We start from the raw sequence: 115848 nt of genomic DNA, 5'->3' as shown, positions 1-115848 counted from the left end.
CCAATCAGCCATATTAGGACTTGGATTCCACTTGTTGCACTTTTTTGCACTAAAGGATTGCTTTTACAAATACATTTTAGTAAGTTTGCATTTTTTTTACATATTTGCACAGATGTATGAATTATATTATGTTATATGCATAAATAAGAATTGTTTAAATATTTATTTATTGATTGATTTTACACTGGTTTTATTGGATTTACATGATTTGTAGTTGCCTAATTATTGAATGTCTATGGAAACCTTTAACAATGATGTCATGACAGCAAGCCATCACCAGAGCAGAGCAGTGTCTAGGATGAGTGGAAGGGATAGCCCTGGGCTGGATCACACGTCACAAAGGTGCCACCTTCCTGATCTACAGATAAAGAGCACCTGAGCTACAAGCCACACACTTGTTTGAAGGAGAAGAGCAGACTGCACTGCTTTTCCTGCCCCTGGGACTGGCAGATAATACGGCTGGCACTGTGACCAGGCAGTGCATTCAGGTAAGAAAATTATATTTTTGTAAGTGTGTAGGATAAGAGAGCTGCATGGCATTCCATCAGTTGCACTGATCATCTTAATGCCAACTTTATAACGGAGAACATGGCATTGTTATAGGATGGTGCAATGTTGTAACACTGGCTGAGTGCAATAAAGTGTGCTTCACATGAACTGGATTCACAGGCTGTCAGCCTGCAGATCTCTACCTAAGATGGCATGCTGACATTTGCAGTTCCTCTGAAACTTTTGAACTTTAGCTTTTGCAAACCTGCATTAATAGATTAAAAGTTTCCCCTTGTGCAAGTGTCACATAACCCAGCTCTCTGACACCCCAGCAGTCTGAAGATGTCAGTAATCCCACACCTTGCTAATATCACAGGTAGCAGACACCTGATCTGTGACAGCTACATTGTACACTGACAACAAATGAACTTGTCAGCTAACTCTGAAGGTTATTATAATATTAATATATGACTATAAAGTGCTATGAGTAAAAGGAAAAGCAGTTTTCTTCTCCTTTTCTTGCAGCACTGGGGTTCCCTGCTTAATTCCCACCCCTATCTGCATTGAATTGATATGTTCCTCATTTCTTCAACAATCCAAAATCTTCTACAGCTTAACAGACTTCTCACCAAATAAATTCTACAGTGACCATTCTCACCCGGAGTTTCACAGAACCTTAAGGTTCCACTAGGGCAGTATTTCCCAACCAGGATTCTCTGGAACCTTAGGGATCCTCCTGAGCTTGCTAGGGGTTCCTTGAGCAATAAGCAACTTTTGACTTTCAGACAGTAACCACTGACACCAATGATCTCTTTAGCTATCTGTACATGGGGGCAACCTTTCTAATAACCAAAAACATAAGGAGTGACCATCACACTTATAAGTTGTGAGCTGTAAATATAGTAATCATTAGAAAGGGTTCTCTGAGACCAGAAAGTTATTTCAAGGGTTCCTCCATGTTATAAAGGTTGAGAAAGGTTGCTCTAGAACAGGGATCTCCAAAAATTTCAAACAAAGGGCCAGTTTACTGTCCTTTAGACTTTAGGGGTGCCAGATTGGAGGTAGAAATATCCTGGGCCAGCATCAGTGGGAATAAACATGGTCTCAGGGTGGTCAGTAGGAAGAGAAGCAGTGCCCCATCATTGGTATCAGTGGAAGAAATAGTGCCCCATTGTTAGTGTCAGTGGAATGAATAGTGCCCATCATTGATATCAGTGTAAGGAATAGTGAACCAAGGGTTGGGTAAAGGTTAGCAAAGGGCCACATCCAGCCCTCAGGCTCCAGTTTGGAGACACCTGCTATAGAAGATGCCAGGGGTTCCCTGAGCTGTGGCAGGCTAATCTCCAGCCTGACAGTGCCTTCATAGTTCTGCCACCAATGTATTTCATCAGAGTCGGTGACATGAGACCACTGGAGCATCTTCTCTAGTCTAGTCTCTCAAGGAAGTAAATGCTGATCCAATTATCTTTTTAGCTGCCTGTAAAAGGAGCATTTTTCCACTGACCACCAAGGTAAGGGACATTCTTAGCAATGACCACTAATCTAAGGCTGTCCGTCTCTGCTGACCACCAAAGTAAGGGGAACTTTGCCACCAATGTCAAGGCACAGTACAATTTTTCACTGTCTGCATTTCTGGTTAACATTCTTTTTTGTTGATTATTACTGAATACTGTATAATCCTATGCATCATTATAACTTTCACTTCATTATATGTGTGAGCTGTAGATATAACAATTGTTAATAGATGTTCCTCAAGACCTGAAAGTTATTTCAAGGATTCTCCTAAGTCAAAAAGGTTAAGAAGAAAGTCCGCTGTATAGTATGTGAGAATGTGTGACAATGGCAGATACATTAGACTTTCAGCTCTATTGAAGGATAATGTGAATGGCCAGTGTACTTCATAAAGCTGCATACATGAATAAATATAATGTACACCTTTCTAAATCAACTTTAGACTAAAATGTATATTGTATGGAAATCACCTAAAGCAAACTTAGGTAAAAAACTGATCACTAAAATACTTACTTGTTTGCTGGAACTAGCCAATCAGTGCCTCTGCCATATGCTAGAACTTGCCCCCTGCCATGGCAAAGAAAAGGAGATGTCAGAGAAGTGCTGGCCATTTAAACCTGGAAGGAGCCCCCTACAGCAAACCAGTGAGTATTTAATTGACCCTACTTGTATATTTTGGATAGGAGCAATGATAAGGACCACTGGACCTTACGTTTTGTTTCTTACTTTAGGTCCACTTCAAACTGGTTACAGAAGGCATTTGATTGATTTGTCAGATCAATAGAATTTACCAGCAATTGTGTTCTGTGGTTGGATATACCCACCTGAATATAATTTTAATGGATTGTTTCCCTCTACATCATCCTTTCACAACCTTTTCACCACAGAGGAACCCTTAAAATAACTTTCCAGTCTCAGGCAACCCCTGCTTAAAATTACTATATCTACAACTCATGATACATCAGTGTGATGTCAGTGGGAAGAATGCTGTTTACATTTGTGGTCATTGGGAAGAATTCCCCCCTTAGCCCTCATTCACACGAGGCGGACTCCGTTTCCACGGAGCCTGCCTCGGTCCGCCGGCTCAGCGGGAGATCAGTCCGTTGATCTCCGCTGAGCCGGCGGATGACAGGTCCCTCTCTGCTCACTAAGCGGGAAGGGGCTTGTCAGGCGCCCCTGCCGCCTATGGAGGGATCGGATGAAAATGGACAGCATGTCCGTTTTCATTAGATCTCACCCGATCCGATCTGCCAGCGACGGATCTGGACGTAGGGCCATCTGTCTGCTTTTTACAGATCGGACCGGGTCGGATGTCAGCGGACATGTCTCCGCTGACATCCGTCGCTCCATAGGCTAACATGGAGCGCCCGTTCAGGTCCGCCGTTAAAACTGACAGGCGGACCTGAACGGTCCGATCGTGTGGAAGGGGCCTTACAGATAGGTTCTCACTGACACCATTGATCTTTTTAACTATCTGAGAGGCAGAAATTGCTCATTGCTCAAGGAACCACTAACAACCTCTGGAGGAACCCTAGTTTAGAAATTCTCCTATACATTAGACATTCCATGATTTGATACAGACTGAATGGATTGAATAGTTGTGTCTCCGATTATATCATTTTGGTAAGGAGATTGTACACTCAGGTTGTATAGTGTATGGCCACCTATAGATGAAGAAGATCTCACCACTGGAGTCCTCAAGAATCATCCAAGCATAGAGTCATTTAGCTCACAAGAGTCTATGGCTAAGGCTGGGTTACTATTATGAATTGGATGCGGGTTTCTCCGCATCCAATTCGCACGTCAGGAGATTGTGACTGGCTCTCAATGGAGCAGGTTCATACATCTCCGGGGAGGCTCCGGTGCAAATTGCACAGGAGTCTTGTGCGTCTTCTGGTCCATTTCAGGTCCGAATTCAGCCAAATATTTGGGCTGAAACCAGACCTGAAATGGTGAACAGGAATGCACCAGACCCCTGCTGTGAGCCGCTTTGTGCTTCAGTGTGAACCTAGCCTAAAACATCAGTTTTCAATGAGCTGATTTTTTTTGTTCATGTTTGACCTGTAACAATTGTAAAATAATAAATATAATATTTGACCTTTTGTAACACATGTACAAGTCAGGCTAGTTCCTAACTATCTTTTTTTTCTAAAAGCAAATTTAGTGGATGCCTCACAATACAATTTTTGTTTCCAGCTATTTGGAGATTGATATTAAACTGGAAGATGGAGTTCTGGTTAATTTCTGTTCCTGGAGACAAAACCAATCTGACGGCCCTGGAGAGAATGAATACCGTGACATCTAAAGCCAACCTGTCAAGCAATTCAAAATTTGTAATACCCGATCTGAAGGTGAGTACACAAGTCATAATATCCTAGAGCGGGGAAAACCTTTTCTGCTAGGTGAAGACCAATGTGTTGGTAAGCGTGGTGTCCTGTAGCATCCATTTAGTATGCATCAAATAATCTCTACTAAACAAATGACTACTTTTGGGTGGATTTTTATCATCACAAACCTGTGAAAACCTAATGACTGTCTATGTAGACTCCTGCTGATTTCATCTCAGGGTTACAAGATTACAGATTTTTCCTGCAGACGTGAGTTGTCGTTAAACGGAGGAATAAAACTCTCTTTAATTAAAATAGAAAATTTTGACTTTTTAATTTTTTGTGCTAAATAAAAATTGCACATAAAGAGAATCTTTGGGCTGTATGGACAAAAAAAAAAGTCAGCAGCATACTGTAGCTGCTGACTTTTAATAAAAGGATACTTACCTTACCAGCCTCAAACATTTAAAAACATCTCTAGGAGTTAGCCTAGGTTTCCACTATTGCGACCTGAAGGTCGCGTGGTTTTGCCGCAAGATTTTGCTGCGATTTTGATGTGACGTGAAGCAATGCCTGTGCATTCTTCAGGTCTAAGAACCTCAAGTCGCATCAAAGTTGGACCACAGTAGTGCAGGGACTACTTTCTTTGAAGTCGCACAGATATGAACGGTACTCATTGGAAATCACTGGGTACCACTTGTCATGCGACTTTGCAGTCCCAAGTCGCAGGACAAGTTGTACAAGTGGAAACAGAGCCTTAAAGTAAACATGTCATGAGAATAACATTGAGACACAGCGGACCTCTCTAATCTAAAAATGTTTCCTGGTTGTCTTGCTGATCCATTGGCTTTAAGGCTAGGTTAACATTTGTGTGGGTATTGAAGTGAGTGTAAATCCCACACGTTCCCGCACACGCATGCAGCTGCACTAAATGCACGGGGGGTGACATTAACTCTTAATAGCACCCCAAGCACTGAAAAACGCGGGATGATTCCCACGTGTGAAAACGCACAGTGCCAAAGCTCCATGCAGCTTCCATGATGCCATTTTTTAAAAAAAGGTGCAGGGACCTTTTTCCTGCGGGAAATGCAGGAACAGTAGCCCAATCAAATGAATGGGATTCTGTGCCTGTGCAAACGCAGCATGCAGAACCATACAAATGTGAACTTAGCCTTTGAGTTGCTAACCTGGTTCAAGTATTCAAATAAAGGTTTCTGACTTATCTCTGACTTTCCAGATGGTAAGGTATTGAAGGGGCTCAGATTAACTACAAGACAGCTAGCATTTTTAGAAGATCAGTCCTGGTATTTCCACCAAGGCAAGTTTATTTTAAGAGGGGATGGGCTCTGGGAGTGAAGAAGTTAAAAAGAAAGGTTTACAGAAAACAGTACGTCTTTGCAGTAAATGTGTACAATGTTCATTACACAACAGTGAGGAAGGTGTTCACAACACAACCGCATTTGTTGTTAAATAGTTTGCAGTGAAAACAAGAAGTGACCTTTATCTCCCATACTCCTCAAATCAGACTACAGACAGGATAAAACTACCAGCAGAGATCTGAAAAATGGGAAATTTGATTTGGATTCTAAAACTCTTTTATTGTTTTATTTTTAAATTGGACTTTAAAGTGTGTTGTTTTATATAGATAGATAGATAGATAGATAGATAGATAGATAGATAGATAGATAGATAGATAGATAGATAGATAGATAGATAGATAGATAGATACGGATAGCAGTACAAGCCCAGCATGGGTTCAAATTCTTGCCCACTAAAAATAGAAAAAAAAAAGTTTTGGTTGAACTTACACTTTACATTTCTTTTGTTCCTTGTGTTTTTTTATGTGAAAAGTATAAATTAGTAATCTAGTGTAGCATTAATTTGGAATAGAATAAGCGAGGGTTAGAACCTTTGTTAGGTCTTTGCTGTGGAGATATCCTCTCTCTTCCTTACTGTCTCTTTGTTTATTTTCTTTAGTAGGCTCTTGAGAGTGTTCATTTCAACATGAAATTTCAATCTAGTTTTAGTTATTTTAGTCATCTGATTTGTTTAAATTTTAGTCATATTTTAGTCAACTAAAATCTCCAGTACATAAAATCTAATAGGATTCAGTTAAAGGGGTTGTAAACCTTCGAGGTTTTTCACCTCAATGCATTCTACGTGTTGCACCCCCCCCCCCCGAGCCCCCGTTTTACTTACCTATACCCCCTCTATCTCGTCCAAAAGCCGGTGACTCTGGTCCTGATTGGATTGATTGATAGCAGCGTAGCCATTGGCTCACGCTGCTGTCAATCAAATCCAATGACGCAGGTCGAGGGGGCAGGGCCCAATTGGCATTCGTGTCTATGGATGCAAATGCTGGACTCAGGAGCGTGCCCGCAAGGTAACCCCCTCGGGAGAGCGCTTCTTCTAGGGGGTTATCTGATTGCGGGAGGCGCCGCGAGAGCTGCCGAGGGACCCCAGAGGAGGATGATCGGGGGCCACTCTGTGCAAAACGAGCTGCACAGTGGAGGTAAGTATGACATGTTTGTTATGTTAAACAAATAAAAAACGAACCTTTAGTATCACTTTAAATTTTAATGCATTATTTCTTTAGAACTGCCAAACATTATATACTCCTGGAGTAGAAATCAAATAACATGTTTATTATTTATGGTATTAAGGTTTGAACATGCACTACAGGCACAGATTTAGCCATTGTGATATAAATTCAATTTAGTTTTAGTCATAGTCTTTTGACTAAATTGTCATTTTAGTTTTAATTGTATTTTAGTCATTTGAATTATTTTATTTTCAGTCGTATTTTAGTCAACTAAAATGGTGTTAATTTAGTCGACAAAAATATTTTAGTCGACGAAATTAACACTGGTTCTTGAGAAGGGTTGGAATGCCTTTTTTTTATTTTTGCTATTTGGGAAGATGTGCTTATTTCCTGTCCTCCTGACTTGGAGAGGAAGTGAGGAGATATCTCCCCAGTGATGACACAGTCAGCAATAAAAACCTGAAAGACATTCTAACTTTTTCCTATTCTGTAATTATTCGTGGTTTACTGTATTGTTATGTAACTTTGGAAATGTGCACATTTTTGCAAGCTGTCATATTAATTTTACATACAACGTAGCTGAACACACTGGCAATATCAGAAAGTTTTCATGTTTTAGTGACAATTACATATATAACACATCACATCATTCTTATATATTTGACAATTATAATATCACATTCATATTAAATGCACACAGTGGAGTTATTTACTAAAGGCAAATAGACTGTGCAATTTGCAAGTGAAGTTGCTCCAGAGCTTATTAAATGAGGGAGAGCTATGCTGACTTCCACCATCCAATCATGTGCAAGCAAAAATGCTCTTTTTTTTATATACCTTGCATTGGGTAATTGGGTATTCTTTGCAAAGTGAAGCTTCACCTCATTTACTAAGCTCTGGAGCTATTGCACTTGCAAAGTGCATAGTCTGTTTGCCTTTAGTAAATCTACTCTATTATTTTTTTCACTTTTGAACATAAATCAATAATGAATATAGATTAAAGATGTCTCATCCTATCTATTTACTTTGTTTCCTGAACAGGTGGGGACTCTGGACGCATTGATCGGACTGTCTGATGATCTGGGGAAACTGGATGTCTTTGCTGAAGGGTAAAGCATAGCTTGTTTACTGTACACAAGGTCAGAGGGCCTGTAGTTTACACATACACACAGATCCTGATTGAACCAAACCCTCACCCGATTCTTCGATCTAGAACTAAACACAAGTGACTAGGATCTGTCACAGGCTTGTTTACATATGTGTACACTAATCACAACTAGTAAAAGGGCAGAACCTACATGGTGCTATAGAGAATGGCCGCTGTTAGCGGTGTGGCTCATAATTCACTTCAAATACTGTTCCTTTTTTGGACCTAAATTGTGTTTTGGACCTCAGTCGGCTGTTCATATTGCATAAAGCAGATCTAATGTTAAAAACTGACATTAGGTTGCATTTGCTGCTGCAATAAAAAATAAATATATCAACAGAACAGTGCTGATTATTATTAAATAAAAGAACAATCTATAAATCCATATGTGAAAAATGTTTTGTGCAAATAAATAAAACGAAAAAAAAAAAAAAAGATTTATATATATATATATATATATATATATATATATATATATACATACACAGTATCTCACAAAAGTGAGTACACCCCTCACATTTTTGTAAATATTTTATTCTATCTTTTCATGTGACAACACTGAAGAAATGACACTTTGCTACAATGTAAAGTAGTGAGTGTACAGATTGTATAACAGTGTAAATTTGCTGTCCCCTCAAAATAACTCAACACACAGCCATTAATGTCTAAAACGCTGGCAACAAAAGTGAGTACACCCCTAAGTGAAAATGTCCAAATTGGGCCCTAATTAGCCAAATTCTCTCCCCGGTGTCATGTGACTCATTAGTGCTACAAGGTCTCAGGTGTGACTGGGGAGCAGGTGTGTTAAATTTGGTGTTATAGCTCTCACTCTCTCATACTGGTCACTGGAAGTTCAATATGACACCTCATGACAAAGAACTCTCTAAGTATCTGAAAAAAATAATTGTTGCTCTACATAAAGATGGCTATAAGAAGATTGCCAAGACTCTGAAACTGAGCTGCAGCATGGTGGACAAGACCATACAGTGGTTTAAGAGAACAGGTTCCACTCAGAACAGGCCTTGCCATGGTCAACCAAAGAAGTTGAGTCCATGTGCTCAGCGTCATATTCAGAGGTTGTCTTTGGGAAATAGACGTATAAGTGCTGCCAGTGTTGCTGCAGAAGTTGAAGGGGTTGGGGGGTCAGCCTGTCAGTACTCAGATCATATGTCGCACACTGCATTAAATTGGTCTTAATGGCTATCGTCCCAGAAGGAAGCCTCTTCTAAAGATAATGCACAAGAAAACCCGCAAACAATTTGCTGAAGACAAGAAAACTAAGGACATGGATTACTGGAACCTTGTCCTGTGGTCTGATGAGACCAAAAAAAATGTATTTGGTTCAGATGGTGTCAAGCATGTGTGGCAGCAATCAGGTGAGGAGTACAAAGATAAGTGTGTCTTGCCTACAGTCAAGCATGTTGGTGGGAGTGTCATGGTCTGGGGCTGCATGAGTGCTGCCGGAACTGGGGAGCTACAGCTCACTGAGGGAACCATGAATGCCAACATGTACTGTGACATACTGAAGCAGAGCATGACCCCCTCCCTTCGGAGACTGGGCCGCAGGGCACTATTCCAACTTAACATTCCCAAACACACCTCCAAGACAACTAACTGCCTTGCTAAAGAAGCTGAGAGTAAAGGTGATGGACTAGCCAAGCATGTCTCCAGACTTAAACCCTATTGAGCATCTGTGGGGCATCCTCAAATGGAAGGTGGATCAGCGCAAGGTCTCTAACATCCATCAGCTCCCTGATATCATCTTGGAGGAGTGGAAGAGAACTTCAGTGGCAACCTGTGAAGCTCTGGTGAACTCCATGCCCAAGAGGGTTAAGGCAGTGCTGGAAAATAGTGGTGGTCACACAAAATATTGACACTTTGGGCCCAATTTGGACATTTTCACTTAGGGGTGTACTCACTTTTGTTGCCAGCGGTTTAGACATTAATCGCTGTGTGTTGAGTTATTTTGAGGGGACAGCAAATTTACACTGTTATACAAGCTGTACGCTCTTTAAACTCTTCAATCTGTACACTCACTACTTTACATTGTAGCAAAGTGTCATTTCTTCAGTGTTGTCACATGAAAAGATATAATAAAATATTTACAAAAATGTGAGGGGTGTACTCACTTTTGTGAGATACTGTATATACAGTATATCTATATATAGATCTAGATATATAGATATATAGATAGATAGACACATACAGTATATATATCTTTTTTTTTTTTTTGCACACAAAAAAAGTTGACATAAGAATTTACAGATTGTTCATTCCTTGGTTATGATCAGCGCTGTTCTGTTGATATATTACCATTTCTGAGGTATGATTTATATATAGATGCTAATTATTATTGTTTTCTATTGTTTTACGTACGCGTTATTTTTTTGGTGTGGTAAGGTTTTGTTCAATAAAAATAATACCTGTGTTTTGGGCATACTTTCACTGGGTCTCACCAACCACAATGTAGGAGGAGTTTTTATTCTCCCCTGATTGTTCTATGAGGCTGCAGGACCACTTTAACTAAGGATCTTCTGTCTTCATCAAGAGGGGCTCTTTTAAACCCTGTTCTCCGACATTTGCTATGCAAGATCTCCTAAAACATCTTACATTTTAGCTCTTTAACCACTTCAGTCCCGGAAGATTTGACTGCTCAATGACCAGGCCATTTTTTGCGATACAGCACTGCGTTGCTTTAACTGAAAATTGCACGGTCATGCAATGCTTTACCCAAACAAAATTGATGTCCTTTTTTTCAGACAAATAGAGCTTTCTTTTGGTGGCATTTGATCGCCTCTGTGGTTTTTATTTTTTGCACTATAAACAAAAGAAGAGCGACAATTTTGAAAAAAACACAATGGGGGTTATTTACTAAAGGCAAATCCACTTTGCACTGTAAGTGCACTTGAAAGTGCACTTGGAAGTGCAGTTGCTGTAGATCTGAGGGGGACATGCAAGGAAAATAAAAAACAGCATTTTAGCTTGCACATGATTAGACGATAAAATCAGCTGAGCTTCCCCTCATTTCAGATCTACCCCTTAGATTTAGATCAACTGCACTTCCAAGTGCACTTGCAGTGCAAAGTGGATTTGCCTTTCATAAATAACTGCCAATATCTTTTACATTTCACTATAATAAATATCACACAATTTTTATCAAAAAAACAATTTTTTTCCTCAGTTTAGGCCGATATGTATTCTTCTACATATTTTTGGTAAAAAAAAAATCGCAATAAGTGTATATTGATTGGTTTGCGCAAAAGTTATAGCGTCTACAAAATAGGGGATAGATTTACGGCATTTTTATTATTTTTTTTTTTTTTTTACTAGTAATGGCTGCTATCTGCGATTTTTATCGTGACTGCGATATTGCGGCGGACAAATTGGACACTTTTGGCACATTTTTGGGACCAGTGACATTTATACAGTCATCAGTGCTATAAAAATGCACTGATTAGTGTATAAATATCACTGGCAGTGGAGGGGTTAACACTAGGGGGTGATCAAGGGGTTAACTGTGTTCCCTAGGTGTGTTCTAACTGTAGAGGGGATGGGACTGTCTAGGAGGAGAGAGAGATTGGAGTTCATACTTAGTATGAACACACGATCTGTCTCTACTCCCCTGAGAGAATCGGGATTTGTGTGATTACACACACAGATCCCGGTTCTCGCTCTGTCATGAGCGATCGTGGGTGCCCGGCGGTCATTACGCCAGCCGAGCACTCGCATCGGCTCAAGGCACATGCTGCAGGTGCGCGTGCGCGCCCCTAGTGGCTAAAAGGCGAAGCGACGTAAGGTAACGTCGCTTCACCCAAAAACTGCGGCGGCTGGTCGGCAAGCAGTTAAGAATTTGTTTAACCACTTCCCTCCCGGCCTATAGCAGATTGACAGACGGGAAGTGGTTCTGTTATCCTGACTGGGCGTCATATGACGTCCAGCAGGATAACATGCCGACGCGCGCCCGTGGGGGCATGCATCACGGCGATCGCGGCGTGTCAGTCGGACACCCCGCATCTCCAATCGTGATAAGAAGCCTTTGTCAGGGGCTTCTTACCACGTGATCAGCTGTGACCAATCCCAGCTGATCATCGCATTAACCAGGAAGTGCCGGTAAACGGCATTCCTCGGTTTGCGCTGACAGGAAGAGCCGATCGGCGGCTCTCCCTGTCAGCAGGGGGGGGGGGGGGGGGCTGTGCTGATAATCAGCACATTGATCAAATGTAACAATCACCTGCCAATCAGTGCCCAGAAGTGCCACAACAATAAAGTGTGCCAGTGCCCACCACAGTGCCAATCACTGCTCACCACAGTGCCAATCACTGCCCAGCAGTAACACCTGTCAGTACTTCTCAGTACCTAATCATCAGTGCTGCCTGTGCTACCTGTCAGTGCCACCTGCCAGTGCCAATCAGTGTCGCCTTTCAGTGCCCATCACAGCCGCCTGTCAGTGCCCATCAGTGCCGCCTGTCAGTGCCCATCAGTGCCACCTATCAGTGCCCATCAGTGCCGTCTATCAGTGCCCATCAGTGCTGCATATCAGTGCCGGCTATTGGTGCCCATCAGTGCTGCATATCAGTGCCCATCAATTCTACATATCAGTGCCTCCTCATCAGTGCCCATCAGTGCCAATTTATCAGTGCCAACTCATCAGTGGCCATCAGTGCCGCCTCATCAGTGAAGGGGAAAACAAAATTTTATGAAAGAAACTAAAAAAAAAATCTTTTTTTTTCAAAAATTTTGGTCTTTTTTAGTTTGTTTAGCAAAAACTAAAAACCGCAGAGGTGATCAAATACCACCAAAGGAAAGCTCTATTTGTGGGAAAAAAATTATAAAAATTTAGTTTGGGTACAGTGTTGCATAACCATGCAATTGTCATTCAAAGCGTGACAGTGCTGAAAGCTGAAAATACAATTCAATACAGGGGGAAATCAGCGAGCCCCGCTTGTTAGAGCTTGCAATCTAGGAATTATGGAATACCTTCTCAACGACCTAGCCTAAACAGCCCCACCATACAATACTAGGGGACTCCCCGACTAGCAGATTCGCTGCACAGAAAGACCTTCCAAAGACATTGTAACAACACGTTCAGAAGACTGCAAAGTAAAAGACATTCTAGCAAGAGAACCTGTTCTATAAAACATCTTAACATTAGCATGTGAACAGCTAATATTGTCATTTAACCCATAGTAAAACATAAAATAATGATTTTTCTTAGGCCTCTTTCACACGGATGATCCGTATGTCCGTTTTTCATCCATCCGTTTTCGGATGAAAAACGGACATACAGTCATCCCTATGGAGCGTCGGATGTCAGCGGTGACATGTCCGCTGACATCCGACCCGCTCCGATCCGAAAAGTGTAACGGAGGAAAAACCTACTTTTTCCTCCGTTTTCGGATCGGATCGGATGACGACGGACACTACGGACCGTCATCATCCGATCCCCCCATAGGGGAGAGCGGCGCTCTGACAGGTCCGTCGCTGCACAGTGTGCAGCGATGCACCTGTCATCTTCCTGCTCAGCGGGGATCGGCGGAGCTATCCCCGCTGAGCAAGCGGATGTTCACGGGGCGGATCATGACTGATCTGCCCCGTGTGAAAGAGGCCTAAATCAGATGCAACAAAGGATGAAAAAACATTAAAACAGCATCTTTAAATGGAAAAAAAAAACATGGCAATATTTAATGATAGACTGTGCTAACTAAATTCAGTTAGGGTTTACATCTATGTTAAGAAATCTATTCAATTTATATGCATGCAGATTGGCCCTAAGATTATATAATTAATGTTAGTTGTTGCTGATCTAACAGTTCAAATCTACTGAAAACTAGTGATTGGCCAGTTTAAGTTGCATAGGCATCAAGAGCATTCATAGGCTAAAGACCAGTGACATCATTGTGTGCTGTGTGATGACATCATTAAGTGGTATCTTTTTAGATTGTTTGCAGGATTACATTGGGACTGTACTGAAAAAGTTGACCCTCCAATCTGACTAATAATGCATTTTTGTCATCGGTATACAGTATAGATAGTTTGCGCACTTTATTACTGAGTAAAATCAATTCCATTAATGCCACCAAAGATCTACATCTACACAACCCCAATTCCACAAAAGTTGTGTAAAATTTACATAAAAACAGCATGCAATGATTTGCAAATCTCATAAACCCATATTTTTTATTCACAATAAAAAAAAAGAAAACATATCAAATGTTTAAACTGAGAAAATGTTCCAATTAAGGGAAAAAAGTAATTTTGAAACTGATGGCAGCAACACGTCTCAGAAATGTTGGGGCAGAGCCATGTTTACCATTTTGTAGCATCTCATCTTCTTTTAACAACACTCTGTAAATGTCTGGGAACTGGGGAGACCAGTTTCTGGAGTTTTGGGAAAGGAATGTTGTCCCATTCTTGCCTGATATAGGATTCTAACTGTTCAGCAGTCCTGGGTCTTCTTTGTTGTATTTTTAGTTTCAAGATGCTTCAAATATTTTCAACTGATGAAAGGTCTGCATAACAGGCAGGCACCCGGACTCTTCTGCTATGAAACCATGCTGTTGTCATGGATGCAGTAAGTGGTTTAGCATTGTCTTGATGAAATATGCAAGGCCTTCCTGAAAAAGACATTGGGGTCGATTTACTAAAACTGGAGAATGCAAAATCTGGTGCTGCTCTGCATAGAACCAATCAGCTTCCAGGTTTTGTTGTCAATTAAACAAGCTGAAGTTAGAAGCTGATTGAAGCTAGAAGCAGACTGATCAGCACTGCCGGCTTTAGCCAGCAGTGCTGATCAGTGTATTCCGATGTTGGGGAAGTCTCCTCACTGTCAGAATACAATAGCTCAGCAGGAGGAATTCCCTCATCCACAGCAAGTGTATGGATAGGGTAATCAAGTAATTTTTGCTGGTTGAATGAAAAAAATTACTCATCTATGGGCTACTTAAGTGAGGAAAAGTTTCCAGGTATAGGTGTGTCGTGTTCTATTGAAAGAGGAATGAGTCTTGAAGGGAGCAAAACAAACATTGTGTCAGTGATAAACTTAGGACTTTAGATTTGGTATGGTTGACCTAAAGGCCTGAATGTTTGCCCAATTGGATCAAAAAGGGGAAAAAATGTGTTAGGGAAATGGAAGGGTTTGTGATAAATATTATAATGTTGTCTAAAAAAAAGTCTGTGCTTATGCTGGTGTACACCAATCATGGGGCCAGTAACAGGGTGTTCTCTGATGAGTTGGGCTAAGGGCTCAATTGCAAGAGCAAGGGAGAGAGAGGACAACCTTGTTTGGTACCCCTAAAATAGGGAGAATGTGGAGTATTTAAAATCAGCACAGTTGCAACTGTGTTCCAAAATTTTGTTCTGAATCCCCATTTTTGCAGGATATAAATAAGTAATGCTAGGATAAAACACGTTTATTGTCATGCAACCAGTTTTATTTATTTTTTTTTCACTGTGGATAGAATAAGGAAGGGCTATAACACCTGTCCATTTTTTTTTTGCCCTTTATGTTCCATTGGGGAGATTTTTCTTTGCTCCCTATCCCATACCACAACAAGGAGTGAGAGGAAATCTTTCCAAATTGAGGCAAAACCCTGGAAGTAGTCATGAAGATTTCTCCTCTTTCTGTTCTGGTGTCCACTCAAAATCTGAGATTTTCTTTCACTTTCGGTCACCAAGACAAATAGAGAGGGTGAATCTCCTTAACAGGACACAGACAGGAGGAAAAACCTGACAGGTGTCCTAATCCTTCTCCACTCTAAAGCCTCGTACACACGATCAGATTTTCAGCAGACGAAACCTCAGACTTTTGTCCGAAGGCGTGTGCCTGGATTTTGTCTTGCATACAAACGGCAAGGAATTGTCAGCCAACAAACACGAACGTAGTTTCATACTACGTGGTTTTTCAGCTCTTTAGCACCACCCTTTGGGCTCCTTCTGCTAATTTTGTGTTAGTAAAAGTTTGGTGAGTGTTGATTCGCACTTTTCATTTCGCACTTTTTATTTAGCGCTTTACAGTTCACGCTTTCAATTTCGTGCTTTTCAGTTCGTTTCTGAATGGCCTTTCGTCAACCAGACATGTTGCGGAATCGGAGGACATAACGTGTTATTTATTATTGGCCTTGGAGTTATTGCTTTGACCCAAGTCCAGTCCAGGAACAGGAGGAGGAGGAGTACTTGGACCAAAAATTGGTTGCTTTATTAATCATGACCAATTATGTCATATGCCTTTGCTGCGGGAGCTCCAGGAGAATAATCCAGATGTTTTTCGGAATTATCTCTGGATGACGGACCCCTGCTTTCACCAACTCTTGGCATTGTTGACCCCCTATATTAAGAAGCAGGACACATGTATGAGGCTTTTATTTTATTTTTTGGTTGAATAATAATGATTAGATTTGTTATTTTTTCTATATTTTTGGATGCATAGAATGCACTTTTTGGTTAAGTTCTATTGGCAGATAACATGTCTAAAATTTTATTTGTTTGTCTTTTTTTAATGCACAATAAAAAAAATGTGTTGTGGTAACTTGCCCAAAAAAAAAAAAAAAAAAAAAGAAAAAGCATAATAATATTATTCTTGATATCACTAGAAAAAAAAGCCTTTGAAAATGAATTTGCAATAACTCCATCAGTATCACCAGCAAAGCAGCTTCATTATTATCCCATTAAAGAAGAAGAGAATGTGCGCTGCATTTCGAGATTTCGTAATTTGCCACATCACGATTGTTAATTCTCCATTACGAACACTAGTTTACATGACCGACCGCTTCTGGCTCCTTGCTTCCGAGCATGCGTGTTTATACTTTGGACTTTTGTCCGATGGACTTGTGTGCACACGTTTGGAAAATCCGACAACACACATTTGTCTGCGGAAAATTTTTAAACCTGCCATCACACATTTCCTGTCGAAAAATCTGATCGTGTGTATACGAGGCTTAAAACGAAAAAAAAGTTTTGCCTTCAGTTAAACTTGAAAGCTCAGTGGGGTTTTAACACAGTGGCTCTCCTATAACCTATATACACTTTGCACAGTTGTAGTAAGCTGACAATGGTGCATATACAGTATATATATATATATATATATATATATATATATATATATATATATATATATATATATATATATATAAATTAAGGCTAGTCTAATTAAATGCATGCAGTTTAGTCCTTTTCCAGCTCAGATGTGAAGTGAAAGCACTAAAGTAACAGAACATTTTCCTGTACTTTGTGCTCCTTGGCCTTCTGTGTGCCGCTGCAATGGGCATTTTTTACAGAAAACTGCCTGAATGTACAATATGTGTACCCGGGGATAGCACAGCAAGTCCAGGTTCACTGTGAACTGTCCACCCATCGCTTGTGATCCCATGTGGATAGTGTGTCGGGCTGTTTGTAAACAGAGTAGAGCACAAGAATTGAACTCCCCGAGCTGTGTGAAATGTGTGCAATCAAAGTAGACTTTTCAATATTTAATCAGGAAAAGAATAGGCACATCCTTCATTGGAAGAAGGTAAAATGAGGTGACCTTGTGAGGCAGCTCAGTCACTGGCTCATTCCATGCTAACACCAATGACATAGAGTTGTGGAATATTTCTAAGCGTAAGTCCCTAATATTACTGTTACCCCCAAAAGGTAGTAAACTTCTCCCTTGTGAGCATCTTGTAGAACATCTTTAGGCTCGTTCATTCTGTCTGCAGACTCTTATCAGGTACACTTGCACACATTTAGCTATAGCTGCCCGTATCCCACTATCTACTGCCCACTTCTTGCCAGCTTTATGTCTTCTTATGTCTAAACTGAAACACTAAATCATAGCCTTCATACAGTATATACTTATAGTGTACATATTGCCATTTTTCTAGTTTTGGCTAAAATGTGGAATGGCTAGTACCACTGACAAGGTCTTGTAGCTGAAATTTGGGAGGCAATAAATACTGTTCACCCACAGCCATGCATAGCTAATACCTAAATTACTACTGTGTAGAAAGCCTTACCGGTGTTATTATGTATGGACATGTGTGGTTCATTTAGGTATAAAACAAAATTCAGACAAATTTTCTTTATTCTGAGATTTGGATGTATCCGAATTTCTGAATCACAACAGTAATGAATTTCAACGAATCCGAAAAATAAATTATAATAAAACAATTTTTCGAATTCGAAAATGATATCAAATTTGAATTCGAAAATGATTTCAAATTTGAATTCAAAAATGATTTTGAATTCGAAAATGATTTTGAATTTGAAAATGAATTTGAAATGGAAACATATTGCAATAAATACAGTAAGCTATAAAAGTGAAAAAAGATGATGATTCTTAGGGTGTTTTATAAAAAAGAATAGAAAATAACAGAATAGAATGACATAGAATAGAATAGTATGGAGTAAAACAGAATAGAATGGAATAAAATTGAAAATGAATAGAATAGAAAACAATAGAATGGAATATAAAATAATAGAATACAAAATAAAGGAATATAATATAATAGAAAAAAATGAATAGAATATAAAATAAAAGAATATAATAAACCTGTAGAGAATGGAAAATGATAAAACAGAATAGAATATAAAATAAAATATAATGTAATAGAAAAGAATAGAATACAATATAAGAAATAGAATAGAATATAAAATAAAAGAATACAATAAAACTGAATAGAATAGAAAAGAATAAAACAGAATAGAAAAAAATAGACTAGAAAATAAAAGAGTAGAATAAAATTAAATAGAATATAAATAAGGAGTAAAATAGAATAGAAAAGAGTAGAATAGAAAAAAATGGAATAGAATAGAATAAAATAAAATAGAATGAATATAGCCCTCTTCCGAAATTTGAATTTCAAAATTTGTATCGATCTGAAAAAAAGGAATACATATTTGAAAATAACGACTATATGAAATGAATTTAAAAAAAAATCATTCTAACATAACAAATATGACAAAACAAAATTATTAACTTAACGAAGGCAAAACAAAACAAAATTTTTCATTGTGCGCATCTCTAATTATATAGGGACCTATTTATTTATTTATCTAATTATACATTATATATAGTTATAAAGGCTTACCAATATAGAAATCTATTTATTAAAAACGCTGTGTATATTACTAAAGCTTTGTATATTTGGTCCTTTATATAGGTTTTCATTGCTGTCTATGTCCCCGCCACTCCACTGGTAGACGTCCACAGGTTAAGCCAGTATGTTTCAGGGGGGCTATGGGAGTCCCCCTTCACGGATGAAGAAGAAGATTAATGAAGATTCTAAATGGGTTAAGAAATTAGTGAATACTGTATGTACAGTACCTCATCCATAGAATATAGGCCTCCTCTATAAGAATATATACCTCCTCCACAGAATATAAAACTCCTCCATAAAAAACAAACCTCCTCCATAGATAATATATACCTCCTCCTGAGAAAATTTACCTTCTCCTTAGAATATATACCTCCACAGAATATATACCTCCTCCATAGAATATACTGTATCTCACAAAAGTGCGTACACCCCTCACATTTTTGTAAATGTTTTATTCTATCTTTTCATGTGACAACACTGAAGAAATGACACTTTGCTACAATGTAAAGTAGTGAGTGTACAGCTTGTATAACAGTGTAAATTTGCTGTCCCCTCAAAATAACTCAACACACAGCCATTAATGTCTAAACCATTGGCAACAAAAGTGAGAACACCCCTAAGTTAAAATGTCTAAATTGGGCCCAAAGTATCAATATTTTGTGCCACCATTATTTTCCAGCACTGCCTTAACCCTCTTGGGCATGGAGTTCACCAGAGCTTCACAGGTTGCCACTGGAGTCCTCTTTCACTCTTCCACGTTGACATCACGGACCTGGCGGATGTTAGAGTCCTTGCGCTCCTCCACCTTTCATTTGAGGTTGCCCCACAGATGCTCAATAGGGTTTAGGTCTGGAGGCATGCTTGGCCAGTCCATCATCTTTACCCCCAGCTTCTTAAGCAAGGCAGTGGTCGTATTGGAGGTGTGTTTGTGGTCATTATAATGTCGAAATACTGCCCTGCGGCCCAGTCTCCGAAGGGAAGGGATCATGCTCGGCTTTAGTATATCACAGTACATGTTGGCATTCAGGTTTCCCTCAATGAACTGTAGCTCCCCAGTGCTGGCAGCACTCATGCAGCACCAGACCATGACACTCCCACCACCATGCTTGACTGTAGGCAAGACACACTTGTCTTTGTACTCACCTGGTTGCCGCCACACACGTTTGACACCATCTGGACCAAATAAGTTTATCTTGGTCTCATTAAAAGACAGGACATGGTTCCAGTAATCCGTGTCCTTAGTCTGCTTGTCTTCAGCAAACTGTTTGAGGGCTTTCTTGTGCATCATCTTTAGAAGAGGCTTCCTTCTAGGACAACAGCCATGCAGACCAATTTGATGCAGTGTGCGGTGTATGATAGACAACCTTTGGATATGACGCTGAGCACCTGCTTTCAAATTCTTTGGTCGACCATAACAAGGTCTGTTCTGAGTGGAACCTGTCTTGTTAAACTGCTGTATGGTCTTGGCCACCATGCTGCAGCTCAGTTTCAGGGTCTTGGCAATCTTCTTATAGCCTAGGCCATATTTATGTAGAGCAACAATTCTTCTTTTCAGAACCTCAGAGAGTTCTTAGCCATGAGGTGCCATGTTGAACTTCCGGTGACCAGTATGAGAGAGTGAGAGGGATAACACCAAATTTAACACACCTGCTCCCCATTCAGACCTGAGAACTTGTAACACTAACGAGTCACATGACACCGGGGAGGGAAAATGGCTGATTGGGCCCAATTTGGAATCACTTTTAGGGGACAGCAAATTTACACTGTTATACAAGCTGTACACTCACTCACTACTTTACATTGTAGCAAAGTGTCATTTCTTCAGTGTTGTCACATGAAAAGATATAATAAAATATTTACAAAAATGTGAGGGGTGTACTCACTTTTGTGAGATACTGTATACCTCCTCCATAGATGATATACTGTACCTCCTCCATAGAATATATACCTCCTCCATAGTATATTTAACGCCTCCATATTATATATAACTCCTCTATAGAAAATATACCCCCTCCATAGAATATATAACTCACCCATAGAAAATATACCTCTTCCATAGAACATACAGTATGCCTCCTTCATAGAATATGTGCCTCTTTCATAGAATATACAGAGAATAGCTCATATAGTCTAAGCTGATAATATTTGCCTAACCAACCTTTACCATAATTGTTTGATCTATATGTGATTTGCATTCATTGTATACACTCTAATTAGGCTTGCCACCTTTTCTTCTAGCCAAACCCCAGCACTTTAGTGGTGCATGGCAATTTTTTTTTTGTAGTATACACTATAGGATTGTAAATGACCTGGGACACCCTTGGGTGTTCCAAGTAGAATAGTAATATGGCATTCATTGCGCTCCTCTGTGAGCAGTGGGTATGGACAAATTGTGTTAACAGTGGGTGGGGCTTAAAGGAGCTTGGTTCAATAAAACAAAAGCATTCTTGTACCCTTAAAATATGCTTAGATCAATAAAACAAATGTACTGTAAACATATAAAAAGCCTACTTTAAAAGTGGACAGTGTCAGTCAGTAGGGCAGTGGACAGTGTAAGTAGAGCAGTGGACGGTGTCTGGAGTCCAGTGGACAGTGTCAGTAGAGCAGTGGAAGGTGTCAGTAGAGCAGTGGATGGTGTCAGTGGAGCAGTGGATGTGTCAGTAGGGCAGAGGTTGGTGTCAGTAGAGCAGTGGATGTGTCAATAGGACAGAGGTTGGTAGCAGTATGGTGTCAGTCAATAGAGCAGTGGATGGTGCCAGTAGGGCAGTGGACTTTGTCAGCAGGGCAGAAGACAGTGTCAGTAGAGCAGAGGTTGATGTCAATAGGGCAGTGTCAGTAGTTTTTTATTTTTATTATTTTATTTTTTTTACATTTTTTTTTTTTTACAATTTTAACAGCCCTGTTGAGGGGCTTTGGTGCAATATCAGGGGTTTAAACAGACCCCTGATGTCTCACTTTTGAGACAGGGAAAGGGACTGAGGACAGAGATTCCCCAGTCCCTTTCTCTGCAGTCTCAGCTGCACTACACAGTGATGAATGGGAAGTGCTCTGTGATGAGCGAGAGGGAGAGGAGGAGAAGCTTTCAGCTGCTGCAGGAGGAAGATACAGCCGATTGGTTCTAGTAAATGCCACCCCCACCACCCCTCCTGTCCTGGTGTCACATGGTGGACCCAGGAGCCCCCTTGAGCATAAGGAACACAGTCCGGTCTGAATAATGTGTCAGAGTGTCGGCGGACTGAAACCCGGACAAATGATTCAAAACCCGAACTGTCTGGGTGAATCCTGGAGAGGTGGCAAGCCTAACTCTAATGTACCTATTGAATCAAAATTCCAGCAATCGTTCCTCCAGTTACTGTGTTTTAAACTCATCTTTGTTCACATATACATAATCAGCCATTTAAAACAATTTAAACTGTCTATATCAAGCCTAGCTAGCAGCAAGCTGGAACTTGCAGTCCTGCTTGTGATGAGCTCTTCCACTTTTTAGAGTCTCTGCAGTCATGCTCCACTCTATATTGAGTTATATACAGAATTCAGAAGCCAGGGACCACGGCTGGTGTTATCAAACAGGCAGATCCTGTCAGCACTCTTCCCAGCCAGTATAAGAGAAAAGACTAGAGGTGCTCAGACTGATGTTCCATCTACTGTCATTATTTATTTACCGTGGGCAGTCTCTGAGTGTTTTTCCATGTCTCTCTTGGACAGTAGACAGGTTTTTGAGACTTTGTGTCCTGTTCCACTTCAACTCACTTCTAATTAAAGTCTGTTTGCACTGTGCACCTTTACTTACAGCCATATTAAAGCAACACTTACACTCTCCAGCTATTCAATGTCCTTCATCTTCAGCCATTTTGATTGGCCGGTCTAGGATGATGCAACTCCCGTAAATGCACACAGTTCATTCATTCATTCCAGTAACAAACGTATACTGAGAATGTACACTGAGCTGCGAATGCATAGACTAGTGTTCATTCTGACGAACAGGGATCAGTGTTCATTCTAGCAGGAAAGTAAGAAGCATTTATTGCAGATGAGACATACGGAGTTTGTACTGCAATAAAAGCCTACCCACTAGCATTTTTTTTTTTCCTAACACAACAGTTCCACTTTAAAGCCCATGGGTTTGGAATGGATTGGAATGGAATATAGACTTGATGGTCAGATAGCCATAAACTTTAGCCATATCTTGTTTATTGTAACCAATGAGAGGAGCACTGCAAGCAAACCTGCCTTACCATTGAAGATGGCACCATATTGGGAAGAATCCATACCTCCCAATATTTTGAGATGGGAATGAGGGACACCTACTTGCGAATGTATGTAGGCATAGGACACGCCCCCTGACACACCCCCTTATAGGAGAATTAACCAAAAAAAAGGTAATTAAATCCACAAGGACTTTTTTTTCCCATTCCTATTCCTTTATATTGGCTTTTAACATTTACAAATGCAGCAATTTTGAATTTAGATGAAAGGTTTAGCACTGAGAAACACATTTTGAAAGATAAAAAGTGCATTTTGTATACAACTATATGGATCAGAAAAAAATGAGGGACAAATGAGGGGGGAAGAGGGACAGAGGGACATTGCTCCAAATCAGGGACAGCCCTTCAAAATCAGTGACAGTTGTGAGCTATGAGAATCTCAGGGTCAAGGTAGATAGAACATTTCCAAATACAGGCATGCCAGTTAGGCCTCACTGCAGCACAGGCAATGATTTGTGGAATGGTTTGTGTTTAACCCAAAAGGCAATGGTAGAAAAAAGGGGCAGTGGCCATACTTGGATCCATCACTGGATGTAGCATTAACCATGATCCCTGTTACAGGAAGGATTTGGAGGCCTCCTGCCTACCATTATGATTGTCACAAAACCAAAACCTGCTGCAATTGTCATGCCTTAAAAGTAAAAGTACTGCTATAGTGCTTCTCCTCTTATGTATTTGTTAGGTTTTTTTGTTTTGTACCTGCTCACACTTCTACAATTCTCGCCTACACAAGAACTATATAAGTTTGACCACCCATTATACCACCCCCCCCCCTCCCCAGTCTGCAACTAACATGTCCCAGGAGGCTACGGAACAATCAAAAAGCACAGCGCAATCTCGTGCATGGTGGCCATCAGATTGAGGACATCTTTTGGCAGAAAAAAAGTACTATGGGGGGAAATCTCTGGATTGAAGTTGAATATTACAGCAAAAGCTTGTTTTGTTATCTTATTTTTAATTTGCTAGTCATTTTATTTTGTTATTTTTTGGCTGGAGCTTTATTTAACTAATATTACTCAGTATTCTGAAGTTGTAAATTCTGCATTGTCTTAACTTACAAAAGTATCTGTATAGTCGATATATTGATTTCCTTTTGGTGGTATATGTTTTGGCTATGCTTTAACTAAATAAGAGTGATGCTTGATCGTATGGTCATATTGTACAACCTTCTCTTTTCTAGTGTCATTAAGAAGATTGCTCAGTATATAGGAGAAGTCATGAATGATTCTGCAGAGAAAGCCCAGGAAAACCTGTTGGCCAATGGAGGTAGGCCTGTGTTTGATAATCAGGAAGAAGTTATCAGGTGGATAGACAATTATTGAAGCATATGGCTATAGCTTCAATCTGTAAGAATAGTTGATAACATAAATAGCTCCCTGTAAAAGGTATATTTCTAAAAAAAATGCTTTGTAAATGTCTCAGCATTTGCTCAAAAGTCATTACTAATAATCGTAATGTTCGTAAAATGTCTGCAAAGTTAGTTTCTATTTGTTATTAATACAAAGCAGTGCAGCGCTTAGAAGGAACAGATAAATAAATTGAATGTGAGGCAAAGTCCCAAAAAATATCTTAATCTGAAGAAATAAATGATTGTCCACAAGTAGAGAGGAAACTCTTCAGACGGTAAGGAAAGGTGCAGTGATAAGATAAACTTGACATTCGTGTATCAACACCACTGTGTTCCACCACCAGAAGTATAGGCCGCTCACCTTATTGAGTAGACCCTCTGCGCTAACAGATAGGTCACTCATGCAGTCCCTTCCACAGGGTAATCATGGAGATGAAAAGGCTGGCCATATATGTTGTCCCCCAAGACTTGCAGTATCCAAATGACAATCTCATCGGCAGGTATAAGTCATGTTAAAACAAAGTGACAGGACATAGTGCTCTCCATGTGATCAAAATGACAACTATATTAAATAAAAGATGTTACTCACAAAGATAACACTGAATCCCATTGCAGGAATATATGGCATGTAGAAATAAAAAAACAGATAGGTGGCTGTACTGACGTCACAGAGCCCCTCGCACGCGTATCGTCCGTGGGTAAGGACTTCCTCACCGAATCAAACCAACATGGCAGCAGCATGCCATTTGCTCACACCTATAGGCCAGAACACCACGGGGCCATTCACAGAGCGCTGCGCCGTTTGTGCGTGCGCAGCAGGAAACTGGCAGTGAGGCCGCAAGGCTCCACTGCCTGTTTCCCTTACCTAGGATGGCGGTGCCGGGACCCGAGAGCCGAAGGACGGGTCGGCCTCGGGCGGCCGACATCGCGGGCACCCAGGACAGGTAAGTACTTATTTAAAGTCAGCAGCTACAGTGTTTGTAGCTGCTGACTTTTAATTTTGTTTTTTTTTAAGGCCGGAATCCCGCTTTTTTAAAGTGTAAGTTCACTTTCAGAAAGATGTTCTAAAAATTACCCTATGCAATTCTATATCAAATGAATAGTACACAATAGAGCTCCTCCTGTTGTAAGTGGTGCTGGTCTTCTCATTACAACAAGAGAAAAAGACTGTACTGCGCATATGCGACGTTTGAACTGCCCAGAGTGGCCGCACGGGAGAGGACGCACTGCATATGCATGTAGTTTGAACAGCCCAGAACAGATGCTAGGCTATGGATGCATTTTTGTAATTTTCAGCCTGTCCTGCAAATGGCTGGATGGAAAGAAAGGGAAGGGGGGGGGGAGCTCTAGTGGCATGTTTTTTCTGAGGAGGGTTACCTGTAGGAAGAGGCGTAACTAGAACCTTCAGGGCCCTGGCCCTTCCCACTGATCCTGGGGACCTTTACTCACATCGTGGGACCCTTTATTAGGGTTCCGCAGCAGGCCACATTCCTGCCGTGTTGGGGTCCCCCCATGGTGGTGGAATGCCAGAGTGCAGTCGCAAGTGTGACCCTGGTAGTTCTGCCACTGGCGGCAGTCTTTTTTTTAATTTTTGTTTTATTTTTCTATAATTTTTTTTACCATTTAATTATCTTATTTTTTTTACAATTTTATTTTTTATTATTTTTTTTAGGACCCCCATTGAGGGTTTTGGTGAAATATCAGGGGTCTCACTTTTAAGATAGAGAAAGAGACTGAGGACAGATTCATCAGTCCCTTTCTCTGCAGCCTCAGCTGCACAGAATGAATGAACAGGAATAGCTCTGTACAGAGCTTCCTGTTCACTCATAAACTGAGGCATAGAAAACACAGTTTACTATTCCCTAGCTATGAATAAAAAAAAAGGAAGCATTAGCGATCACTAACTCTATTCATTAAAACAAGGAAGGAGGCGGTAAATTACACATTTATCACCTCCTTCACCGCTCTCCATTTTGACAGGAGCGAGGGGGGCCAGGAAAGGACACAGGAGCCCCTAGGCAGAAGGACAGGCATAGGGCGGCGGTGGGAGCGGCATATGGAGCAAATACACCCTCCATTTCCCTCCTGCAGCTGCTAAATGTCTGTGGGAGGGAGAGGAGGGTTCAGCGGCTGCATGGAAGGATCGGTTACTCTACATGCTGCCGCCCCCGCCACCCTCCTATCCAGGGGTACAGGAGGATAGGCCCTGAGCCCAACCTTTTTTAAACCAATTAGAGCCTCAAGCTCTAATCATGTGCTTAAAAAATTAAAAAAAACTTATAGAAACCTACGAGTCCGGCACCCCGCATGGAGATTAGGGGGTGGTGCATGGAGATTAGGGGGCTGGTGCCCCTGTGCCCCTTTGGACCAGCCGCTGCTGTTCATTACACTGTTGGTGGTGAGCACAGGAATCTCCATACATTCTGTACACACAGCAGGGGGTCATATTATTTCCCCTTCTGGTCAAATGTTCTAACTTCTAAGCCTATAGAGTTTGGCTATTATTTCTATCGATCAAATGTTCTTTAACTCTTCTGGTTGAATGTTCCTAAGGCTTTTTTTCTCTAAAGCTCCATTCACACATGATCGCAGGAGGAATCATCGCAATTCCACCCCGCTATTAAAAATGGCTGCAAAACGTGAGGCGCATTTGTGATGCCATTACTTCTAATGACACCCCGATCAGGCCGCAATTTTGCCATGCCACAATTTCTAATGGCACCCCAAAATTGTGCAAACAAAATTGCGGGACGCGTGTCGCCCAAAAGATGTTTTGTATGCGCTCATGTGTGAAATGGAGCCTTAGGATCAAGTGTAAGGGAATGTTACATTTGCACTGCAAAAAAACAATAGAAAGAAACTGACAATTTAGACTTATTACAACCAATATGAGTTATATTTATGACTTTTATGGGAGTGCTGAGATGTCAACAAATCAGCTCAGTGAACTCTCACTGGGTTCAGTTGGAGTACCTTTCAAAGAAAAGTGACGTCATAGTAAAGTGTTTCATTATTTAATTTGTATTCATTTTTATCATTATGCATACTGTATGTTTCAGTGAGAGCTATTTCACCTTATTATAGATTCTTATACTATGGTTTGCTTGCTGTATGAATTGTATGGTTTTTTTTTTTTTGGTTTTTTTTAAATGCTTTTGTGAATTTGATGACTTAAAATGAAAACAGCACCCACTCTTCCTGGCATCATCTCTGCCTACATTCTACACAGAGACACAGGTGCCTGTCTATTACAACCCAGACTGCTCTGATTGACGGAGGTGCCAAACGAGCAACGCCCTATGTTCAGTTTAGCAGAAGGGAAGTCGCTCCAGAACCTCCAGCACAGAAAAGTGTTTTCTGTATGTGGCCCAAACTATTACCATGATTTTGATACTCTCCTAAAGCCCTCCAGTTGTGACATATCGATACTTACCAGGTAGCCAAGCTGGCCCAATGTAAATTTCAAAAATAGGTTATTCTAAGTATAGAGTTCTTCTTTAAACATATCAAAAGAAACGTTCCATTTGGAAGATTACCCTTCACTTCCTGTGCTGGTTACAAAGCAGGAAGTAAACAGAAATCTCTCCAAAGCCAGGGGAAATTCCCTCTCGGAAAATTATTAAAAGAAAAGGTATCATTTGAGGTTTTCCTCTCTGTTTCTGTAACTGTTAAATTTGGGGTTTCCAAACACTTTCTGTTCCAGTGGCAAAGAAGACATCTATCCAAAACAAAACAAAAATGTTTTTGGTTTAGATATACTTCAAGACGATCATGTTCTGTCTTTATGTCAGTCCTAGAAGTCATGCGTTGAATAGGCTCTTTGTTTTATAGTCCAAAGCCCCCTTTTCTCAATGAATTTATTATTATACACAAAATTAATATTAGAAAAGTATTGATTCAGATTTAAAGTAGAAGTCTGGTCTAATCTTAAACCTGCTCCCATCTTCATGTCCAATATTAACTACCCTGTGGAGGGAAGATGTGTATACTTGCCTAATCTAAGGACACTCAGGTTCAGTTATGTGATCGGCTACCAACTCGGATCCAGGGAAGAGGAAGAACATCTGGCAAAAAATGCCCCTAGTAAGCCTATGGATGATATTACCACCCTGGCTTTGCAGCAGTTCTCGGTGCTCTCTCCTCTTCTCTAAAGCCAGATTCTGGGGTGACCAGACCAGAGCACCCTTAGATTTGGTAAGTATATACATCTTCCCTCTACAGGCTAGTTAGTATATGACTTACAATGAGAGGTAGGAGTAGGTTCAAAGTGGTTGTAAACTTCAGACATGAAATATGAACACAGCATATCCCTCTATAGTGTGTCTCAATTAAGAGCACCGTGAGGTTGATTTACTGAAGGTAAATAGACTGTGCACTTTCCAAAGTGCAGTTGCTTCAGAGCTTAGTAAATGAGGTAAAGCTTCACTTTGTAAAGAATACTCAATCACATGCAAGGAAAATAAAAAAAACTGCACTTTTGCTTGCACATGATTGGATGGTGAAAGTCAGCAGAGCTTCTGCTCATTTACAAAGCTCTGGAGCAACTGCAGAGTGCAATTTGCCTTTAGTAAATCAACCCCTAAGTGTAATTTCGGTCTGTTACTTCATTCATCTGCTATCTCTGTGAGTCACTTCTGACAAGTTTTCCTGACACCAAGAGGTAAGAAAGGTGACAGGGAAGGTAGCTCCAGCACATAGCTTGTGGCTGACAGCCTGAGCTCTGTTCCTGTGTGCTGTGTGAGGGGAGGGGGGGGGGGGGGGGGTTGTTCCTTCCCTCCAATAAGCTCTTAGCTCCCATCACTGAGCTCTGTAGAATGTAACCCCAGCTCCCCACTCCATGTTTTCTAAATGCTAAAACAAGCTGTATAAATTTAGCACGGTAAAGGGCTGTAGAGAATAGAAGACTGCAAATAAAAAGGTACAACTTATGTAGCAGGAATTTGTTTAATCTCTGTGTATCACCTGAAGCCAGTCACTACACTGGTTTTATGTAGGAGTTAACAACCACTTTAGGATTAGATAAACCTAAATATAGACCAGACTTCCACTTTCAGTAGTCCAGTCATAACTTCACAAATTAAATGTTAAGGCCTGGTTCACACTGCCATGACTTTGAAGCCGACATTCCAGCGCGACTTCAGCACGACTTACATATATACATATACATATATATATATATATATATATATATATATATATATATATATATATACATAGTTACATAGTTTGTAAGGTTGAAGGTTGAATAAAGACACCAGTCCATCCAGTTCAACCTGAGTGAGTGTGTCTACAATTGTCCCTATCCCTGTAAATGCGACTTCTTTAACAAAAGTCTATGCAAGTTGTACCAAAGTCAGACCAAAAGTAGCGCAGGAACCTTTTTCTAAGGCAGAGCGATTCAAATCGCTCCTTTTAGAACGATTCCGTTGCACTGAATGGGACGCGATTTGCCATGCGACATATGCTCTCAAAGTTATAGCGCATGCCACACCAGTGTGAACCAGGCCATCAGCTTTTCTACTGAAGCTTTATAGTGTTGCCTACTAATGTGACCTTTGATCTGGGCTGCTTATGTCTTAGAAGGACCTTGGGCCACTTACTAATAAAGCATGACTCTCACAGGTCATCTTTTTTCCAGGGAAAAAGAAGAAATTGAAACCTAACAGTATGTAAATGGCTTTGAGTGCTGTGTGCTTTTCTTTCAGCATGGATTTTGCAGGCTTCGGCCAATGAAGACATTGACACCCTGGTTGTAGGGGTACAGTGATCAGGTTACGATGGATGTGTGACTTAATGGCCTCGTAGCCTGGTCACCATATCCGTATGACTCAGACATCAACCGTGTCTTGTGTGGTTGGTTCTTTTTTGCTGTTTTCTTCTATTACAGCCCTATTTTAATTCCTACAGTCAAGGTCACAACAGTTTCTTTATCTAATAGCTTAGGGTCATTATTCCTATTATTATCCCACAGGGCCAAGGGTAAGAAAGTTAGCTGTGTTAGGCCTCCCTGGCACCAGAAAGGTATTTTACTAGGCCTTATAAATGTTGCTGTAGCAGCGTTATGGCGACTTCCTGTCTGATGTTGGAACAAAACCGAGTCAGGATGAGTGCTTCTCAGCCATTTACAGGAAGCAATGTATTACGAATGAATTCAAGGCTTCCTCTGACTGACTGAGGTTGAGAGGCGGGTGGAAGAGGAGCTTTGTATTCATTGATTAAAATACAAGGTTTTCTGTGAATGGCTGAGAAGAGCTAAGCCTGATCTAATTTTGTTCTGGCAGCAGACGGAAAGTCCCCATATTACTGCTGATAAATAGGAATAGATTTATATGCGCTGGTGGGCATTAGGACACAAAGGGGTTTATTTACTAAAGGCAACTCCACTTTGCACTACAAGTGCACTGCAAGTGCAGTCACTGTAGATCCGAGGGGGGCATGCAAGGCAAATAAAAAACAGCATTTTTGCTTGCACATATTTGGATGATAAAATCAGCAGAGCTTCCCCTCATTTCAGAGCTTCCCCTCAGATCTACAGAGATCTACAGCGACTGCACTTACAAGTGCACTTTCAAGTGTACTTGCAGTGCACTTGTAGTGCAAAGTGGATTTGCCTTTAGTAAATAAAGACCAATGTCTTAAAGTGTTACTTAACCCAGGACCCTGCATTCACTATATCTGGTCTCCCACAATACACAGAACATGGAAATGCACTTATTTCAGTAAATTTAAACTGCTAAATACCTTTTCTCATCAGCAGTATATAGCAGTCTTATGACTTCTATCAGTGCCCAGCCAAGCACTGGTTAAAGCTTGTAGGAGGATTTTTATGACTGTCCTATGAGACTGCAAGACCCCTGACTCTCTATCTGGACAATGCTGATTGGCCTTGTGTTGATCACATGCATCCTCCCAAGAAAAAAAAAACCTTTCTAGCAATACACACCAAACTGAGCATGTGCACCCAGACTCCATAGACTCTGTGTTACCAGTAAAATATTAGGGGACAGTGGAAGGATGGCAGGATGGCAGGATCAGAGAAGCCAGGATCAAACAGCCTTTTTACACAATGCGTATGTCACAGTGAGTATGACAAGCATGCTTTACTGCATATACAGACTGATTTTACTGTAGTGGTTTTAGTAACACTTTACGTTTTTAGCACCTATCCTTAGCACTTACAGTATATTAAGAAAGGTTTACAGTTTGACAAGAGTTGTAGTTAAGTCTACCTCTTCTATACATACATTTCAGGAGGAATGGAAACATTGCATGGTTGATGTCCTATGCAGGCAGTATCAGTTTTCTGGCTCCTTGTGCTTAACATGGAAAAGCAATAGCTGGGGTCAGCTATCAGTGAGAAAAGACAACCCAGTACTCAGCTCATATCATGCTTCTCCTTCACCCGGACAGCAAAGACTTTTAACTTGTTCCTGCCATAGGTGCTTTTCACAGTTGGACAGCTATTACTACAATGGATTTCAGATTTCTTTTTATAGGCCACAGATCCATCTCCTGCACACAGTGCATCCAAAAAGTATTTACTTTTTCCACATTTTGTTATTTTACAACCTTATTCCAAAATGGATTAGATTCATTATTTTCTTCCAAATTTTACGAACAATATCCGATAATGACAATGTAAAAGAAGTTTGTTTGAAATCTTTGCAAATGTATTAAAAAAAACCCCGAAAAAAAAATCACATGTACATAAGTATTCACAGCCTTTGCTCAATACTCTGTTGAAGCACCTTTGGCACCAATTACAGCCTCAAGTCTTTTTGAGTATGATGCCACAAGCCTGGCACAATTATTTTAGGGCAGTTTCTCCCATTCTTCTTTGCAGGACCTCTCAAGCTCCATCAGGTTGGATAGGGAGCGTCGGAGCACAGCCATTTTCACATCTCTCCAGAGATATTTAATTGGGTTCACGTCTGGACTCTGGCTGGGATACTCAAGGACATTCACAGAGTTGTCCCATAGCCACTCCTTTGTTATCTTGGCTGTGTGCTTAGGGTCTTTGTCCTGTTGGAAGATGAACCTTCACCTCAGTCTGAGGTCTAGAGCGCTCTGGAGCAGGTTTTCATCAAGGATGTCTCTGTACATTGCTGCATTCATCTTTCCCTCAGTCCTGACTCAGTCCTGACTAGTCTCCCAGTTCCTGCCGATGAAAAACATCCCCACAGCATGATTCTGCCACCACCATGCTTCACTGTAAGGATAGTTCAATCTTTGTTTCATCAGACCAGAGAATTTTGTTTCTCATAGTCTGAGAGTCCTTCAGGTGCCTATCAGCAAACTCCAGGTGGGCTGTCATGTGCCTTTTACTGAGGAGTGGCTTCCATCTGGCCACTCTACCATGCAGGCCTGATTAGTGGAGTGCTGCAGAGATGGTTGTTCTTCTGGAAGGTTCTCCTCTCTCCACAGAGAAATGCTGGAGCTCTGTCAGAGTGACCAATGGGTTCTTGATCACCTCTCTGACTAAGGCTCTTCTCTCCCGATCGCTCAGTTTGGCCAGGCAGCCCGCTCTAGGAAGAGTCCTAGTGGTTCTAAACTTCTTCCATTTGCGGATGATGGAGACCACTGTGCTCATTGGGACCTTCAATGCTGCAGACGTTTTTCTGTACCCTTCCCTAGATCTGTGCCTCGATGCAATCCTGTTTAGGAGGTCTACAGACAATTCCTTGGACTTCATTGCTTGATTTGTGCTCTGACATGCACTGTTAACTTTGGGACCTTATATAGACAGGTGTGTGCCTTTTTTCAAATCATGTCCAATCAACTGAATTCACCACAGGTGGACTTCAATCAAGTTGTAGAAACATCTCAAGGATGATTAGTGGAAAAAGGATACACCTGAGCTCAATTTTGAGTGTCATGGCAAAGGCTGTGAATATTTATGTACATTTGATTTTTTTTTTGTTTTTTATTTTTAATAAATTTGCAAAGATTTCAAACAAACTTCTTTCACGTTGCCATTATGGGGTATTGTTTGTAGAATTTTGAGGAAAATAATGAATTTAATCCATTTTGGAATAAGGCTGTAACATAACAAAATGTGGAAAAAGTGAAGCGATGTGAATACTTTCCGGATGCACTGTAACTACATGTGATTATACTTGCTTCTTCTAAGGGCATATTATTATTATTCATAGCAGGAGTTTATGAATCACATGTTAAAAAAATATTACAGGATTCTTGCCAAACGTAGGCAGGGACCCATACTGTAGCTCATGTGACCTTGGCTAGGCACAGGAGGATATTTATCCATAAAGGGTATGAAAGTACAGCATTTTAGGGGTTTGGTCCCTCTAAAATTAAATTTTAAAATACTTATAGCTGACACAACTTAATTGCCCACTTTTTTGCTGGTGTTTTGGGAACACAAACTTGCCATCTGTTAGAATAAGCAGGCAGGACAGTCCCGATCATCAGCTGTCATACAGTTGGTGCTTGCTAGCTTGACCTGCTGAAATGACATATGTAGCATCCAGTATCCTGAAAAGTAAAAAGAGTGTGAAACCCTTTCCGGAACTATCCTAGTCTGCACAGTAAAACATTTTGTTTTACTGTGCAGGCTAGTGTGAACCTAACCTAAAAGTATTTTAATGTATTTCTTTCTTTCCTTCTTTCCTTCTTTCCCCTATAGTCAAAAAAGTATTTAACACACAGAACACATAGGGATTTAAGGGAACACTCCTCAATGTTAAATGGATGGCAACACTTAATCAGACATAATCAGACGTTTAAAGTAGAAATATAAGCAAACTTCATTCTGGATAGAGTAAGGGAGGATTTATGCCCTGTCAGTTTTTTTTTCGCCATCTGTGTCCCAATCTGGAGATTTCCCTTCACTTCCTGTCCCATAGCCAAACAGGAAGTGAGAGGAAATCCCTGCAAATTAAGGGAATTCCTTGGGCACCCTCAGGTCACCACAACTGGTGTCCCCATTGGAAAATTTCCACTCTTTTAGCCCGGTTTCACACATGTGCGGTGCGAATTGAAGCTCAGGTTTCACTGGGGAGATAAAAATCTCCTGTTCAAAAGCTCATCTGCGTTTTAGCTCAGGATCAGTGAGTAGGGAGAGGGGGAGGGAGAGGGGGGGGGAGAGGGGGAGGTGTAGTGAGGAGAAGGAGAAAATCCATGTTCAGAACGCAATGCATCTGCGAAGCAGATGCGTTCCCATAGAAGATAAGGGGCTCGTGATTCGCACCGCAATGCCCAGAAAACGCACACGTTTTTTGTGAAATGCGCAGTGCGAATGCAACGCACATATGTGAACCAGATGCATTCATATGAATGTATTTTAAAATGTCCTGCGAATTAGATGCGGTGTAAGCCGCATCTAATTCGCATAGGTGTGAAACTGGGCTTACTTTTCTGGGGAAAGCCCAAAAATTGGGGTTTTCTTTTACTTTCAATGATAATGGTAAACAGGACAAATAGAGAGTGTGAATCTGAATAACCGAGACACAGACAGCAATAAAAACTGACAGGGGTTGTAATCCCTCTACACTCTGCTCAAAACAAAAAAAAAGTTTTGCCTTTAGCTATACTTTCACTCTTACCTACTCTGTCCAAAACTAAAAGAAACGTTTTGGTCCTACATGCACTTTTAGGAGGAAAGGGCTTGCTGTGTCTGAACCCAATTAGAAAAACATTTACCCTATAGGAAAGGAAAAATCTAAACGGATGCCATTAAATACTTGCTCCTTTGTTTTTTACACTTGCTTTTGGGTATGCTTTTCTTTCCTGTCCCTTCTTAAAGGTCTGAATAAGTGCTGTGAATGCTGCCTCCTGCTGGTCATGTCAGACGCATGGTATACTTTGTATTTTGCACTACTATTGACTTGTATGTATTATTTTCTTTTTAAGTGGATCTCGTGAGCTACTTAGCCCGTTTTGAGTGGGACATGGCTAAATACCCTATAAAACAGCCGCTGAAAAATCTAACAGATTCCCTGAGCAAGGTAAAAGTAACATTTATCATCATCATCGCTATTTTTTTCAAAGGACTGTGCTTACATGTTGCACTGTCTTTGACACTTGGTTTGATTCACCCAGCTTCAGTAGCAATTAAATCATGCTCAATTACATGTGATATATATCGATTGAAAGGCTACATTAGAGTGCCTCCAAAATGAACCTGTACTTTGCCCACTATTTATCCTATCCCTACCCCCTAGCCTGGGGATCTCTACATTCTGGGAAGGGACTGACACTGTGTTCCCCAATTCTTGGAAGTAGTTGACATTTTTCATTTTTGTGGTTTGGCAGTGGATCATGGTGGGAGCCCAGATAGCAAGCAATCGTGCTGCAAGTTTGAAAATGACTTGCTAAGCTATTGCTAGACTTAACAGGCTTTAAAAGTTTGTTGCTCAATTGCAGCAGGTCCGCATTGCATGACATCAGATCAACTTTCTTTTCAAACATTCTGCAAGTCTGCTGCAAGTTCTGGTTCAGTTATATTGTGCAATAATCATCCCACCACAGGGGTCACTGTGGCTGAATTTTCATGCTGTAGACTTGCGGAGCCCTTGCTGTAGACTCCCCACTGCAACTTTGCTCTTGCTAGAGACTTGCCATGCAAATTTGCTACAAATTGGAAAAGTGTCAACTAGAACTTGTGCTCTGCAAGTGTACAACTTGACATTGAAAATATGCAGCAAGTTAAGTCAACACAGCTACAAATTTGTGGCAAGTTATCCTTGCTATCTGGGAGAGTGCATGGAAGGTAAGTACAGTATGTTTAAAGCAGACTTTTTACCTGCAACTAATATTTTTTACAAATACCATTAGCTGTACATATAAAAATTAATTTACCGTAGATAGACTCCAGCTTAGGTGGACTCCAGCTTAGGACCTTCAACTTACATGACAGTGTTGTCACGCAGCTGTCCTGTAGCCTTTTGGAAAACCTGCAGCAGACACAGAAGTTCTTCAGTGCAGATTTCAAATGCTTGTGAGAATATGCTCTTATACAGTTGCTTTGCCATGACTAGGCAAAGCACAGATTTAATCTGAAGTTCTTCTTAAGTGGACCTGTTACCTAGACCAGTATAAGCCCCCTTCCCATCACACCCATTACTATCAGTGAACGATTAGGCCCATCATAGTGGTGGACCACTAGGAATGTAGGAGGTGGAAGAGAACAGGCAAGGTCCGATATGATGGAGCTTTTCCTGATTAGGATTGTTCAGTAATCAGACATAGCAATGAAAGCTGCAGTTAGTGTGCACAGAAGCTTACACTTAAGGCTGAGTTCACACTGCTGCGGTGGCAGACATCGCATGTGATTTGCAGCGCACTGCTGTTCACATCACATGCGATGTCTGTGCTGTGCGATATCAGCCATACAGATAGTATGGCTGATATCGCACCGCATTCGGTCCAAACTCGCACAGGACCCTTTTTTTTGTTCGGACCAAAATCGGATCGCATGGGTGTTCACACCTATGCGATCCGAAAATGTCCGAATTGTCAGTTCGCATTGCGATATGCGGGCTGAACTGGGGGTGTCATTAACATTGTATGACACTCCCCAGCAGTTCGCATATGGCAGTGTGAACTGCCGTGCGAGCTGGTGCGATGCGGGAACCCGCAGTAAATTCGCTGCGTTCCCGCACCGCAGCAGTGTGAACCCAGCCTAATACAAATAGAAAATGTTACATTCAAGTGCAGTAACTGTTTTACGCATACAAATGTTTACACTATATGCCTAGCAGCCTATATGGATGTTTACACAAGGTTTTTATGGAACATTTTACTCAGGATCTTTCTGTTAACAAGGTCCTGAATATAAACATCAGTAAATTATGTCTGTGCAAGAGGTCAGCTTCTGGTAAGGAGTCTCTTTAATCATGCTTTACTTTTTCAAAAGCTATAGAAAAAGTTTCAGCTGTACATATGTTTTAAAACAACTTCGGAGTTTAGGTCTTTAAATAAAACTGTAAACACATTTTGTAAAACACGGTGGGGGATTTACTAAGACTGGTGCAGCTGTGCATAGTAACCAATCACATCTACCTTTAGTTTTGACAATAAAACTTGGAGACGGATTGGTTATTATGCACAGCTGCACCAGATTCTGTGTGCACCAGTTTTAATACATTTCCCCCATTGGGTCTTGATATTGTGTTGCCTTCAAGAAGAACCAAACTGTGGAAGCTGTGCCCAAAAAAAAGGCAGAGAGAAGGCAAATAACCAGTCCCCGGTATTGCTTGTGGTCTCACAGCAGCTGATCTTTTCCCTTTTAGTGACTCAACATGCCTTGTCTGCTTGGTGTCTTAGTATGGGGATGGCCATCAGGGCAGAGGCAGGGTGTTGATTCCTCATAGCAGATCCTCCAGCAAGAAGAACAGTGACCAGCACATACCAGGAAGTTTACTGCAATTTTTTTAGGAGGAATTCAAGACTAATGTTAGAAGTACTGATTAGGCACACTATTACTTTTAGATGTTCCCTATAACATACCAAATCTTCACTTTATGAGTTTAGGCCCACTATAATTACAAGTCTGCAAATGTGTTATGTTAAATATTGCCTTGCTATCATTCCTGTATTAAATCTCCAGAATTTATTTTAGGGCACTGTGGTATTGGGAGATTATACTCATGTGGTAGATGCGTTTCCAATGACTTCAAACTGTATTTTAAGGCATGGCAGTCAACTTTTATTAAATAAAATGGAAAGTTAACATTGACATCAGTTGCACACACAGGGGTTCTTCCACATCAAAATGAACAGTCAAACAAAAAAACCAAGGCACCTGGTTCCCTTGTTGGCAGCACTGCTGCTCTTCATACCAGTCCCTCTGACTGTGTTGTGCAGCTCTACTGGTTCACTTGACTCTCAGAGCCTTTAGTCGCAAAAGGAAAGCTGTCGCCACTAAGAGGCTAATCACCTTATTACCAGGGACCACAGTGAGTAACTGAAGCAAGAACCGGAGCAGTATTCTCACCGAACGGGCATGGGGGAGAATCTAGAAACTTCAGGTAGTGATCAAGTCAGGGACCCAGCCAGCGGAGGTGACGCTTGCAGAGCAGCCTTGTGTGTCAAACCAGGGGCTGAGCAGGCCAGTGGGGTAAACCTTGAGAAGTATTGTGAGTGCCAAACTAGGGACCTAGCAGAGAAGCGGGGGTGATGCTTGAGGAAGATACCACTGTGAAGATTGGAGGAGCTCAAGGGATTCAGTGCAAGTGAATCATAGGGTCTAGTGAGTAACTGGGAGCTCAGTGGGCTGAAAAACTACAAGGAGAAGTTGTAGTGAAGGTGAAAGAACTGTTATGCTTTGTGTTAGGAACTGTTAAAGACTGTTGCCATAGGAGACAGCATTCCTGCACGTTCAGATGTGGCTTCTTGCTGGAGGCCTTTCCTGCCGACTGTCCTTCTATTGAAGTCTATGAGTCTACTAATTGAACTTGCAACTATTCAATGGTGTCCTGGCCCTAACCCTCTTTCCCCCAAAAGTTTGTAAGAGAAATAAATATCTTGTTTACATTCAAGAAGTGTCTGGCACTCAATAACTTTATCCACCTTGCACCCACTATGCCCCACAGCCCATTACATACAGAAGGATGTCAGCTATCTCTGGCCCTGGAGGTTCTCATTAGACTGAAGGAGGTCGGAGACCTTGCTACAAGTATATAATGACTCTGCACACCACACGCTGCAGGCACCTGGTAAAATCCGGACACAGGATTGAAGGTTCCAATCCAGAACTACAGAATACGGAGAAAACTAAAAACACAGCTTTCTTCGCAAATTGACCCCCAATGCGAATCCCACGTCATGTTCTCCTTAGCAGTGACAGGGTCTTGCTCTGTCACAGCACTTAAACCAGGGACGTGCAGTCAGGGGAGGCAGGTGAGGCAGGGCCTCACTTGCATTGAATGTAAAAAAAAATTTAAAAAATCGAGCTTCGAGGGTCGTAGCTCGGTGACCTGGAGTCACAGAGACCCCACATTTGTGGAGTATGTAGCCTAAGTCCTATGACCTATGGTTCCAGAGATATGGGCGCAGCCTGTCAGAAGCTAAATACAGAGCGGCCACTTTAAATACACGCCGACACACTCTGCAGCAGACTGAGAGGTTGAGCTCACAGTGCTCCTCTATTCTTGTCAGAGCCACTGAGCTCGATGGACAGCTTGGAGACTTGGACCAATGGTAAAGTACCATTGGTCCCAGCTGTCCAATAAAAATGCTGCAGTGGAGGCACGCCTCTCACTGCAGTGTCATCGAATGGGCATGTTTCTAAAAGACAAATGCTCCCTTCCAGCCCAGCCCTCTTTATCTATAAGGAAAAACGTGTTTATGTATATAAGATTTACCCATAATCCCATGTTTTTCTCACACAGTTAAGAGGGAGAAACTGATTTTGTTGAAAAGGTACTGTTATATTCAACCTAGATCATATATTTATATGCTATATAACACATGCTGTTATAACATAATAATTTATTATTTATCTTTTTACTGTGAAATTACTGGTTGGAAGTTATAACGTCAAACTTCAGCAATTTGTCCGTTAAGCCACCTGCTTGAGTACAGATCTTGAAAATATAGCAAATTACCTTAAAAACAATATATATAATAGTTATTTGTATATTACTTACTTATGGTAATTAACCCCTTTGCCACCCAGGCCAATTCTGACACTTCTCTCCTACGTGTAATAATCATCATTTTTTTGCTAGAAAATTACTTAGAACCCCCAAAACATTATATATATATTGTTTTAGCAGACACCTTATGGAATAAAATGGTGGTCATTGCAACTTTTTATGTCACACGGTATTTGCGCAGCAATTTTTTTAAACATTTTTTTTGGGGGAAAAAACTGTTTCTTGAATAAAAAAAATTAAAAAAACACTAACGTTAGCCCGATTGTTTTGCATAATGTGAAAGATGATGTTACACAGAGTAAACAGATAACTAACATGTCACACTTTAAAATTGCGCACATTCGTGGAATGGCACCAAACTTCAGTACTTAGAAATGTCCATAGGTGACGCTTTAAATTTTTTTACAGGTTACATGTTTAGAGTTAGAGGAGGTCTAGTGCTAGAATTATTGCTTTTGCTCTAACGATCGTGGCTTATGTAACCTGTGTGTATCTGGCTCTGATACTAGCCAGTGCCTCACCAGCCACTGACCTCACTGCACGTCCCTGATTTAAACACAGTACATCTGCGCCACGTCATGTCCACATTCTTATGTCTACAAGTATCTTGCTTTTTTTTTTTTTTATTGCAGCAAATGACACAGATTGACACAGACCTAAAATCAAGAGCCCAGACCTACAACAATATAAAAGGCAACCTGCAGAGCCTGGAGAGAAAAACCGTGTATGTATAGCTATTTATGTGAGTCACTTTGTACTTCTTAGATTAATTATTTCTCATATATAAGAGAAGGCAAATTAAAGGATAATAAAGGACGGGATACAGAATGGGACATTTTTGGGTCCTATGAAATTCAATGGGAGCACCTGAAAAATGCCTGAAAACACCAGAAATGAGCATTTTCCAAACCTAAACAACCGTCACCTTCTCATAGTAAATTTCCATTGACTAAAACAAAAAGGCTCAAGCCTGAAAAAAAATGCCCAAAAACTCACAGAAAATGCTCCAAGCACTCACCTGTTAAAGCTCATGTTTAGGGATGAGCTTAGGTTATCCTAGTCTGGACCTATCTAAGCCATCCTGCCAAGAAGCTGCCACTGCACCATGCCAATCGTAAGCAGCCAAGTCATTTCCTGCCTCACAGTCGCACATATACATGCCCCTTGTGTACATGCAGCTGCAGGTAGGGGATGCCTGGGCCGCTTATGATAGCTTTGTGCAATAACAGCTTCCTGGCAGGATGGCTTATGTGGACTTGGACTAGGATCCGAACACTCCCGAGCCCACCCCTACTCACACTGAAGTGTGAATGGAGCCTAAGGGCCCTTTCACACAGGTGCCTTCCATAACGATCAGCAGGAGATCTGTCCGCTGATCCGCTGCTGAGCAGAGCGGGTGGATGACAGGTCCGTAGGAAGGGAAGGGAAGAAAGCTCCAATTTGGTGCTTTCTTCCCTTCCCTTCCTATATTACAGATTGTGGATTTCCAGCCCACAAATGAAAGCAGCCTTGCCAGCACCACAGTGTCAACCATTTTCTATTAGTTGACATTTTTATTCCTATACCTCCGGGAATAAGTATCTTTAATACCTCTTTTATAACCTGATATATGACATTTTATCAGTATAGGATGGGCACAGTGTCAGCGCTGTAGTGTTTTTTTGGGGATGACAGGTCCGTGTCCACTCAGTTAATGCTGATCGAACACAGACAGACCCTGCTTTGCTCTATCGGTGGCCGGGAGTAAACAGACTCTGCTGTTCGTTTACACCCAGCTGCCTCCGATCTGTTTTGCCCACATGGGAGAGGACACAGTCCTCTTCTATTTCATTTTTTTAGCAGGCCTGATCAGACTCAGAGGTAGGCAGGTGTAAATGGACACCAGTCCATTTACACACCCTGGTCCATAGGAATGCATGGACTTTCCAATAAGAGCCACCTAAAAAAACTGACAGGCAGATCTGATTGGATCGCCCGTGTGAAGGGGCGCTAAGGGATAAAGTCTGTTTTAGTTTTTTTTTTTTCTCCTCGGTGTGATGTTCATGTTTATCAAAATTTTGCAAGCTTCATTCACTCAGGGCATGCTTCGATCCATTCTGGTCATACCATCCATTTTATTAACAATTTCTTAATCGTACATCACGGGACACAGAGCCATAGTAATTACTATGTGGGTTATAGGCCACCTTCAGGTGATGGACACTGGCACACCCTAACAGACATCCCAACCTGCAAAAACTCATTTCAGGGAGGTGGCAAACTCATTTCAGGGAGGTGGCAAACTCATTTCAGGGAGGTGGCGATTCACGCCCGCAAACAACCCACAACCCCCCCCCCCCCCGGCAAAATATTATTTAAATCACTTTCTCAATATTTTTTCACAGTGCTTCTGGGGAAGTGGGTGGGGGGTGGGTGGCAGTGGATGGTGTCAGTAGTTTTTTTACTTTTAGTAATTGATTTTTTTTTTTTTTTCACAATGCTTCTTTTATTTTTTTTACATTTTTTCATTATTTAGAATTTTTTTACAATATTTTATTTTTTATTTTTGGGGGGCTTTGGTGAGATGTTAGGGGTCTAAACAGACACATTCCCCAGTCCCTTTCTCAGCACTAAAGATGAATGAACAGGAGACAGAGGCTGCTGTCCATTCATAAACTGAGCAGAGTAAACACAATTTACTCTGCTCAGTAATCACAGGACACAGGAGCGATCTCGCTCACTGTGTCCAATTACTAGTCCCCCCCACAGCCGGCGGGAGAGGAGAGGAGCCGGTTGCAGGGGACGAGGGGGGGGCAGAGGGGGATGGGGGAGGAGTACACAGAGAAGTTGGGGATGATCGGTGCGCAGCAGGAGGGACAGCCGCCGCACCGATCATTCCCGGGAGATGGGGAGGCACTTGCGGGTGTGCGGGAGTCACCGCAGAAATGCGGGAGTCTCCCGCACCTTCCAGGAGACTTCAGATGTCTGCCCTAAGACAGGAAGTCCACTCCCTATATAACCCCTCCCACTACTGGGAGTACCTCAGTTTTTTCGCCAGTGTCTAAGGTGTTGGTCACGAGTGAAGATGTGCTGTGCTGAGCTCCACTGGAGCAATCCTTGCTGGGGCTAGCTATGCAGTCGGATCTATTCAAAGTGTCTTTTTAGGCCGAATTGAATGGTATCCGGGCCTCGTGGTGGAAGAAACAAGGTTTAGCCCGTAACGCTTCTTTTTCTAGAGTGCTGGACCCCGGGATCCAGTGCTTTTGTTTTTTTCAGCCATAAGTTTCTTCTTGCGGGGTGCTATTACGGGTCCAGGAGTGCGGATCCCCCGATTAAAAGGGGCCCCAGTTCCTGAAGGTTTTTTTAAACAGAGCCCACCGTGAGAGGTGAAGATTGGGTCTGTTGGTTTTACCACAGAAAACCCTGCCATGGGAAAGGTAAGTTGAGATTTCTAAGGAATTTTTAAGTTTCTTATGAATTGTCTCCTTTAAAAAGTAAATGTTGTCATGCCTAAAAGTCACCACTGGGAGCTGTATAGAGCACGTACCTTCTCATGCTTCATCAAAGATCACGCTGTCTCAGCAGAAGCTGCAGATTCCCTCTGGCGAGCAGGCCTCCGGTAAAATTGGGGGGGGATTTTCTTACAAAAATCACCCCCCACTTGGACAAAGCTCTCCCCCTCTCCCTGGATAGGGGAGAGTCAGAACGATCGGCGATGCTGCTCCGTTTTTTACCAACCCTGCACGGCGGTTTGATTGGTCTCCTCCTCGCCACCCCCCCCCCCACAAACACACGCCGATCCCGTCGGATCAGAGGCCGTGCCCGCGCGGGAAAGACACTCTTTTGAAAAGAGAAGGGGGGGCGAGATGTGGCGGAGGGCGCGGAGCTTAGCGCGGCGTTGGCGTGCAGCAACATCCAGCGCGGGAGTATGTTTTAAAAACTCAATTTTTTGCTGGCTGCAGCTGTCGGAAGGACACAAGAGCAAAAAGGGAATGTAAGAGGTTTGGTGACACAGGCAATCCCTTGGCACATTTACTAAAAGCACCAGGCAGCAGCAGTTGCTGGACTATTTGCTCAAGCAATGGATGCAATGGATGCAATTTCTTCTGGTAGTACCTCTGCATTTGTGCATCAGGCTATGGTCAGAATGGGGGGGTAGAAACAACCCAAAAAAAGGCTCAAGAGGGACTCCTTCAAGCTCTAAAAAGCCTAAACTCATCTCTAAGATGGCATCCTCCCCTGAGAGATCTGAGGTGGCTGGTCAGAGTGAGCCTTTAGGGACATCAGGTGTTGCAACTGTTTCCAACACTGCAGCCCCTGTCTATGTTACTGAAGAAGTTTTTTCCTCACCCATATTAGGATTGGAGCAGAGGTTAGCGGCTTAATTGCATCCCAGAGTGGGACTAAGCGCGATAGGTCCCCTTCCGTTACCCAGGACCCTCAAACTGAGGAACTGGGGGTGGGAGATGATGAATTTTTCTCGGGACCGGGAAGAGGCTGATGACTCCTCTTCGGAGGGGTCAAATTCGGAAGGATCAGGTTCACAATCTGAAGGATTGATGGTACAATCTCTTACTGAATTGGTCCACTCCACATTTTTGCTACCCTTAAGTGAGTCGGTTGAAAAGCCTACTTCTTGTTTGGGTTCGCTAAAGCCTCCCCAAGCTGCACATGCCTTTCCTATCCATTCATTGCTGGAAAAGCTTATGTGTTCTCAGTGGGATCACCCAGATAGGCATTTTATCCTCCTAAAAAGTTTTCAACACTTTATCCTATGGAGGAAAAGTTTAATAAAAAATGGGAGATACCAGCAATTGACGCTGCTATATCCTCTGTAAATAAAAGTTTGACTTGTCCAGTAGACAATGCTCAAATGCTTAGGGATCCAATGGATAAGAAGTTAGAATTCATATTAAAAAACACTTTAAAAAAAAGCCTGCGCTGGCAGCAATTGGGGTATGTCAGTCCTTGAGAAACCAGTTTAAACAGGTACTCAAGATTATTCCTGATCAGCAGGCCCAAGATTTGGCCGAGCTACCAGGGGCATTATGTTTTGCAATAGACGCTATGACAGATTCTATTCTCCAGGCCTCATGCCTTACGCTGGGGCTGGTGCATATGTGTAGAATACTATGGTTGAAAAATTGGTCAGCCAAAGTGCCCTGCAAAAAGCTCCTGGCTAGTTTTCCTTTTCGTGGTGAATGGCTGTTTGGGGATGATCTGGATAAGTACATCCAAAGAATTTCTAATGGGAAGGTACCATTTTGCCAGTTAGGAAAAGGAGTAAGTGTATTTCATTTAAATGTGCCGCTTCTCAAGTGCCAGGAGCATCGGCCTCCAGGCAGTCTCAACGGCCTCCACTGTCAGATTCAAGAGGTAAACCTCAGGGTCAACCCCAGGGACAAAAGAAGTCCTGGGGAAGGAAACCTACAAAACAAAATACTAAAGCCTCCTTATGAAGGGGCGCCCCCGCTCACTCGAGTGGGGGGAAGACTTCTGCAGTTCTCAAGGGTCTGGCAGGAAGAGTGTCAAGACAAATAGGTGGCTTCCTCAATTACTCTAGGATACAAACTAGAATTCCGAGAGTCCCCGTCTCCTCGTTTTCTCAGATCAAACGTTCCCAGGGATCCAGAGAAAAAGAAGTCTCTCTTTCAAGCATTCGACCATCTTTTGTCTCAAAAGGTGATATCGGTGGTACCCATGGAAGAGCAGGAATTGGGGTTTTATTCAAACCTTTTCACGGTACCCAAACCAAATGGAGATGTCAGACCCATTCTAGATCTTAAAGATCTAAACTAGTTTTTGAATATCTGCTCTTTTCGCATGGAGTCAATCCGATCAGTAGTCTCCATCCTACAAGGTGGAGAGCTTCTGGCGTCAATCGACATCAAGGATGCATACCTCCTTTTGCCGATTTTCCCCACTCACCAGAAATATCTACGGTTCGAGATAGAAAATCTTCATTTTCAGTTTGTAGCTCTACTTTTCGGACTAGCTACTGCTCCTCGAGTATTTACAATGGTTCTGGCCCCTCCTCTATCCAGATTAAGGGCTCAAGGTATAACAATTTTAGCGTACCTAGACAATCTGCTCTTGATAGAACAGTCGGTAGCCCGCTTAGACCAAAGTATGGTCACCACAGTCAACTACCTGGAATACCTAGGTTAGATTCTCAACCTAGATCAATCTTCCTTAAAATCATCAAGGAGATTGGAATACTTGGGTCTGATCATAGATACAGCCCAGAAGAGGGTATTCTTACCCCAGGCGAAGATCAGTGCCATAAGGGAGCTGATTCTGTAGTCAAGGCAAAGAAGAATGCTTTTATTCGACTTTGCATGAGGTTGTTGGGAAAGATGGTGGCTTCATTCGAGGCTGTTCCTTATGCTCAGTTTAATTCGAGGCTGCTGCAAAACAGTATCCTATCGGCTTGGAACAAGAAGGTCCAAGATCTAGATTTCCCAATGTGCTTGTCTCCAAAGGTGTGCCAGAGCCTCAGTTGGTGGTTGATAACCAAGAATCTGCAGAAAGGAAAATCCTTCTTACCAGTTATCTGGAAGGTGGTAACAACAAATGCCAGCCTTTCGGGTTGGGGAGCAGTCCTGGAAGAGGCGACTGTCCAAGGCAAATGGTCCAGGTCAGAAATGACCTTGCCAATCAATATTCTAGAGATTCGGGCAGCACGCTTGGCCCTGAGGGCCTGGACGTTCAGATTACGGAACTGTCCTGTCCGGATCCAACCCCACAATGCCACATCAGTGGCCAATTCAATCACCAAGGGGGCACGAGAAGTTGTTCTGTCCAGAGAGATGTGAATCATATCCTAACTTGGGCAGAAAACAATGTACCTTGCCTGTCGACAGTCTTCATTCCAGGAATAGAGAATTGGCAGGTGGACTACTTGAGTCACCAACATTTGTTCCCGGGAGAATGGTCTCTTCACCCCGATATCTTCCTGACAATATGTCAAAGATGGGGGATTCCGAATGTAAATCTGTTTGCATCCAGGTTCAACAAAAAGATTAACAACTTTGTGTCAAGAACAAAAGATCCGTTGCTTGCGGAACAGATGCCCTGGTATTCCCGTGGAATCAGTTTTCACTGATTTATGCATTCCCTCCTGTTCTGCTGCTTCCAGGACTTCTTCTCAGGAAGGGAAGTCGGTGATTCTTGTGGCCCCGGCGTGGCCCAGGAGATCTTGGTTTGCAGAGATCAGAAAGATGGAGGTAGGGGACCCATGGACCCTACCACCACGTCCAGACCTTCTCTCGCAAGGTCCGGTATTCCATCCTACCTTACAAATGCTAAATTTAATGGTTTGGCTATTGAGACCCACATTCTGAAGAAGCGTGGGCTGTCAGGTTCAGTGGTATCTACCTTGGTTAATGCAAGGAAACCGGCCTCCAGAATCATATATTATAGAGTCTGGAAGGCATATGTCTCCTGGTGTGAATCCAAGGGTTGGCAACCCAGGAAGTATGTCATAGGTAGAATCCTTGACTTTCTACAAATGGGGTTAGAAATGCAGTTGGCCTTGAGTACCTTCAAGGGCCAGGTCCCGACCTTATCAGTATTATTTCAGCGACCACTTGCTTTGCATTCTTTGGTTCGTAGATTTATTCAGGGGGTAATGCGGCTTAATCCTCCAGTTAGGTCACCCCTGAACCCTTGGGACTTGAATTTAGTTCTGTCAGCATTACAGAAACAGCCTTTTGAACCCATACGACATATTCCTTTGGTCCTTTTGACAAGGAAACTAGTTTTTCTGGTAGCCATATCTTCTGCAAGAAGGGTATCAGAGTTGGCTGCTCTTTCTTGTAAAGAGCCATATTTAATTATTCACAAGGATAAGGTAGTATTGCATCCTCATCCTAACTTTCTACTGAAGGTAGTGTCAAGTTTTCATTTAAACCAAGATATTGTTCTACCTTCATTTTTTCCAGAACCCGGTTCTACGGAAGAAAAGTCACTACATTCTCTTGATGTGGTGAGAGCAGTCAAAGTCTACTTAAAGGCGACTGCTCAGATTCGAAAAACTGATGTTTTTTTGTATTTCCTGAAGGTCCTAAAAGAGCACAGGCAGCGTCGAAATCTACTATTTCCAAATGGATTCGACGAGTAATTGTTCAAGCTTATGGTTTATAGAGGAAGATTCCACCTTTTCAAATCGAAGCACACTCCACAAGTACTGTTAGTGCCTTGTGGGCAGTGCATCACCAAGCCTCGATGGCTCAAATCTGCAAGGTTGCAACTTGGTCTTCAGTCCATACATTTACCAGATTCTATCAGGTAGAAAAAGTCATGAGGATATCACCTTTGGGCGCAGCGTGCTGCAGGCTGCAGTATAAGTCCTCTGATCTCATGGTGCTCTAATTTTGTTGTGTCTCCCTCCCATCAGTTGGCATTTCTCTGGGACATCCCACATAGTAATTACTATGGCTCTGTGTCCTGTGATGTACGATTAAGAAAATAGGATTTTTATAACAGCTTACCTGTAAAATCCTTTTCTTTGAAGTACATCACAGGACACAGAGGTCCCTCCCCTCTTTCTGGTATACACGTGTATTGCTTTGCTACAAAAACCGAGGTACTCCCAGTAGTGGGAGGGGTTATATAGGGAGTGGACTTCCTGTCTTAGGGTGTGCCAGTGTCCATCACCTGAAGGTGGCCTATAACCCACATAGTAATTACTATGGCTCTGTGTCCCGTGATGTACTTCAAAGAAAAGGATTTTACAGGTAAGCTGTTATAAAAATCCTATTATTTAAAGGCAAACTACTGCCTATCAATGCAGATCCTAAATAAATAACTATGACATTGTTCTTTGGTATAGATTTATTGTTTTTTAATACCATTTTTCTCTCTATCCACAGGGGCAATCTTCTAACCCGAACTCTAGCTGATATTGTAAATAAAGAGGACTTTGTGTTGGACTCAGAATACCTCATTACTCTTCTAGTAGTTGTCCCGAAGTAAGTTATGTGTGCCTTAAAGTGGACCTTTCAGTAACTGTATAAGTCTGCACACATTCCTGACATGTCACACTATACAGTAAAGAGTATCCATTTCTATCACGTCAGTAAAAAAAAACAACAAAAAAAAAAAAACAGCCCTTGACTTCCAGTCTAATGAGTTTGCCTAGTCTGAGATGATATCATCAGTCTGCTGCAGGCAGGAGAAAGCACTTCCTCAGTCTCTGCTCCCCCTTATCTGATAGTGGAGGCCCCTATATTGGGGGGGGGGGGGGCAGATTAATAATTCATACTCTGGATGGTCTAAGGTTATTAGTGGCGTACCCAAGGTTCACTGTTGGGACCCTTACTTTTTAATATATGTATAAATGATATAGAGATCACGATTAAAAGTAGCGTTTCTGTGTTTGCAGACACCAAACTATGCAGTGGAATAATGTTCTTACAGGATTTCTCCAATGTACAAGCCAACCTCAATGCACTGTTTAATTGGGAAACTATGTGGCAAATAAAGTTTAATGTTGATACATGTAAAGTTATGCATTTGGGGGCTAAAAACATGCATGCATCATACTCTACTTTTTAGAAGTAAACCAGTTGGGGGAGTCGATGGTGGAGAAGGATCTGGGCGTTCTGGTGGATCATAGACTTAAAAATGGCATGCAATGCCAAGCTGATGTTTCTAAAGCAAGCAAAATACTTTCTTGTATTGGAATAGTTATAGTCTCCAGAGAGAGATAGATATTATTTCACCCCTGTACAAATCATTAATAAGACCTTATCTAGAATATGCCATTCAATTCTGGGCACCAGTTCACAAAAAGGATATTGGGGAACTGAAGAAAGTGCAGAAAAGGGCAACCAAACTGATAAGAGGCAACAGAGGCGTAGCTTGAAGCTTGTTAGCCCCGATGGAAAAGTTGACCTGGGCCCCCCCACTACCACCCACCACTTCCACCACGTGTGCAGATACACCCACCGCACGCCAAGATACTCAAAGTGGCTTAAGAGTTTTGAGTTCCCAGAGTTCCTCCTTACATTAGAGGACAGGAATCACCCCTGGAGAATCAGAGGACAGGGGTCACCCCTGGAGAATCAGAGGACAGGGGTCACCCCTGGAGAATCAGAGGACAGGGGTCGCCCCTGGAGAATCAGAGGACAGGGATCACCGCTGGAGAATCAGAGGACAGGGACCCCTCGTAGGTCATTTGGCAGAGCTCCTTTCTCATTCCAGCACAGTAAACAGCTCCCCCCCCCCACAATACACAGGGCTGAAATCACATTCCTTTACACACAGTCTATTAGCCTTTACAGGGTGTATCTGGCTTTTATGTTGCTGTTCTGACCTGTGAAATCCCCTGGTCGGAACGGCAGTGTAGTTGCAGTAGGCAGATACACCCTATGCAGATCATGGCTGACTGGCTGTGTTGTAAAGGAATGTGATTTCAGCCCTGCGGAGGAGGAGCAGTATAGAGTGCCGTACTGGAAAAGAAGCTCAGCAGCGGGGCATAGCATCCAGGGTGGAGGGGGGGGTCAGGGGGCTTTGGGGGGGGCGCAACTTAGATCTGGGGGGAGCAAAATCTGGAGCCTGCAGCCCCTCAGGGGGTGTTAAGGGATTTGTTTTAACAATTTCTGAAGGTTTCTCTGTCAGTGTTGCCAAGTGTTGGGGGAAGGTCACTTCCCGGAAGTGCATGTCTTTTCCCCAGTTGTCAAGGAAGTGGGTCAAGGAGACATCCCTGGGTGGATACAGAGAATCCCAGCTAGTGACTAGGAGACACTGAGCGGTGTCTTACCTCACCAGTGACATCGGTCCCATCATGGCTACAGGACGGCACTCTCCACTTAACTTGGTTACCATTCCATGTTGCCAGAACACAGCACAGACACTTCCCCATCCTGGGCTGTTCTCACCCTGTGCTCCTCTCCATTCAGGAAATGGCTCACAGCCTCTCCCCAGCCAATGAGAACAGAGGGGTGTGGACTGTGGAAGGCAAAGTGGAAGCCCAGTACAGTTGGACTTTGTGGAGGATATGATAATATGACAGGGAGGCTGCAGGGTCCCCCTGGAGCTAGGGGCAGGGTTGTGATTGTGACCCCTGCAACCCATTATGCTACGCCCATGAGAAGCATGGAGGAGATCTGCTATGAGGAAAGATTAGAGGAACTAAATTTGTTCTGGGTATGATCAACATGTATAAATACATAAGTAGTCCATATAATGAACTTGGTGCAGAGGTCATTACAGAGGACAAGAGGAGCCTCTTTACTCCCAGAGAAAGTGTGATTTAGCCTCCATATACAGAAAGGCTTCTTCAGAATAAGAGCTGTGAAAATGTAGAATAGACTCTGTAACGAGCCCCTGCTCGCTCGGTTCCACTCTCCCGACACTCCTGTCACGACTATACTCACCGAGGCCAAGATGCCGAGAGCGGCTCGCCCTTACGACCACGCGCACTCGAACCCCTGGAAGTGATACAGGGAGTTGGGGGCAGGCAGAGGCACGGGCTTCCGGTAGAAGCAGGATTCCAGGAGAGCCTGATGGAAGTCCGGATTGCCGTTTGGTACTGAAGAACTGAAAGAAAAGAAGTTAGATCCGAACCGGGGTATCAGGCAGAGCAGAGTCCGTTAACCAAGCAAAGGTCAGAACCGGGGTATCAGGCAGAGCAGAGTCTGTTAATCAAGCAGAGGTCAGAACCGGGTATCAGGCAGAGCAGAGTACGTTAATCAAGCAGAGGTGAGAACCGGGGTATCAGGCAGAGCAGAGTCCGTTAATCAAGCAGAGGTCAGAACCGGGGTATCAGGCAGAGCAGAGTAATCCGTGGTACAGGCAGAGGTCAGGGGTATCAGGCAGGCAGAGTAATCCGTGGTACAGGCAGAGGTCAGGGGTATCAGGCAGGCAGAGTAATCCGTGGTACAGGCAGAGGTCAGGGTATCAGGCAGGCAGAGTAATCCAAGGTATAAGCAAAGGTTCAGCACAGGGTTAATAGGATTCACAGGAAACAGCAGAGGTACAGGGAACAGGGCACAGCTGACGACAAACCAGCAACCCGACTGGGTGCTGGAGCCGTCAGATGTAGCCCTCCGGCGAGCGCGTCAGTGTGACGCGCTACCGGGCACCCGCATGGGCCACGGCGCGCACACGGGGACCGCCGTGCACCCGCGCGCGCCGCACCATCGGGCCGCGAACGGGTGTGCAGCGTAGCGCGAGTCCACCGCGCATGCGCCCTGAAGCCCGGCGGACGAAGGCGGCCTGTGCCTCCTGACAACTCCTCTGCAGCTATAGAATCAGATTGCAGAAATCAACATCTGATGTTCGGTCATCCGATGCTTCGGGACTAGAACTACAGCTATGTACCGATCTAATCTAGTTGTGTAGCTCAGAACAAACACCAGGCAGGCTGTATGTAAGTTCAACCAGGAATCTCCTTTATTGAAAAATACAGGCTCTTTTATACAATAAAAGAGGAGGTGCGTACCTCCGGCTCATATTACTCTGAATATATACCTGTGACCAGAAACCTAATTAACATGGGCTAATTAACTAATCCCTTTAGACAGCCTAGATGACTCAGACATGGCCTTTAGGCCAGACTGGCCGTCTTGTAGCCCAGAGAACCCAATCAACATTATCACAATAGCAGAATTAACACACAAACAACAATGGGGATCTAATGATTCTTAGATCCCATACTAGAGACTTATTTACAATACACATTCTAGCAGGCAACAGACAGACAGGCAGCTAGAATTGACATCAGCATCTCCTAACAGTATTTGTCCCAGCATTATGAATCAGCCACTATTTCTAATATGGCAAATCTAGGGTCCCCAGAGTCTGTGTGTCCTGGGGGACCAGGACCCGAATCCACAGTAATACCACCTCAAGGGTCCCCAGGCATACAGCTCAACAAGAGCACCCCCAAATGCCAGGGCCCACGATCGATCGGCAAGAGGCTAGCATTCAGTGCCCTCCAAAAGTCTCTCTCCCGGCTAGGTCTGTCACAGACTCCCTCAAGAACTTGTTCTAACCGGCTCAGTTGATTGGATGCATTCCTAAATGCACAAAATATACCTGGATAATAACATTTATAATTTAGAATTTTTCCCCTGTTGAAGCAAATTATATCATGCTATATAGGTTTTTATTTGCCTTCCTCCAGATCAATTGTTGGTATAGTTTTTTTTTCTTTATTGGTTGAACAAGCTGGAGGTTTACATTCTAAATATATAATGTTTCTTCTGTACTAAGAAGCACAATATACAAATATTTAGTGAGTAAATAGAATTAGACCACCTACTGTACATATGTTCTGCATTTACCATACTTTATTGATTGGCTTGCTCAAAAATAAATTATTTATGGTTGTGGCTATGTTCAGATGAAAATAATAACCGGTCATTTTTATTCAAAGGACAAGCTACGGTGCATGGCAGAAAACCTATGAATCACTGTCTGATATGGTTGTACCTCGTTCAACCAAGTAAGTAGAAACCATTCAGCATGCTTCTTGTTTTTTGCTGTCACCAAATATAAAAACTTGGATTCAGCTGTATTCAGATGTAATATAAAAGAATGCAGCTTACTAGAAACTGTTTTATAATTAAACTACAATATGTTCCATATGTATCTTTATTCCTCAGTGATACCACTACTTGTGAGTCATATAAAGAAAATATTTCATAAAAACTAGTTATTAAAAGAATCCCGGGCTGAGAGAAAACGCAGTGGCCTGCCATTTCTGACATCCTGACGCAAAACAAGCATGCAAACAGTAAAGACAAAACTGATCTGTATAATTTTTTTTATGGACAGTGCCCCAGAAACTCATGAGGCCACTAGATCACCATAAGATCCAGGCAATTTACATTTTTAGGAATAGGACCCCCCATGTCTCTCATAGCACAGATTTTCTCTACTACTAAGCAGTGTTTTTTAAAAAGCAGGTTATAATCCTTCAGCATTTCCCAAAAACAAGCACAAAAAAAAGTGTAAGGCCCCTTTCACACAAAGGGTCCGATCAGGTCCGCTTTTCATTTTTCAGGTGGACCTGATCGGACCCTCCATTCACCCCTATGGATAGGCGGTTGTAAATGGACATTTGTCTGTTTACACCCGCCTGCTTCCAATTCGATCTGGCCCGCTAAGAAAAAAATGGAAGAGAATCTGTCCTCATTTGTCTAGGCGGATCGGTCAGAGGCAGCAAAGTCTGTTTAGTCCTCGCTTCCCATGGAGCAGAGTGGTCTCGGTCCATGTCTGCTTTGCATAAACTGAGTGGATAGGGACCTGTCATAACTGACAATTTTGATGTCAAATTTCGATTTAGTTTTAGTCATAGCTTATTTTACTAAAATTCCATTTTAGTTTTAGTCGTATTTTAGTCATCTGAATTGTTTTAGTCATATTTTAGTTGACTAAAATCCCCAGTACATTTTAGTCAACTAAAATCTCCAGTACTCGCTGCTTTGGATTCCAGACAAATGTCTGACCGAGTATCTTGCACCTGGTCCAATTTCAAATGTATATACACGTGCATGTTTGAAAGAAACACATCTGACATCTTTGTTCAGTTTGAATGAATCCTCCTTTTTATTGCTTGCACGTATGGCTTCTTATATAATAGAACATGAGCCAATGTTTGCAAAAGCATCATCACAGTCTGGTTTGTGCTGTCATCTGTGGATTGGACGATCCTTATGTAAGGCTCTCCTGGCCAGTTTCATCCAGGTTTTCTGCTGATGTGAAGGCTTGTGGACTCCTGGACTCACTCCGATGGGAGGGGGTCTCTAATTACCTCATTGAGTAAGGAGATTTAACATGTATATGTACATAATAGAAAATAGTCATTTTATCAAAGCATTAATCAATCCATAACACCCACCTGAACTTTTGCTTTCCTCTGAGCTCCGTCTGTCTGTTAAAGCCCCAGATTCCTGACTCTATTGGCAAGCTGTATTGGCTAAGAGACACAGGCTCCCTCTGTCTGCCTTCTGCCTAGAACAGCCAGTCCAGTTCTCTGCCCTGTGCACTCCCTCACTCCCATTTACTTCCCCATCCCTACCTGCAGGTCGCCTCCCCATCCCCAAAGTATAATGCACTCTGCCCTCTGCACTCCCTCATTCCCATTTACTTCCCCTTCCCCATTTGCAGGTCACCTCCCCATCCCCAAAGTATAATGAACTCTGCCCTGTGCACTCCCTCACTCCCATTTACTTCCCCATCCCCACTTGCAGCCTGGCATTACAGCCAATAGGGTTTACAGTTTTTGTTTTTTTTGTTTTATATTTTATGTTTGTTAAAAAGCAATATTTTTGTTTGATTATGAAACTTGGTTGTATTTATAGACGTTATATATAACAATAGCTAAATCTGTGTGTGCATGTTCAAACCCTAATACCACAAATAATAACATGTTATTAGACTTTTGCTCCAGCAGCAATTATAGGGAAATGCTTAAATAATGCATTACAGTTGAACTAAACCCATTAGATTTTAGTTGACTAAAATGTACTAGAGCTTTTAGACGACTAAATCAAAATTGGAATTGATTTTTGTCATAGTTTTCGCCAATTAACTTAACTCTAATTTTATTTTCGTTTAGTTTTCGTCACTGAAAACATGCAGCTGATGAAAACCAATGACGGAAATATTTTCATTGACGAAATTAACACTGCCTGTCATCTACTTGCTCTGCTCTGCTCAGCAGGGGGTCAGTGGACAAATCCTCTGCTTATCAAATCGGAGTCCACCCGTGTAAAAGGGGCCTAAAAGTGAGAAGGGGAGTGATCCTAGGAGAGAAGAGAAGGGAAGACTAGGAGAGAAAGGTGAGGGTTAGGGTTGGAGAGAGGCAAGAAAGAATGGGAGGGTGCCCTGGGTCTTATAGAAACCTAAAACATCCATAGTTTTGGGTGGTTGTCTTCCTTAAGGCTCGGTTCAGAATGGATGCTGATGCGGCTCCCAGCAGGGGCCCGGTGCGTCCTGGTTCACTGTTTCAGGTCTGATTTCAGCCCGAATTTTGGGCTGCATTCGGACCTGAAATGGACCAAAAGACACACAGGGCTCCTGTGCAAATTGGCACCTGAGCCGCATCGGAGATATGTGAACCGGCTCCATAGAGGGCCGGTCACATTATCCTGCTATTGCGAATTAGATGCAGGGATCCCGCTGCCTGGGGTGTTCTAAGGAGCCCTGATCAGTCCCCACCTGGATTGGCAGGGGGCAGGCCTCTTTAAATACCTAGAGTCAGCCCAGCTGGGGAGGAGTTGTTGGGTGGAAGAACTGAGGATGGAGTACTAGGCTATTGGGGCCTTTGAGGGAGCTCCCCAGTCTGGGGGGGTGACCTTGGGCCTGGGCTCAGGTGCAGGATGGAGCCCTCCAGGAAATCGTGGAGGCCCTGAACAGGAGACACAGGAGGAGCAAGAGTGGACAGCAGGAGCTAGTACTGCCAGGCAAGTCTTCAGGAGGGAACCACCGGTTGCAGCCAGGAGGGCTGCTGAGTGACATGTGCAGTCAGGGGGACTGGGGAGGCACGCCTGAGAGGACTGGGAGTATGCAGTTAGTGATGGGTGCAGAGCCGGTAGTGTGGACTGCAATGTCATGGGCAGTGAAGTCAGGGAGCTGCAGCCAGGAGTGCTGGCAGGGCCTGAAGAGGACTGACTGGGAGCAGTAGTCCACCTATAGGACAGCTAGCACAAAATACTTTCTATTTTCTGCTACACCATAGGGGTCCGCAGTCCCTGCCTGCAAAAGGCAAGTTTCTTGGGCTTGGCTGAGCCAGTGTCAGGCCTAACCATGTGCTAGCTGTTCCTGCAAGCAAGAGTTGTGCAGGAGGAAGAGAGAGAGCAATAGTCTGCAAGCAAGAGTTGTGCAGGAGGAGTCTGAAGAAATGTTGTGTACAGAGGGTGTACATAGTTGTCCCAATCGATTGCTATACACTCTACCAATTGTTTGTTCCAAAATTTCACTGGGCATCCCATATATTTCTTTTACACATCCAAGTTCAATCCCCTAAATAAAAATAAAAAAAACAAGCACATGGACTGTTTTCTGTCTGAGAGCGACTGAGGCGTGAACGCCGGGCTGAGCAGGGTGACAGGTGGTCCACATCACTTAGCAGCCCCTATGGGGGTACTGCTACACTGGGATAAGCAAATAATGTCAAACTAAAAGAGCCATAAGTATTCTTACTTGAATCTTGGTGTGCTTTGTGTATATCTGTGCAGTAATCCAGTATGAAGCTTTACCTCTGTACAGGAGCTTCCTGTAATAAAGACCGGTCACTGCTGCTCTCACTCCGACTGGTCTTGTTTCCGCCTCTCCTGTACTTTTCTGCAGGTAACTTGTAGTGGGAGGAGCCTGCTGGGCCCTCTCCCACAGCTTTGCTCTCTGCCCAAGCTTTATACAGCACAGTGATGATGTCACCGCTGCTTTTATATGGTAATATCTCGATTTGCAAAGTAATTTGGTGCACACAAAGGGAATTTATATTCTTTGTTGCTATCGAGGAATTTATTTTTATGAGCATTTTTGTGCCTGAAGTTCACCTTTAAGGCCGGGTTCAGGCTGGGTTCACACTTGTACGACAAACGCTCCGACATTGGGAGCTCATGTCGCATGACGTGTGAAAATCAATTTTTCCCTATGAGAGCCGTCTTGCCCCAAAGAAGCTACTTTTTGGGCAACAAATGTTACATGATCTTTAAAGATACAATTCTATCATCAATCGTGTCAAAATCTCAGCGTGTTTGGGGTTTCATTTAGGATGAATGACATCCAAACATGCGTTGCGTGTTTTGCAGTGATTGTCACACGGTTTGGAATTGCAGGCAGAATTATGGTGGTTCCGCCCGCTATCCCAAATCGGAGTGTGAATGGGGCCTTATCCAGTTGCTATACTGATAGACAAGGTACATATCTGCGCCATTCTGGGTCAGTGGGGAGTTGTCTGTGCGTGACTCTATTATTTACTGTTCTGTTTGTCCTTTGAAGGATGATTGCAGAGGATGGAGAAGGAGGTTTATTTACTGTCACTCTCTTCAGAAAAGTCATTGATGAATTTAAAGTAAAAGCTCGAGAAAACAGGTAAGATCTGTGTATGTGTTTATTACTTGTGCTCACTAGGCAGATATTGTATATATGCAAATGTCACCAGAACAGAAATAGAAGGTAAATCTTCGAGTGGGGACACTCCCTCGCATTAAAGAGATTTTCTCTTACTTCCTGTTGTGACCATGTGATTGATTTACTAAAACCGGAGAGTGCAAAATCGGGTGCAGCTCTGCATAGAAACCAATCAGCTTCTAGTTTTTTTTTTTTTTTTGGAAAAGCTTAAGGTGGAGCTCTACCCCAAAAGGGGAAGCTCCTCTTGTCTGCCTCCTCCCCCCTCCACTGCCACATTTGGCACTTTTTGGGGGGGAGCAGGTACCTGGTACCAGGTACCCGCTCCCACTTCTGGTTCAGTTCACCGCGGCAAACTGAGCCGGAAGTTCGGTACCCTCTTACTTCCCCCACAGCCAGCCCAGCAGGTAACCACCTCTGAAGCCGAAAGGTGGTCGAGATGGCGGCGGCAGCACCCGATAGCCAATTAGAAAATTAGCTCAGATGAGGACTCCGCTGGGTTCCTGTACAGGTAAGTGCCTTAATATTAAAAGTCAGCAGGTACAGTATTTGTAGCTGCTGACTTTAATTTTTTTTCTGAAGGAGCCTGGAACTCCTCTTTAATTGAACAAGCTGAAGTTAGAAGCTGATTGGCTACAATGTACAGCTGCATCAGATTTTGTATTCTCCAGTTTTAGTAAATCAAGCCCTATCGGACAAGACGCGAAGGACAATCTCCCCAATGGGACACTGATGGCAAAAAATGACACAAACAATGGGGTTATGTAACTAGGACAGGATAGCACCACAACTTTCACACCTCTCACTCTGCTGTTGGACAGTTGACATTTACAAATTGCATGGTGATTGGATTAAAGTGAAAGTGGAACTATACTTACCTTCACTCCGGCGCTGTGTCTTCCCAGCTGCTGTCATTTTCGGACAGTTTTTTTCTGGATACCGATCTTCAGCCGTTTTCATTGGCCTGGCCAAGATGGCGTCACTCCCATGCATGGGCTGGTGTTCATTCATCCCAGGACTGCTATAACCGTGCACAAAGTATGTCTCTTCTGCATTAAAAAACCTGCCTGTTCCCCATTTTTGTGTTTGTTTCCTAGAGTTCCACTTTGAGGTGTCTTAAAGAGGAGCTTAAGTAAGGACACTTACCTGTCCAGGAAACCAGTGCTGTCCTCACCCGAGCTGATTCTACAATCGGCTTCTGGGCCCCGGAGCAGGCATCTTAACTAAAGGGAAACCGCCAGTGAAGTCTTGCGGCTTCACAGCCAGTTTCCCACTGTGCATGCTTTTTTTTATCCTATGTGCTAAATCTTAAGGTGGAGCTTTACTCTTCTTTTGTATATCGTATTATCCGGGTCCTCCTGGACACATTTGGAAACACATTTTTTGTTTGGGGTAGTAAGTAGCTGTACCATAAGGTACTGTTGTGCTTACCCCTAACGCAGGTGGTCAGAGAATATAGCTGGCTACTGTGTTCTTCACCTATAGCAGCCCCTTTTCCCATAAGGCAAGCAGGCCTATCTGTACTTGGTTGCCCCCGGACTTATACACAATGCTATAGTGCCTGGCTACCACGCCAGGGCAGGCACAAACAGAGTAAAGCAAACAGATACTTGCGGTTGGCAGACAGGCAGTGTGGTTCAATGACAGTCCAGGTAAAAGGCAGGCAGAGTTCAGAAAATATTTGATATCCAATTTGAGGTAATACACAGGGAAACTCAATCTAGCATAGAAGGGCAGATAGACAAGGGGCTTGATCAGGTATTACACAGGCTTTCACAAGCATGAGACTGCAGGCTTGGCTGGCTTAAATGAGGTTTGGTTTCCACCTAGATTCTGGCCACATCAATCACCTTGCAGGTGGACTGACAGACAAGGAGAATGCAACAGCCCAAACCAGGATGCTGGAATGAGGAGCAGGAGCGCTAGACGCTCCTGACAGGTACTTGTGCCCACTTCCCTATTCCTTGCCTAGGCGTTTGTTGGATCTGCCCCCCTCCCACCCGCAGCCTCCTGGGATACATCACCCCCACATCCCAGGAGGCTTTGGGACAGTCTTCCACAACCCATGTATCTCAAGTATGCGCGGTGGGGAACAGCTGTGACTGAACAGGAAGTCACAGGAAACTCCCAAATCCAAGACAGCAGCATTGGAATGAAGACAATGACGAGCATTTCAGGTTGTGTAATAACAGCGCTGGACACTAAGGGTAAGTACCTGTTTTGTAAAAGTCAGCAGCTACAGTACTTATAGCCACTAACTTTTTGCAGACCCCATTGAAGTTCCTCTTTAAGTGCAGTACTCATCAAACCAGAATTCCAACTACGGAAGTCCAAACAGTGTGAGATGGATTCTGATTGGTGAATTGCAGAAATTAAAGTGGAACTTAACTCCCTCAATCAACATTGACTGTTTTGAATCCTTATGCTGCTAGCATTAGTAAATAGATAGAAAAGTATATTATATTTAACAAAACTGGTCCAAAAAGATCCATACACCCACTCTTCAAGTACCACCACTGCGCCAAAAGTAACCTAAATGTGCAACAGCTGCTACTTTAAATGAAATAATATATATATATAAACATTTACAGTGTAAACTAAAGTAAACAGTAGCGCTAAACAGTATGAATAAATAAACCCAGTGACAGGTGTCAGACTGCACAGCAATTGAGGTGCATGCCCTGCCACTGCTGCAGACTCTCAGGTACATAAACGATTGAATGGCTGCACACTCAATACTTGCAGAAAATGGCTTTATTGTAGAACAAAGTCCATAAAAACAACCACAACTGATCAGGCAGGGGAGGGAAAAGGTAGATAGATGCGTTTCACACGAAAATTCGTGCTTCCCCAATATCACGCGTATAGTATTGAGAAAGCACACATTTTCATGTGAAACGCGTTTACCTATCTTTTCCCTCCCCTGCCTGATCAGTTGTGGTTGTTTTTTTGGACTTTGTTCTACAATAAAGCCATTTTCTGCAAGTATTGAGTGTGCAGCCATCCAATCATTCGTATACCTAAACAGCGCTTTTGTTTGTGGTGCTCAGATATAGTTTAGTTCTGCTTTAAGTATTATTGTGTAAGAATAAGATTAAAGTCTATTTAAGATTAAAGTGTAGAACCAGGGGGTTCATGTCTTCTCTGTACACTAGCGCTTCCAATAGGCCATTAACCACTTCAATACCAGGCCATAGTCAAATGACGTCCGCAGATGGGATCTCCCATCCTGGGCGGGCGTCATATGACGTCCTCGGCTTCTCGTTCGGGGATGAGGTGTGTCCCTCGGACACAGCCCATCCCAGAGACGTGTAAAGAGTCAATAATGAATGTCTCTTTACCACGTGACCGGCTGTGTCCAATCACAGCCGGTCACATGTACTGTTCACATGCACGGCGCTTGTGCGGGCCCCTAGGGCGCACGCAAAGTGGCGATCGGGGACGAGGCTTGTCACCCTGACACAGCCCAACCCCGATCGCAGTATAGAGCCAATGAAATTGGCTCTTTACCATGTGACCGGCTGTGTCCAATCACAGCCGGTCAAAGAATGTCAACAAACCGCGGTAACGAGATGTTACCGGGTTCTCCTCCTCACACACCGATCATGTGTGAGAAGGAGATTGCGGTAACATCTCGTTACCGCTTACAGTGTACACCAATCACACTGATTGCCCCCCCCCCCAATAAAGAGGACCTGTCACCACCCATCAAAGTACCTGTCACAGTCCATATGAGTATCTGAGTACCTGTCACAGTTCATCTGAGTACCTGTCACAGTTCATCTGAGTACCTGAGTACCTATCACAGTCCATCTGAGTACCTATCACAGTCCATCTGAGTACCTGTCACAGTCCATCTGAGTACCGAGTACCTGAGTACCTGTCACAGTCCATCTGAGTATCTGAGTACCTGTCACAGCCCATCTGAGTACCTGTCACACTCCATCTGAGTACCTGTCACAGTCCATCTGAGTACCCGAGTACCTGTCACAGTTCATCTGAGTAACCGAGTACCTGAGCACCTGTCACAGCCCATCTGAGTACCTGAGTACCTGTGACAGCCCATCTGAGTACCTGTCACGGTCCATCTGAGTACCTGTCACAGTCCATCTGAGTACCTGAGTACCTGAGCACCTGTCACAGATTATCTGAGCATCTGTCACAGTTCATCTGAGTACCTGTCAGTCCATCTGAGTATCTGTCACAGTTCATCTGAGTACCTGAGTACCTGTCACAGTTCATCTGGGTACCTGTCACTGTCCATTTGAGTACCTGTCACAGCCCATCTGAGTACCTGTCACAGCCCATCTGAGTACCTGTCACCGCCCTTCAGAGCACCTATCACCACCCATCACAGTACCCGAGTACCAGTCACCAGCCCATCAGAGTACCCGAGTACCTATCTGTAGCCCATCAGAGTACCCGTCACCAGGCCATCAGAGTACCCGAGTACCTGTCACCAGCCCATCAGAGTACCCGAGTACCTGTCACCAGCCCATCAGAGTACCCGAGTACCTGTCACCAGCCCATCAGAGTAACCGAGTAGCTGTCACCAGTCCATCAGAGTAACCGGGTATCTGTCACCAGCCCATCATATACATTGGGGTGTTTTCTTTCCAAAATGGGGTCATTTTGTGGGTAATTCCACTGTCCTGGTGCTCAAGGACTTTCAAAAGTGTTATAGGTAGGAATGAAATGAGATGTGTAATTTATGCTCCTAGAACTCCTGAAGGTGCTACTTCAATGTTGGGCCTCTGTATGTAGCCAGGCTGTGTAAAAGTCTTACACATGTGGTATCGCCATACTCAGGATAAGTAGCAGAATGTGTTTTGGGGTGTAATTTTTTCTATATACATGCTATGTGTTAGAAATATCTTATAAATTGACAACTCTGTGTAAAAAAAAAAAGGTCTTCATTTTCTTTCCACGTTTTCTGAAGACTTGTGTAAAAAAATTAGCCATTCAAAAGACTCATAATGCTTCGTAGAATATACGTTGTGGTGTTTGTTTTCCAAAATTGGGTAATTTTGTGGGTAATTCCATTGTCCTGGTACTCCAGGGCCTTCAAAAGTGTAATAGGTTGAAATTAGAGGTGTAATTTATGCTCCTAGAACGCCTGACGGTGCTCCATGCATGTTGGACCTCTGTATGTGGCCACGCTGTGTAAAAGTCTCACACATGTGGTATCGCCATACTCAGGAGGAGTAGCAGAATGTATTTTGGGGTGTAATTTTTGCTATATACATGCTTTGAGTTAGAAATATCTTATAAACCGACCACTTTGTGTAAAAAAAAAATATGTTTTAATTTTCTTTCCATGTTTTCCCGAAGACTTGTAGAAAAAAATGAACATTTAATAGACTCATTATGCCTCATAAAATAGACGTTGGGGTGTTTTCTTTCCAAAATGGGGTCATTTTGTGGGTAATTCCACTGTCCTGGTGCTCCAGGACCTTCAAAAATGAGATAGGTTTTTAGGAAACTAGATGTGTCATTTAGGGTCCTAGAACGCCTGATGGTGCTCCCTCCATGTTGGGCCTCTGTATGTGGCCAGGCTGTGTAAAAGTCTTACACATGTGGTATCGCCATACTCGGGAGGAGATAGAATGTATTTTGGGGTGTAATTGGAAGTATGCATATGCTGTGTGTGAGAAATAACTTTTTATTTTGACAATTTTGTGGGAAAAAAATAAATAAATCTTAATTTTCCCAATAATTGTGGGAAAAAATTACAACTTCAAAAAACTGACCATGCCTCTTATTAAATACCTTTGACTGTCTACTTTTCAAACATGGCTCATTTGGGGGGTATTTGTACTTTCCTGACATTTCAGGGCCTCAAGAAATGAGATAGGCCGCCAGTGCATCAGGTGTGATCAATTTTCAATGATCTGTACCATAGCTTGTAGACTCTATAACTTTCACAGAGACTAAATAATATCCACTAATTTGGGTTATTTTTTTACCAAAGAGATGTAGCAGTATAAATTTTGGCCCACATTTATAAACAAAAATGACTTATTTGCAAAATTTTATCATAGAAACTAAAAAAAAATGTTTTTTTTTTTCAAAATTGTCGCTCTTTTTTCACTTATGTCGCAAAAAATAAAAAAAACAGTGGTGATTAAATACCACCAAAAGAAAGCTCTATTTTTTAAAAAAATTATAAAAATTTTGTTTGGGTACAGTGTTGCATGACTGAGTAATTGGCATTCAAAGTGTGAAAGTGCTGAAAGCTAAAAATTGGTCTGGACAGGAAGGGTGCATAAATGCCCCGTATTGAAGTGGTTAATATTCATTTGATTAAATTCTATTATATTTTGCTTTATCTCTGTACTCAATTCCAGGTTCATAGTGCGGGAGTTTTATTTCAATGAGAAAGAGCTGCAGTCCGAGAAAGCTGAATTCATTAAGCTGGAGGCAGATAAGAAGCAGCAGTATGTAAGTACTGAACACAATCAGGTCATGTATACATGACTGGACAGAAGTAATGTGCTGGTATGAGCAGTGCGTGGTCTGTTACAGATTATGCTGAACCATTCATTTACAGGTGCATCTCAAAAATTTGAATATCATCAAAAAGTTAATTTATTTCAGTAATTCAATTCAAAAAGTGAAGGGGTTTTGAGTTACCCTATTTATCTGCATATAACACACACTTTTTACTCCTGAAAATAGGGGGCAAATCATGTGTGCGTGTTATACCCCGATACCTGGCTGCCTTAGAGGGGAAGGTGGGGGCGAGCGCTGCCGGATTACACAGACCTGGGATTCCCTGTGTACTCGGTGCTCGCAGTCACACAAAGTCCCGCCTCCTGGCCTGGCTCCTAGCATAGACGTCACATGTCCCATTGGACTGGTGTTCGGTCTATCATAGGAGCCAGACCAGGGGGTGGGACTGTGTGTGACTGCGAGCGCTGTGTACACAGAAGATCCCAGGTCTGTGTAGTCCGGCACTGGTGAGGCTGCATTGATGGGCAAAAGTGAAGCTGCAGATGGGTACTGATCAGGCTGCAATGATGGGCAATGGTGAGGCTGCAGGTGGGCACTGATCAGGCTGCAATGGTAAGGCTGCAGATGGGCACTGATCAGGCTGCAATGGTGAGGCTGAAGATGGGCACTGATCAGGCTGCAATGGTGAGGCTGAAGATGGGCACTGATCAGGCTGCAATGGTGAGGCTGCAGATGGGCACTGATCAGGCTGCATTGATGGGAAATGGTAAGGCTGCATTGATGGGCACTGGTGAGGCTGCATTGATGGGCACTGAGCCTTATTTAGCTTCAAAGTTCTTCATTTAAAATTTTATTTTTTTTCCCTGAAATTTTTCTCTTAAAATTAAGGTGCGTGTAAATACGGTAATTAGCTGATTGAACTTTTTCACAATATTCTAATTTTGTGAGATTCTGAATTTTGGGTTTTCACTAGCTGTAAGCCATAATCATCAAAATTAAAAGAAAGAAATGCTTGAAATATAACACTGTGAGTAATTAATCTATATAATATATGAATATCACTTTTTGAATTGAATTACTGAAATAAAGTAACTTTTTGATGATATTCTATTTTTTGAGATGCACCTGTATGTGCATGCAAGAAAGCGGGCTTCCATCATGACAAATATGGAGTGTGGCGGTCCTATCCCTTACGTAATGAATCATAGAACAAAGAATCCCCCTTAGGTTGGGACTTTGACAGACCACCAGACCCGTTCAAATAAAAAAATATAGTTTTATTGATCTACTGTATTTATCGGCATATAACACGCACAGGCGTATAACACACACCTTCATTTTAGGAGGGGAGTTTCAGGAAAAAAACTCAAATTTTAAATAAAGAACTTTAAAGCAAAATAGGGGTCAGTGCCCATCAATGCAGCCTCACCATTGCCCATCTGCAGCATGATCAATGTCATATGCAGCCTCACAATTGCCCATCAATGCAGCCTGATCAATGCCCATCTGAAGCCTCAAAATTGCCCATCAATGCAGCTTGATCAATGCCCATATGCAGCCTCACCATTACCATGAATACAGCCTGATCAATGGCCATCTGCAGCCTCACAATTGCCCATCAATGCAGCCTAATCAATGCTCATATACAGCCTCACAATTGCCCATCAATGCAGCCTGATCAGTGCCCATATGCAGCCTCACCATTGCCATGAATGAAGCCCAATCAATGCCCATCTGCAGCCTCCCAATTGCCCATTAATGCAGCCCGATAAATGCCCAACTACAGCCTCACAATTGCCCATCAATGCAGCCTGATCAATGCCCATCTACAGCCTCACAATTGCCCATCAGTGCAGCCTGATCAATGCCCATATGCAGCCTCACCATTGCCATAAATGCAGCCTGATCAATGCCCATCTGCACCCTCACCTCAGATTACTGCTGCCTCGGAGGGGAGGGAGGGGGGGGGGGACGGGACGAGCGCCATCAGATTACATACAGCGAGAATCTCCTCTTTACTCAGCGGCCTTTTTAATAGGAAGTCCCACTCCTGGGGCGGCTTCTATGATAGACAGAACACTGGTCCAATGCCGTCCCAGGAGAAGGGACTTCCTATTACAGAGGCCACTGAGTAAACAGGAGTTTCTCGCTGTATGTAATGTGATGGCTTTCGTCCCATTCCCCTCCCCGTTCCCTCCTAGGCAGCCCAAATTGCAGTATCGGCGTATAACACGCACACGCTATTTGCACCCGATTTTTAGGGTGAAAAAGTGAGTGATCTACGCCAATAAATACAGTACTTTAAAAAAGATGTAAGAGCGTCTATAGTATATATTTAGAAATTAAAAAAAAAAAAACATTCCATACAGCATAGAAACAAAATCAAAGAAAATATACAAGGTGACAATAGTTAATATACTCTCATGGGGGTATTGTACCCCGGTAGTGTGTGTGCATGCTGGTAACTCCCTCTAGATCAGTGTTTTTCAATCTTTTTTAGTAAAGGCATCCTTTAAAAACATGAGCAAACTTGAGGCATCCCAGTCTAAATTGCAAGACACTAAACTAACAATCTTATATCTACCAAAAACAAAACATGTCAGCGCTATGGTACCAAACGTAGGCTGCAAGCAACAACAAGGATTGATATATAAATCCTGATGGTATGTGTAAACAAATAATTGCAGCGCCACCAAAATAAATGTGTGTGAATGAATGAAATTAATTAATATGTGAAATTAATCCAAATAAATTCAAAGTAAAAATAAGATAATTGCAGTATGTGAGTGTAGTTATACTCAAAACCAGCCTTTTTCAACCAGGGTGCCTTGGCAAAATGCCCCAAAATTGTATACAATCCAGCGGGTGGATCAAGACTGCCTTTTAAATCAAACAAAAAACATGCCATGCTTCACCATTAACACAAAGGTGTGATTGAAAAAATGTATTTGTAACCATAAACCTATATGGGTATACTCTATACTAAAAAGAAAATATGGTATTCAATAAGTGATCAAGTCAATATGTGAAAAGTCCATAAGTGCCACACTCAAGATGGATGATAAAAATATCTATGTATAAAAAATTGATACAAAAATGAAAATAAACACAAAAATATTAGAAGTAGTGTAGACCATAAACTCTGTGACTGTCCCTTTACGTCAGTGGTTCTCAACTTCGGTCCTCAGGGTCCACTAACAGGACAGAATTTAAGTATTACCTTGGGGAGATGCAGACTAGAATACTGCAATCACTGAGCAGTAAATGATATCATCTGTGATGTATTTCAGTTATCTTGCAAACCTGGCCTGTTAGTGGGTCCCGAGGAAAGGAGTTGAGAACCACTGCTTTAAGTGATTACTTAGAGGTTCCCACAAACAGTGCTCTGAAACATATCCATGATCTCTGATCCCTCCACCAGATGTACTCTTACCGGAGGGGAATGACCACACTTTTACATGGTCTATGTGCGCTTTTGTGCCTCCCAGAGGACTAGAACTGCTCCAAAACTTGGGATATCATTCAATGCTTCTTAATATGTGTTTGTGAATACATTTATTTTAAAGATAAAGCACTATGTTTGACGGTTCTTCTCCTTTTTTATGTATGGATGCATGGAGCCACCCAGAGCTGGTGCAGCATATTAAGAAGCATTGAATGATATCCTAAGTTTTGGAGCAAGTTCTAGTCCTCTGAGAGGGACAAATAATATAACAGATTCTTCCAACCACGCTACATAGTAAGAATGGACGAATCTCCCACTGCGACTGTTGTATACTGACAGCCAGTGTCGGTGGTTGTCAGAATACCAAAACAGTTTTGGCATAGGATTGGATACAGCTGCTGTTCAGCCAACAATTTTTAACAAATTGTCCAGCTTCCTAGATTTTTTCATCAAAGGATGTCAGGCAGGAGTGTGCCATCAGGTCCACCCACAATGCGAATTAGATTAATGAATGGCCAACTTAACATTCATCCTGTTATGTGGCTGATAACAATGTTTTTATAAAATAAGGCTTTGTTTAAATAGCGAGTTCAAGTGCAAGGCCAGGGAAAAGTTTTTGGTTTTAATAGAGCAGTGAAAGATTAGAACCCCTGGGTTTACTGCTATGCTGTGTTAGAGAGATTTTTCATTACTTCCTGTCATGGTAATAACAGTTTCACCCAACAGAAAGTGAAAGAAAACTGAAAAATGTATCATACCTACTGTAATGTTCTGTTCCTGGTGCCTATCCATGGCAGCATACCACATGTATGCTGGCATGGAGGCACCAGGAAAATGGAAAATTGTATCATACTTATCATAATTCTACTTTCCTGGTGCCCACCTGTGGCAGCATACATGCGGTATGCTGCCATGGAGGCACCAGGAAAATCTGTAACAGGGACTTTGACAGCATTACATTTCTGACAGGGGTTCTGGCCTTACAGTACTCTGAAAAAACAACAATTTTTACTTCTGTCTGTGTTGGGTGGGTGACCAGTCTATTTTGTTGTTATACCTTACATAGGTCCAAATTATCATTGCATACTTGGTCATTTTCTGGGAACGCCTCATTGGTAGTTGATTGGTAGTCTACTCTGGTCCAGGTATCCTATTCCACTGATTGTTAAGCAGTATGACGGAGTGGGTGGCAATGTATTATGCTTATCATTACAGTATTACCGGTAAGTATGGTGGACAGATTACGACCCTGAACTCCTCAACATCAGTGCGTTCCACCTGCCCACCTTGCTGTCTTAATGGTGACGTTCACAGGGTAGAAGGACAGAAGGCTTTGTCTATGATTGCTTAGGTACGAAACACTGACATGTGGGAGGTGTAGGAGTATGCTGAGTGCCCTGTGCCTGACAAGTACCAGTTGGATTGGGGGGAGTTATGTGGTTCTGGGTTAGTAGGTAAACATAGACATCGTAGAAGTAGACACCCTATGGTGCTTGCCACCGAATTGCTGCTGTATCTTCTATTTTTTTTATGGTAGAACAGAGACATTATATGCAAGGAATGTTCCCTGATATAAAAGTAAATGCTAGGGGAGCATTTATATATCTACATATAAAATACAATAATTGAAACATGGACTATCAAGTAACAAAAATATGCAACTGACATCAAAAACAACTTTCAGGTAAGTGCTGCAAAAACAACTTAAAAATGTGATCACTTATGCCGGCTATATATGGTTTGAATCGCGGCTGATTTAACAGGGACCAGCTGAGACTCGATCGATCTATGGGTAGGATTATTGCACCCAAGTTGATCCATCCATCAACTTTATGTACTACCAGCATGTCGGATTTCTAGCATGCAATTATTGCCAGTGGCTATAGCTGCTAGCAATAATCATTGTGTTCTCCCAGCAGGGACGGCTCCATGTGCCCCCTGCAGGGAGAATATCATAGTTCCACGGGACTGTGTTGATGGGGGAATGATTTTCTTTCCTGCAACCACGCATAATCTATGGCCTGCCTTAAGAAAACTCAGCATAATATGAAGAGATACTAAGAGCTGACTTTACTCTTCTGAACAATAGGGAGTTTATTGGGTACTTAATCACATAAAGCCAATGACATTCCAGTGACAAATCAGAAACCCTGAGGCTGGTCCTGGAAATCAGAGACAATTACCAACTGGGTTTGAGAAGTAAAACTATTTTGTTTTCCAGGGTCCTCTCCTGCGCTGGTTGAAAGTAAACTTCAGTGAAGCATTCATTGCCTGGACTCATATAAAATCCCTGCGGGTATTTGTGGAATCTGTCCTCAGGTAAGGACCAACATGACAAGTCAACATATGGTGACAGGATGCGAAGAATACATTTACATATGTAATGTTTGAAGGAGGAGTGAAGAAAAATACTATAGTTACTTGAGTGACAACTCTCAGTCTGCTGGGACAGCTGAGATCACATCCAAAATGGCGGCACCAGGGCTTTTGAACGTACACAAGGAATGCCTTTAAAGATAAACTACTTTCTATAAAAGACAAAAAAAGGAGCAAAAGTGTGCCTTTTAGTTGTTGATTGGGAAATGGGTAGGGGAGCTCTGGTGTGGAGGTACAGTGATAAGGAGGTTTCAGGTGATGGAGGTTATCAGGGTGGTGGGAAGGGGAGTGCAAATACAGTGCGAACTGAGGGGTGGAGGGGGAGGTGGTGCAGTGATGATGAAGTGGGTGGTTGCAGGTGTGATGGTGAGTGGTGCCTCTCCAAGGAGCTGTCAGCTGTAATTCCAAATGCAATCTTCCCTGCCAGCAAAAGAGGCGGGTGAGGGTAGGTTACAGTGATTGTGTAAGGTACAGCAGAACGTGGGGAGTAGGAAGGTGGTGTGATCTGGGGCCATGCCGTACTACAACACAGATTCTGTAGTTTCTTGCTGTAGGGACCGTTTTGGATGTGATTTCCCCTGGATATGGATGTTGTAGATGGTGTTTGCTTACATTTAAATGTAATGTTACTGCACATGTGTAGTAGCGACACAATGGGATTGATATACTAAAACTGGAGAGTGTAAAATCTGGTGCAGCTGTGTATGGTAGCCAATCAGCTTCTAACTTGTTCAATTAAGCTTTGATAAAAAACACCCTAACGCTGATTGGTTTCTATGCAGAGCTTCACCAGATTTTGCACTCTCCAGTTTTAGTAAATCAACCTCAGTGTCATTACCTGCATATGTCAATGTGGGAGTGGTTAAATAATATATCTAATGACTACCAATTAGGAGTGGGGCTACATAATATTGTCACTGACCACCAGTGGGGAGGAGGGGTTAAATAATATTATTATAAATATTATGGAATATTATTGCGTCCACTGACACCAGTGCTAAGGACTAGTTTTGGGGCTCCCAATACCAAAGCTGGAGGTTATTATTGCTGCCTTTGATATAAATGCTGAGAGTTATTATTGGGGCCACTGACACCAATGCCATGAGTTGTTATTATTGCAGCCACTGCAACTCCAATGTGGGGGGTTCTTATTGCATTTACTAACACCAATTCTGGGAGTCATTTCATTCATTGACACCAACGGGGTTATTATTGTGGCCACTGACAACCACTACTGAGCGTTATTATTGCAATTACTACTACCAATGCCAGGGGATATTATTGCGGTCATTGACACCAATGCTGGGAGTTACTATTACTGACACCAGTGCTGGCAGTTGTTATTGTATCCACTGACAACAATGCAGCAATTCTTATTGCATCCATTGGCATCAATGCTTGGGGTTATTATTGTGGTCAATCATTATGACTAATAAATTCAGTGTAAGTCACATTTAGCACTTCATGAAATCTGGCCCTCTGTTCTCTTAAAGCAAAACTGTAGTTCCCCTGTAAGAAACAGCGAGCGGGCTGTCTCCTTATTGCAAAAAAACATGCAATGTGTTTTCTGCAATAAAATGCCCCCACCTGCCTGCTTGCTGTTTTCTCTGTAGCTGTAAACTAAGCTGTGCATGAGCAGCTCAACTTACAGTGCTAGAGTAGGCTGGTCCCTGTGTGCCAGGATGACTGGTTCTTGCAAATGTGCAGGTGTAATGTCATCCCATGCTGGCCAATGAAGAAGATGCTGATGCCAGCGAGGGAGCATTGAAAAGGTGGGTTTAACCCCTTTAGTTCTGCTTTAAGTCTTGTTATTATGATTTAGAGTATATACCAGGGGTCGCCAACCTTTCTAAATGAACGGCCAGTTTACTGTACCTCAGACTTAAGGGGGGCTGGACTGTGGCCATTGGGAGCTAAAAAGGTCATGATGTCAGTGGGAATAAACAATGCCCCATCTTTGGTATTGGTAGGAGGAATAGCATTCCATTGTTGGTGTCAGTGGGAGGAATTATGCTCCATTGTTGGTTACATTGGGAGGAATTGTATCCTATCATTGTTGTAATTGGGCCCCATTGTTGGTGTCATTGGGAGGAATTATGCCCTATCTTTGGGAGAGGAACTGTGCCCCATCATTGGTGTCAGTGGGGGGATCAGTTGATGAAAATAGTGCCCCAAGGGCCAAATAAAAGCAAGCAAAGGGCCGCAGTTTGGAGACCACTGGTACAGGTCCATTTAATAAAATTATATATCATCAAAAAGTTAATTTATTTCAGTAATTCAATTCAAAAAGTGAAACTCATATATTTTATATAAATGCGTTACACACAAAGTGATATAATTTAAGCATTTTGTTTTAAATTTTGATGATTATGGCTTACAGCTAGTGAAAAACCCAGAATTCAGTATCTCAGAAAATTAGAATATTACATAGGACCAATAACAAAAATAATTTTTAATACAGAAATGTTGGCTTACTGAAAAGTATGTCCATGTACAGTATAGTATGGACTCAATACTTGGTCGGGGCTCCTTTTGCATGAATTACTGCATCAATGCAGTGTGGCATAGAGGCGATCAGCCTGTGGCATTGCTGAGGTGTTATGGAAGCTCAGGTTTCTTTGATAGCGGCCTTCAGCTTGTCTGCATTGTTGGGTCTGGTGTCTCACATGTTCCTTTTGACAATACACCACAGATTCTCAATGGGGTTTAGGTCAGGTGAGTTTGCTGGCCAATCAAGCACAGTGATACCATAATCATTAAACCAGGTATTGGTACTTTTGGCAGTGTGGACAGGTGCCAAGTCCTGCTGGAAAATGAAATCAGCATCTCCATAAAGCTGGTCAGCAGAGTGGAGCAAGAAGTGCTCTAGAATTTCCTGGTAATGTTGCATTTCATTTGGAAATCAAGGTTCCAGAGTTTGGAGGAGATGCACATGTATCCAAGTTGCATGATTTGAGGAGCCATGTCATCTGCTGGTGTTGGTCCACTGTGTTTTATCAAGCCCAAAGTCAGCGCAGTCCTCTACCAGGAAATTCTAGAGCACTTCATGCTTCCCTCTGGTGACCAGCTTTATGGAGATGCTGATTTCATTTTCCAGCAGAACTTGGCACCTGACCACACTGCCAAACGTACCAATACCTGGTTTAATGATCATGGTATCACTGTGCTTGATTGGCCAACAAACTCGCCTGACCTAAACCCCATAGAGAATCTGTGGGGTATTATCAAGATGAGGGACACCAGACCCAACAATGCAGACGAGCTGAAGGCAGCTATCAAAGAAACCTGGTCTTCCATAACACCCCAGGAGTGCCATAGGCTGAGGGCCTCCATTCCACGCCACATTAATTCATGCAAAAGGAGCCCTGACCAAGTATTGACAGCGTACTATACTGTACATGGATATACTTTTCAGTAAGCCAACATTTCTGTAGTGAAAATACCTTTTTTTATTGGTCTTATGTAATATTGTAATTTTCTGAGATACTGAATTTTGGGTTTTCACTAGCTGTAAGCCATAATCTTAAAAATTAAAAGAAAGAAATGCTTGAAATATATCACTCTGTGTGTAATACATCTATATAAAATATATGAGTTTCACTTTTTGAATTGAATTACTGAAATAAACTAACCTTTTGATAATATTCTAATTTTATGAGACGCACCTGTATATACAATATAAACAGCTGTCATTTAGCCAATGGTAGAAAGAAAATGCCGCTAACTTTGTAGAAATTGCAATTTACCAACAGCTAGCCTACAACTGTCTTTTCACTTATGTTATAAATGGCACCGACTGCTTGGTACTTCTTGTAACTCATATTCAAATCCCTCTTTGGCTCAGGTATGGTTTACCGGTGAATTTCCATGCAATGATTTTGCAACCCAACAAGAAATCTATGAAGCGACTGCGAGATGTGCTAAATGCCCTTTTCAGACACCTGGATGAGGCAGCTGCTGCCAACATGAAAGATGTAAGTAAATACAGAGACCACAGAGGGCCCATAACACATTGCATTAATACAACAAAAATCTTCCATGCAAGTGAAAGTAGATATACAGTAAACCATAAATAAAGGGTATTTAATTTGCTAAATCAGTGGGTATCATAAAAAAAATAAAATAAAAACTTGTTTTAAGCTTTTCCTCTATCCAGTGTTCCATATGATGGGACAACCCAGGGGAAAAAATTGGCAGACAAGGATGGAGCATTGTCAGACAAAGTGACCATATACAGCTTACATGACACTTTAGTAATTGGGTGTACAACTACTTTCAGGGCTGCTGATAGAAATTGTGGGGCCCCGTACCTGACAGCCCCCACCCCCCCCCCCAAGAAAATATTAAAGCTATATTTCGCTAAAAATACAATAAAATTATTATCAGACCCAAATACAACATAACTCACAGAATTCCTGCTAAATCTAAAAAATAAAACTGAGTTAATAAATAAAAATGAAGATGAGATGAAAAAAATATACAGGATGGGCAGTCCCTCTGTCAGAGAGACAGAGGTAGAGAAACAAAGTTAGAGAGATAACAAACTCAGGAGCACAGCTAACATTATCCAGTGTTGAGAGGGGGGGGCCCACACAGGGAGGGGATTAGTGAGGGACAACTGTCTCTTTCTCAGCAGATAAAAGCTGGTAGCAGGGAGAGGGGGAGAGACCAGCTTTCAGCTGCTGGATCAAGCGAGACACAATTGCCGTCCATCACTAATCCCCATTCCTGTGTGGGGCCCCCCTGTGTGCTCGGTCCCCCTACAAAAGGACCGGTGCGCCCCCCCATCAGCGGCCCTGACTACTTTAATAAATGTAATGTATTTTTCATTACTTGTAGTAACATCGGAAGCCTTTGCTGCCTATAGGAGTTTTACATTGCATTAGTTTAGAAAATACATTTGATGTGTTAATGAAACGCAACTGCGTTAATTTGTGTATTTTATATATGCTTGGAATTCAGCTTTGATTAATGCAGTCCAATGTATTTTTTCAATGTACTAACTGCAGTTGATGTTTTCTCAGGTTAACATGGATATCCCTGGCTTACAGCTGAACACGCAAGAATATTACCCCTATGTCTGTTTCAAGATTGACATGACCAGTATAGACTTTGATTCTTAGTGCTAGAACATTCCTTTAGAAGATGTAATAGTGAACTCCAGTTACACTGTTATTGATGCCTAGTCTGTTATAGCACCAATGGACCCCGTCATGCTCTGAGCTACAATCACTATGTCAAGCCAGTAATATGTGATCAAGCTGCAGCTGCTGTCATTGTCCATCATGCAGACATAACTGCAAAGTATTTATATGTAAATTATATTTTAGAATATTTGTGAGAGGCTGCACTTAATGGCCACTTGTCTTTCTTAAGCTAATCATGTATGTAAAATTTATAGTTTATGTGTACAGAACAATAGCACCACAATGGGTTAATGTGTAAAAAGTAATCTTGGGACTTCCTGGTCATGCTAAAGCCATACTAGTTTTCTTTTAGATTCCCAGCAATACAGTTATGGATGCAACTAGCATGTCTCCTGTGTCCTGTCTCCAATCATAGAAAACATACAAAGGGATGGTATATAATAACAGAAGCCAGAGAGCTTTGCACCACAAGGAACTGAAAATTAGTGAAGTCATAACCACTGCCTTGATGTCCAGGGGAGCGGTAAAAACAGGTGGCTGATCTGTGGTTTTATCATCCACTGACTGCCCACTGGAAATCTAAAATTACAGCCTGACAGGACTTACTCGGGCTGCAGAGTTTGAACTGCGGCATGTCAAACTTGCCTATTGAGATCAATGGGGTCATGCTTGTGTGGTCCCAAAATGTGAAATTGTCATTCGGCAAAAAAAAAAGTAAAATGAACAAACTCAGATTTTGGAAGATACAAATCTTATGGACCATTTCAAACAGGTGGTTGATCCCCGTTTTTACTGTCTGCTGACCACCCACCTACCTACTAACACTGCAGCTGCACTTACGCCACAGAGCAAAGTAGTCATATGTAACTCGGCTTGCGGAAATATGCAGCATTACCTTTCAAACCCAACCATTGATATCAATGATGGGACTGTGCCATGATGGTGAGCCACCCGCTTTGCTCACATTTGCAGTGTTGTATTTCAATATAGAATTCCCATTGGGATTTAAGAAAAAAACTCCTGAATGCCTAGCAGCAGCTGCTCTGCCTCTCTTTCTCCATTCCTCATGGATTGCTTTTTAGAGGGTGGTATTGCCTGCCGCTCATGTGAAAGAGCCCCAGATGTAAGGAAACGAATCAGTTTGTGACAGAACTGAAACGATTAGCCAGAAACTGTATATTCAGACACTGAGAAAGTGATTTGTGACAGCCAATGCTGAACAAACTCCTCCCAAATTACTAAAGATATTACTGAAGGAGGGTGATGACCTTAATATAAGTCAAGAACTTACAGTGCCTTATAAAAGTATTCATACTCCTTGATATTTTCCACAATTTGTCATGTTACAACCAAAAACATAAATGTATTTTATTTGGATTTTATATGATAGACCAACACAAAGGCACATAATTGTGAGGAGGAAGGAAAATGATAAATGGTCTTCAACTTTTTTTTACAACTAAATACCGTATTTATTCACTTATAATACACACATTCGTATAACACGCACCCTTATTTTAAGAGGGAAATTTAAGGAAAAAAAAGTCACAGCCCCCTTTACAGTACATAGCCCCCCTCCCCTGCACAGTACACAGGCCCCCGCACTCTCAGGAGACCCCCAGTCTCCTGGGACAGCACTGCCAGCATACTCTACAGTTAAGACAAAATCACTGCCAGTCCCTTCCACACTGCTCCTCCTGTGTCATTGTCATGTGACCGCTCTCCTCCTCCAATATAAAGCTACACTCGGAGGAGAGCAGCCAGAAAAAAACTGAGCTATTGAGGTATTTAGCAGCTTTGTTTTACAATGACATTGACACAGGAGGAGCAGTGTATGAGAAGGGGCTGGCAAGTGATTTTTTTCTCAACTTTAAATTATGCAGGCAGTGCTGTCCCAGGGCCAGTAGAGGTGGGGCAGCCGGCCTGACCCCCCCCCCCCCCGTGTGGCACCCGGGGCAGACCACCCAATCCCCGCCCCCAGTTGGTAAAAAAAAAATATCTGTGTATAACACGCAGGCACTGTTTACCCTCTATTTTCAGGGGGAAAAAAGTGTGTGTTATAAGCCGATAAATATGGTATGTGAAAAGTGTGGCGTGCATTTGTATTCAGCCCCCCCCAGTCAATACTTTGTAGAACCACGTTTCGATGCAATTACAGCTGCAAGTCTTTTTGGGGATGTCTCTATCAGCTTTGCACATCTAGAGAGTGACATTTTTGTCCATTCTTCTTTGCAAAACAGCACAAGCTCTGTCAGATTGGATGGAGAGCGTCTGTGAACAGCAATTTTCAAGCCTTGCCACAGATTCTTAATTGTATTTAGGTCTGGACCATTCTAACACATAATATGATTTAATCTAAAACCATTCCATTGTAGCTCTGGCTGTATATTTAGGGTCGTTGTCCTGCTGGAAGGTGAACCTCCGCCCCAGTCTCAAGTCTTTTGCAGACTCTAATAGGTTTTCTTCTAAGATTGCCCTGTATTTGGCTCCATCCATCTTTCCATCAACCCTGACCAGCTTCCCTGTCCTTGCTGAAGAAAAGCATCCCAACATCATGCTGCCACCACCATGTTTCACAGTGGGGATGGTGTGTTCAGGATGATGTGCAATGTTAGTTTTCCGCCACACATAGCGTTTTGCTTTTATGCCAAAAGTTCAATTTTGATCTCATCTGACCAGATTACCTTCTTCCACGTTTGCTGTGTCCCCCACATGGCTTCTCACAAACCGCAAATGGGACTTCTTTTGGCTTTCTTTCAACAATGGCTTTCTTCTTGTCACTCCTCCATAAAGGCCAGATTTGTGGAGTGCACGACTAATAGTTGTCCTGTGGACAGATTCTCCCACCTGAGCTGTGGATCTCTGCAGCTCCTCCAGAGTTACCATGGGCCTCTTGGCTGCTTCTCCGCTTAATGCTCTCCTTACCTGGCCTGTCAGTTCAGGTGGACGGCCATGTCTTGGTAGGTTTGCAGTTGTGCCATACTCTATTTTCGGATGATGGATTGAACATTACTCCGTGGGATGTTCAAAGCTTGGGATTTTTTTTTTTTTTATATAACCTAACCCTGCTTTAAACTTCTCCACAACTTTATCCCTGACCTGTCTGGCATGTTCCTTGGCCTTCATGATGCGGTTTGTTCACTAAGGTTCTCTAACAAACCTCTGAGGGCTTCACAGACACAGCTGTATTTATACGGAGATTAAATTACACACAGGTGGACTCTATTTACTCACAAGGTGACTTCTGAAGGCAATTGTTTCCACTAGATTTTAGTTAGGAGTATCAGAGTAAAGGGGGCTGAATACAAATGCACGCCCCACTTTTCAGATATTTGTAAAAAAATTTGAAAACTATTTATCATTTTCCATTTACTTCACAATTATGTGCCACTTTGTGTTGGTCTATTACATAGAATACATTTACGTTTTTGTTTGCAACATGACAAAATGTGGAAAATTTCGAGGGGTAGGAATGCTTTTTCAAGGCACTGTACCATGCACAAATATTATTCATGATTGAATTAAAGTAGGCAAAGCACCTTCTGCTGTTAGCAAGGTACATTAACAAGGAAAAAAGTTCCCAACACTTAATTCTACTCCTGGAAAACCTTTATTTCCAACGAGTCTCCAGAGAGACCCTTGGCTTGTCCATTCAGGGTCAGTAAGAAGTTTACCCAGTGACCACCTTCTACTCATTACCCAGTGCTCCCTCGCTGCTTGGGGAGCAGCAAGGAAGCAATAGGCGAGTTTAAAGTGGGCTTTTAATAGACACTACAGGGTCAGTTTAACTTCTAATTTAAACTCTAATGCCGCGTACACACGAGCGGACTTTACGGCAGACTTTGCCCGGCGGACGGGATTTCGTCGGACAATTCGATCGTGTGTGGGCTCCAGCGGACTTTGTTTTCTCAAAAGTTGGACGGACTTAGATTTGAAACATGTTTTAAATCTATCCGTCGAACAGTCCGCTCGTCTGTATGCTAGTTCGACGGACAAAAAGCCACGGTAGGGGCAGCTATTGGCTACTGGCTATCAACTTCCTTGTTTTAGTCCGGTCGTACGTCATCATTCGGAAAGTCCTTCATAAAGTCCGTCGAAAAGTCCGCCGAGCAAAGTCTGCCGTAAAGTCCGCTCGTGTGTACGCGGCATAAGGGCCACTTTACAACCTGGCATCCAGGTATGTGGTGTTAATAACTACAAGTGTGTTAAGGCAGTAATATGGACTTGCACAAGTTTTTGCGACACACACTTCGTCACAGCGCACAAAAATATGTTACTGTGCATTGCAGAGGGTTACAACATGTGTGTTCCCTTAATGCCTTGGGTGCCATTGAAAATGAATGACGCAACACGCTAACACATGCTAACCATATGTGCTCATTAAAGCAATGCAACAGTATACAAAACTGGTAAAAAAAAAAAAAAAAAAAAGATAAATATAATGCTTCAAACAATTTATGTATATGTTATTAAAGTTGCCTTACTATTTCAATCCGCAGCTGTTGTATTTTTCAAAAAGTGCTCAAGAATTTTTTTTGCAATACTGCATCCTACGAGTATCCTATAGACCAGGGGTCTCCAAACTTCCCAAACAAAGGGCCAGTTTACTATCCTCCAGACTTTAGGGGGCCAGATAATATCAACGCTGAGATCAGGGGGGGGGGGGGGGGGATAGTGCCCTATCAGTGGGAGGAATAGTGCCCCACCATTGGTTTCAGTAAATGGAATAGTGCCCCATCGTTGATATTAATGGGAGGAATAGTGCCCCATCGTTGGTGTCAGTAGAGTTATGCCCCACTGATGGTGTCAATGTTAGGAACAGTGCCTCAAATCAGTGGGAGAAATAGTGCCCCAAAAGGCCAGATAAAGGCTAGCAAAGGGCCGCAGTTTGGGGACTACTGTTATAGACGGTGTACAGAACATTCATTGATATCGCATGTTCTGCTCACTTGCTTGGCTCATTCCAACCCAGACGACTGTCTAAAGCTGACTACACACTATGCCAGTTTTGACCAGTTCCTGATGAACTGGCCCAAATTCACCAAAGTTCCCCATCAGGTCCCCTTACATTTGATTGACAGCGGATGGCGGTGGCCGAGTCTATAAGCTGCTATTGGATTAAATAGCGGTTATGGATCTGCCCACTGTCGTGCGCTGTCAATTTACAGCAAGGTGGACCTAATGGGGAACTTGTCTCAGTTCACCATCAGGCTTCTGTTCACCACAATACAGAACGCCTGAATGACAGGTATATAAATAGGTGCAAGCAAAGACAATGTCAGTGCGGAGGTCCAATGGACTTCTAAAGGGTGTCTGCAACACCCTTTATGAATTTCCCCCTCCTTTCCCAGTGCACTCACTCCCTATCCGACCACTGCGCCTGTCACACAAACAAGATGTGAGGCCAAGGAGTTTTGTAGTGTGGTGGGTGGAGCCTGAGAGACTAATTCCCTATCAGGTCCGCCTTGCTGTTGATTGACAGTGCACGGCAGTGGGTGGATACATAGCTGCTGTTCAATGCAATATGCTATTGCCATACTTCTGTAATGACATTACCAGTATTCCTGAGCCCTTACATATTTTAAATTAAATGACAACTAAACATTTGTGTGCTCAGAAGGAGGAAGATGAGAAGGCTATATTTTTTTTTTAAGCAAGCAGTGATAAGTATCTGAATTTGACATAGTATTAACCTCTTGCTGTAAATCAGGGCTGGTGTGTGAGGGGAAAAACTTGGACATGTCTTTTTTCAACCTGACTAACTATATATGTAATGATGTAAGTACAAGGAGCCAATCAGTTCATTTGCTAACGAGAAGCCTGGTGGTAGGAGGAGAGTGACAAAGATGAGGGCATTGCTGGCTGCTTCTCTAGTCATAGGCTGGGGTGGATCAAGTACAACCTGGGATCTGAGAAAGGGCCTAGCCATCAGACAAAGGACATTAGTGGAGGAAAGGTAGTACTGACAGGGAAATCATTGGATTGACAGTGAATATTGCACTAAAAGCTGTATTTCAATATTTTAACTTTTAATGGACTGTTCATTTTATCTAGTTATTTTTGGATAAAGTTCTGCTTTAAAGAAGCTTTGTGCACTCAAAAGAAGGGAATTCCTGCATGGGGTACTTTATGTTTCAGAACATTAAAATAAATTGAAAGGAATGCTTCAATTCAAAAAGAGTCTACACTTTGAGAATGGTGCCAATCACATCACTGACATCAAAGGCACTTCATCCCACTTAGTGTTCACAACTTGTGGTGGGTTATGGAATTCTAGGCTAGGCAGAGGCCTTAGGAATTATATAACAGGATGTATTCACATGTTCAGTCTCTCACCCAGCAAAATGACTAGTGAATATTTATGACGGAGGAACAATCAACCACCAGTTTGTCAAAAAATATTTTATTCGGAAATTGAATCAAGCTGATCAATTTGCTGATGAAAATACCCAAAACATAAAATATGTTAAACAAAATAACAATTGCAGCATCAACTGAGGAAACATTTAGAAGACAGTTTTTTTTTTAAATGACCCCCAAGTCCAAAAGGGCATTACCATTATTTCCTTCACGATACCCCTGAAGAAGCCCTCCCACGCAAAAAAAAACGTCAGTTTTCTGCAAAACCTAAAAAGCATACAATGAAACTCGCTGTTACAACAATTCATAGAATTTTTCAGTATTCTCCCGAGAGGAACTGTCCATTGGTATCACTGAAGGCCTTCTCTTCAAGTGAACAAGTATGTCTCAGATTAAAAACAGGCCGTCATCAGAGTCCACCAGTGTTCCGGTGAACTGATGACTACCAGCGGTAAAAGTTCCTCCAAGAAGACGTATGGTGTAACAATACAACAGGGAGGTTTGTGTGTCACTTCACAGTTCGTCTTTGTCAAATTCATCCAGGTCTATATCGCTGAGATCAATGTCATCCTCCACTGGTAGCTAATAAAACAAAATCAAATTGAAAATTAAAAATAAATTAAAATCATGAAGGAACTGCATTTAAAAAACTGTACCTAGTATACAACAATTACCATCTCCTGTTTATCTCTAGAAGTTCTCTGATGCTGATCCTAAGCTCTAAAACTTTCACTGTTCCGATTTAGCCATTTCCTAAAAAGTCATTTGTTCAAAGAAATTTATGACATCATCTAATTCTCTACTACCACTTCCTCTCCTATGGCTCATTCACACTATAGGCAGTGACTAGCAATTTTTTTCAACTGGATAGATGCCAGTCACCACAAGTGCACATAGAAAACCCCATTCACACCACAACACGGGTGCAATGCACCATGAAATGCACATCAAATCACTCCCAGCCAGTCCTCACACGGACAGCGGCTAGCACAGCAAAAATGGTGTATTTTATCGTGTGGACTAATGTGAAGAAGCTCTTAAAGGAAACCTGACCCAAGAGATACAGAGGCTGCCAAGTGGATCCTCAATACAATGAGTCACTGATCTGAAATAAATTTGCAGATAAGGACTGCTGACTTTTGTTACTGGTTTTTCTGGTGCACTTTAATGGCTATTTGTTTACCTGCTCACTGCAAAGTGCCAAAGAGTGTTTGCTGTATATACACATTTTAATAATACTTGGAAAGTGTTTCTTACTTTATTAGATGCTGTATGTAGTACTGTAAAAGTGCCTTTACTATAAGCAACAGCAGGCGGTCTGTCTGCTCATAGTCCTATCTGAATGGGCATGCTACTAATTTTCACTAGGGAGGACCTGAGACTGAAAACAGACTATGGCTGCCAGTTCAAGAAAAGAGACTGAGCTGTGCAGGATTTACCTGGGGTAAGCCGTTCCACTCTTGTCACCAAAGTGACAAAAATATAATAGCTACAGTATTAATCTATTAATCAGATGCAAATTGCCACCATAAGGCTGCAGTCGGATCTGCAGTATAATCTGCAGGCTGAAAGGCTGTTTTGTCAATGAAGCCTACACTCTGCATATAATCACTGTCATAGCTGGCAGTTAGCTGATGGCTCTCGGATGGTAAGGCATTTATTAATGTATCTACAGTATAGGGTATCGTGCTAAGAAACACCAATGTGTAGATTGTGGGCGTTAAGTGGTTAACACACAATATGTAAGCATCTATTCAGTTTTGGGAAACACTGAACATGTCTTCCCAGGCAAGGCACACAATGATAGCTCACCATCTTTAGCAGATAGGCAATTAATAGCTTTGTAGCCAAGAATGTCTTTGTGAATAGTGATGAAGGACTGTACAGCAGCAACACATATTTATTATAACACAAGTCAAGGTACAGAATGTCTTTGGTCTGACCTTATCTTAATGTACAAGTCTTGGAAAGAGGCAACAGGTCTGCTCAGATGTAAGCATTAATTACAGGTATGTGCTATCTGGTGTGTAATTGCATGGATCTGCCATCTTACCTCTCCATCCTTGCCATCCCAAGCCTCAACTGTATTGATCTTAGGGAGTGCACCTCCACCAACAGGTAATGTAGAACCCCGTCCAAACGAAAGCTCCCTGAAACAAAGGGCGTGTCAATTAAAATGTTAGAATTGGTCAACGTTCTCATTGGACAACATATCTATATTAAGAATATTCTGAATAGCAATCTGATTAACTTAAAATGCTTCAAAATCATTTTGCATTCCGGTAGGTTAAATAAGGAACAAGTACAGAAAAAAAAAAAAAAAAAAAAAAAAAAAAAAAAAAAAGAGAAAGGTCAAGATCACAGCCTTACCGTAAGAACTCATTAATGCCCTGTTCGCTGAAAGAACCTTTCAAAAGTGCAAATTTCATCTTTCGAGCGTTGACAGCAGCCATGGCTGGGTAACCAAATCCACCAATACCCAGAGCAGTCTCCATGTCCAGCTGGGTCCCGGCCTCTGCCCACAGCCATCTGGAAAACATAGGCAATTAAGTAAGACATAAACTACACTCTTTTACATATCACCTAATAACTGCCCACCATATAATACTGACTATATAGATTTGTAAAGCATTCTACTAATAGAACATCATCTTCTTATAAAAGTCTGCTGTAAGCCAAATACTACTAGTTGCAAAGCTCTACGTCTTATTGGATTTACTCTAGACCAGGGGTGTGCAAATTTTGATTTTCCTGGGCCACATTGCAAGAGGAGGAATTGTCTTGGGCTACACATAAAATACACTAACAATAAGGATAGCAGAAAAAGTCAGGCAGATCACAGGTTAACAATCACTGATATAGATAATGTACCTGAGTAATAAAACTTAGTTTTTTTGGTAATATTTTTTATTGTAAAAGGGCAACATAATATTAGTGCAAATGTGACAAACTAACATATCAATATCAGGCTGGAAGCATGGATGTAGTAGCAATTCTCAATGAATTCTCAAGGTGCTCAGCAGATAATTTGGTTCTAATATTGCTCTTCGTGTGCTTCACTTTTTTTTTTCTCTTTAAAAAGGTGTTTTTGTGGTTCATCCTTGAAAATATTTGCTTACAAATTTAGATGCTGCTGAAAACTGATGACATGAATAAGATGCGATTGTGAAGAGTGGGATATTTTTATTTCAGAAGATAAAACTTATAACGTCCAGTAAAGAGACACTGTCAAATTTTTCTTCGACCGCATGTGTTTACTAAGTGTAAACACATTAAAAAAAAAAAAAAAAAAAATCAATTTTAACCACTTCCGCCTGGAAGTGGTTAAAATTGTTGATTTTTTTTTTCCTGACATTTGTTGTTTACAAGTCAAAATCAGTATTTTTTGCTGGAAAATTACTTAGAACCCCCAAACATTATATAATTTGTTTTTAGCAGAGACCCTAGAGAATAAAATGGCAGTCGTTGCAATATTTTATGTCACACTGTATTTGCGCTACGGTCTTTCAAATGCAATTTTTTTTTTTTTAAATACACTTCAATTAATAAAAATAAATACATAAAAACAGTAAAGTTAGCCCAACTTTTTTTGTATAATGTGAAAGATGATGTTACGCAGAGTAGATACCTAACATGTAGTGGTACACCAAAATTTGGGCCACTGAAAATTACTGTCCGAAAGAAAAAAATGCCGATAACGGAGCATCGAAAAGGGGGCGGGGTCCACCCAGAGTGCCAACCTGGCGCAACCTAGTCCTCCTTCTCACACAGAGCGGCAATCTCCATGTGTCACGGAGCTGAATTTTCTGGGCAGCAGCAGTAACAATGTACTGCCTCCTGCGATAAACGGCACACTGATCCAATGGCGGGACATTAATATAATGTGTGACATGATCACAGGAGGTGGGACAATGTTACTGCGGCCAGGAAATTCAAATCCAGCTCTGTAAAACACTGGGAGGCTGCGTCCGACATCCGACTGGCACTGGGAGGCTGCATCTGACTGGCACTGCTGAGGCTGCATTGATCTCTTGTATCATGTTTGCAGTCCCTGATCATCTCCTGTATCATGTCTGCTAGAAGTACACCAAATGGAGATTTTGCTAATAGTATTAGCAGTGTGTTTAAGTTTAAGTAAGAGATTACATGATACAAGAGATAGTTAGAGACTGTGGACATGATACAAGAGATGGTTAGAGACTGCAGACTGCATTTTTCTTGACCTGTCTTGCACTAAAGGTGCCAATAATGGGCAACATTAAGTTCATATTAATTTAAAATGATTATATTAATTAAAAAGTTGAATATAATACAAGTATATATAAAAATATTAAAATTTTTAAAAAATTGTCAATTTTGGCTTTCGGCAAAGTGCATCTTGCATTTATCGGTTTCGGCACCAAACTTTTCATTCGGTGCACCCCTACTAACATGTCCCACTTTAAAATTGCGCACACTTGTGAAATGGCGACAAACTACGGTACTTCAAAATCTCCATAGGCAACGCTTTAAATTTTAACAGTTACCTGTTTAGAGTTACAGAGGAGGAGGTCTTGCACTACAATTATTGCTATCACTAACGATCGTAGCGATACCTCACGTGCGATCTGAACACGGTTTACATTTGCGGGCGTGACTTACGTATATGTTTTCTTTAACGTGCGAGCACGGAGGGATGGGGCGCTTTAAAAAATCTATTTTTTTCTTATTTATTTATTTTTTACACTGTCTTTTTTCTGATCACTTTTATTGCTGTCACAAGGAATGTAAACATCCCTTGTGACAGTAATAGGCAGTAATCTTTATGGAGGGATCTGGGGTCTAAAAAACCCAAACCCTAAAAGTACACCAAGATCTGTGTTTTTGAATACTGACATCCGACGTAGTTCGGGTCTCCGGGCATCAGGCCGGTACAACCACTTCAGCAAAATGACGTACAGGTACGTGATTTTGTGAGAGTGTTTAAGTTCATGATTTTGTGTTGGGCCGCATTCATAGCCGCCGTGGGCTGCAGGTTGGACACCTCTGCTGCTCTAGAGGATAGCATGCACCTGTAGCAAGCATGACTGGAGGGTATTAGAATATAATGAAATCTGGATTAGGGGGAAACAGCCTCATAAGACTGTACCCATTATAACACTTAAAGGGCAAAAAGGTAAAAAGCCAGGCCATCTTCTTACCCCCACATCTTTTTCTTGTACTTGTCTGCGAGTTTAAGCATGACTTCCAAATAGGAGTTTCTTCCTGCGGCACCTGTAACAAAGATCACAATTCAGTTAAAAGGTGGGTAGATCACATTCTAAAAGGAAAAAAAAAAATCTGTTAACAGTCACTTTTTGGGTAATACAATTCTGCAATGGGTGTACAGTGGCGAAATTAATGATTTGATCCCCTGCAGATTTTGTAAGTTTGCCCACTTACAAAGAAATGATCAGTCCGTACTTATTATTAAATGATAGAGACAGAATATCAACCAAAAATCCAGAAAAAAACACGGTACAAATGTTATAAATTGAGTTGCAGTTCAGCAAGTAAAATAAGTATTTGATCCTCTGCCAACCAACAATATTTTTGGCTCCCACAGACTTGCTCATGTGGTACACAGATTATTCCTGTCAATTCAAGAAGGTGCTCCTAACGACAACTCATTATGTGTATAAAAGACACCTGTCCCCAGAATGTTTCTTCCATTCAAACCTCACCATCATGGGCAAGACCAAAGAGCTGTCAAAGTATGCCAGGGACAAGATTGTAGACCTGCACAAGGCTGGAATGGGCTACAAGACCATCAACAAGAAGCTTGGTGAGAAGGAGACAACTGTTGGAGCGATTATTCGCAAATGGAAGACATACATAATAACCATCAACCGCCCTCGGTCTAAAGCGCCATGAAAGATTTCGCCTCATGGGGCAAGGATGATCATGAGAAAAGTGAGGGATCAGTCCCGGACTACTCAAGAGAAGCTTGTGAATGATCTCAAGGCAGTTGGGACCACAGTCACCAAACAAATCATTGGTAACACAATACGCCGTCATGGATTGAAATCCTGCAGCACCTGCAAGGTCCCCCTCCTCAAGAAGGCACATGTACAGGCCCTTTTGAAGGTTGCAAATCAACAATTAAATGATTCAGAGAAGGATTGAGAGAAAGTGCTGTGGTCAGATGAGACCAAAATTTATCTCTTTGGCATGAACTCGACTCGCCGTACTTGGAGGAAGAAAAATGCTGACTGTGACACTAAGAACACCATCTCTACAGTCAAGCAACATTATGCTTTGGGGCTGCTTCTCTGTCAAAAGGTACAGGCCGACTTTACCGCATTGAGGGGGCCAAGTTTTGTAAAATCTTGGATGAGGACCTTCGTCCCTAAACCAGAACACTGAAGATGGGTCGTGGATGGGTTTTCCAGCATGACAATGACTCAAAACATACCACAAAGGCAACAAAGGAGTGGCTCCAGAAGAAACACATTAAGGTCATGGAGTGGCCTAGCCAGTCTCCAGACCTTAATCCTAGAGAAAATGTATGGAGGGAGCTGAAACTTCGAGTTGCCAAGCGACAGCCAAGAAACCTTGAGGATTTAGAGAAGATCTGTTAATGGTGGACCAAAATCCCTCCTTAGATGTATGCAAACCAACTACAAGAAACATCTTACCTCTGTGCTTACCAACAAGGGTTTCTCCACCAAGTACGAAGTCATGTTTTGCTTGGGGATCAAATACTTATTTTACTCACAGAACTGCAACTTAATTTATAACATTTGTTTCAAGTGTTTCTTCTGGATTGTTGGTTGATTCTGTCTCTATCATTTAAAATCCACCTATGATAAAAATTATAGATCCTTCATTTCTTTGTAAGTGGGCAAACTTACGGAATCTGCAGGGGATCAAATAATTATTTCCCCCACTGTATCGTATGGGGATGGACAAATCAGACCCAGTCAACATAACAAATCTGCAAAATACTGAAATGTGGGTCTCAAAAGAGGATCATACCAATTCAAACCAATTATGGGGTCTCCATCAATTCATACAAGTGATGCGTTATCCATGACTGCAACATTTCGTAGATTGTAAGCTCTAACAAACAGGGCCCTCTGATCCCTCCTGTATTGATTTGTGTTGTACTTGTACTGCCTGCCCTCATGTTGTAAAGCGCTGCGCAAACTGTTGGCGCTATATAATCCTGTATAATAATATTAATAATAATACAAGTAATGTGGTCCCCATTAAAGTTAGCAGGACACTTTCAAATAAGGCTGATGTGGTTACAGCACAGTAAACTTTCACCATAGTAATATTCACACAGATCGCCATGCATGCATTTGCCCTTTTCTTTTCTACAGCTCTCAATTAAAATCTAACCTAAACTTTAAAAGGTGTCAAAATTTACAAAAGTTGGTGGTTATGGCATAATACAGGCAGCTCTTGATACATAAAGCCCTGGTGGTGCACATTTGCCATATAGAGGCCATGTTAGTCTATTGTAGGAAAAGTGTCATTTGTTTAAGTGTGGAAAAAATCCAAAATTGCAGGATGGTGAACTGAGCCAAACCTCTAGCTGGATTATTTTTTCTAAAATAAAACTTGCAGGGGGGCATGGCTTGCCGCATTGAGACGTTTCTTCTCATAGTTCCGGGGTCCCTCTGCTCCACGGGCTTCATTTCACCTGGGAACTCCCTTCCAACTCCGCACATGGGGAAGGACAAACATAAGGCACAGAAGAGCTCCAGCAGCAATCGACCAGGAGGCGATTTGGGGCACTTTTTTTACCTGATCTCTGGCCGCAGCACAGCGCCAGCTGGAATCCAAGATGGCACTGGCACCGCCGTCTCCAGCCCGCTCTGACTCAGCCCTGCATACACAGGTGAGCTCACATGAACATTTCCCACTCTTATAATTACCCCTCTAGACTCACCAGAAGACGCTCTAATGTCACCCTGGGCTCGGGTGAGGGCTGGGATATGGAATCACAGATGAGGTCCCTGCACAGCTATATCAGATCGCTGCCCACTAAAGCAGACTTTGAACACTGTGTTCACAGGATTGAGAAAACATACAAAAAGGGAATTTCTGACCTAAAGAAAGATATGGGGGCTTGTTTAGAGGACATTGAAAGCACCACAGATGGCCTCAGTAACACTGTTCAGGCTCATGAAGAAATCCGTAACACTCACACCGTCATGCTGCGGCAGCTTTCTTATCAACAAGACGACATTGAGAATCGCAATTGTCAAAATAACATCTGCATATGCGGGAGCCCTGAGACTGTGGACCCAAAAGATCTGCCCACGGCTGTAATGGCTATCTTTAATCAATTGCTGCAACGCCCCAAAGATGACCCCACTGAACTGGACCGTGTGCACAGAACCTCTGGTCCCCGGACCCTTGCTTTGTGCGAGATACCCTGTGCTGGGTTCACTTTTACAAGATCAAGGGAAACATCATGCGAGCTGCCAGCTCCCAGGACACCATCCTGTTCAATGAAACCCATGTGATGCTTCTCACAGACCTCTCCCGTCAAGCTCTGGCAATGAGGAAAACATTGAAGCCACTTACATGGCTTTTACAATCTAGCAAGATAAAATATCAATGGCGCTTCCGCTTTCATCTCCAGGTACACCACGAGGGTAAAACTGCCATCTTCCGCACCATGGGGGACCACCCTTCATTCCTCAGCATGTTAGAGCTCCCACAAGTCTCTCTACCAGACTGGCCATTCATATCGACTACTCCTGGCCTGCCCTTTGCTCCACAGTGGCAGAAACAGGGCCGCAAACACCATTTCAGACCCCTGTCTCAACAGGACCCCAACGATTGAATCCTGCATGGAGAACTATCCCGGTTAATTTTCTCCTTTACAGGGACTGCCCCTGTGATAACAGGGAATTTGCAAGCGCAATCCTTCTGAAGCTTGCCTTCCCTACATGTTATCACCCTGCTCATTTGTTGTCGTTTTTGACTTTGCATTCTTCCTTAAAGTACATTCGTTCTGAAAACTGGACTGTTATTTTTGTTGTTTTCACTGCTTCCTTCCAGGTTGCTTTAGCTAATGAGCTCCTGATTTATGCCACTTTATGTACGGTGTCTAATATTTTAAAGTATATGACCTTGTTACATTGCTGCCTTCCACCAATATCTCCTTCCTTATGCCCACCCTCAGGTTAATTGCAAACTCGTCACCATGAGGAGTTTCTTCTGACCTGATCATAACCATTACAAAGCTTTAACATTTTACATTTATACTGTTCGATTATTGGTTTTAAATATTGTTTGATATCCCATGAAGCCGGGAGCTGCCCTGCGAGTTTTCCCTGCACCCCACTTAGTTTTTTTGGCAGTGCCATTATGGGCACCATATGGTATACTGCTGTATATCATGTTGTAAGTTTTTTTTATTCCTTACTTGTAGTCCTTTGGAGCCACCTAGTGGCCTTTTTTGTTACTGTTAATTTTTTTTCTCCCTCTGACCAGTTTGTCCCTTTCCCCATTGGTTCTAAGAGAATGCACCCCATTGTCTCCATCCACCATTTTTGAACCTGGGACAGTGACCGAAACAAATGTTCTTATATGTTTAAAGATTTTCTCTCTCTCTCTCTCCTGGTTCCACTTTCTCTGCCGAGAGCTGCTGATCGACGAGACGCCTGGATTGACTACCTCCCCCTCTATCCCCTCCCCTACTAATTGTCCTATGGCAACTGTTTTCCCGATTAATTTAGCATCTTTTAATTGCAGGGGGTTTAATGTGCTGGAGAAGCAGAGCCAAATCCTTTACAACTTTCAAAAAATGCGCTCTAATATTCTATTACTACAATAAATGCATTTTCGTACAGGCTCCATACCTGCCTTGCGTAACAGAGATTATCAAAATTGGTTTCACAGTACTAACCCTCCTCATGCCAAATCTAAAGGGGTTTCCATCGCTTTCCATAAATCTTTCAACTGAAACTAAATAATTTTCTCTTTATAGTGGTCAACATTTAAGTCCCCAATGTGGATCAGGCTCGGTTCCTCTCTTCTGTTCTCACCAGACTATTCTCCTTTGGGGGTCCCTGTTTTATCATCAGTGGAGATCTCAACATCGCCCTTTCCCCGTCTGCAGATACATCCTCGGGTAAGTCCTCTGTTTCTTTCTCTTCATTGACACGCATCAAATCCTTACTGCACTCCTCACATTTAGTTGATGCCTGGCATATTCAGCATTCCACAGAGAGGGATTACAGCCACTATTCTGCAGCACACAACTCCTATAGCAGACGTGACCACTTTTCACAATCCCTGCTAGATACACCCCTGCAAGCTTTCATAGGCCACCTCCTCTGGTCCGATGACGCCCCAATCTATCTGACCCTGGCACGCCCCCCCCCCCCCTCCCTGAGAGCCCGTAGGGGCACACACTGGAGGCTCAATGATAACTTGCTACGGGATTCTGTCTGTGTAGCTGAAATCTCCAAAACTATTTGGAATTTCATGTCTGGATGGATCAATGGGAAGCTCTAAAATGTGTGGTACGGGGCATGCTCATACAGCACGGTTCCCACCTTAAAAGGATTAGAGCTGATATTCGTTGTCTCCTATCCACTATTGAAGAATTTGAACCACTCCACAAACAAGATTTAGACCCTGTCATTTTCGTTTGACTATCTAATGCCTGTCGAGACCAACTTCAACTCAGACTGGCATTCCCTATTCGAACGCGACAGAGAACGTAATTACCATTATTCTCTAGCTAACTGATGCGGCAAACACTTAGCGCGGACCCTCCACCCTACACCTCCCCAATACTCTATTCCCTTTATTACTCAATCCAACCAAGACAAGACATTTAATACAAAAGGCATTTCTTTCTCCTTTAGGACATTATTATTCCCAACTCTACAACCTATCACTTAAAGCTCCCAACACCCCTACCCTCACCTCTAGTGACAGTATGCGATACTATATTCTGGAAACGGCTTTGCCCACTATCGACACCAAAGACTCCTTTGAGCTCAACAGGCCCTTAGTCATGCCAGAGTTTCTGGGCGCCATCAGGGACCTGAAGAGGGGTAAATGTCCTGGACCAGATGGGTACACCCCTCACTTCTGTAAAACTTTTGCCCCCTCTGTTGGCGCCACACTTGACTAAAGCTTTCAATGCCATAGACGACTCCCTCCTGCCTTCTAAAGGGGCTATTTTCTGCGAATGTCTCTGTTACACTGAAGCCAGGCAAAGATACATCCCAATGTAGCAGCTATCGGCCGATATCTTTGCTCAATATAGACCTTAAACTGTTCGCAAAGGTATTAGCTAATCGCTTATCTCCTCTTCCTATACCTCCCTACCATCACTTTTCCTGGAATTAAATCGTTTTAGCTCCTTTAGTAATTTCAAACTCCCTCTCTATCTCAACGATGTCCTCACTGCGAACAAACTTCTCTTTCCAATGGCAAGCAAAAGGCATATCCTACCTAGGGGTCACTATCCCCTCCAATCTCTCCAATTTATTTTCATTGAATTATATTACCCTACTTTCCGGCATACGGAAAGACTTAGAACAGTGGGGAGGTTCCCCTTGGCCATGGTTCGAGCGAATTAATGCTCTTAAGATGGACACCCTGCCTAAACTACTGTATCTTTTTCAAACGATCCCCATCATGGTACCCAAGTCCTTTGTCTCCCTACGCTCCCTCGCTATCCGGTTCCTGTGGAAACGCGGGTTACCTAGGGTGAAGTACAAACTACTCACCCTTCCGAAGCTACAGGGTGGGGCGGGTCTCCCTATGAGATTTACTATAAAGCCACCCACATGGCGCGCATTCTAGAGTGGTTTCCCCATCCTTTCCTGAAAGCTTCCGTCATGGTAGAGCAGAATTTAGCCCCCATAGACCTTCGGGCTCTTCTATGGGGATACAGAAACGACCTTGCCCACCTATCCACCTCCTCACCGCTGACACTTGCTGCCCTTAGATTCTGGTATAACAGGGGCTTATGCTCCATTCTGTTCTCCGACCCCTCCCCATTGAGCTCTCTGCTTAACCACCCCGCTTTCCCCCAGGGCACGGGAGCAACGACATTGGGGTCATTCAAACACTCCGAGCGGCCACAATCACATTCTTTGTACACCCACTACAAGGAACACCAGCTACTCCGGCGGGTTCTCGCGATTGGCTTACCACCCTTCACTTATCCAGGTTCACAAAACGCTACACTACTCCTATACTGGATAAGAAAGGCTGTGCTCCCTCTCTGAAACGCCCAAACATCTTCTTTCATCCCTATACGGTCTGCTACAAGCCCTTACATAGATACATAGTTACATAGTAGGTGAGGTTGAAAAAAGACACAAGTCCATCAAGTCCACCTATGTGTCAGTATTACATTGTATATCTCTGTATGTTGTGGTCATTCAGGTGCTTATCTAATAGTTTCTTGAAGCTATCGATGCTCCCCACTGAGACCACCGCCTGTGGAAGGGAATTCCACATCCTTGCCGCTCTTACAGTAAAGAACCCTCTACGTAGTTTAAGGTTAAACCTCTTTTCTTCTAATTTTACTGTGTGGCCACGAGTCTTGTTAAACTCTCTTATGCGAAAAAGTTTTATTTCTATTGTAGGGTCACCAGTACGGTATTTGTATATTGAAATCATATCCCCTCTTAAGCGTCTCTTCTCCAGAGAGAATAAGTTCAGTGCTTGCAACCTTTCCTCATAACTAAGATCCTCCAGACCCTTTATTAGCCTTGTTGCCCTTCTTTGTACTCGCTCCATTTCCAGTACGTCCCTCCTGAGGACTGGTGCCCAGAACTGGACAGCATACTCTAGGTGCGGCCCGACCAGAGTCTTGTAGAGTGGGAGAATTATCGTTTTATCTCTGGAATTAATCCCCTTTTTAATGCATGCCAATAGTCTGTTTGCTTTATTAGCAGTAGCTTGGCATTGCATGCCATTGCTGAGCCTATCATCTACTAGGACCCCCAGGTCCTTTTCCATCCTAGATTCCCCCAGAGGTTCTCCCCCCAGTGTATAGATTGCATTCATATTTTTGCCACCCAAATGCATTATTTTACATTTTTCTATATTGAACCTCATTTGCCATGTAGTTGCCCACCCCATTAATTTGTTCAGATCTTTTTGCAAGGTTTCCACATCCTCCAGAGAAGTTATGGCCCTGCTTAGCTTAGTATCGTCTGCAAATACAGAGATTGAACTGTTTACCCCATCCTCCAGGTCGTTTATGAACAAATTAAATAGGATTGGTCCCAGGACAGAACCCTGGGGAACCCCACTACCCACCCCTGACCATTCCGAGTACTCCCCATTTATCACCACCATCTGAACTCGCCCTTGTAGCCAGTTTTCACATGATGACTTACCACCTTACACCAGGATGTGGTCTGCAAACTTGGGAAAGGACATCTCCAGAGTGGATTTGCAAACCTAATTTAATTTTTATCCACAAGTCAATGATATCCTGCTATTCCCAAGAAAAGAATTACAAGATTCTGTCTCAATGGTACAGGGACTTATCTACGTTACACAAAATTTTTCCGTCAACTCCAGCCTCCTGTTGGCGCTGTAATCTCCACTACAGAGACTTATCCACAGTACATGTCTGGTGGGAATGGGAAAGAATCCGCCCTTCCTGGACCCAGGTATTTGAATGTTACAATAAAATTTATGAAGAAACGTTATCACCTACCCAAATGATTGCCCTCCTCTCGATACTCCCTGGGTCTATAACATCGCAGAAACAGAATCTCTTCTGTTTTTTTATGTCTTCAGCAAGACAGCTCATTCCATCTTTTTGGAAGACAACCATCACTCCTCCCTTGTTACAATGGGTCTTGACCATGAATGATACTATGGGAATGGAGGCGATGTTGGCTTTAGACAACGACACCTTTGATAAGTACAAGGTGTTGTGGTCCATTTGGCTCTGCTTCTCCGCTTCAGATAACCTCACGACTATGCTCTTGACTCAGACAGGGTCACCCTAATACGCAGCCTAACCATAGGGAAGATTGAGGTGTCTATCCATTGGTTTCTCACCCTCTGTCCATTACCTACCTCTCTCTACGAATGTCTCCCCAGCATCTCTCGCTCTCTCTCCTCTATGATCTTTCCCCCCTTCTTTACTTCCCTCTCATACTCTATCTACGCCCTTACTTGGGTCACTTCCCCTTTTATCTGATTTGGTCTCCCCTTTTTCTAATTATTCCTCCATATTAGTTTTATTATGAACAACAAGGCTCTCCAGCCAGAACTACTCCTCACAACAGATGACAGTTGTCAACCCTTACAATACGTTGTTTGTTAGTGGGAGTCAAGCTATGGGCGATAGCTATCAGGCTGACTCATTGCCTATGTTTACTAGCGGTTGTCACCAAGTTGTAACTTTTATGTTGTTCCTTGTGATATTTGTGAAATTGACAATAAACACATTTTCAACCCTAAAATAATCTTGCGAGTATAGCTTATAAATTATTAGGTCCACAGACATAAAAAGAAAAGCAGAAATATTAATAGATATATTACAGGCTGATCTGTGTTGGCCGAGTCATTTTCTGGCCCTACATGTACATTCCAGCTCTTTATGCCATTTTCTCTACAATATAAAAAAAACACACAAATCGAACAAGTCGAGTTGGAACCCTTCATTACAGCCACAGCTAGCGTATGACCTCAGAACTGTATCACAGAAATCTTAACAATGGGGTCATCAAGAGATAGAAGAAATTGTTAGCTGGATTAGCTCACCAGACAACTCCAAAAATTGAATCAGTTTAGGATGGCCCAATGCATTATTCATAAAAGTTCTAGATTTTCTTTCACTCACTGACTTCTCACTGTGGGGTGGATTCACTAAAACTGGAGAGTGCAAAATCTGATGCACCTGTGCATAGTAACCAATCAGCTTCTAAGTTCAGTTTGTTCAATTAAGCTTTGACAAAAAAAAAAAAACTGGAAGCCGATTGGTATTTTTGCAGAGCTGCATCAGATTTTGCATTCTCCGGCTTTAGTAAATCAACCACTTTGTGTTATTAGGAACCCTACAAAGCTATGAATATAAGAGAGTGAATGTTATGAAGGTACCTGTGTCCAGGATATGGGGCAATACAGCGATAATACACAGCTGGTGCTCCTCACATGTCTTTTTTACAATGTCCTCATTCAGGATCTGAAAAACATCAGCCAATTATTGCTGCTGATTGAGACATCCAAAAGCAAAAATGTGTAATGTGTAACATAGCACTTCTAACACTAAAATGGGAACATTTCAGTCAATACACAAGCAATAGTAGTTAAAGCGGACTTCCACTCAAAAGTGGAACTTCTGCTCATTGTACTCCTCCCCCCCTCCGGTGCCACATTTGGCACCTTTTAGGGGGGAGGGGGGACAGCATACCTGTCTTTCACAGGTATGCTTTCTCCACTTCCGGGAGTCTCAGCAACAGGTATTGACGTCACGGCTGGGGCTCCCTCCTCCTCCCCGTCGCTGGGCCAGTAAGAGAGAGGAGTGGAGACTTGCGCATGCGCGGTAGGGTTCCCAGCGTGAAGCCGAAAGGCTACACTGGCGGCTTCCGTTACTCGCAATGGAAGCGGCATGAACCAGACAGCTGATGGAAACATCAGCTGCGGTACTTACATTGCTGGACTCCAGGACAGGTAAATGTCCAATTATTAATAGTCAGCAGCTGCAGTATGTGCAGCTGCTGGCTTTTAATTTTTGCAGCGGTGAGCGGACCTCTGCTTTAATGGAAGAAAAAAAAAAAGAAGCAGCACTTAAAAAAAACGGCATGTTTACCTCAAAGATTTCAGGTGGTGGGGCATTCGCAGAGAATAAGTCAAGAGCGCGAGCAACAATATCGGCTCTTGTCCGTCCTCCTTCATAGTCGATAGGCTCCTCACCTTTCTGGAATATTTTTATTGTGGGGAAGCCTCGGATCTACAAGGGCAAAATATAAACAAGAGTTATCTGCATTGCTGAACAATATAGGGTAATTTTTGCATAGTTTACATTTTGATTCTGGCCAAAACAATATTTTTCAACTTAGGGTAGCATGGAGGAGTCTTAATAATATTCAGGTTGATATACTTCACTATTGTGTCCCTGATGGGGAGATGCCCTAACTTCCAGTGTGGTCCACGGGACAGCAATTAGCAGAAATCTCTCACAAGGATGGACATCATTCACAGCAAAGTAAGTGATGGACCATTTGTCAGCTAACATCTGTGTCCCCTTGAAACAGAATTTTAGGCCTCATGCACACAGGACATTTTGCAAACTCTCCTAAAAGCATTTACTTCTGGCAGCAGTATTTTGGCAGAAAAAAAAAAAAAACCATGCCTGACGCTTGTGTATCGCGTTCAGGTGCGTTAACAGGTGTCAAAAGTTCTTGGGCATTAATTCATTTCTTTGGTCAGAATAATCATTTATTCTGGCCACTGAAATGAATGCTCCAGCACTAAAACGCCCCCAGCATTAGTGTGTGTTTAGAAGCGTCAAGCATTTTTTCTGCCAAAACTCTTCTGCAGTGGGTTTTTTTCCTGCCTCTAAATGCCCCGGTCTCTAAATTCCTCTAAATGCCTATATGTGTATGGAGACGGGATAACATGCAGGGGTGTTTAGAGGCAGGAAAAAATAAATAAAACGCTAGTCACCCTAGGAACAGCTAAAAAAAAAAAAAAAAAGTCCAGTGTGCATAAGGCCTTAAAATTTGAAATAGCTGACAGGTTTTTCATGCTAACTGGTGACCCAGAGATCACAGAACATGAGCATAGATTGATAAATGATAACCAATAAAACTAGACATCCTGTTTTGCGCAATACTCACTCCATATCGACTGGCAAGACCCTGGTGGACGGTGGCATCAACGGCACCCAATTTAATTTTTCCTTTGGTTTGTTCTGCAACCTCTGTGGCAGCAGCTGCCCATTCTGGTTCCAAGCTGGAATGCAATTGAAAAGATGACAAGGTTTCTTCAAACATGGCAATGCATTTTTATTAAAAAAAATTATATAAAAAGAACCCCACTACAAGGACCACATGACAAACATCAATGTCATTTCAGTAAAACAAGTACCCTTTGCGTGAGGAAATCCACACTGTTAAATTATCTGCTTCAACATGTCCTGGCCATCAGTGGTTAGGAGATGGGTGCAGGTAACATGTTCTGGCCATTGCTGGTGGGGGATTGAGCACATGCAACATGTCCTGGCCATCAGTGGTTGGGAGATGGGTGCAGGTAACATGTTCTGGCCATTGCTGGTGGGGGATTGAGCACATGCAACATGTCCTGGCAATCAGTGGCTAGGGCGGGGACAGGCAACATGTTCTGGCCATCATTAGTGAGGGTGGAGACATGCAAGATGTCCTGGCCATCAGTGTTGGGGCAGGATTTGACACGTTCTGGCCATTAATGCTGGGGGTAGTCCTGAACCAAAATTTCATGACCATTAATTGTGGTGGTGGACACAAAAAGCAAGTCACTGCATTTACTACAATAGCAACCTTGGCCCACAGCATGATATTTGAGGGGAAAGCACCAATCCTCAAAATGAAAAAAAATTAAGACCTTATCCTTATTCTGTTTACAGTGGGGAAAATAAATTATTTGATCCTCTGCAGATTTTGTACGTTTGCACACTTACAAAGAAATGAAGGGTTTATAATTTTTATCATAGGTGTACTGTATTTTAAATGACAGAGACAGAATATCAACCAAAAAGCCAGAAAAAACACACAATACAACTGTTATAAATTGAGTTGCAGTTTAGTGAGTAAAATATGTATTTGATCCCGAAGCAAAACATGACTTGGTGGAGAAACCCTCGTTGGCAAGCAAAGAGGTAAGATGTTTCTTGTAGTTAGTGACCAGGTTTGTACACATCTCATTAGCCCCATCCAATGTGGCAAAGTCAGTCTGCACCTTTAGCAGAGAAACAGCACCAAAGCATCATGTTTCCACCTCAGTGATTGACTGTAGGGATGTTGTGCTAAGTCAGCATTTCATGCCAATAAACATCTAAATGATTCAGAGAATGATTGGGAGAAAGTGCTGTGGTCAGATAAGACCAAAATTGAGCTCTTTGGCATTAACTCGACTCGCTGTGTTTGGAGGAAGAAAAATGCTGACTATGACCCAAAGAACACCATCCCTACAGTCAAGCACAGAGATGGAAACATGATGCTTTGGGGCTGTTTCTCTGCTAAAGGTACAGGTCGACTTTGCTGCATTGAGGGGCCAATGGACAGGACCATGTACTGTAAAGTCTGGGATAAGAACACTCTTCCCTCAGCCAGAACACTGAAGATCGGTCTTCCTGCATGACAATGCCTAAAACATACCGCCAAGGCAACAAAGAAGTGCCTCAAGAAGAAGCACATTAAGGTCATGGAGTGGCCTAGCCAGTCTCCAGACCTTAATCCTCTAGAAAATATATGGAGGGAGCGGATTTAGAGAAGATCTGTAAAGAAGAGTGGACCAAATTCCCTCCTGAGATGTGTGCAAACCTGGTAACCAACTACTAGAAACGTCTTACCTCTGTGCTTGTCAACATTGGTTCCTTCACCAAGTACAAAGTTATGTTTTGCTTGGGGGTCAAATACTTACTTTACGCACTGAACTTCAACTTAATTTATAGCATTTGTTTAGGTGTTTTTTTTTCTGGATTTTTGATTGATATTCTGTCTCTAGCATTTAAAATACACCTATGATATTTCTTTGTAAGTGGGCAAACTTACAAAACCTGCAGGGGATCAAATAATTATTTCCCCTACCGTACCTGTTCACCACTAAACAGGTGTGGCTAAATTCAGCAAAAAAAAAAAAAAAAAAAAAAAAAAAAAAAAAAAAAAAAAAAAAAACACACCACAACTGTAGGGGGTAGAAGGCACAGGGGATACACTATAAGGAGTCCAAAGGCTCCAAAGTTTAGGAAACATGAAGTTTTCTTATCAGTCTCATGAATAACATTTAAGCTCAGTTCACACTGCTATGATGCGATTTAGACATGATTTTCAGTGTGATCATGTAGTGCAAATTTGCATATTCTATGGGGCCAAATTGCACCAAAGTAGCACAGGAACCTATACAAAGTCACACTGTGCTGAGTCGCATTGATGAGAACAGGCACCATTGAATATAATGTGTTTCCCCTTGTCATGTGACTGTTGTACTAATGTGAACCAGCGCTAACTGTTGAAAAGCAGCACTGTATACGGAGCAGAAAATACATTGCCTCCAACAGCACATTTTAGTGGTCTTTTTTTAAATGAAACAATGAGCGAAGCTTGTATAAAAAGCTGTCATCATTCAGGTAATACAGTTCTGTCATGTTCTTACTCTCAATAACTTAGCAGTGCACAGACAACACATTGAGGCCATGTTACTAAATTAGTTGAAAATCATCAAATTAATAACCAAAAATGCAGATAAAATAAACTGGAATTTGCTTTTCACAAGATGGTAGGGACGTTAAAAAAAAAACAAAAAAACACATGTGACTACTGTACATAATATGATTGGATATCTGGAGTGAATCTTCAGTTTAGTGAAGATTCTGGACTCCTTTACTAAATCAACCTCAATATTTTGGGTGCTTAGTTTATTAATTAACTCCTGCGACTTGATTTGCATGATTTTGCCGCGATTTCAGGGAATGCCTGTGTAAACTTGAGGTCTATGGACCTCAACTCGCATCAGTCGGACCAAAGTAATACAGGGACTACTTTGAAGTCACACAGATATGAATGGTTATCATTGGGAATCACGGGGTACTTGTCATGCGACTCTGATGTTCAAAGTCACAGGAAAAGTCACACAAGTGTAAAAGGGGCCTAACGCACACTGTAATTATTCCATAAGGAACGCTAAAGGGCCCATAGGCAGTATTCCACAGCTTTCTAGGTCAGACATTTTCCGTTATACATTAACTGTAAAAACGAATGTGACAGGTGGCTTTAGATAACAATTACAACACATGTTTAAGGGCTATTGCACACGGCTGAGTATCGCAATTATGCACGTATAGCTGTGCACAGTGTATTTTGTAATAAATGTTAAAGGGCACAATTGCACTGCAGCTCTGGCTCCTGTGTGCCACCACAACATACGTATTTTACTCTGTACAGCCACACGACCCAATATACAACCATGTGCAAGAGCCCTTAAATCGCTAGGTATTAACAGGTGAGATTGGCATCAGACTTTAAGAGGCTTTAACTTAGATGGTAAAACTACTCCATTAAACCCTGTCCAAGGGGTTAAAAGAGAAGTAACAACCTCCAGCTTTCCAGGTACAAATGCTGAACTAGAGATGCACCGAATTTTCGGCAGCTGAAACATATCAGCCGAAAAGGGTGTTATCAGCATTTTGCAGATAAGAGAAAAGGGTGCCCATAATGGCCCTGAAAAAAGCACACGATTTTGCCACAATTTTACTGTGCTTATAGTGTTTGTGTCATGAGTCATGTGACTCAAAACCTGCATCAAAAACGTACCACGGGTGCGTTGTTGATGCGTTTTCAGTGCATTTCAGCAGGGTGGTGCATTTTTGGTGCTTTTTTTTTTAACTAACTAAAAATTCAGCAAGCAGGATTTTTAACACCACAATGGAAGTGCAACGGACCAGTGTAAAGACATACATTGAATTTAAAGGGATACATTTTTCTTGCACTAAATGGTGCCAACAATGGCCGACAAATTCATATTCATTTAGATTAATGATATTAAAATTAAAAAGTCGAATAGAATACAATTATACATAGAAATAAATAATTTTTTTTTAAAACTGTCAATTTCGGTTTCAAACTGCAGAGTGCATCCTACATTTTCGGTTTCAGCACCAAAATTTCTATTCGATGCAGAAACACTTCGCTGTCTTGTGAAAAATTCTGCTTGGGATCTCAAAGCAGCTTGTCACATGCTGAAATGCTTAAAGTGGTTGTAAATTAATTAAATAATTAGGCTTACCCGTAACTACACTGGATATCTCCTAAACCTGCATGGTTTAGGAGATATCCCTGTATTTGCACGTGCCGTTATCATCGGCACATGCGCACTTAAGCAAACTGAACACATACATGCCATTGCTTCAGTTGTACTGTGCTGTCACCGGCGTCTCCCATGCGCATGCAAGGGAGTGACCTCATCGCAGCTCCAGCCAATCACAGCGCCGGAGCCGCGATACCCAGCAGTAACCCCCCGGAGAGATGTCGACCACCGGAGCAGTGAACGAGGACCGCTGCGGGGGCTTCGATCTCAGGTAAGAAATTCATTATGAGCTAGTATGCTATGTATACTAGCTCATTATGCCTTTGTCTTGCAGTTGTTTTTTTTTTTTGGAATTTTTTTTACAGAGTTTACAACCACTTTAAAGTGTTATTAAACCCAGGACCCTGCATTCACTATATGTGGTCTCCCACAGTACACAGAACATGGAAATGCAATAGTTTTAGTAAAAATAAACCGCTAAATACGGTTTCTCATCAGTAGTATATAGCAGTCTTGTGATTTGTATTAGTGTCTAGTTGAAGCTTGTAGGAGGCGGTTTCATTTTCCCCTGATTGTCCAATTAGGCTGAAGGACCCCTGACCCTCTGTCTGAACAGTGCTGATTGGCCCTGTGCTGATCACATGCACTCTCCCACGGAAAAAAAAAACAAAACCTCTCTAGCAATACACACCAAACTAGGCAGCCCGTCCCCCTAATGCTCTGTTCTATCAGCAGATGGATTGGCGTCAGTGGAAGAAAAGTAGGATCTGAGAGACAGGATCACACAGCCTTTATACACAAAGTGGAGGAATAACCCCTTAGGTTCCACAGTGAGTATAACAAGTATGGTTTACTGCATATACAGACTGATTTTACTGTTGTTGGTTTAGTAACACTTTAAGCATTTGGTTGGCTGCCTCTGATGGAAGAGTGAGGATCAAAAATCAGAAAAAAAACGACTCTTCTTCTAGAAGATAACTTTCTATTAGCCAACTCTACTCCATGGCTTGTGTTTCACTGCTCCCTCTGGAAATGCAAGTGTAAAGCTAGCCATAAACAGCTTGAATTTTGTCCAAATTCCTGCTGAATCATCCAAAATCTGTGGCCCTGTCAACATCATTCAACTCAATGAAGTGCGATTTAAAAATCGACTCAGCTGGGTGGAAAATATCTGGTCTCTAGTATTTAGATAGCAGTGGGTGCAGCGGCTGTCTGAATAGAACAGCCGACATTAGAGATTCCTCATTCACACTGTCACAGACCACTATAGGTTAGCCAAAGAGGCAACGCAGCAGAATAACTCCCTTTCAGGCGGCCCTATCAGATTGAATCTTTGAACCGTCTGATAATTCAGGAGTCATTACTGTGATGGCTCATTCAACTTGAGCTGTTGAGTCCTGTAAACATTGGACTTTTTATAACACTTGGGGTAAGTGAAACTGTAGATCTTCTGGACAAATAAAAGACAGCTCCACTGTAGGACTGCATAATACATGATCTGTATGCAATATTCCAAGCCAAAATGAAGACAAACTGAAAACAGGGATGAAATTTGTAACGTTGCATATTTTGCCCAGTATAATTGACAGTGCTCGTTTCACCCAGCACCTGCTGCAGATCTGCAATGCACACAGCATTCAATTATTACTGCTCTCTATGTGAGAGTGGCTGGGACCATATAGTGGTCCGACATGTCAGCACTACATTGCACCAAAATGCTTGATGAAAAGAGCCAATTAAGTTTTAACTTCTGACCATTAGGAAGAAAATATGTACAAAATAACTATATGAGGTTGATTTACTAAAGGCAAATCCACTCTGCACTACAAGTGCACTTGTAAGTACAGTCGCTGTAGATCTGAAACGAGGGGAAGCTCTGCTGATTTTATCATCCAATCATGTGCAAGCAAAAATGCTGATTTTTAATTTTCCTTGCACGTCCCCCTCAGATCTACAACAAATGCACTTCCAATTGCACTTGTAGTGCAAAGTGGATTTGCCTTTCATAAATAACCCCCAATGTCTCTTTCATAAGAAAGGTGATTGCAACATAAGCACTAAAAAGTATGGAGGTAAAAAAACAAAACACAAAAAAAGAAACACTTACTTTTTACAATGTCCACACCATGGAGCAAAGAATTCAACAAGCCAAACATCATCACTGTTCAATACTTGTCGATCAAAGTTGTCATCCGTTAGTTCAATTACTGCTTTCTTTCCTCCACTGCCACCGCCGCTACCACCACTATACTTCTGATAGAAAAAAAAAAGGGCGATAGAAGTGTTAATTTACTAGTATACACTAAATAACAAGACTTAGCTGCCATTGCAGTAGCATTATGTTATATACACATACATTATTCACTTTATAAATCAGACCAGAAGAGAAAAGGTGCGGCCTACCATTTTTGTGTAAGTGAACAATAAGCAGCAGTTTTACTTACCTACCCCCGCTCCCCCCTGTAGCCCGAACTCTACTCTTTGTTCTTTGCTCCAGGTCCTGGTTGTCATCTTCAATTACAATGCAGGATTGCTGGTCCTGCATTGTGTGTGACGACATCAGGGTGAAACTGGTAAAACGGAGCATCAAAGAGAAACAGATACAGGGGACGGTTTCCATGAAGAGGAGGAAGCCTGTGTTTTATTGTACTCCTAGACAAAAATGAATATTTAACCCTTGTCATGCTGGGGCAGACTCAATGCATAGGTATTTTTCCAATTTTTCCAGGAGTTCAGCTTAAAAATGCATTGCCGATTTGTATTTATTTATTTTTTTAGTTACATAAAACCTCAGCCTATAAAAACTTTGAAATTATATAAAATTAAACCAAAACCCTTTTTGTTTTCCCCGAATATAACGTGGCAACCAGGCTTAGTTCAATTACAATCACGTCACCAAATATATTTGTGTATTAAATTGACATCAGCAAACTATGTTGCTGGATAATGATAATAAATCAAGCATACCCAGCTTATCTTGTAAGGAAATAGGTCTCATTGAAGTACATATGCTCTTTAAAATATGTTTTAGAGGTCACCTAGGCTTAAATTCAACATAATTTAGCAATATAATGCATAAAACAAAAGTTGAAGATGTTCAGGAAAGGCAGTACAGAGCGCTCATTTCCATCACTATGTTTTTAATGGGAACTGGATTTATCTACTAATAAATCAAACATACCAAGCTTATTTTGTATCATTATCCAGCAACATATTTTGCTGATGTCAATTGATTGATTGACTGATCATCATCTGATTTGGGTCAAAAACTTAAAATAAGACGGTGATGGTAAGTGGATGATGAGTCCAGTTGTATTAAAAGATATCAGAAAGGTCATCTGGTCCTTTAACATTGGATGCAGTCTAGCAGTTCCAATTATAACCTGTATTCCCTCAGAAACCAGAGATCTGCAGCCCATAAATCAGGCATTTAAAAGTGCTGCAAAGATTTAGAAAATCTGTCAACAGTGATTACATTAAAATTCTAGCTTCTTACTGGGCAGTTTTGTGATCTAAATTTTACTAAAATATCATTGCTACGTTCGCCTGGTAGCAAGTTTAATGTCTAATGCTTAGCTATTGTTAGTAAGAAGAACATCTCTATCTGGAAATTAGATCACGTCTTATTGGAGTGGCTTTGTTTCAATGAGAGAAGACTTGTCCAAGTGCAGATACACTATATTACCAAAAGTATTGGGACACCTGCCTTTACACGCACATGAACTTTAATGACATCCCAGTCTTATGCTGGCCATACACTATACGAAAAATCGGCCGAAAAATCGTTCGTATGGACACTTCGTTCGTTTTTCGGCAAGTTAGTGGGTACAAATCGATAATCGTTTGTGACGTTTTTGTGGAAAAAAAACGAACGGCATGTTTGGAAAATTTCTGCCGAACGTACGATAAATTGCAAGGTTAATGTGTTTCCCGTCCGAACTGCCTGCACTAGGTATATGTAAAAAAACGAACACAAAATTATTTATTCATGTCCACTGAACAGATTATCGGACATTATATGATGGCACGATCGTTTGCGGTCACGGTCGAACGTTCGTTTTTCGAAAATGGGTTCGGCCAATTTTCTGTATAGTGTATGGCCAGCATAAGTCCGTAGGGTTCAATATTGAGTTGGCCCACCCTTTGCAGCTATAACAGCTTCACCTCTTCTAGGAAGGCTGTCGACAAGGTTGAGGAGTGTGTCTATGGGAATATTTGACCATTCTTCCAAAAGCGCATTTGTGAGGCCTGGCTCTCAGTCTCCGCTCTAATTCATCCCAAAGGTATTCTATTGGGTTGGACTCTGTGCAGGCCAGTCAAGTTCCTCCACCCCAAACTAGCTCATCCATGTCTTCATGGACCTTGCTTCATGCACTAGTCCAAATCATTTGGTGGAGGAGGAATTATGGTGTGGGGGTTGTTTTTTTTTTTTTTTTTAGGGGTTGGGCTTGGCCTCTTAGTTCCAGTGAAGGGAACTCTTAAGGCGTCAGCTTACCAAGACATTTTGGACAATTTCATGCTCCCAACTTTATGGGAACAGTTTGGGGATGGCCCCTTCCTGTTCCAACATGACTGCACACCAGTGCACAAAGCAAGGTAAAAAAAAAAAAAAAAAAAAAAAAAAAAAAAAAAAAAAAAAAGACATGGATGTGCGAGTTTGGGGTATAAGAAATTGACTGGCCTGCACTGAGTACTAACCTCAACCCAACAGAACACCTTTGGAATAAATTAGGAGCGGGGACTGCGAGCCAGGCCTTCTCATCCAACATCAGTGACCTCACAAATGTGCTTCTGGAAGAATGGTCAAACATTCCCATAGACACACTCCTAAACCTTGTGGACAGCCTTCTCAGAAGAGTTGAAGCTGCAAAAGGTAGGCCAACTCAATATTGAATCCTACATACTAAGGCTGAGATGCCATTTAAGCTCATGTGTGTGTAAAGGCAGGCGTCCCAATACTTTTGGCAAAATAGTGTAGGTGGGGCAATAAAAATTCAATTTCAGATATGCAATAATGAGTAACAAGAAGAGTTATAGAAGGAACCATCTCATCTAGACAAATCTAAAATAAAAGACATGGCACAGATGTCTAACTAGGATACAAAAGTCCTTCTCAAGAGGCTCCACAAAAGGCAACACCAAATGCAATAAAAATGGAGTACAATTTCATTTAGAGGTATTAATTCAGAACCTGATGTACAGTGGATTTATATTTCATGTCCCTTTTCTGGTTTAAGATGTTTGGGATTAAAGCCCTTTGGTGACATCTCACTCGAGGGCTGTGAACAAGTGTGTAGCATGTTGGAGGCTCATTGTCAGCAGTTCTGACAGTAGGTAAAGTGACAGGGAAAGGAGCAATGTCGGAGTAGTTGGCAATGCTACGTCATGTTATGCTTTGTGCAACTTAAGTATGTATATACTGTTGTGGGAAGTCACTGTTGCAGAGTTTCTTAAGCTTAGTTGCACCCTATGGGCCCAGAGTTTTGCAGAGATCTTCAGTGGGAATGGAGTTCCTCTTCTGGATCAATAGAAGCTTTTTCGGGTAAATCTTCAGAAAGAAATCCAGATAACGTTTTGGAACCCAAATGATACATTTCATTGTTTCACAGCAAAAAACAATCAGAATAGAAAAGATATCCTGGATGCTTCTAAACAGAATCCTTGTATGTAGAAGATGTGCCATTAAGCTGGCCTCAGAAATGAAGGGATTTTTATTTTATTTTTTTATACCCAGGTTCAAATTACATTCATATTCTCACTCTTTAACCTGCTGCTTATTGGAATGTCTCAAATTTAGATAACCAAAGATTGGAGCACATGAATACTCCTTACTGTGTAGTCTTTCATGTTATGGATGACATATGACAACCTACGGCATTGAATCAAAAGACAAGTCTGGAAATGGGGTGAAAAAAAAAAAAAGAGGACCATCAGAACACTACAGACGGTGAAATCCACATCTTGGAAGTTAGGCAAGACCAAAGCCAAATACTCTTCCTCAGGGTATGAAATCCACAATCCCTTACCATAATTTTTTATTATTTAGATGTATTTATTGTGATAAGTTATTTACTAGTTCTGGGAATGGCAAAGGCACTGGCGTATTCTCTGAATTTACTCAATGCTGTAGTGCTGAATGAAAGAGTATAGGTATTGTTTTCAGAGTTGAATCCAGCAGTATTATATATAGAACCTCCTACACATATTTTCATTGGTGGGGCTGGGTTTAGAGTTGTGCAGAAATAGTAACTAAGCCACTTGAACTTGTCCAATTACTGTGATCAAGTGTAGCTGGCAAGATTAAACCAACTATGGTAGCAATTCAAATAACAGGACTCACTAGAATTTTTAAGAATGACAAGAATAAGATTTATGTTTTAAAAGGAGGTAAATCAAATACAGTAAAACGTTTGACTAAAAAAAGATGCTAGCCATTAGGCTGTCAGAAAAAAGTAGCATACAAGCGAAAGAAAATTCAATATCGGTCTTCTCTGTTGATGAAACCAAAATCTGGAATCTTTAAGCGCTATTTCATAGAATAGGAACCCGCCACACTTCAAGGTGCTCCAAAAAAGGAAGAAGACTAAATTTCCAAATTTTTGGACCATCACTCATTTGATTCTGGCCTCTTACGGCTTCCCTTCTTCTTCTTCTTATTTCGCCGGCCACCCTTTTTCTTGCCACCCTTGCGCTTAGGTTGTTCACCCTCATCATTCTCCTGCTGTAGAATAATATCCCCATCACAAAAATGGAGCAAGTGAGAAACAAAAACATGATCATCCTCACAAATATGCTATGTACAAAAGGACTTCCCTTTAGGAGGCATGAGGGTTTCTGTTCAACAATAAATGCAAATTAAAGATGATCCATCCTAGTATTTTAGATTAACAGTTCATTAGTTAAATGGATCGGTCAGTGTTCCTGCAAATTTATAAATCTGAACCGCCTCGACTGCACTTACAATCTTTAGTGCAAACATACCACATATTTGCAGGACATGCATTGCATAGTCCTGAGAAATTAAAGGGAAAAACAAAATGTATTTCTTTCTGAACTGCCCTTGATTAATAGTGCTAATCTACTGCCAAACTAACAGCTTGAGGTATTAATGCTAACTTTCACCAACCTTAGCTTCTTTCCATCCGAGGAGGCTTAAGGCTGACCATAGACCAGCTGAGATTTGAGCCATGTATGGGCAGGCTGAATGTAGCAAGTTGATAGATTGATCAACTTGGGTACAACCAGCCGGCCGGACATTACATGCGATTATCGCTAGTGGCTGGTATAACCACTAGCAATAATCATGGTCTTCTCCCGGCAGGGACGGCTTTGCTCAGTGTATGGCCTGCCTTATTGAAATCAACTGAAAATGTTCATGCATTGTGTGATCAGAGGGCTGGCTGCAAAACAGGAAGCGATAGCTGGCTTCCACTTCTCAGTCATCAACACAGTCGTGCTGACCAATGACTGCTTGTCACTGCAAACATGGATACTTACTACAGGGCTGTGTACTATGGTGTATGAACTACTACACTGGCATATAGGGCATCATTTGCTATGTGTAGTGGGCAGTGCCAGGACAAGGTCATCCAGTGCCCAGGGCGAAGTTGACAAACTGCGCCCATCCCGGCCCAGGCACGTTCCTGAAACAGGCAGAGATATATGGGTACGTTGCGGTGCCTGTAGCTGCCGCCCCGTCACAGTATATGTACTGCAGCGGGTTGGCAAGTGGTTAATTATGAATGGTATTTGTAATATGCAGCAAGAAGGGGGTTAATGTACTTTCTCTGGTCACTGATGCATTGGTTACCAGTGGCAGTGGCATTAGTGGTACCAGTGCCAGTGTTTATGAACCCCCCTTCAAGCAGCAGCATACAGGGTTTAATTAACACTGACACTGGCACCACTAATGCAGCACAATGAGGTTAATTAACTGCCACTGGTAACCAATGCATCAGTGACCAGTGAAAGTACATTAACCTCCTTCTTGCTGCATATTACAAATACCATTCAGAATTAATTAGCGCAAACCCCCCCAGGGTTAACTAATTAATCTGCATATGCCTGCTTAGTTGTTCAATATACAGCGCGGTTGGTTCCTCCTCTAGGTTGCGCTCAGTGCACCAGCAGCTCTCTATGGTCCTCTTTATCCAGCCTCCCAGGCGGCTAGGTGACTTCACGCCTTGCCACGCCTAAGAAGCGGCTGTTGGGCAGAGATTACTCCGCTGCTCCGCCTAACAGGGAAGTGAAGGGGAGCTTCCAGGCTAGTGCTGGGTGCAGGAGCGCACTCGGCACATCGTTGCAAGCAGATCTGGCTATATCGTATTGTATTGCGGCCAGCGGTAATCGGTTACAATGTGCTTGATGACCAGCAAGGTTCTAGCGGCACACTACAGACACTTCACCTGCGCCCCCCCCTTCCTCCAGGAAAATGGGCCGCCCAGGGCATCCGCCCCTGCCTTGTACCGGCAGTGGGGTGGGGTGTTTGTGGGGTACAAACAGGTGGCCTGATATTTGGCATTAGTTCACCATTTAAATTTTTCAAAAGGTGAACCTACCCTTTAAAGCAGGGATATGCAATTAGCGGACCTCCAGCTGTTGCAGAACTACAAGTCCCATGAGGCATAGCAAGACTGACAGCCACAAGCATGACACCCAGAGGCAGACGCTTGATGGGACTTGTCGTTTTGCAACAGCTGGAGGTTCGCTAATTGCATATCTTTGCTTTAAAAGGTATTTTGGAAAAGAGATTTAACCTCTGCATAAAGGAAAAAGTTCTGAATGTTTTTATAATATAGTATAGAATTGCCTTAGGGGACCAAGGAGGACTTTATACAGGTTTTTAGCCTTCTAGTGTGGGTTTGAAGTTCTAAGGGTTTTTCCATTTATTTTGTTTTCTGGTTTAACTCTTTGGATATGTGTTTTTTTTTTTTTTTTTTTACTTAATAAACAGTGTCAGCATCGGTAACATGAAGATGACAAGCTCAATTATAACTGACATTTACTGTGAAAGTGACTTTTTACATTTAAATCCAGTTCTGGGGGGGGGGGGGGGGGGGGGGGGGGGGGGGAGGAGAGAGAGAGAAAGAATACATTCTCGCCAAATGTTAATGGGCATGTTTGTTTTATTTTATTCGAGCGATGTAAAAAAAAAAACCTACAGCACTTGTAACATCTGTGGTCAGGCACATTCATACCGTCATCTCATACTATGAAAGTGACTGAACAATTAACTCCAGTCCTGTTGACAGAAATAGAAAAGGCAACCTCTTCAGATCTATATACTTTACAAGGTATTCTGTAGCAAACAGAGTGGCAGCAGTAAAAAAAAAAAAAAAAAAAAAAAAAAAAAAAAAGTTGCAGCTTCACAGCCGGTTTCCCACTGTGCATGTGCGAGCCGCTCTGCGCTTTGTGAATGGGAAGGGAAGTGAACTTCCAAGTGGGAATGGGTACCTGTCAAAACCAGGTTCTCTCTCTCGCTCAAAAAAAAAAAAGTGGCAAATCTTAAAGAGGTGAAGCTACACTTCAAGCTAGCATTACAAAAGCTTTAAAATACAAGAACAGGAAACAGGGAAAATAACAGTCCCTTTTCTTTTTTTTAAATATATCCTTATCCTGGTGTTTTAGATTTGTGAATGGAGTCCATTATAGCAACCATAACACACGAGACTTCATTGTTCTATTTAATGGCCCAAATAATTGAAGTGTTTTGTACTGTTCAATAGATGCAAAAAAATACACGTTGAGCCTGCTAATCACATCAGGCTACCACTGATCGGTCACGTTTAGGTCCAGAACACCTAAAAGTCCTTTTTCATTTTCGGACCAGGACAGACTCAGGTTAGTGGATGTAAATGGACACATCCTTTTACATCCACCTGCCTATAGACTTGCATGGATCTCGCAACCAGGTCCAACAGAAAAACCTGAAATGCAGACCCAATCTGAAAACCTGTGCAAAAGGGGGGGATGGGGGTCTAATGGAGAAGGAAAAAGGGGGGATAACTCAGTTTCTCCATAAATAAAATGTGGTGTGTAATCGCTGCCATCCTAGGATGGGAAGTGCGTTAGTGGTAGACTAAATCAGATTAGTAAAGAAAAAAAAAAAAAAAAAAAAAAAAAAAAAAACCACAAACACCACACACCTGTACTAAATATGCAAAGTTAGTGCAGCAATCTTCGCCCGCTGCGCTGTTGTGTTCTGACAGGGGAACACATCCCCCTTGCCAGAACACTCCAATCAGCGCTCTCTGCCATTGGTTGCTGGTTTTTCAGTATGCAGGTCTGAGAGAAGTCAGCCAAACAGCTGGCTTCTCTCAGACAGACACACACACACGGGCCAAAGCCTTTTTTTCTTTTTTAACTGGGCGATGTCTCCAGACATACAGCCCATGTCTATAGGGCTTAAAGAATGGCAAGCCACAATATATTACATTTATATCCTATATTTATTCTTCTAGGATTTATATACGCTTTAAAGGACTGTTAAAAGTATTAGCAGACACATTCAGGAACTAGTGAAAAGTGCACCTACTTACTTGGAAAGAATACCTAACTCAGGGATAGGTCAGGGAAACAAAATGACAGTGCTTAGTATCACGATTGTGCAAGCTTCATTACATCAAAAGCGAATATACACAGATGATTTATACTCTTAATTTTAAAGTGGGGTTTTCCTCTTCATTTCATTCAGGTTTCTTCAGGGGTGCCTTGGCAAAATGCCTTAAGAGTACCCAAAAACTGTATAGAAGCCAGTGGGTGGATCAAGCATACTTTTCAGTTACAGAAAGCCAAAAGGTAACTATTGTGCACCATTACATCCTTCTAGCTGCTGGTGTTGTAACAACTAATGTTATTGGTTGGAAAGACGGTATGGCTGCACAGCCTCCTTATTTGCCCTTTCCGTGCCCCTCTCCATCAGCACTGGGGTCATATTAGCTGAGTGAGGGAGAGAAGAAAAACCATAACTAGTCAGTACCAGTATGCAAAAGGTGTGTTTGCTTTGGAAGAAGAAAACAAAAACCACCACACCTCTCTAGTTGGGCGTCCTATGTGTGTGGATGTTGCTGTGTTCTGTAAAATGGTTTGTTTCGTTTTTTACATTTTAGAATGGGGTGCCTTGACTGAAAGTTTTTTGAAAAACACTGATTAAGGTCATGGAATAGCTAGTAGTTGATACATTCAAGTAGTAATGGTTGTAATCAATTGCAAGTGTGACTATTGAGATTAGTTCATCCCATTCAACTGGAATTGTTGAAGACATTTTGGCGCTTCTCCAGGCCACTGCTTCAGTTCTGAGGGTCGGGAAAAAAAATTCCAGTTTTTGTATCAAAAACAGGTAGCACTAACACCTTAATCCAACCACCATAGAATGTGTAGATGTTGGTTGTCTAATAACAGAAGAGGTGTGTTCCAACCATATAATCCCATTCTTGATGTTAGGAAGTCTGCATACATTTTAATGCTTCAATTTACATAGCTAAAAAGGTGTGAACTGTCAGATCACTGGTCTACAGATGTGATAACCGATGGTTTTGGAAGGTCCCCACCCCTGTTCCAGTTTGATATAGATGGTCTTTTTCACAAGTCCAGCTGACTGTGGCTACCACTCGCATACCATGACCTGGACAAATATGACCCTTCACAGACATAATGGAAGAGATTTACTAAAACTGGAGCACTCAGAAGCTGATTGGCTACCATGCACAGCTGCACCAGATTCTAACTTCAGCTTGTTCAGTTAAGCTTTGACAATAAAAGCTGGAAGCAGATTGGTTTCTATGCAGAGCTACACCAGATTTTGCATGCTCCAATTTTAGTAAACCCCCCCAACCTATCAAGTCTGAAGTTTAAATAAATACATTCCCACCCTGTCAATATGCCTAAGATTAGTAGAAGTAGAAATTATATATATATATATATTATATATATATATATATATATATATATATATATATATATATATATACATATACACACACACATACACATATACATATACACACACACACACACACACACACACACACATTTTCTCAGTCTTCTTTTTCCCGATGGTCGCTCTGTTGAGTGTGGCATCCTAAAACAAGAAGCAGCAGGGGGCCAATCTGTATATAGTTCACTGTGAGCAGTTAAGGGGGCAAGAGTCAGCAGGTGAACAAGCATTGTGATCATGATGGATATTTTCACTGGACAGTCAAGGACTGAAAGGCAGCATAAGCAGCAGGGACCGGAGCCAGGATTTATGTGTACACATAGCCAATATTACAGGTGCTGCACAGGCACCAGGATTTATACGATTGGGCATCTGCCCATTCTGAATGATGCCCAATCTTCATACTTCCAGGTCAGCATTAAAACTAATGGGTTTATGACAGACGGGCAACTAGTATTTTTAAAAACAGAAGTCAGCAATGGCAGTATATATACATAATTATGCCTGTACAGGTTTCCCAGTAGGGAAAAATAAATGCCAAGTCCATATTAAAGTATACTAGCTTAACATTTAGTATATACTGCATATGCAGTATACTGTAAATCTGTATATGTAAATCCCTGTAGGTATTAAATTTCAGTCATCCCCAATAAGTCTACTTCAGGGATTTATTTTTGTGAGGAGTGGAAAAGCGGAGAAAAAAAAAAAAAAAAAAAAAAAATGCAATATGTAGAAGTGTCTACATTCTAAAAGCTTCCACTATAC

General features: G+C 42.1%; 2 protein-coding genes across 2 annotated transcripts in view; one reads left to right on the top strand and one right to left on the bottom strand.

Annotated features, from left to right (window-relative positions):
• The first annotated feature begins 360 nt into the window (after positions 1–360).
• On the top strand, positions 361–76192 carry ATP6V1C2 (ATPase H+ transporting V1 subunit C2). The gene is made up of 13 exons (XM_073625384.1): positions 361–488; positions 4198–4352; positions 7912–7979; positions 24535–24620; positions 35575–35669; positions 40955–41046; positions 49175–49273; positions 53686–53754; positions 58260–58352; positions 64736–64829; positions 70508–70605; positions 74507–74636; positions 75687–76192. The coding sequence occupies exons 2-13, from the start codon at positions 4227–4229 to the stop codon at positions 75783–75785; spliced, it is 1149 nt and encodes a 382-aa protein (XP_073481485.1). The 5' UTR covers positions 361–488; positions 4198–4226; the 3' UTR covers positions 75786–76192.
• A 6004-nt stretch (positions 76193–82196) lies between these two features.
• The window catches only part of PDIA6 (protein disulfide isomerase family A member 6), a 54887-nt gene continuing 21235 nt past the window's right edge, over positions 82197–115848 (bottom strand). Inside the window, exons 6-13 of the mRNA XM_073625383.1 lie at positions 105256–105401; positions 98987–99101; positions 97957–98097; positions 97245–97329; positions 87350–87422; positions 84540–84698; positions 84223–84319; positions 82197–82751 (exon numbers count right to left, since the gene is read on the bottom strand). Coding sequence (XP_073481484.1) covers positions 82683–82751; positions 84223–84319; positions 84540–84698; positions 87350–87422; positions 97245–97329; positions 97957–98097; positions 98987–99101; positions 105256–105401 — 885 coding nt within the window. The 3' untranslated portion in view covers positions 82197–82682. The remainder of the gene's footprint in view (positions 82752–84222; positions 84320–84539; positions 84699–87349; positions 87423–97244; positions 97330–97956; positions 98098–98986; positions 99102–105255; positions 105402–115848) is intronic.

The sequence above is a fragment of the Aquarana catesbeiana genome, linkage group LG04, assembly GCF_042186555.1.
Source record: "Aquarana catesbeiana isolate 2022-GZ linkage group LG04, ASM4218655v1, whole genome shotgun sequence".
Lineage (NCBI taxonomy): Eukaryota > Metazoa > Chordata > Amphibia > Anura > Ranidae > Aquarana > Aquarana catesbeiana.
This window is presented reverse-complemented; position numbering and strand designations above follow the sequence as displayed.

Coding starts and splice junctions, on each gene's coding strand:
- ATP6V1C2 (XM_073625384.1), top strand. CDS start 4,227: ATGGAGTTCTGGTTAATTTCTGTTCCTGGAGACAAAACCAATCTGACG. Junction 58,353..64,735: donor GTAAAAGCTCGAGAAAACAG/GTAAGATCTGTG, acceptor ACTCAATTCCAG/GTTCATAGTGCGGGAGTTTT. Junction 74,637..75,686: donor CTGCTGCCAACATGAAAGAT/GTAAGTAAATAC, acceptor ATGTTTTCTCAG/GTTAACATGGATATCCCTGG.